Genomic DNA, 108347 nt, shown 5'->3' on the forward strand with positions numbered 1-108347 from the left:
CAGCCCAGTAGTTAGCAAAGACTCAAGGGACCCACATGCTGATTTCTGTAGTTTTTGTATGTCTGTTTTGTTTTGTATTTTTTAGTTCTCTCCCTTCTGGAACTTCTTGGACATGTTTATAAAGTTCAATAAATTAAATTCATAAATGACCATTATTTTTTTTAACAGTATCCTATAACAAACAGCTAATCTTATCACCATCTAAATGATGGCATGCATTACTGTATTATTCATATTGATAACTTGTATATGTATATGTAAGTCAGTAAAGTAAGTGAAGAAATGAGTATTATTTCTTTGGTACTTACCAGGTTATCTTATTTATTATCCAAGTAATAAAATACATTATCAGTTTCAGTCCTGCAGTATCACTTCATGCAGCTCAATGACAATTTCTAGGTGGTAACAGCAGCTGTCAGTTCAAGCATTCTCTAACTCCAAGTACTTGCTCTTCCCTAGAGCAAGCCTAGACCCAGGCCACTTCAAGTAGCAGCATGTGCCCCATCTCAGTTTGTGCTCCCTGAAATCAGAATGTGAGAAAAGAATTTCAGTGCAAGTAGTTTATTTGGAAAGTGATTCCAGAAAGGACATTGAGGGAGTGGGAAAACAAAACAAGAAAGGGAGTAAAACCAATAAATTGTGAGTTAAAATAGGTTACCATTGTGGGTGATTGGGACTCAATACTTCTGGGATATTCTAAGAAAACACACTCAGAATCCCATTTACAGTAGCTAGCAAAGAAATAAAATATCCAGAAATAAACTCAAACAAAGAGGTAAAAGATCTCTACAGTGAAAACTACAAAATACTGTTGAAAAAATTAAAGAGGACACAAAAAATTGGAAACATATTTCATGTTCATTGATTGGAAGAATTAATATTGTAAAAATGATCATACTACGGAAAGCATTCTACAGATTCAATGCAATTCTTATCAAAATACCAATGACATACTTCACAGAAATAGAAGACACATTACTAAAATTCATATGGAATCACAAAAGACACTGAATAGCCAAAGTAATACTGAGCAAAAAGAATAAAGCTGGAGACATTACACTCCCTGACTTCAAAATGTACTACAAAGCTATTATTTCTATTGTAATCAAAACAGCATGCTACTGGCATAAAAACAGACACACATACCAGTGGAACAGAATAGAGAACTCAGAAATAAACCCACACATCTACAGCCAACCAATCTTTGCAAAGGCACTAAGAATATACATTGGTGAAATGACAGACTTTTCAATAACCGGTGCTAGGAAAACTGGACGTCCATGAGTAGAAGAAAGAAATTAGACCTCTCTCTCTCACCATTTTCCAAAATCAAATCAAAATGGATCAGAGACTTAAAAGTAGGATCGAACTATAAGACTTCTAGAAGGAAAAACTGGGGGAATGCTTCAGTACATAGGACTGGGCAAAGATTTTACCTCCAAAGCGCAGGCAACAAAAGCAAAAATAAACAAATGGGATTATGTCAAACTAAAAAGCTTCTGCATAGCAAAAGACAGAATCAACAGAATGACAACCAGCAGAATGGAGAAAACATCTGCAAACTATCCATCTGACAAGGGATTAATATCCAGAATATACAAGGAACACAAACAACTCAATAGTAAAAAAACCACATAATTCAATTAAGAAATGGGCAAATGAGCCAAATAGACATATCTCAATAGAAGACAAACAAATGGTCAACAAGTATATAAAAAAATGCTCAACATCACTAATCATCAGGGAAATGCAAATCAAAGCTTCAATGAGATACCATCTCACCCTAGTTAGAATGGCTATTATCAAAAATACAAAAAATAACAAAGCTAATGAAGATGTGGAGAAAGAGGAACTCATACACTGTTGGTCAGAATATAAATTAGTACAGTTGTTATGGAAAACTGTATAAAGTTTCCTTGAAAAACTAAAAATATAACTACTATGTATGTGACCCAGAAATCCCACTACTCATTATTTATCCAAAGGAAAAGAAATTAGCATCCCCAAGAGATCCCTGCATCTCCATGTCTACTGCAGCACATTCACAATAGCCAAGATATGGAATCAACCTAGGCACCCATTGAAAGATTAATGGGTAAAGAAAATGTGGTATATATACAAAATGAAATACTAGTCAGCCATGAAAAAGAATGAAATCCTCTCATTTGCAGCAACACAGATGAGCTTGGATGACATTGTATTAAGTGAAAGAAGTCAGGTAAAGAAAAATAAATACTGCGTGTTCTCACTCATAGGTGGGAGCTAAAAATAAATAAATAAATAAATCGAACTTTTAGAAGTAGAAAGTAGAATTGTGGTTACTAGAGGCTGGGAAGGGGAGGGGGGAAGGTGAATAGTGAGAGGTTGGTTAATGGACATTAAATTACAGCTAGACAGGAAAAATAAGTTCTAGTCAAGTACAGTAGTACGAGGCATCTATAATTAACGATAATTTATTGTATGTTCTCAGATGGCTAGAAGAGAGGAGCTCAAATGTTTTCATCACAAAGAAATAATGCTAATTACCTTGATTTGATCATTCCACATTGTATGCGTGTACTGAAATATAACTCTGTACCCCATAAATGTCTACAATCAATATGTGCCAATTAAAAAAATAAACAAATTCCTTTAAAAGAAAAAAAGCACGAGTTGCCTGAGGGAACAGAAAGCTAAATTATTGGCTTGCTGGCTCCCATCCCGCAAGGGCTGAGGGCTGCTCCTGGAGCGTCATCTCCCTGGCTCTGCTGGCCTGCCGCACTCCTTGCAGCATCCAGAAGCATGGCCAAAGCTAGGCCTGCAGCGAGACAGTGCCCTCAGGCAGAGTCACAGGAAGCCATGAGAGCATGTGGGAACCACTGGCAGGTGACCTCCAGGAGAAGTGGAGGGGATGTGGGTGCAGTATCGACAGAGCCTCCTTTCCTTGGAAACAGGAACTCACTGAAATCTCCTCTTCTGATTACCCCAATCAAGCCCACCAACATCAATGTCACAAAAGGAGAAGGTTCACAGAAGTCAGGAGCTCACTAATGGAAGCCTGGCCCTGCACGATACTGGGGGGTGAGGAGAGAGACAGAACAGTTGCTAACAGTTGCTGAACGGGCAAAGGGTAAAGAAACAGTCTGTAGCAAACCAGACTTTTGGCCTCTTCAGCAAATTCCTTCCCTGGACTGTCTGTCCGTGTGGCGTGAGGTCTGTGATGCAGCCGGGTCTCCCTGGCAGTCAGCCTCGCGGCTATAGTGTTTCAGTTAGAACTGGGTATGTGTGGTGCGTGTGATTATTTTTAAGAAATACAGCCCTTAAGTCTGTTCCCAGAGAATAGTTGTAGCCACTGTGCTCTCAGTTCTACAGGTTTTTCCCCAAAGGAAGTGAAGAAAGGAAAAAAAAAAAAAGGCTTCCCATAACATACAGGTGGCACGGGGACTCTAACCAAGTCAGCAGAGAGTTACACGACCTCAGTGCTCACCTCATTTTAATACCTGAAAGAACCCTACCCAAACCAAAGCAATTGCATCACCCTTTTATCATTAATTTTAATTTTGAAGTGAATCCTTAGATAAACAGTTGTCAGGATCAATCAATATGAAGGCAGGGTCAGGGGCCCCATGAAGAGTAATTCTATGAATACAGTCACTCCCACCATAGCCAAGTCATGAAGTTCCTTGATAGGAGAGATGCCTTTATTTCTGCAATGAGAGGTAAATCTTAATTACAAGTAGTCCTGTGGTAGGTAGTAATCTGATTTAACTTAGTTCATTTATTTATTCAACAGTGTCAGGCACTGTTTGAGATGCTGAAGGTATTATAGTGAATAAAATAACCACCGTTCTGGCCATCATGTGGCTTATATTTAACAGGGAGGGACCAACAATAAACAATTAAACATATGATAATCCAGCAGTCATAATTGCTAGGGCTCACAGTAAATCTACATACAGGGGATCAGGAATGCAGAAATGATGGGTCGTTATTTATATTAGGTGGCTTCTCTAATCAGGTAACTTTTGAGCACAGTCCTAAAGTAAGAGAAGATGCCAGTCACACGTATATCTGGGGAAGAGTGTCCCAGACTGAGAGATAGGATGTGCAAAGACCCTGAGGTCGGGACATGACTGATAAGCTCAAGAACAGCAAGAAAACCAAGAGCAAATAAACTAAGAGAAGTTGTAGGGGACGGAGGTCAGAGGGATAGTTGGGTAAGGTTATGGAACCTGCAAAGCACAGAGTCTACAAACCATTGAAGGAATTTAGTTATTGACTGAGTGACATATGAAGCTACTTGAGGATTTTTTTTTATTGAGTCATAATTGATTATACATATTTTTGGGATTCAATGTTGACATATGTGGATTAAATCAATATTACTAGAATGTATATGTATACAAATTATACTATTCTTTATGCCCCTTGTCCAATCTCTCCCTATCGGCCCTTTCTCTCCCCCATCCCACCACTGATAACCCTGGATTTCTTCTCTCTCTCTGAAAGAGTAATGGTTACTCTGTTGATTTGTTGCCTAGATGATCTGTCCAATGCTGAGAGGTGCGTTCAGGTCCCCCAATATTATCACAGAGCAGATGCTTCTTCTGTCACTCTGGAATGGGCTTTGTGGAGAGAGACATCCTTTTCTTTTCTTTGCTCTCTGCTGCTGACTCGCCTTGTGTCAATGAAATCCAGTGGGTGGTGGACCATTTGCGTGGTGGTTGTGATGTCTAGCCACTTTCGCAGCAGCCGTGGTTACTGAGGTGCCTGTGATGGGCCACCCACATGGAAGTGATGCTTTTGGCATGCTTCTTGGTGCTGGTGGTGTGCCTGGTTGTGTGTGTGTGGGGGGGGTCTGGTCCCCAGCTCTGAGCCCTGGGCCCCTGGGCAGGGCCCCGAGGTGCTGGCAGTGCACCGAGTCCCAGGTCCCCAGACCACTGGAGGATTTTGATTCGTAATTTCAAAAGATCACTCTAGGTGCTATAGTAGGACAGGGTGGAGATGGTGAGAAGGCATTGAATTGTGGATATATGTTGATAGTAGAGCTACAGAATTTGTTCATAGGAACATGGGATAAAGAGAGAAGTCAAGGATGACTCGAAGACTCTTCACCTAAACAACTGGAAGCATGGAGTTGCCATTTACTGACGTGTGGAAGACTGTGGGAAAAGAAGGTTTGGTAGGTGAAATCACACTTTTGGTTTTGGTCATACTAAGCTTGAAATGTCTCTTAGATATTGCTGTGGTCTGAATGTTTGTGTCCCCCAAATTCATGTATTGAAACTTAATTGTCAATGTGACAGTATTAAAACGTGGGGCCTTTGGAAGGTGATTAGGTCATTGAGGATTTCATCCTTATGAATGGGATTAGTGCCCTTATAAAACAGGCCTGAGGGAGCTTTTTTGCTCCTTCCCAATGTGAGGACACAGAAGGTGCCATCTATGGGCACAGTCCCTCACCAGACACCAAATCTGCTGGTGCCTTGATCTTGAACTCCACAGCCTCCAGAACTGTGAAAAATACATATCTGTTGTTATAAATTACCCAGTCTAAGGTATTTTGTTATAGCAGCCTGAACACACTAAGCCAGACATCCAAGTGTCAATGTCAAGTAGGCAACTGAATATATGAGTCTGGAGCTCTAGACAAAGTCCTGACTGCAAATATAAATTAAGAAATCATATTTATTTTATTTTTTTTTTTTTGGTTTCACTCCTTTTTTAAAAATTAATATTATTATTTTTTTACATTCTGTGATGATGTTGCAGAGCAGTTGGGAGGTAGGGGGCTGGGGGAAGGGGAAGTAAATGGGATGGAAGAAGGAGGAAGGAGGAGGGGCGGGATTGAGGCCTCTGGCACCCCCCTCATTCCCACAGGGGAGACCAGGGGGCTTACAGTGGTGGCTTGGTCATTGCCAGGTGGGGTGCGTGTCAGAGGGGTGTGGCAAAAGCCCTCACCTCCCACCACTCCAGCCTGGGAACCCAGGGACCTCCTTGCTGTGGCTCAGTGGTCGTCACTGGGCTGTTTGCATGTGTTTGGGAGGTGTGGTGAGGCCCTTGACCCCCCACTGCCCCAGCTTGGGAGAGCCCAGGGTGCTTCCTGTGGAAGCTCAGTGGTTGTTGCTGGGGTGGTTGCACATGTCAGGGGGTGTGGCTGAGGCCCTAGGTACCCACCCTCAGGACTGGTTGCGGGTGTTGGGGGGCATTGCAGAGGCCCCCACCCTTCCCCCCTTTCTGACTTGGTAACCCAGGGGACTTAGAGTCATTCTAGGTGTTATAGGTGTTCTTTGGTGAAAGGAGACCTTTAATAGTTAATATCAAACTGGTTGTGGGTACTTTGTTTTTCCTTTCAGTTCTGTATTGGATTATTTGCTGTAGCCAACTCTGCACTGGAACTAATTTGTTGTCCTTTGCTTACTTCTAAAATGGGGGGACTTCCTGTGGGGACCAGCACTTGAGCCCTGTGGTTGAGCTAAATTGCTGCTTTCTGCTGATTCCCTGGGGAAGGCTTTTTGTGCAGATCAGGTTTTAATGGTTGACTTTATAGGTGCTTCTGGCTCTTTGGAACTCTGGTCTGGGCCTGAGTCTTCTTAGCAAACTGCACCCCTGCAGTTCTATATTCCTGACTAGTCTCCTCTTAGTGGTCATATGCTGATTGGGGGGCAGATCAGTTGTCCTTGCTGTGCTCCAGTGTTCTCCCAGTGGCCTGTCTCCCCCATGATCCATGCTCCAACCATTTCCCATGGGATGGGCTGTGCACTGGTCCCTTGCGATGACTCACCAGCCCCTGAGTGGCTCCTTTTCCTTCAGTTGTTCTGGCTCCTCACTCCCGGTAGTGGTCTGGCTGGCCTGGGGTCTGGCCACCAAAGCCCTCTTCTCCCCTGCTGCCTCCAAGCAACTTAATCTGACAGGCACAGCAGTGGCTTTTGCCAGCTCCTGCTCCATGCACTCAGCAGCTCCAGCCTTGAAGTGGCCGGGGCTGGAAACTGTCAGAGCGGTTCTTTTATTGTCTTGTCATGGCTTCTCCTGCCTTTATGTACTCTGTACGTCTCTCCTGCTCTTCCCCTGAGCTCTAGCAGGACCAGCTTGGCTGTTGTTGCTTTTTTATAGCTGTAAATTGGTTGATTTGTGGGAGAGAGTGATGCTGGGAACTGTCTATTCCACCATATTTACTGGAAGAATCCAAGAAGTCATATTTAAAGCTTTGCAACTAGAAGGAGTCACCAAGAGAGTGAATGAAGTTATGAAAGAGAAGAGGCCTAATGACCGAGCCCTGGGCACTGCCGTTTTTAGAGCCAGGGAAAAGGGAAGGAACCAGTAAAAGAGACAGTGAAGTAGCAGCCTCTGAGGCAGAAGGAAATTCAACAGAGAGTAGTGCCCAAGATGCCAAGGGAAGAAAATATTTCTGGGGAGAAAGGGAGAGAGGGATCAATTATTTCAAATGCTGCTGATGGAACAAGTAAGGGGAAGATAGAAGATTCAACAGTGGCATCAATATCACTTGGATATTAGTGACCTTGACAAGTAAAGGGTAAATGACTGACATAGGATCTTCTCCTGAAAGTTGGCTTCTGTATGAATAAAGGGAATTGAGAACCCAACATGTAGTCAAGAGAAAGAAGATGAAGAATTTATGATGAGAGATGTCTGAAGACAAATAAACCAAAGTTCCATGACCGTTTGTGAGATCTCACACTTTCCTGGCCTCAGTACTGAGTACTGCCAGGTGAGAGGTTGGTCTTGATCCTGTTTTCTCTTCTGAATAACGGGAATAGTAGTTGCAGGGTTAAGATTGGAATTCAATGAGTTAAAATATGAAATTTTAAAATACTTCATGGACATAGTAAGTTTTTAATAAATGTTTGCTATGATAATTGTACGATCATCATCATGTTCAATATTCTTCTCTTTAGTTTGGAAATTTCATGACTCCATATCATCGCCATCTTGCTAAGAACCAACCATCCCTGATGGCTAGTTCTACCGTGGTACTGCAGCAGTAGGGCAGATTTGCTTCCTGCCTAAATGTTAGTCATGGCTTCCTTGTAGTCTTCTCAATAAGAGGCAATTTTAGATCAAAGTAAAGTAGGTTAAAAAAGGGAGTTGGTAATGCTTTTCCCTTAGGTGAGTGGTCCTGTATTGATAACTGTGGATTGGTAGATACAGCAGGCTATAGTACTAGGGCTCTAATTGTAGGTCTACTTGGCTTGAAATAAAACTCTCTTGGAAAACTGGTCTCTGAGTTTGCTGTGACTTTGGAATTAGCTGCTCTTTGCTTGGTTGTATTTGAAGTGTTTACACTTCCCTCTCCAGCTAAAATTGCTGGGCTGACTTGGTTTCACTGGACTTTATATTACACCAGAGTGATTAATCCACTTGGTCTTTACCAAAGCCAGCCAGCATCTAAGTATCACTTGTAATTTCCACATCCAGTGAAGAAATTCATCCTACCCTGGAGATTGTACTTGATAAATGTTCAATCCTTACTTACCGTGCGCCTGGGACCTTAGGAATAACATCAAAATAGTGAGAGATTTTTGAAGTTAATTTTTTGCTGCCCGTATCCATTTTTCATATTTGAGGGACGGGATTTATGAATATTGGACTGGGATTGATAAAACTCAGAGGGAAAGAAAGGGCCAAGAGAAATTGACAACTAGTTGGTTTCTCACTGGATTTATCTGTCTTCCCTCCCCTGAGGCAATGATGGCAGAATGGAACCAGGACAGAGCTGCCTCTGCACCAGGGTGCATAGTCTTGAGGTGTACACTGCTGCAGAGGAGTGAGGGGAGAAGCTTTTGACCAGCGTCCATTGTCCTGCATCCACTTTCCAGTCTCTTTGAGGGGTGTGTGTGTGTGTGTGTGTGTGTGTGTGTGTGTGTGTGTGTGTGTGTGTGTGTGTGTGTGTGTGTGTTGAGTCAGATATCTTTATTTGTACTTTCCAGATGTGGAAATTGATGTGCAGAGAGAATTAGTACCTTTGTAAAGGTGTACAATGGGTAAATAATAAAGCCAGAAATTTAATTCAGGTCAGCCTAATCCCAGTCTGTATTCTTAAACCCTACTCAACACGGCCTCCAAATTCAATCTTACTTTTTCAATTATACAATTCAATGGATTTTAGTATATTCAAGAGTTGTGCATACATCACCACAATCAATTTTAGAACACTTTTATCACCAAATAGAAACCTTATACCCTATAGATATTACCTCCTAAAACTAATATCCACTCCGTAGGGAGCCACTAAATTATTTTCTTTCTGTAGATCTGCTTATTCTGTATATTTCATACAAATGGAGTCATACAATATTGGCCTTCTGTTACTGGCTTCTTTCAATTCGCATGTTTTCAAGGTTCATCTATGTTGTGGCATATTGCAGCATGTGTCAGTAATTCCATTTTATTGCCAATAATATCCCCTTGTATGGGCATACCACATTTTATTTATCCATCAGTTAACGGACATTTGCACTGTTTCCATCTTCTGACTGCTATGAATAATGCTGCTGTGAGCTTTTGTAAAAAAGTTTTTGTGTGGATGTAAGTTTTGATTTCTCTTGGGTATAAACTGAGAAGTAGAATTTCTGTATCATATATGGTAACTCTATCTTTAATATTTTGAAGTACTGCCAAACTATTTTATAAAGTGGCTGCACCATTTATGTTCCCACCAGCAATGTACGAGGGTTTTCAGTTTCTCCACAGCTTCACCAACTCTTTTTATTATCTGTCTTTTTAATTCTAGCCATAATAGTGGATATGAAGTGGTATCTCATTCTGATTTTGACTTGTATTTCCCTGTTGGCTAATGATATTGAGCATCTTTTCATTGCTTATTGGCCATTGTTTATCTTCTTTGGAGAAATGTCTATTCAGACCTTTTGCCCAATTTTTTAAAAAAATTTTGTCAATATACATTGTGGCTGATTATTGTTGCCCCTTACCAAAACCTCCCTCCCTCCCCCCCACCCCCCCAACAATGTCCGCTCTGTTTGCTTGTCATATCAACTTCAAGTAATTGTGGTTGTTATATCTTCTTCCCCCCCCCCGTTTTTTGTCTGTGTGTGTGTGTGAATTATATATTAATTTTTAGCTCCCACCAATAAGTGAGAACATGTGGTATTTCTCTTTCTGTGCCTGACTTGTTTCACTTAATATAATTCTCTCAAGGTCCATCCATGTTGTTGCAAATGGCAGTATTTCATTCGTTTTTATAGCTGAGTAGTATTCCATTGTGTAGATGTACCACATTTTCCGTATCCACTCATCTGATGATGGGCATTTGGGCTGGTTCCAACTCTTGGCTATTGTAAAGAGTGCTGCGATAAACATTGGGAAACAAGTATACCTTCGACTTGATGATTTCCATTCCTCTGGGTATATTCCCAACAGTGGGATAGCTGGGTCATATGGTAGATCTATCTGCAATTGTTTGAGGAACCTCCATACCATTTTCCATAGAGGCTACACCATTTTGCAGTCCCACCAACAATGGATGAGAGTTCCTTTTTCTCTGCAACCTCGCCAGCATTTCTCGTTCAGAGTCTTTTGGGTATTAGCCATCCTAACTGGGGTTAGATGGTATCTCAGTGTGGTTTTGATTTGCATTTCCCAAATGCTGAGTGATGTTGAGCATTTTTTCATATGTCTGTTGGCCATTTGTATATCTTCCTTAGAGAAATGCCTACTTAGCACTTTTGCCCATTTTTTAATTGGGTTGCTTGCTTTTTTCTTGTAAAGTTGTTTGAGTTCCTTATATATTCTGGATATTAATCCTTTGTCAGATGTATATTTTGCAAATATTTTCTCCCACTCTGTTGGTTGTCTGTTCACTCTGTTAATTGTTTCTTTTGCTGTGCAGAAGCTTTTTAGTTTGATATAATCCCAATTGTTTATTTTTCCTTTGGTTGCCTGTGCTTTTGGGGTCGTATTCATGAAGTCTGTGTCCAGTCCTAATTCCTGAAGTGTTTCTCCTATGTTTTCTTTAAGAAGTTTTACTGTTTCAGGGTGTATATTTAAATCCTTAATCCATTTTGAGTTGATTTTAGTATACGGTGAGAGGTATGGATCTAGTTTCATTCTCCTGCATATGGATATCCAGTTATCCCAGCACCATTTGCTAAAGAGGCAGTCTCTTCCCCAGTGAATAGGCTTGGTGCCTTTGTCAAAGATCAGATGGCAGTAAGTGTGTGGGTTGATTTCTGGATTCTCTATTCTATTCCATTTATCAGTGTGTCTGTTTTTATGCCAGTACCATACTGTTTTGGTTATTATAGCTTTGTAGTATAGTTTAAAGTCAGGTAGTGTTATGCCTCCACCTTAATTTTTTTTGCTCGGCGTTGCTTTGGCTATGCGTGGTCTTTTGTTATTCCATATAAATGTCTGGATAGTTCTTTCCATTTCTGAGAAAAATGACATTGGAATTTTGATGGGGATTGCATTGAATTTGTATATCACTTTGGGTAGTATGGACATTTTCACTATGTTGATTCTTCCAATCCAAGAGCATGGGATATCTTTCCATCTTCTTGTATCCTCTCTAATTTCTCTCAGCAGTGGTTTGTAGTTCTCATTATAGAGATTTTTCACCTCCTTGGTTAACTCAATTCCTAAGTATTTTATTTTGGGGGTGGCTATTGTAAATGGGCAGGCTTTCTTGATTTCTCATTCTGCATGTTCACTATTGGAGAAAAGAAATGCTACTGATTTTTGTGTGTTGATTTTGTATCCTGCTACTGTGCTGAAATCATTTATCACCTCCAAGAGTTTTTTTGTAGAGGCTTTAGGCTGTTCGATATATAGGATCATGTCATCTGCAAACAGGGACAGTTTGACTTCATCTTTTCCAATCTGGATGCCCTTTATTTCCTTCTCTTCTCTGATTGCTCTGGCTAGTACTTCCAACACTATGTTGAATAGGAGTGGTGAGAGTGGGCATGCTTGTCTAGTTCCTGTTCTTAAAGGAAAAGCTTTCAGCTTTTCCCCATTCAGGATGATATTGGCAGTGGGTTTGGCATATATGGCTTTAATTATGTTGAGATACTTTCCATCTATACCTAACTTATAGAGGGTCTTTGTCATGAATGAGTGCTGAACTTTATCAAATGCTTTTTCAGCATCTATAGAGATGATCATATGGTCCTTGTGTTTGAGTTTATTAATATGGTGTATCACATTTATTGATTTGCGTATGTTGAACCAACCTTGCATCCCTGGGATGAATCCCACTTGATCGTGATGAATAATTTTTCGTATGTGTTGCTGTATTCTGTTTGCTAGTATTTTAGTGAGGATTTTTGCATCTATATTCATCAAGGATATCGGCCTGTAGTTTTCTTTTTTGGTTATTATCTTTACCTGGTTTTGGTATCAGGATGATGTTTGCTTCATAGAATGAGTTTGGGAGATTTCCGTCCGTTTCAATCTTTTGGAATAGTTTGTAAAGAATCGGTGTCAATTCCTCTTTGAATGTTTGGTAAAATTCTGCTGTGAATCCATCTGGTGCTGGGCTTTTCTTTTTTGGGAGCCTTCTGATAACAGCTTCAATCTCCTTTATTGTTATTGGTCTGTTCAGATTTTCTACGTCTTCATGGCTCTTTTTTGGGAGCTTGTGTGTGTCCAGAAATTTATCCATTTCCTCCAGATTTTCAAATTTGTTGGCATATAGTTGTTTATAGTAGTCTCGAATGATTCCTTGTATTTCAGATGAGTCAGTTGTAATATCGCCTGTTTCATTTCTAATTTTTGTTATTTGAGTCTTCTCTCTTCTTTTTTTAGTTAGCCGTGCTAATGGTTTGTCAATTTTATTTATCTTTTCAAAAAACCAACTTTTTGATTCATTGATCTTTTGTATTGTTTTTTGGTTTTCAATTTCATTCAGTTCTGCTCTGATCTTAATGATTTCTTTCCATCTGCTAACTTTAGGTTTGGATTGTTCTTGTTTTTCTAGTTCTTTAAGGTGAAGTGTTAGGATGTTCACTTGCCATCTTTCCATTCTTCTGAGGTGAGCATTTAATGCAATAAATTTCCCCCTCAATACTGCTTTTGCAATATCTCACAGGTTTTGGTATGATGTATCATTCTTTTCATTAGTTTCAAGAAATTTTTTGATTTCCTGCTTGATTTCTTCTTGGACCCATATGTCATTAAGTAGAATGCTGTTTAATTTCCATGTGTTTGTATAGTTTCCAGAGTTTCATTTGTTATTAATTTCTAGTTTTAATCCATTGTGGTCTGTGAAAATACATGGTCCTTTGCCCAATTTTTAATTGGATTTTTTGTCTTTTTATTGAGTTGAAAGAGTTCTTCGTAAATCCTAGATACAAGTTCCTTGTTGTATGTATGATTTGTATATATTTTGTCCTATTCTGCACATTGTCTTTTCAATTCCTTATGGTGTCTATCTTAGTCTGTTTGGGATGCTATAACAAAATACCATAAATTCAGCAGCTTATGAACAACAGAAATTTAGTACTCACAGTTCTGAAGGCTGGTGGTCCAGGATTTGGTGTCTGATGAGGCTTCCTCACAGATGGATATCTTTTCACTGCAACCTCACATGGTGGAAGGGGAGAAGGAGCTCTCTCAGGCCTTCTTTAATAAAGTCACTAGTCCCATTCGTGAGGGCTCTGCTTTCATGCCCAGTCACCTCCCAAAGACGCCACCTCCTAATATCACCTGGGGGGTTAGAATTTCAACATAAATTTTGGAGCGACACAAACATTTGCACATAGCAGTGTCCCTTGGAGCATAAAAGTTTTTCATTTTGATGAAGCTCAATTTAGTTTTTCTTTGGTTATTTTTGCTTTTGGGGTCATATCTAAGAAACCATTGCCAAAATCAAGGAAGGACTTGCATCTGAGTTGTTAAAAGCCCACAACTCTGTATAATCTCAGGTTTCTGACTTAGGAACAAATACACTGTGTGTTAAAAATGTTATTTTTAGAATACAGAGGTTCTTGCCTAACCCCCAATTTTCAATGCTGGGCACATGCCGTAACTTGAACACAGTTACTGAGATAATATATTTAAATCAATAATTGGACTAGATTTTGCTATGATAGAAGCTAAGTCAAAAATAACCACCAATTTCCTCAAGACAAAAGGTTAGGAACAGTCTCTTTTTAATATTTGTTAAAAAACAACATGATTAGGACACAATTTAAAGTGATATTCTAAGTGTCTTAATGGAGAAAGAAAACAGATTCTGATACAAGATGCTGGGCAGGACATACATGTCTATTTTCCTTGAAATCTTTTAAAATGACAGAAAAGTGGTAAGTCAAGAATAAGTTCATATATACTGAAAATAGGAGGTGAGTACATGAAGGGGTGAAAGATTTTTAGTAACATCTGGAATGGAAGATAGGTGAGTTTTACTAGAGAAAAGTCAGGGAGAGAAAGAGAGACACAGCTCAGAACATGCACAGAAGAAGATTGCAAAAAGTTGAGAACATTTCACAAGGCGAGAGCCTGGAATCAGTAGACATAAGAGACAGAGCCAGAGGTGGGGGCTTGACTGGAGACCTGATTACAGGATGGCTGGGTAGACTGGCCGCGCCTTCTCTCACCTAGCTTCCAGAATACCGAGGGAGTGTTACCCTCAGGCTGGAACCAGAAACTACCCTTTAGAGGGTCCAGGGCTTGCAGAGTGGGGACTGGCTCCTCAGAGCAGACCCTCTTTTTCTAGTCCTGGGGCCCAGCTGCCCTGAAGTAAAGCTTGAGGGCCAGGGCCCTGACCTTACACCCAGGTCATAAGGCCAGCATTCTCATCCATGAACAGGCCCTAAAAGGCAGAGGCAGCCCACATCAGCTACCCGTGGCAGTCAGTCCAATCCTTCATTCACACATGGGGGGAAAGCTATTGGCACAAAAGATAAGATGGACAACAGAGCAAGGGACACAAAGGAAACGGATGATTCAAGGAAGAGAAGGGAATTTTAAATGAATAAGATACTGTATCCATAAAACAAGAAAAGGCTGCTGTTCAAGAACAAGAAAGAATTTACGGAAATTGAAAACATCATGGTCAAAATAAAAAATTCAATAGAAAGACTGGATCAAACAGTTCATTAAATCGCCCAGAACATAGAACAAAAAATCAGAAAGATAAAGTGTGAGGAAAAGTGAAGGAATGTGGAAAAACAATATAAGAGGGCCCAAATCTACCCAATCTACTATGATTTCCAAAAGGTTAGTAATTTGTCATTATCCAAGAAAAAAAGAAAGGAGGAGATTTTTCCACAGCTGAAGAATGATAAGAATTTTATAAAAACAGGCTCCTATAAGGTACCCAGAGAAATTAATTTTTTAAAAAGACTCACATTTAAATATACTCTTGTGAAATTTCTTTTGTCAAGGCTAAAGAAAAGAATACTTAATGTTTGTGGGGTGGTGGGTGGGCAGGAAAAATTAGCCCCAGTGATGCAAAAATCAGGTTGGCATCAGATTTTTTCACTGGAACATGAGAGAATACCTTCAGAGTTCTAATGGAAATTGATTTTTAACAATTCTATTCCCAGCAAAAACTATCAACCAAATGGAAGACTAAAAGGGTTTTTAAAAAGCCCTTATTTGAATACAATGTATTTCCCAATAATTTATTTCAGTAAGATAAAAGAAAGAGAAAGACCTGGAATTCAAGAAACAACCAAACCCAGATGCTCAATACAAAGTAAAACTAGAAAAAACAAAAACTAAAAAATCCCCATGGTAAACACATCCAAAAAAACCTTCAGCAAGATGATATTAAAAAACTGGTTTTAAAAGCTAACAACTCAAGTTATATTAGCAAGTCAGGAGGCTCTGGAAAGAATACCTTCAACAGGAAAATAAATCTCCTGTAAAATGCTGATGATTCTGCATTAACTTAGCGAGAAAGTCAAGGCACATTATAATAATACATGATAAAAATTCAGTGCCCTGCTTTCTCTACTTCCTCCTCCTCCTCCCAGTTTGGGTGTGTACATTTCTTTCCTATTGGCACAGGTTAAAAAACGTGGAGTAGCAACACTTTCTATGAGTCTAAACATATGTTAAAACCTAAGCTCTATGACGGCAGGGATGCTTTGGCTGCTGTGTTCATTGATGTATCCCTAGCTCTTAGAACAGTGCCTGACACAGAGTATGTAATCAATAAATAGCTTTTATTTGAAATGAATGGAATTGATTATATAATGAATAATATACTTTTAACTAAAATATTATACATTCTGGCTATGTTTATACTTAACAAACAGCCGACACACAGAAAAATCATGTATATTCATATAAGAAAGTATCAATTCTATAAAATTTGACAATGTAAAATTAACTATATGAACTGAAGCTGTGACATTGGGAGTGGCCGTGGGGGGAGGAGAGGGGGATGGGAAGTCAGGACTGTTAATTTCCTCATTGTCTTAAAGGGAAGTCAAGAGATACTGTCTAAAACAGGATGAATCGAGAAATGCAAGGTTGAATGTATCGTGCAAAGCTATAGAAGTATCCATCAAAGTGGTAACAAAATAAAATACAGCTGGCAGTCCTTGTTCAGGGGGAAGTGTAAATGAGCCAAGAGTCTCATCTTTCCTTAGGGAGAGCAACAGATACACTTAAAGGTGATACATAAGAAATAAAGGGCTAGTAAATTATTTTTGTGGAGAATGGCCTCAGAAGGATTCAAAATAGAAAGAAATTTAAGCTATTACCTTTAGGGAATGCCATGGAGAAAAACCTTTCCTTTTTAAAAAAAAAAATTGCTCTCCTGTGCCAACTGAATTTTTATTGCCATGTGTCCATACGTTAAAAGTGATATTTTTAATTTAAAATTAGTTTCTAAGGAAAGAGGAGAGTTTTTAGGACAGGAAAACAATGACGCAACAGTTTGCAATTACGTGCTGCCCACCAGCCAGGGCCGGCAAACAGTCTGCAAACATTATCTGCGGCGAGTGTCAGAATCGACATTTGCCAGACGGAGAAGTTCAGACGAAGATGGAAGTGACTTGCCCATTTTCAGTGCGTCTGTGACCAACCCAGTGATAAAACCCAGGCTTCCTGGATTCAGAGTCCAAAGACAGATTTGGATAGATTTTGCGTTAGAAAAACCACAACATATTGATATGATGACAGTTAGGGAAGAAATCCAAACTAATAGATGGCACATGCTGTGTTTAGGGCTTGGAAAATGCCTGTATATTTCCATCCAATAATCTGGTGCCAAAATACACATTACCTGTCAAGAAAAAGGCCAGTGCTTCTCTGAAGCACCTGATGAGAATATATATTATTTTGAGGAGTTATGCATGCAAAGATAAAAAATGACCATCACTGTAACAATCTCAATTAATTTTAAGTTTAATACACATTGTTTCAATATATATATAAAGATATCTGCCATTTTATGGCCATTTAGGAAACAGTCTATGGCTAATTAGCTTGATAAGTAACTCTGTTTATTCTGCCATATGACTTTTTTAGTAATTCAGAATACTAGTACAGGTGGAAAGGGAAAAAAAAAATGACTGATCTGGCATCATTTTACTTATTGGTTTTACTCAATATGAATTTTTTAATATTAATTTTTTTTTTTTTTTTTTTTGCCTGGCTTCCTCATTTAGGTAGAAAACTGGAGGGGAGAGGATTCATTAAATGATTATAATAGATTCCTCTTGCTTTGTCACTATAGTTCCCTTCCCCTTCCAACTTACTTCCAAAACCACACACAAACGCTTCTGAAAGCAGGTCTATACCAGATGATAGTGTCCCAGATGACCCAATGAGTCATGCACTCTGCGGAAAGTGAGCACTGGACCGAGGCTTCTGCAGAGCCCTTCATCATCCCGCAGCCTGGCCAGCTCCTTCCTGTCCTTCTGATCTCATCCCAAGGGTCATTTCCTCCGGAAAGTCTTCCCTGAACCCCCAGGCTCAAGATTCTCTGATAGTCTACTTTTTCTTTAACACACACCACACAGTTTATAATTCTTTTTTTTTTTTTTGAGTTTCAATATTTTATTAAAATAACATATTTAGCCATGGTTAACCAAGAATATGTTATCTTTATCCCCCCGACCCCAAATATGCAGCACAACACAGTAGTGATTTCAAATATACTTGATCATGATAACCAACAGAGATATTTCAAAGTCAAGTTCGTAACTAAAAACTAGAACCTTGGAAAAATTCTGAGTTAGAAAAAAGAAACATAAACCTCTCAAACAGAATTCTTTTATCTGCCCGAAAATAAATGCCGGGGCACCACCTGCTTGACAATACTGCTAGGTTCTTTTTTCTTTATGCATAGTATAATGTCTCATAAGTACCTACTTTCATAAATAAAATCAGTATTTTTCATCTCATTTAATGTTCCTCTTCAGCTTCACAAAGAAACCAGTAAATAAAACTGTCAATGACAGTCACGACCTAAGTTCTCACAGCAAGGTGAAAAACTTGAAAATATGCTGAGATGCATCTACGCTATTTTACGTAAAAAGATTCAAAAAGTGCAAGGCAAAATCTGCAGTTTTTTGAGGGGAGTTTTAGGCACATCCATTTCATTAAAGCAAGCCTCAGAATGAAATTCCAGTTTGTTCTTCATGACAACAGTTTTAAGTCTTTTTTAAGAAACAAAAACAAAAAATCCATCCCGTCGAGTGTAAAACAGGGAGCCCGTGCCCTGCGCGTGAGGGTTCCGTCGTGGCGGGCCCGTCCTTTTTTTATCCTGGCAGGCTTTGGTTGGGGGTGTACTGGTCATTTGCCTGGTACTCGGGTTCTTTACGGAAGTAGCGAATGGCTTGGTTCAGACCTTCCTCCGGGGACCACAGGCTCCCGTCCTAGCATCAGCTTCGCTTTTTTATGTCTGGTTTTCTTTTCTGTGGGTCGTCCTGGGCTTCAGAGAGAAACTGGATTTCACTTCTGCTACCAACAAGGTTCTTAATTAACTGAGCAAATCCTAGGACTGTGTGTGCTTCTGGGTTCCCCCGGCTGACGGGGCTGCTGACGTTGCCGTTCGTGAGCGCCACCAGGCCGTTCACCAGGTCGCTGACGTACTGGAACGCCCCGGTCTGAGACCCGATCCGGACACCGTGAGCGGCTGCCCTGGAGCGCCTGCAGGATGAAGTTGCCGACCGACCACCCGCCCGTCGTTCATGTGCACGCGCGGCCCAGAGGTGTTGAAGATTCTGGCCACTCGCACTTCCACGCCTTCCTGCTTCGTGTCGGCACAGCACATGGTCTCTGCCACTCGCTTGCCTTCGTCATAGCAGGCCCGGGGGCCTGTGGGATTCACGTGGCCCCAGTAGTCCTCGCTCTGAGGGTGGACTTCGGATCTCCAGACACCTCCGACGTGGAGGCCAGGAGCACACGGGCACCGACTCGCTTGGCCAGCCCCACAGTTCGGCGTCCCGATTGTACTGGTCTTTAACGTCTTGATAGGATTGTACGTGTCGTTTGGAGGACAGGCTGGAGATGCCAGATGGTAAATCTGGTCGACTTCCGTGTACAGGGGCTCCAGCACATCGTGACTGATCAGCTCAAAGTTCTCATGGCCGAGCCAGTGCTCCACGTTCCTCCTCCTGCCTGTGAAGAAGTTGTCCACCACAGTCACCTCGTGGCCATGCATCATGAGCTTGTCAGTGAGACGGGAGCCCACGAACCCCGCGCCTCCAGTTCAAAATTCTCCTACGATCCTTTTCTGATAAAAACTTTACCGGCGGGTATTTCTGGGTGAAGCTTTTTTCCAAATCTCTGATGCTCTCTCTTAGTGGCTCAACAATCTCTTCAATCTTGCTTTCGATTTTTAGTTCACTGTCTTCCTGGATAGACCTCATATTAACGAAGTTTCCCCAAACAGAGGCGACGTAGGCGAGCAGGGCGATGCCCAGCAGCAGCTTCATCCTCCCGCGGTTGACGGCAGACACACCATCCCCCGGACCCGCGCCGGTCCAGGGCCCTGCCCCGTGCCGCACAGGGCGCCGCCTGCTGCACAATGAGCCCGGGCGGCGGCGGCAGCCCGGCAGAGCCCCGCCCCCGCCGCCTGCGCGACCCCACCCCCACAGTTTATAATTCTATGTCTGTGTAATTAATTGTTTAAGGCCTGCTTTTCCCAACATACTATAAACTCAGTGAAGACCTGAAACTCTTCAGCAGATGATTTGGCTAAGTCTGGCCTCAGGTTCAGACAAGTCCTTTGTAGTCAAATAGGATACAACCAAAAAGAAAAAGGCTTTTGCATAATGAGTTGTCTTCCAGGAAAGACTCAGCTCCAATGATATTTTTGTTGCTTTCTAAAGCCACAGACTTCTATGAACTGCTCCTCCCATGACCATCACCAACCCATGAGCAGTAGAAGACAGGGGGGTTGCACTGAAGAACAGTACCTCCTGTAATTCCTGCACTGTTCTGATTTATGCAGCCAAGTGTTGCATTAGACAAGAGCAATTAGGAACAGCAATAGACATAGAAAGAGCAACAGAAAAAGTGTTGATTAACTCTAGACAGCATAATTAGTCTTCTACTTCTGTGAATAAATTACCACAAACTCTGTGGCTCGGGAGTCTGAGCACAGTGTAGCTGGATCCTCTGCTCAGGGTCTCACAAGGCTCCAATCAAGGCACTGGTTGTGTGCAGTTCTCATCTGACACTCAAGGTCCTCTTCCATGTTCCTTCAGGTTGTCGGCAGAATTCAGTTCCTGGTGGTTGTAGGCATGCGTTCCCCTTTTCTTGCCAGCTGGGGCTCACACTCAGCTCCTGGAGGCCACAGGAGTTCCTGACCACATGGTCCCCACAGGCCGTTTGCAGCATGGCTGTTTGCTTTCCCCAGGCTGGCAGGAGCACACCTCTCTGACTTTCTCTACCAGAGAAAGCTCTCTGTTTTTGAAGGGCTCACCTGATTAGGTCGGGTCCACCCCGGGTCAGCTCCCTTTTGCTATGTGATGTCATATCACCACAAAAGTCATAGCTCATCGGATTCACAGGTTCCATTCACACTCAAAGGGACTACGCAGGACATGAGCACCAGGAGTGGGAATATTGCGGGTCGTTTTAGAATCCTGCCTCCCACAGAACAGCTACTAACACTAACAAAGCGTTGAGTGCTTAGTCATTGCCAGCACCGTGTTAAGTGCTTTTCAGCATTGAATCTTTAAAACAGCCCATGAGGTAAATTCTAACACTGTCCTTGTTTTATAGGTGAAGAAACCGAGGCTTATGGGCCAGGTGACATTGCCTCATTTCGTGTAACCAGCATCACCTAGGTTTTGAACTCTGGTCTTTCTGACTCCAGAACCCATTCTTGTTCACTTTGCCTCCCAAAGCCCGTTCTCCTGTAACCAGTGGCATGATGATATCGCTGTTTTATGAATGTAAACACCGGTTTGGGAAGATTGAATAACATACTCAGGACCACCCAGTTGGTGAGTGACACGTCAGCCTTCCGTCTAATCTTCTCCCTCTCGGTCCCACACCGTTGGCATCCCAGGTAATCAAAGGACATTCTCAAGTTGCTTGTCAGCTAGAAGAAACCTTAGTCATGAAACCAGCATGTTTCTGTCTCCAAGCTTTGGTCGAATTACATAATACACGTTATCAGTTCTATTTCTTTTAACCTGTAGTGAGTGAAAAGCAGTGTTTTATTCCCATGCTGAGAAAAATTATCTAAGGGCACCTGACAATCACTCCGTCAGAAGTTTCATTAATACTTAGCACCAGGAGAACATACTCCCCCCAGGGTGGTGAACGGCTGGTGATACTAACTTCCCCTCCTCTGTGCATGTATACTTTTAAATGCAGATCAAAGCAAATAATTATTCAGGGGAGAGGATATGTTTCCTTGAGACTAATATTGTTTTTCATTACTTCTTGCAAGGAGACAAAATAGCTTTGGCCAAGACCTGTTAACAGATACAATTATCCATTGCAAATGCCAGCACAATACTTACCTGGCAGGGGAGATACCATGATCGCAAATGCCAGCACACTGCCCCCACCTGTGCTTTGGCATGCAGAGGCCAATCGTCCTTGACAGTGGTGTCCACCTTATTTCTCCTGTTTTTTCCAATGCCTACAAATGTCAGTAGTAAAACTGATGCACAGACAGCCACTAAAAAGGCATAGTTGTCTCCAGTACCTGATGTCTAACCTTCTTTGTCCTGCAACTGTCCTTCAGGAAAGAAAGAGAATGAAGTTTTCTGAAAAGTTTCATTTGAGTGCCCTGCCAGGTCATGGTTTGGGTATGACTGCGTTCCTCTGTTAACCTCCTGTTGGCAGCAGCGCTCCCAGGGCTGCAGCTAGCCCCAGGCAGCAAGAGGAGCCTCCTTCCTCCTGCCCCTTAAGGACTAGGTTTGGTAATATTTCCCTCGGCACTGCCACACCTAAGTAAATAGTTCTTTTTTAATATAAAAATATACTTAACCAGGAACCCTGACTGATAATCACTCTAAACTCTTACTAAAATTATTGATTTAAGCAACAAGTAAAAACTGGTGTTAAAGGCATTAGCATACTGTCGAGGGGGAATTGGACATTTATATATTGCCCAAATAACACCAAACAGATTAATTTTGGGTCACAAGGGGGGAAAACATAACACTACCACGGAAGGGTAAGACTGTTGATTGGTCAATGCTTTGATCCCTAATCGTGGGTCAACCAGAAAATATGTATCTCATGACAAAATACAATATGAAGTACACATCTCCTGTGACATAACCTAGTTAACAAGGTTGGCATTGAATCCATCATGCCTTTGCATTTTAAGTTTATAAGAAATGAGAGGGTTAGAGATTAAGCTAAATGAAGGCACAAGGAAGCAACTAGTCAAATCTAGGAGGCGGGTTGTTCTATGGGCTAACTGGCCAAATCCATTTAGGCCAAATTCATGTACCAAGCACACTGTCATGTCTATGCTGGGCACAAGGGGCTTAAGATATATCCATGTAATGTATAGGCCTGGATTGGTTTCTAACTGGACAAATCAGCTACAAAGGACATTTTGGGGATGATTTAGGTAATTAAACATAGACTGGGTTCTAGATAAAGCATACTGACACATATTGACATGGAAAGTTTCAGATCGTTAACTGAAAAAAAAAAAAAACAATTTACAAAACAGTACTGTTCTCATTTTGTAAAAAGATAGGTGTCTGTGTGTATATGTATATATGCATGATGGAGTCTGGATGTGTTGTCCCCTCCAAAACTCATGTCGAAATCTGATCCACAATGTAGCAGTGTTGGAAACTGATTGAGTCATGGGGGCGGATCCCTCATGAATGGATTAATGCTGTCCCTGGGGGAGGGGGGATTAATGAGTGAGTTCTCGCTGGATTAGTTCCCTCCAGAGCTCGTTCCTTAAAAAGACCCTGGCACCTTCTCTCTCTCTCTTGCTCCCTCTCACCGTGTGATCTCCTTGTACCTGCCAGCTGCCTGCCACTTTTCCACCATGAGTAGAAGCAGCCTGAGGCTCATGCCAGATGCAGCTGTCCCAGAATCATAAGCCAAATAAACCTCTTTCCTTATAAATTACCCAGTCTCAGGTAATTCTGTTATAGCCACACAAAACAGACTAAAACACGGCATAAATATTTGGGAAAGATACAATAAGATATTAACAATGGTCTCCTCTGGATGGTGGGAATCGTGTATTTCACTTTTCTTATTATTTTTGTGTATCTGTACATATGCTGCTTTGTGATTATAAGAGGTTTTTAATTTAAAAAGAAAGAAAGAGAACTTATCCGTGTAGGAGTTGTAATCAAAGCCAGGGGAGTAAATGAAATTGCCCGGGGAGGGGCTGGGGAAACAGCTTTTAGAACCATCGAGATTTCAGGGAGAAGACTGCAGAAGGAGAGCCGGCCAGAGACGGCAGAGGAGCCAGGAGAGAACAGCAGCAGCAGGAAAGCCGGGAGGAGAGTGTTCGCAGAAGGGGACAGCCACGTGTCTCAGCTGCTCCGGACAAGCAGCGTGAAGATTAAAGGGGCCCCTGGACGTTCTGGCAAGAAGTCCACGGAGACTTTCCCATGGAGCGGCGAGGAACAAGAGGCTGCTCCTGCAAGAAGCTGACAGTGGAGGGAAGGAGAGACGCAGGCAGTGACTGGAGGGGGGCGCGGGGACCCATCTTTGCACAAGGAGGGGACTTGTCGCTCAGCTTGCGTTCTACATAATGGAAAACTTCTGGAACGCTGCTCCTTTACCCAGAATACAGCGTGCGTGGCGCCTCCGGGAGGGCATAAAGAGAAGGACCTAGGAAGCAGGCAGCGGGACGAGTGGGTTGGAAATGGGGGAATTAAGCAATTTGTAGACTCGTTGGAAAAGGCCAGTGGGGACGGAAAGATTGAAAATCTAAGCGGAGACGGAAGGATGACTCACGGCACAGGACCCAGGAGTTCACAGAGGAGCGGACGGGTGGAGAGCACAGGAGGCAGATGAGGCTCCTGTAGGGCTGAGTCATCAGGGCTGGGGCCAGGACCAGAGCACACAACGCCGGTGAGGATTAGCACTTGCAGGTATACAAGGCCACTGCAAAAAGTTCGCGGAAAAATAGGTAATACAGATCTTTCCGCGAACTTTTCCAAGTACCTTTGTACTTTGGAAGCAACTTTCCCAAGTGGCAGTGGGCTGCAGTTGGGACTGCTGCACGGCTCATTAGCAGGTGTCAGACGCATGGGCCCCGCACAGCACTGGGGCAGGGCCTGCCAACGTGATGGGATTTAAGGGGTGGCCAAAGACCCGTCACCCTGGAGTATCTCCCAAGGGCTTTTCGTAAGGCCAACCAGCCTGATAAAGTGAACAGCTAATGGACACTCTGAGTCGGCAGAAGAAGAGTTTGCAGTCTGTCTTACTGCCACGGATTGTTTTTGAACTTCACTTGAACTAGCCTCAAGGAACATTTACCAAATACCCACAGGGCAAAAAGGGCACTGTGCTCAGTGCGGCCCACACATTTCATTTGATCAAGAATCTATTTAGAGAAGGGCTGGCATATTCTGAGACTGTGCCTGCTATGAGAAAGACACATCAGTTCTCTGTGCTGGAACAGAGAACTTCCTCCCTGAAAAATAAGCCCGATGGAGGAATTAAAGTGCCATGTTGACTATGATCATTTCTTTTCTCTTTCTGTCCTCTCTTCACCCCAACACTGAGCCAAAGAGCCCCAGTGTCTTCTCCCATCCCACAGAGTCCTGCCTCGATGCCACTAACCACACAGCAACTATCCCTGGGGTCAGCAGGTCTCAGGTGTGCACAGGACACTCCAAACCAGAGCTTGGAGGAGACCACAGCCGTCTTCCAGGGGACTCAGCAGCTGCTCAGAGTTGAGCAGCTCAGAGAATGTTAATCAAAGCTTAGTATTCCCAAGTGCCCTGCCAGACTGCTCTGGGACAGGCTGTTGGCAGGAGGGTTTTCCCGCGGGTGCCCGACACTCATCTTCCCAATTTCTCCTTTGAGCACTACCTTGCAGAAAAGCAGTGCTATCCTCCATTTCCCCACAGCTTTAGGAACTCTGGCACTTTGTACAAATGTGTACAGACTGTAGAGACTCCAGCCCAGAGATGGGAGGGGTTGCTGCAAGGTGCTGGGCCATGAATTACAGCTCAGTGGGGATGGGGAAGGAAACAGTAACTCAGAGAGGAGCTCCAGAGCTAAAGCAAACAGGAAGGTTTTGGTGGGAGAGTCCCTGAGAGGAAATGACTCAGTGGTTTGGAAAGAGTGGGCCATCCACGGAGACGGAGGGGAGCCAGTCCAGAGGGCCCTCTGGGGAAGGGCAGGCCTTTCTCTTTGGTGCCCAAGACGTAGAATCCAGCTTCTTTCTTCACTCAGGGTGGGAGCAGCTGTAGCTACAGGATTGAGAAAAGCACCCTGATTTTCAGTCTGGGGGGAGGTTGAAACCACACGGTCAAGAATCTGTCTGGAGAAAGCTGGAAGATTTGGGGGCTGTTCCTGCAATGGGGGTGCCTTAAACCGAGACCTTTGTCCCCCCCAAAAAAAGCCAGATAAAAAAAGAACTATGTTTTTAAGAAGAGCTATTCAAAAGAATTATTTTTAAGAACTGATTTTTGAATTAGCAAATGCATTTCCTCTCTGATGTGCACCCCAGGTCTATAACATATCATAGTGAACATTACGCCTGATTCAAAAATCAGGGTATAGCATTTGACTAAAAAGTTTTTCTTCAGATTCCTGAATCTGTGTACATGAAATGCCTTAAAATGGTATGAAATCATACTCAGTCACAAACGTATCTAAGCGAATTTATTAAAAATTATAGCACTGCATGAAATTGGAAGCGTCCTGGAAAATCTGGGATGAATGAAATCTGCGTTTTGAACTGAAGCATATCTGAGAAGAGCTGAGGAAGGAAACTTTACAAATGCCGTTTATGAGTTTCTTCACAGGAGACCCTGAAGCCCGTCCCGCGCTCTTGAGTGAAGAGCCTGTGGAACCTGGAGCCAGCGAAGTGGCACTGCTGTGGGCTGCTGTCCACCGCGCACCCAGTCCGATGTCCGGCAAGGACGGTGTGTCAGTTTCTCTCCTCTCTCCACCCCCTCCCAGGTGGTGCATGGAAAGACGTCCCAGCGTTTGACAAGTGCCAGTCAGTGCCAGTCACTGAAAACACCTTGCCGTCTGGCAGACATTTGGGGATTGAGCAGACATGGCGCTTGGGTTCCTTTAGAAGGGCATGAGCCCTGCCCCTCTCACACAGGTAAGTGGGTGAGGACAGAACCCAGGGCCAGCCAAGCACCCTGCACGCCAGCAGTGGCGGGCCCTTCCCTGGCTGGAGAGGAAGCTGTGAACAGTCTGGGAGGGAGGAACTCGTACTGCTGAACGAGGGAGAGCCAGAGCCTGGTCATTTTGGAAGAGTGAAAATCGAGAGCAGTAAAGAGGGGGAAAATGTAAAACACAATGAACTGTGGAGCCCCCGGTCCATTCTGTTTGACATGAGGAGCAGCCTTGGCAGAAAGAGTGTGAGAACATCAGTTATGTTACAAGTGATCGTGAGGAGCTCCCAGCCTTCGCTGATGCGGCAGGCAGCTCCTTCAGGGACTTAAAAGGGCATTTTATAAGCCACTCACCAAGGACCTCCTGCAAGGAGGAGGGGGACGATGCTCGTCATTTCCACCTAAACCCAGCTTTCAATGCTGTCTGTCACTTCTGGGTACCCTGGCTTTTTCTAAAAAGGCCTCTGTCTTTTAAATTTCATCATTTACACTACTTGCTTCAGTGACTCTGAACTTGGCATGCCGCTGTGTGGTTTTGCTGCTGTCTGAGTCACACGCTTTTCCCAGCATTACCTAGCAGGGCTTGGAGTCCAGCCTCAGGAGGAGGGAGCCAAAACTTCCCATTCCAGTGACCAAAGCTGGCTGGTGGCTCCTGTCATCGGAAACGCACTCCTTTCTTAAGGTCTCTGTCCTAATTCTAAATTAGCCTTGAAAAAAGTTCACATCATGGGCCATGGGGAGACTTCAAATCAATTCAACATAATACATATTTGGGCACTTACTGTGTGCCAGGCATGATGAGGGATTCTGAGGTGAGTTGACCCTTAGTTTCTGCTCTCCTGGGCCTTGCTGCCTACAGGGGAGACCAGCTCCAGCAGCCTGTGAGTCGAGCTAGGCTGGTTTCATGGAAATGGTTCATTGTTCATGTGTTCATTCAAAAACATTTCTTGAGCACCTACCATGTGCCGTCACCTTTCAATACCCTGTAGATACAGCAAGGGGCAAGAATGTGGGATCTGAAGTTGACAGAAGCGGGTGAGAAACCCACCTCAGACATGATTGTGTCCTGAACTTACTGAACTCCAGATTTCTCATTTTTAAAATGAGAATCATAAGAACAATCATATTAATAACACTGTCTATTTGCACAGTTCTTGTGAAGTCAAGAGGTAGCTATAACAGGCACTCAGTAAATGTTGCTGATTGGTTGTTCTGTACATTGATGAACGAATATGTGTGATGGTTGGATATGCAATGGAGGAGGTAAAGAAGATTAATTTCATTTTCTGCTGTGTATAGCCAAATGCACAAGTATGGCAGAAGGAGAAATAAAGCTGTGTACAGAGAGGCGGCATTCTAGACTAGGGGATGCCCGAAGCAGTGTTCTTCAAAGGTCCACAACTTTCCTAAGAGAATGTTTTAATTTTTCATTTTAAAACTACAGTTTGATGATTATCTCATATACCTATATGCAAATATATACATACATATATAAAGTACATATAATAAATATCTATTCTTGAAAGCTCATTTATTCTAAGTTATCTGAATGTCCAGTTTATAAGCCAGCACCACATGACTTCAGCCTGCATGTTTGTATTTGTGAGCACATTAATGCTAAGTAAAGCAACTTTATTTCTCAGGGAGAAAGAAGAGAGGTGGGCTTAACATATAAATGTGTTTACATCTGCTGAAAGCTAAAAAAAACCCAGCAGGGTGCATTTTATACAAAGGAAGGTTTAGAAGTAGTTTGGACAGAGAAAAGCTAAGAGATGACAGAGGATGTTTGCACCAGGCATGTGGTACTGTGGTTGGGCTGATTTCCAAAAAGCGTGGCCTTGGACAGTCAGTTCCATATAGTGTGTGAACAAAGGTTTCATTTTAGCAAAACAATATTATGTCGTACTTCATCAGTGTTATTAACTATCATTTTACTGGTTTTAAGACTTTTTTGATAATTAAATCATAAATTTGTTAGTGTTACATAAGCAGTACAGTAGAATGAGTTAATACCTGGTTTCATATTACACTGATTTGAATAGCATATGAATAAAAATAATTTAAGTCTAACCTTGGGGTCCACTAGGCCTCTTAAAGGGAGGATGTATTCTAGGTTTAAAAGAAGGCCGCTGGACTCCCTCCCGGGTGTAGTGGAAATAAGGGCTGGCTGGAAGTGCCACTTTTTTGGAGGAGGACCTGTGTCTGCAAATTCCTGGCAACATTCCCGAAATGAGGCTATCACAGAAGAGCTTAGAAGGGTGCAAAAGAACATGTGTCATTGAGAACAGATCCTCTTTCCCCAACTTTCTCACAGCTGACCCTCCTGACTCTCAGAGACCTCACCTCCTATTGCTTCTTTCTGCTTTATCTGCTTACTTGTTCAGCAAGCTGGAGTTTTGCCCTGCGCCATCTATTGTGCTAAGCACTGGCATACAGCAGTGAATGCAATGGACATGCTTCCCACCCCCAAGAAGCTTACAATGGAATGGACCATCCTATTTAAACTTTAATTCTCAGCTCTCACTTCTCATCCCTTTCCACAGACGTGTCTTTAGAATCAGGCACCAAATTTCCCCGCCACTTCTGCAAACAAACAAAATTATTTTGATTTATTTCAACCACATACATAGAAGGGAGCATATCCCAGGTGTGTCTTGAACATTTTCTCCAGCCTTTTTCCTCAGTGCTTGTCTAAGTCTAGGCCAGGTGCCTACGGAAAGCAAGGGCTTTGGAATTAGGGAGCCATGAAAATTTAGGTCAGTTCTTAGAAACAAAACATGAGGCAGAGTTTTGAAGATACACGATTTGTTGGTTTATTCAGGAAGAACTCGGGAGGGAGGAAGGGAAGCAGGAAATGAAGGGGAAAGAGTGGAGCAAGAATGCGGTCTCAGAAAAAATCAGATTTGAACCACAGAGCACAAAGCGTTCTGGAGCATAAACGATATCACAGGCTTTCTGTGGTGTGTGTGTGTGTGTGTGTGTGTGTTAGGGTGAGGGGTGATTGGGGGACAACCACCCAGCAGAGGCAGCTCCCATCAGCTGTAAGGGTAATTTCCAGAGAAGGGAGAAGCTGTGAGCTGTTGGCTCATTACCTCTGTACTCCTTCCAAACCTTCCCAACCACAGCACACATGTAGCCATTTCTTCTAATCTTTGTCCTAGGTTGATGAGCACACCAGACAGGTAAAGGAATCTGAGTGGGACACCAAATGAATCCAGCACTCAGAGGTTCAGACGTAGGGTTCACCTTCACAAGGCAGCATGACTGTTATCAGAGAAGACTATAAAAAGCACCTAGTGCAGTAGCTGTCCCTCTCTCTCCCTTCAGGCACTACAGGCAGTTCTTGACACACCAGCCCAATCAGAAAATCCACCTGATGTATACTTCTGGTTAAGCAGGAAGGTGAAATATTTCACTGAAACCCAGTCATGCCTTACACGTATTCTGCACCCCAGTCCCCAACCACAAGGAGGAATCCAAACTCTACCTGGCTTTGTGCTCACCTGTGCTCTGGCTGTTGTCATTGCCCTAAAGAATTGGTTGTTTTCCTGTCTAGAATTCAGTCCTTTCGATGCTCCTGGGGCAGTGCTTCCCAAACTGAGAAGAGTATTCCATTAGACCCTAGTTTAATGGGGTCTGGGAATGAGGGTTGCTGTAGACAAAGTAATGCACCCCTCTTCAAAGGTTCACACCCTAATCGCTGAAACCTGTGACTGTGTTCACTTACATGATAAAAATAACTCTGCTGATGCAAGTGAGATTAAGGACCTTGAGGTGGGGAGAGTGTCCTGGATTATCCAGTTGGGCCCAGTCTAATCATGAGTCCTTAAAAGCTGAAAATATTTTCTGGTTGCAGTCCGAGGATATAAGACAGGAAGGAGGAGAGATTCAAAATGTGAGAGGAACTGGATCCACCATTGCTAGCTTTGATGATGGTGGAAGGGGCCACGAGCCCAGGAATGTGGGTAACTTCTATAAACCAGGAGCAGCCTGCAGCTGACAGCTGGCAAGGAAATGGAAACCTCAGTTCTCTAACTGTAAGGAACAGAATCCTACCAACAACCTAAATGAGAAAGGAAAATGGTCCTCCCTTGAGCCTCAAGGAAGGAATGCAGCCCTGCTGATATCTTTTTTTACTTGAAAAATAACTGATTATATATATTTGTGGAGATGAGTTGAATATCAACACCTATACAATGTGTGATGATCAAATCAGGATAATTAGCATTGTCATCATTACAAAACATAATCATTCATTGTGTCCATTAACCAATTGGTTACTAGCCACCCTCCTGCTTCCCTTTTCCCACCTATAGTGACCATAGTTCTTTTCTCTTCTTCTGAAAGTTCAATTCATTATTGTGATTCTTTCTTTCTTTCTTTCTTTCGCTTCCACTTTTGAGTGAGGAGATGTGATATTTCTCTTTCCGTGCCTGGCTTGTTTCACTTAACACAATTTTCTCTAAACCTGTGTTGCTGCAAATGGCAGAGTTTATTTTTTAAGGCTGAGTAGTAGTCCATTGTGTAAATATACCACATTTTCCTTTTCATCATCTGTCGTTGGACATTTAGGTTGGTTCCACATCTTGGCTACTGTATGTAGAGCTGTGATAAACATGGGAGTGCAGGTATCCCTTTGACATGATGATTTCCATTCCTCTGGGTATATGCCCAGCAGTGGGATTGCTGGATCATTTGCTAGTTGTTTGAGAAAACTCCATACTGTTTTCCATAATGGTCACACTAGTTTACAGGCACACAGTAGTGCAGAAGCGTTCCCCTTTCTCTGCATCCTCGCCAGCATTTGTTATTCTGTCTTTTTGATAATAGCCAGTCTAACTGTGAGATGATATCTCAGTGTGGTTCTGATTTGCATTTCCCTGATGATTAGTGATGTTGAGCATTTTTACACCTGCTGATATCTTGATTTTAGCCTGGTGAGACCTGTGGCAGACTTCTGACTACAGAACTGTAAGATAATACATTTGTGTTATTAAGCTGTTAAATTTCTGTTGATTTGTAGCAACAACAATAGAAAACTAATACAGGGATTTTGGTCAAATAAGTTTGGGAAATGATGCTATAGATTATAGAACATATTAATCACCTTGTTATGAAAAAGTTGTGGTAAAAACAAAACCAATAACAAAACATTAATTGAATCAAAAAGCAGAGGATTCGTTCACTACAAAGGGGAAAGCTGACACTGCCTTCCGATAGCATCACATGTGTGCAAATAGAGGGCTGCTGCAGACCCACAGCATCCAACTCCGTTGTCATAGTTACTCCCTGAAGGGAGAGATGCCCTGACAAAGACCAGATTGACTGTGGTAAGTGGTGAGAAGGTGCCCTGAGGGTGGCCAGATGCTTCTACGGTCATGTCAGAGATGTTTTCTGTAATTTGTATTCAGTCAGCTCTGCCTCAAATGGAAACGTGGTCATTTGCATTTCCAATACAGGAAGCCTCTATCAATGACCGATACCTTTTAAGGAGGAGGAGTTGCTGTCCCATCCTAAGACCTGGGGAAACAAACATTAACTGAAACAATGTTTTGAAATGGATTTTGCCCCAATTAAGCATTAACTACTAGCAACTTCTCCTACCTCATTTCCTGCCCTTCTCCAACTCAGTCCCACCGTCTAGCTGCACCGGGCATCTTGTTATTCCTTGAATGTGCCAAGCTTCTCCCTCTGCAGGGACTGGGCGTCTGCTCTTCCTTCAGCCTGGAGTGCCCCTCCTGCGGATGTCTGTGTGCTTGCCCCCACCCCCTTCATTCAGGTCTCTGCTCAAATGTCCCTACTTCAGAGAGGTCTTCCCTAAGCACTTTATCTAAAACTGAGAAACCCCTCCCAATACTGTCAGTCTCCTTACCAGACTTTTCTGTTTCCTCGTGGAGCTTCTGTATTTATTTGAGCAGTTGGGCATAATCTCCCCACTGGACTGTAACCTACACGAAGGCTGGGACTTTGTCTCTTGCTCACTGCCGTAGCCCCAGTTTCTGGCACATGCTAAGTGCCCAATAAACATTTGTTGACTATTTGAAGGAATTGCTTGGAGACTTTGTTCTCCACTACTTTGCCACCCCTCTGGCACTCAAACACTGGTGCCCTACCACCCAATTTCCTCCAAATCTAAGTTTCTCCTCTAGTCCAAGGTACCTGGTGTGGCAGATTGTATTTTTCAGATGGTCACCACAGTATATGTCCCATATCACATGCCCTTCTTACAAATTGATGTTGATAGTCCTGCCTTTGAGAAGTGTATCTCCTCTTGCATCTGTGCTGACCTTTGATTACAGTGGGACTTAGCTGTGGCTATATAGCATTTGCCTCACTCTCTTGGGTCTCTCCCTCTGGGAATACAGCCTCATGTTGTGGGGAAGACCAGGCCATATGGAGGTGTCCTGACAGATAGTCAGGCTGAGGTCCCAGCTAACAGCCAGCACCAACTTCATATACGTGAGGAAACCTTTGAGATGACTCCAACCCCATCCATTGCATGACGGCCACTGCAGGAGACACCCCAGTGAGAACTGCCCGGCTGAGACCAGTTGGCCCCTCTAATCCTTGGGAGATAATAATAAATGATTGCTCTTGTTTTAAACCACCAAGCTTAAGGGTGGCTTGTTATATAGAAATAATAATCAAAACAGATGGGATATGGAGTTGGCCATAAAAGATCTGATTTCTAGTCTCTATTGTGTGCCTCTCACATTCTTCAGCCCCTGGACAGCCCAAGGACTCTGTCCAAACCTCTCCAACCATAGCAAGCATGTAACTATTTCTTCTAACTTTTATCCTAGGTTGATTTAATGAAAATTGGTCATCCTCAGGAATTGCACTTATAAAAAAGTATGTAAATATATTGAGATTTTCCAATGATCACCATTCAGTATTTGCCTGGATTCAGCCACTCTTTGGTTAATAAGTCCCCAGGACAGCTGGGTTAATGAGCTTTATTCCATTGTCAGTCTTCTCAGCCCAGCCCCATGCTGGTTCCTGGGAGCAATTCCTTTTCCAGGTAGTCCTTGCCATCTATAAAGCCAGATTCCGTATTCTTCTAGTCACACTCACCTCTGTAGCTGTAGCAACTGCTCACAAGGCTGCTCAACTGCTCTCACCAACCAGTTCTTACTCAAGGGTGGGAGCAAACCCAGGAGCCCCACCACCTCACTGGGCTATTGCCAGGACCAATCTGACAGGGCTTTAATAAGGGAGTCAACATAGTTGTGATGGGGGCTAGATGGCAAACCTATGCTCAGAGCTCCTGGTGCGCCTGACTCTGCCACTTCCAAGCAGTGTGCTCTTGGGCAAGTCCTTTACCATCTGTAAGACTCAATTTCCTCATTTGTGAAGTGGAACTAATGATAGAACCTCCCTCATGGGGATACTTACTGTACGGAAGGAATGAACATATGTATGCAAAAGCAAGCACTGAAAACTGGCACAAGGTAGGCCCCCAGTAAGTGGGAGCTCTAATGTTTCACCAAGATGGGTCAAGAAGACCATACCGGGAGATGGTTAGAAGACTGCAGGAGTCTGTGCAGTGATTTTGGAGCTGTAGTGGGGACCTTTGAAATTAGCAAGGCCACCACTTTGCTTCAGGGATGCTGTCCAAGAGCCTTGGGCTTTTATATTCCTTTACCCCTCACCCCCGTAAGAACCACCTCCGCCTCCTCTACAGCTGCCACTCTTGTGAGAGGCGAACGTGATAACCACTACACTACGGAAACTGCGGTACAGCTGCCACTCTTGGATTGCTTTTGAGCTGCTACAAATGTGGGCCCCTGGGACTAAAACCCTGGGAAAACCCTGCCTCCATCCTCTCCCATATCTCACTTGAAGGTTGAGTGAAGGGCCAATTTGCAACACTTAACATAAAAGCCAGAAAATCCACTTAATGCCCTTGGTTTCCCACGCACTAGTGGTACAGCAGTCACATTTGCACAAAGAGGCATGTGCTATAATAGGCAGTTTGAAATATTCCTGGCAGATGGTGCTAAATATAGACACAGTGACAGATTGGCCCCACAGAACAACTCTTCTCCCAAGCCTTAAGAATGTACTAGAGCCAAGAAGCTCCTATTCTAGCTTCTTTTTTTCAAAAGATTGTGGCAACAGCCCCAGGATCTCACTGTGCTAGAGAACTGCTAAGATTTACAGAAGGGAGGTACCTCTGGGGGTGAACGCCAGCACGAAGCTGAGAGGTTCCCAAATCCCACAAAGGCTGGAAGGTAAAAAAAAAAAAGGTGCAAATATGGAGATCTGATGAGCTGGATTCCATTGAACATTTTGAAAGATTACTCTGCCAAGATGTCTTTTATATGAGCAAAAATCTACAGAATGGAAGAGGAGGCAGTATAGTGCAATGGTAAAGGGTGGAGGTTTGGGGGGTCAGAGTGCTGAGGTTTGAGCCTTTGTTTTCCCCTTTACTAGCTATATGAACTTGGCCAAGTTATTTAACCTACTGGTGCCTCAGTTTTTCATATGCAGAATAGGGATAATAATAGTACTTGCTGCATGTGAAGATTAAATAAGGTAACGTATGTAAAGGCCAGGCACAGTACCTGGTAGAAAATAACTTGCATGGATGGTAGCTGTTTTATTTAATGGACTAGGAGGAGAGAAAGATACCTAAAATATGACTAAAGGATTTTAAGGTAGGGAGGAATATTTTGGATAAAAACAAAGCTGAAATTAAAAATAAAGTCAAGTTGCAAATCCTTAAATAGTTTCTCTGTACATTGAGATTGTATTTGGAATAGGCAATACCATAAATACCCAGTGGAAAGCTGGAGTATAAGAGGCTGGCTTCCATGCAAGGGGGAGACATTCTGGGGGCTTGATCACCATCTTAAATGGGAAGGAAACCCTATCTTGTCACAACTAGTAAGAGCAAGGGACTTTGAACATTGAGAAATTTGCTGTCTGACTTCCATACAGTAAACCACTTAAAAGACTGGGAGGTTTTCTCTTTAACTGTAATGACAGAGCTTGCCTGCTAGTCTGTGGCAAGTGCAGTGAGGGGCCTATAAGGTGGCCCTGTGTCTGGCTCTTTCTCTGCCACATGGCATGCTCCTTTGTGACAGTGCCCCTGGTTTCCATCCCATTTTGTTCTCTCCAAATTTTGGAGTTAGAGTTTCTAAGGTTTATTTTATGCTGTATGCAGAGCTAGGACTATGACCCAAAGGCTAAGAGAAATGTTGGGTTTTTAGTTGTTCTTGGAGAACTAGACTGCTCCTGACAGCCTGCCCCCTGGAGTTAGAGGAGTCTTTTCTAGACAATTTTCTCAGTGGGGGATGTGGTAAAGGCAACATCTGTGGGACAATTATGGAACTATGTTCAGGGCTCTGGCCCCAGAAATAACAGGCCAGTACGTGGTCTCTTGGTACAGACTTGCCTATATCCTTACATCCTGAACAAGTTAAAGTAGACTAATTGCTGATACAAACAAACCTCAACATTTCAGAGGCTTAATTGAGTAAAAGTTTTTTTCTCTCTCAAGCAAAGTCCATTGGCCCTGGGATGGGGAAGAGAGGGCATAGGCTGTCTCTGCTCCATAGAGTAATTCGAGGATCCATGTTGACAGAGGCCCTGCCATTTTCACTGTGTGGCTTCCAAAGTTCCCTGGATTTCACCACCCAGTAGCAGATGGAGAAGGTTCATTGAGAGCCCCATGGGAAGATTGTATAGGTCAAGTCTAGAAGTGGAACACATCACTTCCACTCACATTCTGCTGGCTGGTACCTAGTCACATGACCACATATAATGCAAAGGAGGGAAGTGTAGTTTCTCTGTTTGCCCAGGACGGAGAAGAAAAACAGGAATTTTGTTGATCAGCTGGCACTCTTTCACACACTTCTTGAAGTGCCAGTTCAACAGACCAAGAGACATTTTGAAGAAATTCCAAAACTTTTTTCAAATTTCCTGTGCTGTTTTCACTCGATCTTTGAATCGAACTTGATAACTAGTTGCTTCTAATCTACATCTCTTCCTATTAAGTCTTGTAATCAAAGGATATCACAGCTTCCCTACAATGGGAGTGGGATTGCTTTGTCTCTCATAGCCTAAGTTTCCTTGTGAATGGCATGGTGAATGAGTGCCTCCTTCTAAGAAGAAAATACTAATTACTTTTTAAAAGAAAGCTTATTTCCCTCAGTGCAAGAGTTGGAGTTTTGCATTTTGCATCATTGCTGGGGTTTTAGGAAAACTACTACGGATACTTCTCCAATGCTGTTTGAACTTGTTTTATCAACAGGCTGCAAAAGAGCCTAATAGACAAAGAAAGAAAAAAGAAAAAAAAGTAAAAGAATGCTTCATTCATGAAAGGAACAGTACTGTAATGACATAGAATAGCTCCCCAGTGTTTTAAGTAGGAACCACCGGATGCCTTCCTCATTTCTACTGAAGTCTGTTATATACATAGATATATACTTGTATGTTTATAGCATTCTCTTACCTTTATGATCACTTTTCAACAATATTAATGGAAGTAAATTGTATTGATAGTAACCCTAACAAAAATTTCATTACAGTCAAAAATTGCAGTAATATCGTTGAGTTTACAGTCAACTGCTATAGTAAGACACAAATATAATAAAATTTAATATACACTATATTTCTATAAGCTTAGGACATCTTTTTCACTTTATTACATTAAGTTTTGTTTTCACCAAATGTTTTTACATTGACCAATAGTTCTAAAACTTTGTTGTGCATCAAAATTACATGAACAGCTTGTTAAAAATATAGATTCCTAGAATCTAGCCTGGACCTATTGAATGTAAGGGGTGGGATTGGGGCATATGTATTTTTAACAAGTTTGCCAGGTGGTTTTGATGTACACTAAAACTTGAGAACTATGCCTCATGTATCTGGCATATAGTAGGCACTAGATTTATGTTTGATGGATGAATGAGTGAATGAATGAACCAAATAAAATAGTACTCTTACAAATAAATTTGTTACTGAGACTAGAGCACTAAAATAAAAATTCATTGGCAATTTACTGCCACGAATATTAAACACAAAACAGGAAATGATTTAATCACCAGGAAAGCTGCAAAAATAATTCAGTTTTATTTGTAAAATGCTTGTTGCCAGGTTTCACTGACATCAACTATTCAAATTACTACTAGAATGCCAAAAAGTCATAGATAGATCATGCAGTTATTAGGGGAGGGTATGTCACACTTTCAGGGAGATGTATGGATTGAGGTAAAATAATTTTGATGAAAATGCAGTCTTATTAACATGAAAGTCTCCATGCTACCAGTGTTTTAGGTACCTCTGGCTGAGAATGATTTATCTAGTGTCAAGAACAATTTCAGGATCACTCAGTTAATGAGAGTTCATTACTAAACGGCAAGTGCTTTACCAAGAGTTGGAGTCCTCTAAAACAAAAACAATTTAAAGTTTCCAGCAAGGTGCTACATACCTTCCTGGATATAATATCCTCCAGGTTTTCCTCCTACCTCTCAGCATGCTCCTTCTCTGCTTTTCAGGCTCATTATCCTCTACTTAGCTATTAAACATTACCATTCCTCAAAGGTTTGTCCTACGTCCTTTCCTTTATCTTATGCTCAAGGGAGTGTGACCTATCTCCATGGCTTTAATGACTATATACTTATTCATGATGCCCAAATTGCTGTCTCCAGCCCGCACCTCTCCAGTTGGCCATATAGACCAGCTGTGATTGGAACATCCCACTCAAATCACTGGAGTACCATCCCCATTGTAACAACATTAAGAGAGTGGGAAATCCAACTATGGTATTTGAAAGGGTAGACCTTTGAGAAGTGATTGGATCACGAGGACTCTCATTATGAATGGACTAACCCATTCATGGGTTAACGGACTGATGGTTTAATGGGTTATCAGGGAAAAGACTGATGACTTTATAAGGAAAGCAAGTGAGCACGTGGAAATGCTCTTGTCATTCTTACCATGAGATTGCCTGCATAACCACAAGAATTTGTAGAGAGTTTCCACCAAGAACAAGGCCGTCACCAGATGTATCCCTGGATCTTGGACTTACCAGCCTCCAAAACTGTAAGAAATAAACTTTGTTTCTTTATACATTGCACAGTTTCAGGTGTTCTGTTATAAGCAACAGAAAACTCACTAATACGAAACCCTATGAGAAAAGTTTACAAAACTTAGGTCCAACTTTCATGAGTAAAAGAAAAATATCAGTCAATCTTTTCTTTTATTTTTAACTAATTAAGCATATAGATTATGTAAAGTATCTGACAATAACAGATACATGTAAAGGATTTTGATATCATATGCCAAGTTCTCAATATATATATAGTACATGCTGGGTTTTTTTCTCTGAAGTTGTTATATATTACAACCCTCTAAAGTAGAATATACATTAAATTTCAAAACTACATTAAGATGTGTATCTGAGTAGATAGTGTCAATCACACTGAGATGGAATGATATTTGTCTGGGATCCTGAACACCCGATCTTGGACCAGCCACCTGTGGCAACCTCTCTCAGGTTCAGAAGGGAAAAGTACATATGCAGGAAGCAACCTCTCTTGTTTACCACTCTGAAGTTTTAACCCCCTTTTAACCTCCCCACTGAGAATTAACCCCTGCTGAGCTGCACAGGGTCACCTGACACCGGCAGGACTCCTTCACCTGGAGGAGTCAGCCAAATAGCCTGGATCAGAATCAAGCACAGTGGCCTGTTTCCTTGAGACCTGCATCCAGTTCTGGTCCTCAAGAGCCTACCTCTTTGATAACTAGAAAGTGCAAGGAGAGATAAATCCAAAGGAAAAACACAAGGGGAATAGGAGAGTTGCCTCCCATGGACAAAAGCAATCGGTACCCCTCACATCTCCCACCCTTTGCCTGGAATCTCTCTCAGTATCCCACTGGTATTGACCCACTGAAGACATCCTCCTTACAGTGGGGATGAGGAGCCTTGTACTCTCCTGGGAGACTACAGGGTGCTACTTGTTTGGTGATGTATTTATTTATCCAACTAATATTTCTGGGTAACTAATATGTCTCAGGCACTGTTCTAGGTTCTAGGCATACATCAGTGATGAAAAATCCCTACCATCATGGGACATTTATATTCTAGTATATAAATAAAATATACACTGAGTTATATGATGATAAGTCCTGTGAAGAAAAATAAAGTAGGGACAGTGGATAGGGAATGTCACGCTATTACAATAACCTGAGCAAGAGAGGACAGTGCTCAAAAGTGACAGCTGGAGATGTGAATACTCCACTTTCAATAACTGATAGAACAACTAGACAGAAAGTCAGCAAGACACAGGAGACTTAAACAACACTTGACCTCACTGATGCTTATAAAACAGTCCACCCAAGGACAGCAGAATAGACATTCTTTTCAAGCACACATGGAACATTCTCCAGAATAGACCATAGGGTGGGCCATAAAACAAGTTTTAATAAATTTAAAAGGTTTGAAATCATGAAAAGTATGTTCTTCAGAAACAATACAATTAAATTGGAAATCAACAACAGAAGGAAGTTTGAGGAATCAATGAATACTTGTAAATTAAATAAAATACTTCTAAATAACCCATTTGTCAAATAAAACATCAGAAAGAATTTTTTTTTAAATATTTAGAGCTGAACAAAAATAAAAACAACATATCAAAAATTATGGGATGCATCCAGAGCAGAGATTAGATGGAAAGATATAGCAATAAATGCTTACATTAGAACAGAAAAAAAGATATCAAATGAATACCTTGAATGCCTACCATAAGAAACTTAGAAATGAAGGAAATAATAGAGGTTAGAGTAGAAGACAATGAAATAGAAAGAAAAACAAGAGAAAATCAATGACATCAAAAATTATTTTTTTGAAAAGATCAACAAAATTGAACCAATCTTTAGCCAGCCTGACCAGAAAATAAAACAAGAAGACATAAATTACCAAAATCAGGGGGAAAAAGTGGGATAATCACTACCAATCTTAAAATTAAAGGATTATAAGCGAATATTACGAAAAACTTTGTACCAACATATTAGACAATTTACATATAATGGACAAATTTTGATTCAAGAAGATTTGAATAGACCCTTGACAAGTAAAGACATTGAATTAGTAATTTAAAATCTTCCCACAAAGAAAAATTCAGTCCCAAATGACTTCAATGGTGAATTCTAACAAATATTTTAAAGAGAAGTAATTCCAATTCTTCACAAACACTTTCAGAAAAGAGTAGAAGGAAAGACTTCCAAACACATTCTATGAGCCCAGTATTAACTTCACTGATCCAAAAGTCAGACAAAGATCCTTCTTTCTTTTTTTTGTTGGCTTTCCAAATGAAAGTTTATTCAGATAATCTAGCAGATCCAGTACTACTACTTGGGAAATATTTCATCAGTTTTGGATGGATTTTGCAATCTGCTCCTACACATATGTAAGACATTTTCCCCACTCTTTTTAATAAAATATAATCAGATTCCTGAATTTTTGTGTATGGAGCAAAAATTGTTCCACTGACAATTGGAACTATTGACTATCACACATGATATCCAAAGCGTAGGGACATTGTTAGTCCATAACACAACATTAGACGAAGACATCTTAAGAAAAATACAAAATCCTTAAAATTTTAACAAGCTGAATCCAGAAACATGTAAAAAGAATTACATGCCATCACTAAGTGAAACTTGTCCAAGGAATATAAGGCTGGTTTAGCATTCAAAAACCAATTAATATAATATACCTTATTAATAGAATAAAGAACAAAACCCACATAATCATCTCAGTAGATGCAGAAGAAATATTTAACAAAATCTGACACCATTTATGATAAAAACTATCAACAAACTAGGAATACAAGTGAACTTTTTTAACCTGATAAAGGGAATCTACAACTTATAGTTAACATATTTGATTCTGATAGACTGTTTTCCTGCTAAGATTAAGAATTAGGCAAGGATATCCACTCTTACTCCTTTTATTCCACATTGCTCCAAAGTTATAGCCAGTTTAATAGTGCAAGAAAAAAAAAAGAAAGAAAGAAAGGCATACTAACTGGAACAAAAGAAGTAAAACTGCCTTTATTCTCAGATAACATGATCTTGTATGTAGAAAATCCTAAGAAATACACACGTAAAAAAATCAATTAGCACTAATAAACAAATTTAGCAATTGCAGGAATTGCAGGATATGGGATCAATGTACAAAAATCAATTGTATTTCTACACACTAGCAAGGAACAATCCAAAACTAAAATTAAGAATTTCATTCACAATAGTATCAAAAAGAATAAAATGCTTAAGAATCAATTTAAAAAAAGAAGTACAAGGCAGGACTTTTACAATAAAAACAATAAAACATTGTAAATAAATGGAGATACATTCCATGTTCATGAATTGGAGACTCAATCTTATTAAGATAGCAATTCTCCCTAAAATGATCTATAGATTCAACGTGATCCCTATGAAATTCCTAGCAGGGAAATATTTTTGAAAAAATTGGCCATCTTCTTCTAAAATGCATATAAAAATAGAAGAACTTAGAATAGCTGAAACAATCTTGAAAAAGAACGAAGTGAGACTTAACACTACTCAATTTTAAACTTACCACAAAGCTATAGTAATCAAGACAATGTGGTGCTGATGTAGGACAGGCACATAGACCAATGGAACAGAACTGAGAATCCAAAAAGAAACCCTTACATTTACAGTCAATTGATTTTTGACAAATGTGCTAAGGTAATTCAATGAGGGAAAGCATAGTCTTTCCAATAAACAGTGCTGAGACAATTGGATATTCACATGCAAAAATAAATAAATAAATAAAAATAAAAAGAATACAGACACTAACCTCACAGTTTACACAAAAATTAGCTCGAAATGGATCATAGCCAATGTCTAACTGAGATTATAAAATTTTTAGAAGAAAACATACAGAAAAAATAACATTGGATTAGGCAAAGAGTTCTTAGCTATGACACCAAAAGCATAATCCAGAAAAGAGAAAACTTTATCAAAATTAAAAATTTTGCTCTTCTAAAAGACACCATTTGGGAAATGAAAGGCAAGAAATAAACTGGAAGGAAAGTTTTGTAAATCATACATCAGATAAAGGACTTGTATTCAGAATATACAAATAACTCGTATAACTCAATAACAAGACAAACAACACAATTTAAAAATGGGTAAAAGATTTGAATGGACATTTCACCAAAGAAAAATAGGAATAGCTAACAGACACATACTACTACACCCCCCACTAGAATGGCTATAATTAAAAAGACAGACAGCAACCTGTGCTTGTGAGGATGTGGAGAAGTTAGAACCTTCATGCATGTGAGAATGAAAAATGGTAGAACCACTTTGGAAAAGAGGATGGCAGCTTCCTATAAAATTAAACACATACCCTCCATACATCCCAGCAATTTCTCATCTATATGTCCACACAAAGACTTACACATTAATGTTCATAGCAGAATTATTCATTATAGCCCCAAACTGGAAACAACCCAAATGTCCATCAACTGATGAAGGATAAACACAATGTGGTATATCCATGCAACGGAACACTATTCAAGATTGAAAAGGAGCAAACGACTGATGCATGGTATGACATAGATAAACCTTAAAAACATTATTCTAAGTGAAAGAAGCCACTCACAAAACATTACATATTGTGTGATTCCATTTATATGATATGCCCAGAGATGACAAATCTATAGATACAGAAAACAGATCAATGGCTGCCTGGGGTTGAAAGTGGGAGCAGGATTGACTGCAAATAGGCACAAAAAAACATTTTGTGGTGATGGAGATTTTCAAAAACTGGATTGTGATGATTATACAATTATATACACTTACTAAAAATCACTGACTTGTACACTTACAATAGGTGGATTTTCTACTATAGAAATTATATTGGAAGCTTCTTATAAACAAGTAAAGCTTCTTATATACCTCAATAAAGCTTTTTTTTTTTTTTTAAGAGGTGACATGGCTTGGACCATAAATCTCAGAGGAGAGGGGGTAAGAAGTGACAGATGGTAGAAGCCATCACACTAATGGGCAGGTCAAATAGGGAGCTGAGAGTCTTGATCTAGGGTCACTACCTGGGTCAATATACCCATAAAAACAATACTTGGGCTTCAATTTCCCACCATGGACCATTACTGCAGATCTTTGTTTCTTAGGAAATCCTACAAAGATATAAGAAAATATTTGCATTTATATATCATGAAGACCCTTGGCACAGAGGCTCCCCCATTTCTATTGCTGAGGTCCCCAGGCCTGTACCTGAGTAAGCTATCACTTGAAGTGCAGTCAGTTCTCCTTGGACTGTAATGCCTTTCACCTGGAAGTCCAGAAGATGGCTCTAGGTGGGGGATGTGAGGCAGTGTTGAAGATGGAAGACTTCAGAGTCCTCTCAGAAGGCGAGTGAGGAAAGATATATTATTTTCTATAAGTCACTGCCAGGTAACTCAGTCTGTCCAAGGGCATCTCACTCATACCAAAGTCCTTACAGGGGCGCTACATGATTCATCCCCCATTACCTCTCTGACCTCGTCTCAATACTATGCCCTCTCTCACTCTGCTCCAGCCACTTCCTTCTCCTTGGTGTTCCCCAAACTCACCAGGCATGTCCTGTCTCAGGGCATTTGCACTGGCTGTTTCCTCTTCTTGGAATGCTTTTCTCCAAATACCCATATACTAACTCTCTCACTTCCTTCAAGCTTTTCCTCAAAAATCACTATTTCAGTGAGACCTTCTCTGGTCATCCTATTTAAAATCGTACCCTCAACTCTCCCAGCCCCCCTTCCCTGCTTTATTTCTTCCATATTATTTATCGCCATCTGACACACTACATATTTTTCTTTTATATCTTTTTTATTGCTTATCTTGTGACAATGCTTGTCATTTAGTAGGCTGTGAATACATACTGAATGAATGAACAGCTGACAAGCAGGGGACAGAAAAGCACCTGTGGGTGGAGCTCCAGCTAGGCATCTGTTCCAGGGTACTCAGGTGTAGCCCGAGAGGTGGTTTAACCCAAATCACTTCCTAGGCTCAGGAAGTTCTGCTTCCTCACCACTGCACGCATCCCATTTTTTCATCCCTTTGGCAAAGCTTCACCACATCTCATGCCAATGTGTTTCAATGGGAGGCCAGGAAACATTTTCAGCCCATCCTTCCCCATCTTAACTTCTTATTAAAGCTCGCTCTTAAAACAAGTTGGTCGGGGATGCCTCCTGGGACTGACACCATTCACTTGGCTCCTGCTATTTTTTTTTTTTTTTGTCTTTTTTGTGACCAGTAAGGGGATCGCAACCCATGGCTTGGTGTCGCCGACACGGCGCTCAGCCAGTGAGCGCACCGGCCACTCCCATATAGGATCTGAACCCGCGGCGGGAGCGCCGCTGTGCTCCCAAGCGCTGCACTCTCCCGAGTGCGCCATGGGGCCAGCCGGGCTCCTGCTATTCTGATTGCCATATTTTTCACTTTGTCTTTTGAACGGTGTTCCATTCGCTTGCATTTCTGACTGATAGATTGGAATGTCTCTGACTTGCCACCTATTTCTAACACCTCAGCAACCAAAAGCATGACAAAAACATTTTAAAGCACTTGAGCATTAGTAGGAGAATGGTTTTCTCCTGTCTCCCATTGCCTTTGTAGCCCATCCAGTTGCTCCATCCAGCCCCCCGTGTTTGCAGCTGCACTTGGCCTGATAGTCCACCACGGCCTGCTGGGGACCATCTATAATGCTGAGATCTTTGTCTCACCCACAGTCTCTCACCCTGTACAAAAATCTTTGGAGACTGGTTTCCCATTAAATTTTTAAGAGGCAAAGAAAGAAAGAAAAAGAACAACACTAATATAAAATTCCCACATTTCTGTTCCATCAGCAGTATCTAGCTTTTTAAATTTTTGTTTATTGCATATGCTCTCCCAAAAATTACACACACATACATTTGTTTTCACTTTCCTTGCTTTCTTGTATATATTTAATTTCCAATCCTAAATTTGGAGCTGAATTTGGTATCCCATTTATTAGTGTCATCACAGAAGACATCATGTCTTCCTGAGCTCATTCATTACTCCTCCTCCTCTCTCAGCATCGTTTTAAATATGCAAAGTCTCATCACCAGTTTCGCCATCCCAGCAACAGGCAGAGCTGCCCTTCTCTGCAAAAGGAAATAAAGGAAATGTTGCAGCAATATGATGTTAAGACACAGTCTGCCTTGGAATCATGCATTCATTCATTTCTCATGTATCTAGAAAATTTTTACTAAATAATAGGCAAAGATCACTGCGGAGGTGCTTCAAGGAATGCTAAGATATAAAATACACTCTTTACCTTTAAGGAATTTGTTGGCAAGCAGTGGAGATAAGAGTTATGAAAGAAAAGAGCAGCCGATGATAAAGCTGAAGCCCTCAGTGGAGGCTTCAAGGAGAGCAAGCTCACTTTCAGCTGGTCTCGTCAGAGGAGGTGTCATGGAGGCAATGGCTTGGTGGTGGCATTTGAAGTGGGTGTCAGAGGATGAGTAAGACTTTGGAAAATAGAGGAGAAAGGGAGGCAGAGGAGTTCTAGGGGGAGTGGCAGCATGAACAAAACCATGGAAACAGAAGAGCTTAACCCAATTGAAAAATGAGCACAGGAACTAAATAGGCATTTCTCAAAGGAAGATATGCTGATGGACAATGGACATATGAAAAAATGCTCAACATCACTCAGCATCAGGGAAATGCAAATCAAAGCCACACTGAGACATCATCTCGCCCCAGTTAGACTGGTGTTGTAAAAAAGACAGAGAATAACAAATGCTGGTGAGGATGGAGGGAAAGGGAAACCCTTCTCCAGTGTTGGTGGGAATGTAACTCGGTGCAGCCATTATGGAAAATGGTATGGAGGTTCTTCAGACAACTACAGATAGATCTACCATGTGATCCAGAAATCCTGCTGTATACCCCAAAGGATTGGAAATCATCATGTTGAAGGGATACCCACACTCCCATGTTTATCACAGCCCTACTTACAATAGCTAAGAGTTGGAACCAACCTAAACGTTCATTGTCAGATGACCGGATAAGGAAAATGTGGTATATTTACACAAAGGAATGATACCCTGCCATAAAAAAGAATGAAATCCTGCCATTTGCAGCAACGTGGATGAACTTAGAGAAAATCATGTTAAGGGAAATAAGTCAGACACAGAAAGAGAAATACCACATGTCGTGTCTCATAAGTGGGAGCTGCGAAAATAAACAAATAAATAAAAAAAGAAAGAAAAATACAGCAATCACAATAATACACTGAACTTTGAAAAGGAGGGAGCAGAACTGAGGTTACCAGAGGTGGAAAAGAGGGGGTGGGGGGAAGGGAGGAATCGATAGAGGGCCACGAGAAATGCTAACATGGTATAACATCGAACACACTGATTACCCTGATCTGAGCATCACACACTGCACACAGGTACTGATATGCAACTCTGCAGCCCACAGACACGTACAATCAATTATGTTTCAATTTTTTACAAAATTGTGTTTTGAAGACAAGAAGACAAGACCACCATCAGGATCAGGATTGTCTTCATTAGAGCACCAGAAAGCAGAGCAGCAACCCAGAGGCCCCAGTCCTACCCAGAGATTCTGCTGGAATGCTCTTCCCACTTCGCTTTGTAGGGCCAGCTCCTTCTCATACCTTCAACTCTGAGGTTACATGTCACCTTCTCAAAATGGTCCTTCTCTGACCACCACATCGACAGCAGGACCCCTTTCCGCCAGTGCTCTCTCTCAGCCTCCCTCTTTTAAATCATAACATGTATCATAATTTATAATCATTATGTTGATATGTTTGTTTACTTGTCTGACTCCAGCAATAGCATCTAAAGTCTCTGATAACAGAGACCACGTCTATTTGCTAGCACCTGAAAAATGGTAGGAGCGCCATGAATGTTTGTTGACTGAATAAACTAATAGCTGCAGTATGAATGGACATTATGAATGAAAGTCACTTTTTTTGAGAGAGGGCTTGATGCTTTTATTTTATTATTTATTTAGTTTAAATTTAGTAAGTGCATGCTTTATTACTTGTCTTTAAATCTTTTACCAAAGTTCACTTACTAAATTTATATTCTATGAGGGAACCTCAAAATGTTCATGGAAACATTTATATTATCTTTTAATTCTATTTTTCCATGAACTTTCTGAAATACTGTCATGTATGATAGGGGAAAGTCACATTATGGGCCCTAGGCACTTTTGCTTTCATGGGCTTTTTCATCCAAAGAAAAATATTAAAAATTATGTTTTATAACTGTGTTGGCATAAATATAAATATCATCTAATTTGGCTTATATTCATTTTTTTTTCTTTTGGTTTTAAAAGAAATTAAAACATCATGGTCCTCTCGGCATTGTGGAACCTAGGTACTGTGCTTCCTGTGCCTAATGAATAAGTCAGCCCTGTGAATAGCAAAAAGTTGTTTTGAAGAATTATTAGAAAGCAAGGCTAGACAGATAATACAGAATGAGATTTTGGAAGGTCTTATACATCAGATTTTGAGTTTAGGACATTTGAACTTTATTTAGTAGGCAACAAAAATCATGGAGAGAGTTTGAGCTAAAGAACGACATGGTTTCAATATGCCAGAGCCATTGCAGGAAGAAGAGGCCGAAGGCGAAGCAGGAAGGTTCCAGAATGTGGTCCAGACACCGTGAGATGAAAGGGGATCTGAACTGCAGTGGTGACAGTGAGCGGGTATCAGAAGAGCAAAGGCAGATCTGAGAGAACTTGTGAATGTCTTTCACAGCTGACTATTTAGAGAGGGCACTTTTGAAGATGGCTGTGGTTCTGAGCTTAGATTTGGAGAATGGCGTGCTCATAACAGGAATAGTGTCATCAGGAGAAGACAGGCTTGGTGGGGAACATGGGTTAGGTCTGCAATATGTTTGGGGGAAGGTGTATGTCTGTTTTGTGTCGCTACAACAGGATATCTAAACTGGGTAATTTATAAAGAACAGAGGTTTATTTGGCTTACGATTCTGGGACAGCTGTATCTGGTGCAGGCCTCAGGCTGCTTCTACTCATGGCCACTGGGTACAAGCAGATCACATGGCGAGAGGAAGCAAGAGAGAGAGGGAAGGTGCCAGGGTCTTTTAAACAACTAGCTCGTGAGAGAACTAATAGAGCAAGAACTCACTCATTACTCCCACCCCCAGGGAGAGCATTAATCCATTCCTAAGGGATCCTCCCCCATGACTCAGTTTCCAACACTGCCACATCGGGGATCAGATTTCCACAAGTTCTGGGAGGACAATACATCCAAACTCCATCAGAAGGGGTGCTAGCAGAACAACAAAATGGTATATTTTAGCACTCGGGCACTTAGAAATTAAGTCTGGAATTCTGGAGCTCCAAAATTTTAAACAATGTTCAGCCCACTTCAAGATTCTTTAAATTATGGTATATGAATAATGAAATTAGTAAAGAACATTTTCAAGCAACTGTTCCAGGATTACCTCTTCTTCAGGTTGGCTGATTTGTTCCAGTAACAATCCCCAGTTAAGGGGTCGCCCAGGTCTGTGCCTCTTCATTTTTCTCAGCCGAGGAAAAGAGAGTTTCAAATGAATTCTTCATCCTTGTTCTCAATGGGCTCTAATTAAATGAGCTAACTGGTTACAGATGGTTACCAGGATATTTTTAATGAGTACAGACTTAAGACCTCTTTCTTCTGTAAACGTGATAAGCAAGGATGAGGCCTGCAGCATTTCAACAGGTCTCAGCCAAAGAGAAAGATGGTTGAGGGAAAAAGGGCCACTTCAGTATTAGAGGCCAGGGAATTTTTGGAGCTTCCTGGCTCCCAGTCTCAATGTGTGTAGCCTGTGGAACAGTTTCTACAGTGGACAGTTTCCTCCAAGCTCCATCCCTACCCTAAGTTACCAGGCTGCTGTGAATTTTTAATATTAGAATCAGACTATATTACCAGAGTGATGGGAGTAATAGCTCTCCTATGGCTGGAATTTGGGCAATCTATCCCTTTCCTACAAAGTTTCCCTGACATATTTAAACTTTTATATTCCACTATGAAACCAGGACATCACAAGTGCCAGCACTGTCACTGGTCACCTTCTCCTCTTTCTTCTTTCTTCTTCTTTGGCAGCTGGCCAGCATAGCGACAGAGCCCCGGACCTCGGCCTTAATCAGCACCATGTTCTAACCAGCCGAGCTAACGGCCAGCCCCCAGTGTCTTCTTAATCAATATGTGCCTTTGTCACCCTATTTTTAAAGTGGGGGAAATATTACTTTATGTCTGATAGGGAGATTAAATGAGATAATTTAAGATAGTGAAGATTAAATGAGTTAATTTATGTACAGCACCTACGAGAGTTCATAGTAAGTGCTCAATAAATGTTAGCTCTTATCATGGTAGCGCCCAACCAGAGTGCTTCCCTTATCAACTTACATTTTCCCTCCCTGGAAATAGGAACTGTACATTATCTGCATCAAAATCACTCTGTCGCTCTCTCTCTCTTGCTGTCTCTGCTTCCACCATCTTGCAATGTGAGACCCCTGGGTCACTGTCACCACCACCAGACAGACTTTGGATGTCCCAGCCTAAGAAACTACTAAGAAATAAAAGACCAGCACCCCAAAAGTCTCCCTTGTGCTTCCTTCTAATCATTCCCCACAACCAAAGTGCAGCTATGAAGGTTCTTATAAATGTCTTTTGGTACACATATATCTCACTTCTGGGGATATACCTGAGAGTGAAACTGCTGAATTAAGAGTATGAATATGTTCAGAGTTCTGGTCAAGACAGTGGAATAAATGGTGCCCAGCCTCACTCTCTCCCACAAATCAACCAATTTACAACTACAAAAATGTAACATCAGCCAAGATGGGGCCACTAAAGCTCAGGGGAAGAGGAGGAGAGACCTATGGAGTTCATGAAGGCGGGAGAAACCACAATGAGAGAAAGAAAAAACTGCTCTGAATGTTTCAGGCTGTGGTCGCTTTAAGGCTGGAGCTGATGAGCACATGGAGCAGGAGCCGGCAGAAACCACAGCTGTGCCCTTCAGATGGAGTTACTTGGAGGTGGCAGGAGAGAATAGGGCCTTGGCGGCCCGCAGGACAGCAAGACCATTAATAGGGTTCCCATGGATGCATGCAGGAGCAAGGAGCCAGAACAACTGAAAAAAAGGAGCCATTCAGAGGCCAGTGAGTCATCACAAGGGACTGGCACATGGTCCATCCCATGGGAACTGTTTGGAGCACGGGCAGTGGGGGAGATGGGCCCACTGGGAGAACACTGGGACACAGCAAGGACAGCCGATCTGCCCCCAAATCAGCACAGGACCACTCAGAGAAGACTGGTCAGGAATATAGAATTGCATGGGGTGCAGTTTGATGAAGAAACTCAGGCGCAGATCAGAGATTCTACACAACACAGATCCACTGGGTCTCTGGAAAGCTGGAAGTACATATAAAGTCAACCATTAAACCCTGGGCTGCACAAAAAGTCTTCCTTAGGAAAACAGTAGGAAAGCAGCAATTTAACTCAACCACACAACTCTAGTACTTGTTTCCACAGGAAGTTCCCCTGTTTTAGAAGCAAGCAAAGGACAAAAAATTAGTTCTGGCCCAGGCACACCACCAACACCTGGGGCCTGCCTGGGGACCAGAGGCTTGGAGTAGGGACCAGATCCCACTCCCACAATCAGGCACACCACACCAGCACCTCAGGGCACACTGCACCAGCACCTCAGGGCCCACCTGGGGACCTGAGGTATGGAGCCAGGGACCAAACACTCCCCACAACCAGGCACACCGACAGCACCAAGGAGCATACGAAAAACATCAGCTCCATGTGGGTGGCCCACCACAGCTACCACAATAACCATGGCTGCCATGAAAGTGGCTAGATGCCACAACCACCACGCAGATGATCTGCCAACCACTGGATTGCATTGACACAAGGAAAGTCACCAGCAGAGAGCAAAGAAAAGAAGAGGTCTCTCTCCACAAAGCCTGTTTCAGAGTGACAGAGAAGCATCTGCTCTATGATAATATTGGGGGACCTGATCACACTTGTCAGCCTTGGACAGATCATCTAGGCACCAAATCAATAGAATAACCATTACTCTTTCAGAGGGAGAGAAGACATCTAGGGTAATTAGAGCGGGGAGAGGGTAGGGAGAGGGGATGGGAGAGATTGGACAAGGTGCATAAAGAATAGTTACGATTTGTAACAATATGTATGCTAGTAATATTGATTTGATCAACATGTCTCAATGTTGAACCCCCCAAAATATGTATAATCAATTCTGATTCAATAAATAAAATAAATTAAAGTAAAAAATAATAACTAAAAAAAACCCCAAATCACTCTGTTGAATATAGATGCTTAGGTCCCGCCCTAGACCAATGGAATAGTCACCTCTCAGAATAGAGCCCAGAAATCTGCCTTTGAACAATTTTTCTAAGAGAGTTTAGTGTCCCCGGAGTTGGAGACACCAGTCTACCGGGTTTACCTGAAGTGCAGATGCAACTTCTGCCGTGGCCTCCAAATCCTGCTTGCTGGACCAGCTGTGAAATATGTTCCAACATCTAGAGCCCCAAGACCTGAAATGTGCTGATTGCTCAAGGTTCGTGGTGCCTGGGTCAGGCTCAGGTCCACAAGGTCACTCTGAAGAACACTCCTGCTTCACCCCTCAGTCTTATTCTAGGAACCAACCTAATGATCTATTATGGTCAATTCCCAGCCTGCAGTCACTGGACAGAGGCCTCCACAGCTAGCAGTTTTTCTAGAAGGAAGTCTGTTTAGAGAGCCTGGTGATGCTTTTAGTATATGTCAGCAGATCGATCGAGTCATATACACAACATACATGATTCCTGCTGCCTCCTGACTGTGAATTTTCCAATTCCGTGGCACATCACCATCTCAGATGATTCATTTTGAAACATAGTTCCACTGGAGGGGACAGTTTGAATTTAACCGCTCCGAGTAACCTCATCCCAGGCCAGTTATTGCATGTCTCATATTGTAAGTCTGAGAAGAATCTTGCCCATCATGACAGTAATCACAGTACAAAACTATAAGTTCTGCATTTCTATAGGACTTTATAGTTGGCTGTCAAAGAACTTTCACACCTATTATCTGGCATGTGCTCACATGCTAGATAGAGTTAGAAAAAACAGACATCTCTTCTGCTTAACAGAAAGCTGAACCTCAAGAAGTTTATTTGACTTACCTAAATTTATCTAAAATATTCCAGGTTAACATGGCAGGTGAATCTCGGTGCTCTGACCCCTGGGCGTGGGCTCATCCTGCTGCCCCAGGCTGCCTCCAGCCATCGTATCACCAGGGTGGAGAAGAGATGAGCAGCACAGGGTTTGGGACCACACATTGAATCTCGAGTCCATCGCTCACCAGCTCTGTGACCTTGAGAGAACCCACTTCCCGAGGGTGAAGTAAAGATGTCACATAAGCACTGTGCCTGGCACACGGTGAACACTCTGTGGTGGTCCCAGGTTAGTAGCATTGCCGTGATTATCAACCATAGTCGGTGATGGTGGTTCTGACCAAAATTGCTGAGATTGTAGCAGGAGCCTGACTCCTCTCCTACATACCATTTTTGGGTAAGAGGACAAAATAGTTATTATGTTCCATGTTTGTCTTTTTTCACTCTTATAAAATAGAGAAACTTTTTAGAACTGACTCTCCAGTTGTCAAGAACATTAGACTAACTTATTACTGTATGATATTATGTTTGACTTGGGAAACAGAATTTTCTTTTCCAAAGAACTGAATTTAAACTACCCTTGTCCCAAATCAAACAAGTTCAGTCACTCTGTTTTGTTCCATTAACTTTTTGACCAATACTAACCATAAATGTGTAAGATTTACACTGGCTCAGAGGAGTGAGTGAGCTACGATCAGTCCAGGAAGAGGCTGGATGAGTTTCCCTGACACCTGCTGGCTTGGGGAGCTGATTCCTCACTAATTTCTCAACAACATCTAGAGATTCAGAATGAATACACTCAATAAAGGAATAAATAAAAATGTGGGCACCCAGGGAACTATTTGCCTTAGATGATGTAATTATGACTTTCAGTTAACTACAGTCATGGAGATTTTATAAACAACAATTTGCTTCTCTGCCGTGTCCCACGTACAGCACTTACTAGGAACTTAATAGACCCTAGGGGGAGACTGTAAAGTGAGGGACGAGAGAAAGCTACCGTCAGGCTCAGGGCCATGGAGGTTCTGAGTGCAGAACACACCCCAGCAAAGGCAGCATCCTCGAGGGTGAAGCGTAGTAACACAATAACCTGTGTTCTCTGTGCTTCTACACGGGATGATGCCCTTCCTGCCTCCCCATCCAAGTCCTCTGAGCAGCTGCTACCATGGGAATTTCTCCATGCAGGCAGGACCAGCAAAGCACGACCAACATACGTGAGCATCCATGTGGCTGTGACGTGCAGAGAAGTGACCCATGAGGGGAATGTAACTTCAGAAAAGAACTCATAAGAAAAAACTATTCCAAATAGTACTCTCAGCAGCTCTGTTTAATAATAAACAAATGAAAAAAGCATAAAGAATTAAAAACCACACAAGTGTGTAGAAGGGCCAGAAATACCATGATGGAAATCATGGGGGAATACTACACAGCTATTAAAAATAACAAGGTTATGGAATACAGACTGCTAGAAATGTCCATATAAAACAATATGAAATAGAAAATCACAACAATGTTAAAATTAACTTATATTTCTGCATTAAAATGTTGAACAAAATACTATAAAAAATCTTAACACCCAAGAGATTAGAATCTTCATGAATTTGTCCTCTCAACTTAAATGGACCACACAACCATATTACTACTTTGCTTTAGGAAGGTCATTTTCTCAGTCCAGCAACTTATCTTTTGCACTCTCTCTACTAGCCTCAAACTTCCCAGCCTTGTCATCATAGAAACTAGGAGTTGTCTGTGACTCTCACTCAGCCAGCTCGCATTTGGCAACATAATCCCTCTTCTTTCCCATGTTCCAGCCACACTGGCCTTTTGGATCTTTGAATTTGCCAAGTGCTCTTCTATCTTGAAGTCTTCCCCTATGCACGTCTGCTGCCTGAAAGGCACTTGCCCAAAGTCCATCAACTCAACTTACGTTTCATATTCATCTGCCTCACTCCTGGCAGCCTGCACTTTTTCCTTCACGGCACTTAGCATGCTTTGTAATTACTAAAGTATTTGCATGACAATTGTTTTACTGTGTCTTCTTCTCCCAAATAGATGGTAAGCTGCATGAGGAAAGTGATGGCTAGTTTTATGTTTCAACTTGATTAGGCCACAGGGTGCCCAGATATTTGATCAAACATTATTCTGGGTGTTTCAGTGAGGGTGTTTTCGGATGATCTTAACATTTAAGTTGATAGACTGAGTAAAGCAGATTGTCCTTCCTAATGTGGCAGGCTGCATCCAATCAGTTGAAGGTCTGAATAGAACAAATAGACTGATCTCCCCAGGTAAGAGAGAATTCTTTCTGCCAGACTGCCTCTGAAGTGGGACACTGGCTTTTTTCCTGCCTTTGGACTCAAACTGCAATATTGGCTCTTCCTGAGTCTTGAACCTTCTGATCTTTGGACAGGTACTACACCATCAGCTCTCCTGGGTCTCAGACCTTCAAACTCAGACTGGAACTAAACCATTGACTATTGGCTCTCCTGGGTTTCCAACTTGCTGACTCATCCAGCAGGTCTTGGGACTTGCCCACCTTCATGATCACATGAGCCAATTCCTTCTAATGAATCTCTTTCTACAGATATATACATCCTTTTGGTTCTGTTTCTCTGGAGAACACTGACTAATAAAAGTAATAATATCTGAGCTGTTCACAATCATATATATACCTAGCTCCAACACAGTGCTTGACCCAGACTGGTTGTCTAATAAAACTTTGTTGAAAGAATGGATGTATATATATGGATGGATGGATGAATGAATAAAGTGATGTGAATATAATTTATTTTTTATTAGATTTTATTTTTCCACAAAAGTACCATGTGGTGTATGTAGACTATTGAATAATAGCTGTGCTTGAGTAGTGCTTTCTATTTTTCAAAGCATTTTTATATACAATAATGTGATTTTTTAAAATTCTTAGACCCCAGTGAGATAGACATATTCCAGCCTCACATCTGAGGAAATGGAGGTTCAGAGAAAGGAACTAATTTTTCCAAGCTCATAGTGAAGAAATTAAGTGGTAGAGCAAGATCTGGAATGTAGACCTGCTAGAGTTGGGGCAAAGACTTGGACCCTCTGCCTCTGCAGCTTCATGTATGCCACTGTGTCCACTGTCAGGGCCCTTGGTGAGCACGGGAGGGCTGACAAGTGAATGGGGCATTATCCTGATGGGACTCTCTGCTGTTCAGAATGATGGGAGGTGAGGGTGCTGCAGTCTGGGAAGAGGGTCCTAGCCCTGGCCAGGTGGGGATGGAAGAGTGAGGTAATGACAGTGGGCAGTGAGGCTCAGACATGGCTCTCAGGTCACTCTTTCACATGCAACCCACAGTTGTGCAAGGCCTCATTTTCATTGTCACTCTGGCAATCATGCGATAGTCATATCAAACTATTGATTAATGATAATTACACGGGTGGCTCCATCATCACCAAACTCAGATACAACACAACAGAATGCTACAGCATGGGCTTGCGGTCCAAGCCCCTGGGTTAAACGCCAAAAGTGTGATCAGAAAAATCAAGTGACATGGAGAAGTTAAGGACAGCCAGTATGTATATTCCAACAGTGACTGTCACTCTGGCAAAGCCATGACCCTGTTTATTATATTCTTTGTCCTATCCAAATATTTACAAAAACACCAGCTCAAAGGGCAGAGGTGTGTTGGGGGAGGGGGTACAATACAAAATGCCAAGTAACGAAATGCAGGTCTGATTCTCAATCTGGATGTAGAAAAGCCTTTCCTGTGCCATGTGCTTTTAGTGCACCCTTTTTATCACTTCAACTTTCACATCCTGTTAAAGCCTTCATCTTCTTCTCAGCCCCTGTCTACAGCAGCTTTCCGTAAAGAGCTTGATGACAGCTGTGTCTATTGGGAAGTCCACAGCCTCATTTTTTTCTCCTCAGAAGCATCTTAGGACTGTGATACTTGCCACCACTTAATAAGGTGGGGCTTGCAAGGCCAGCAGTGTAGGGGGCTGGTTATCTCTTCCCCAACAGCAGTTCCAGTAGCTGCCTCCAGGCAGATGGCAGGTGGTGCTTGATGTTGACAGCAGAGGCCCCGGGCTGAGACTTAACTCACGCATCGGTGACTAAAATAATCAGGAGTTGAATGCTCATTGCCTCTCTCATGCTTTTTGTATTACCAAGTTACTAAATATTTATATTATGCTTTTGTATTACTAAAGTAATAACATAGTTAACTACTTGAGGAGTACACTGTAACAGGATTAAAACAAATCCAGTAATGGAAATACCTGACATTTTGAACACCTTGTCTATGTTACATTTTGAATTTCTCACAATAACCCATTTTACTAAGAAGAAAATGAGATTCAAGATGTTAAGAGAGACTTACGCAGTAGGGGATGAAGTTGGAAGTAGAGGTTAAGAGTCTCTTTCTGACTATGCTATTAATTAGCTTTGTGACCTTGTGTCAGCCTCTTTATCTCTCTGGCTTCAGTTTCCTTTCTGGAGACAGGAAATGAGTGAGACAGACTTGCAGATGGAGCAGGTCCCTTCCTGCTCTAAGTGTCTTCGTACTGAATCTTATTGCTCTCCTTCATCAATGATTATTCTCGTTCTTGTTTGGGGGTTTTGTTTGTTTTGTTTTCTTGATCCCTATAACTTTCTCATCATCCAACTCTCAGGCTGTCACCTCTGAGAGAGGATTTCCCTGGTCAATCCTGCTAAAATAGCTTGTCCACTCTTCTGCACTCACTGTCGCATCATCATCTTGTTTTATTTTCTTCATGGAACTTTTTTCTTTCTTTTTCTGTTACTGCCCCCAAGAGAATGTAAGGTCTACAAGGACAAGGATGTTGTCTCACTGTTCACAGTTAAACACCAGGGTTGGATCTCCTTTACCAAGTAACTTACAACCTCCAAACTCCTTGGCAAGGCACCCACTATTACCACCAACTGGCTCCCATCTTCCCCTGCAGAACAAAGTGAACAATCATAAATATGTGTTGATTGAATTAATAAATAAATCCAATTTATTACTAGTTCTTTTGATTCTGCCACGAAAAACTCTTTAGAACTGTGATGTTCAGAGTTTAATTAAAATTGAAAGTAACAGTTCAGTTTTAAAATTGTAAAAGTAACTGGCTAGTGCCTCGCTAGCCACAGTTCAAGTAGTCAAAAGCCATGTGTGGCTAGTGACTTGCTTAATGAACAATGCAGAACAGAACATTTCCATTGCTGCCGAAAGTCTTTTTTTTTTTTTATTTTTTTTTATTTTTAACTGCTTCAGAAAGTCTTATTGGAGACTGTTGGTCTAAATTCTGGCCCTTCCTCTCCAACCCCACCTGATCACTCACCTGGATTCTTGTAGCAGCCTCTTAATTAGTCTGACAGTAGTTTCCTTCCACACTAGTCTGTTCTCCACATGTCTCATTCATTTAGTTCATTTACTCCTGCAGCATATATTTAAGGAGGACCTTCTATATGCCAGGCACTGTGCCAGGCAATGTAGCCCACGGGTCGCACTTGTGCCTTCTGGCTGTCGAGTTGGGTCTCGCGGATGCATGGAGGGTGGATGGCCTGGGGTTCAGCTTCAGCTCTTCCCCATCACCCATCCCACAGGTTCTGTACCTGGCATTCCATGCCCCCGCCACCTTATCACTGTCCCCTGTGCTCTACATAGCCACTCATGCCTCAGTGCTGCTTCATAGGCCCGTCCCTCAGTGGGGTTTTCTTTCTCAGTCTCCGAACCTGATGAACACTCACTCATCCTTCACAACCCACTTCAAATATCACTTTCTGTGGATCTTCTCCAGCAGCCCGGACAAGTCAGGTGCTCTCTGCCCTCCGTGTGTCCGCAGATATCTGTTAAGTCTAGTAGGACATCTACCGTGTTTACCCTACCCCCTGTTTATGTAAGCCTCCTTCCAACAGACTGGAGTCCTTGCCGATGAAAAACTATTCATCATCATAGCCCCAATGCATGACATAGAACAGGTCCCTAATAAGCGATTTTGGACAAATGACGAATGATGACTGCATGAATAAATGAGTGAATAAGTGTATGGGTATTATGAAAATGTCCAACCTATCTGCAGTTCCCTAGGGAGGCTGCTTCAAAATGGAATAAAAATACCATAACTGTCTACTTACTCTTTTCAAAGAGAAGAGGTTACTTTTCTTCTTAACATTCTTATTTCCTGTTCTAAATGTCCCTCCTGCCCTATATTTCATAAGGAAAACATCTTTTCTTTTATGCTCTCAAAAGCTTTCCTTTGTGACTAGCCAAAACTCTAGGATCAAATACTTCACCTCCAAGTGCCATGTGTCCCAAGCTGCTCTTTCTTCTGATTGGGGAAATGGCTCCCTGCTACCTAAATGCTTACCAGCTCCTCCCAACTTTGATATCAGAACTTCAATCAACACTATTTAGTACACATTATAAAATTTTTTCATTAAACATTGTCATATCACTATGTAAGTGCAATCTGAAGCAGGCCTAACATTACTTAATTCTACCCAGACCTTTAAAAACACAATCAAATCAAAAAGAAAGTTCATGAAATAGTTACACTGAGGTTTCCTCCCAGGTGTCGTGGGTGTGACCCTCAAGTCGTCCAACCGGTTTGTATTTCTACAGTTATTCAGAGGAAAGGAAGAGGGGGCCCTGACACCCTTTAACAAGTCAGTTAAACAAGCCAAATATTAATTAATCCATTCAACTAGCTTGTAAATTTCTGGCATTCAAATAGATTGTCTTGATATTTCAGGATATTTTAAGTGAGCACATTAATCTGCTCCCTAAAATCTGCTCCTCCAGAGGACTCTGCAGACACATCATCAGAAAAGGGACCTGGGTGTCTTTATTAAAAGTACACAACCCCAGGGCTTCTTGCTCCCCCCAGTGGTTTGACCTCCATGCCTTTCATTATCGGTTGGGGAAGGAAATGTGGGTTAGAATATATCTATAATCACCATTTCCTAAGTTACTTTAGTGAAATTTGCTATTATTGATAGTAGAAGAGCAATATTTTATCATTACAAATTCCTAGTTGCTAAAATCTTTTACTAGTCATTCAATCAGCAGTACTGAGGGGCTACCCCACATTTAACCCTTGTTAAATCTAAAACTGTGAATATATAAAATGACAGTCCTTGGATAGAGTGTGCCTCGAATGTGTGTGTGTTAGATCATCAGAGTTTCAGCAGATATTAAACCACCACCAAGCGAGGGAGTCTTTGTAAAAAATAAAGTCTTGTCAGAGGCTTAGGACTACCCACTTACGACTTTTTCTACAAAAGAGGTAATCCTCCCCAGATTGTGAAGCTTCTGCTGACTTCTTACTACTAAAATGAACTGATCTTAATGTGAGAGAAGTATTATGATTTCTCAGGAAAAGGTGTTGGGTTAATATGGTGATTCTGTCTCATTATCTTGGCTTAGCCTCAAAAATTGGAAGCTAAGGTGACATATTACCCTCCCTCAAGTATATGTAGGCTTAACGAGGACACTGAACATTGCTCTCCATCTTAGGGAAGATAAAAATGTTTTGGAAAAGGACTAAAGTTTCAACCCAAGGCAGCAAATCAGACCTAAGACAGAAAATCTTGATTATAAAGCTGGTTGATGCAGTTTTCCTAAAGAGAGCAGGGAATTTGGCAAGAATTTACTGAATGATTGTTGTACAGAAGGTGTGTAGGGGATAGAAAAAAAAGTAAGATACATACAGTCTGTGCTCTCTAGGAGGTCACAGTCTAGATGGGGAGATGAGACATTCACTCACAGAACGATGATTGATGTAGGGTAATGACTCGAGACATGGCACGAGACAGTGTACGCAGGGTCCCATGAGTGGGAAAGTCGAGTCCTCTGGATGCTCTGAGTCCAGAGTCAGGAGAGCTCTGCACATGCTGGAGAAACTGGAAACACTGAGGGTGAGGCTGTAAGGAAGGGAAAGGTTTTGAGAAGAGGAGAGAAGGCGGAGAAGGAAGAAGGGCACTTGAAGGGTTACCAAGCATCTTAAAATTAAGCTCCAAAGACAAATAGTATATGACTCCACTTACATGAGGTACCTAGTGGTCCAACTCATAGGCAGAGCGTGGAGTGGTGGTTGTCGGGGCTTGGGGAGGGGGGACAGGGAGCTATTCTGTAAAGGGTGCAGAGTTTCAGTTCAGGAGATGAAACAGTTCTGGAGATGAGCGATGGTGGTGACTGCATAACAATGTGAATGTACTTAAAGCCACTGAATTGTACACTTAAAAATGGTTAAAAGGGTAAATTTTGATGCTATCTGAATTTTACCACAATTTTTTTTTTAAAAAAAAGCTTGTTCCTAGAGGAGGGGATGGGTTCAACCGAAGTCTTCAGTCTCCTTTTCTTCTTGGACTCCGTGTTAACTGTATGGCCCACAGACAGCAAATGGGAAATGATTAAACATAATCCGTTCCCAGGCTGCTGTGCTTTAGGAGGGTATTGAATGGTTGTAACAACATTTTTCCAACAGCTTCTCACCCCCTTCTTTACACATCAAGCCCACTTCCACTACGGAAGCCAGTCACTCACTGTCCCGACTTCACTGAAGGTAGAGCAAGGGACCCTACTCTGGCCTGTGCTGTCTAAGAGGAAATCTGCTAGGGGATATATCCTCCTATTTAACAAAACAGAGAGAGGACTCCAACGGGATGGATTCTCTCCCCACCTTCCTTAGGATGCTGTGTGGGGCAGCCAACTGGATCCACAGGGGACAAACCAAAGGGTGACAGATATGTTGTTCTGGAATCCTAACAACCTTATCACTGTATTAACCACCCTCAGAAAATAGATCCCTCATTGTGTAAGCCACTTTTAGTTTGGTATTCTGCTTACTAGCAGCCAAGATTATTCCAAGAGACTGTGGCATTACAAAAACAGCCTCGTGGAGAACCATCTATATTTAGCTAGAGTTTACTCTTCCTTCTAAAAATCAAAGATGTTTATTGCCCTTTTCTTTATTGCATGACAGGCGAAAGAAAGAATACAAACAGCAGGGCACCCAGACAAAAAGAACATCTAGCAAAGGGGTTGGAAAGACCCAGCACCATCAGGAAGTAAGCTGGTGGTAAACAAAATAAAAAGCCACTATTTTGCCACGTATTGAAAAGAATCAAATCCTCCTTTGTAACTAAGAAAGGGAACATTGGGTAAGAGCCTAGATAAAGACTAAGGACACTGAAGAAGATAAGGGTCCAGAAGCAAGCAAGCAATAACCCAGTGCTGATTGCAGGGGATGCTAAGAGCTAAGAATAGGATCAGGAGAACCCAGAAAAGAGAAACCCAAAGTCTACACCAGACCTCTGCCTTTTCTCAACTCAGCTCTGCCGGTTGCAGTAATTCTCAACTAAGCTCCTTGCTTTCCTTGTAAAGACCCAAGTTAAAGTGCCCCTCAGCATACTGGTATAGATAGATACCAGGTCCATGTGGATCTGCTTTGACTGTTGAAATAAAGGTTCTGCTGCTTTTCAATCAGATTTTTCTATCAAGGTGAACATCTTTCTGGGGATATTACCACTTAGATAAGTGCTTTTATTAGCTAGTGGTATGATAGCTACCTCTGAAGCCATTTAAACAGGCAGGGCTAAGGAAGGGAAGACAGCTCCATCTGTCCATAAAAGATGCTGGCAGCCCTGAGAGAGCTGTCCTGGCATGGGGCAATTGGTCACACCCCAGCTGTGCCCTGTGGTGCTTTTAACAGGAACCAAGGTGCTGCGCTAGGCAGCTGTCCCCTAAGAACAGGACTCCTTGACCCAAGGTGACTAAAATTAAACCACTTACTACTCCGGAAAAGCAGAGCTGGATTCCTTGCTACAGCCAACCTCCTTCCCCATGCTCACACACGAGCTGTCTTTCAAAAAGGGAACTTCAGATTCCCTGACAGGAAGCTGATCCTAATACTTCACAAACGACCACGTAAAAAGAAATTCAGAGCCGTGAATGAATGCTACAAATGTCCTCATAAAGCTGAAGCGCGTGGGAAATGTGGCTGATCCTGCCCCTAGGAATTAGCAAGCCTGTCCTCAAGGCTCAGTTTACTTGAGGGTTAAAGATGGAATTAGAAACCCCCACCCATATCATCTGATTTTCATCAAGGACAGAGTCTCCTGACTATTCTCTCGGCATTTAAAGAATGTGATATTACTCCCCTGATAACACACAACCTCTCCATGAGTTGCAGGGTCCCAGTGGACATGTAGGGGGTTTGCCTCTGGTGAGAATGAATTTCCATGGAAAATGTGACACAAACATTACCTTGTGTTTCTCAAATGAATCAGGTTTTGTGCCAGAAAGACTTTTCTTATTAAAACTGTACTTTGGGGAAGTGGCTCTCACAGGGCTTATGGGGGTCCTGATGGTCCTCTAGGGCCTTGCTGGGGCCCCGTGACCTGTTCTGTTTGATTCAAGTTTTTACAAGGCAGCAATGTGGAGCAGGAGGGGGGAGAATGGGGTCACAGCTGGGTTTAAATTGGTAGCTTGCTGCTTCCTCGCTGTGTGATATTAAACAAATTGAATTCTCTGGGCACCTACTTTGTAGGGATGATGTGAAACATATTAAGTAAAGGACCTACAATAACAAAGGATCAGATTGTCAAGGTGGTCTCACAAGAACAGAGATCTTACCCAGTATCATGCTTTACATATAATTTCAATGAAACCAGCAATCACAAGACTCAGGAGAAGCAAGGAATGGCCCAGCACGAGTACAGCTCTCCAGGTCCTTTCATGAAACATATTCTCTCGCCCAGATTAACACAGAAGATCTTCAAGCTATGTATGTGGTCACATCACCTACTCAGAAAAGAGCCATCATGAAATATCTTCATATTATACTCAGATAGTTACATAGCTTACTTGACCTTTTCTCAAAACCCATGCCCAACGCATCCATAGATGCCAGATTTGGTACAAATGAGCAACACAGGCAGACCAGGTACCTCCTTCTAAAAAGAATTCCATAGATAAGGACCCTGTACTAGGAGATATCATTAGTGTGTTTACCTTGAGTCTGTCGTTAGTGTGTTTACATGAAGATTGGGCCACCTGTCTTCCTTTCTTCTATTCCATTGGTTTCCCCTTGGTGAAGAGAGAAAATAGATTGCAGGCCTGTTGTTAAACGTTTCCTGTCCAGCACCTACCCCAGACCAGGACTTAACATACAGTACCTGTTATCACATTATTAAATATAATAGCAATTATAGAACTATGCTTCCATTTTCATTTCTGCCTGACTTTCCAGATCTTGTATAATTCAGGCTTTCTCCTGCCACCAGCCATAGGCCTAACCTCCCCAGTTGTGTGTGATTCTTATCTCTGCCTTTTCTCCTCTTGTTCTATTCCACTGTTCTATGCATTTTTGAAGGACAGTCCAAGTGCCCCTTCCTCCTGGAAAATTTCCAAGCCTACTCATTCCTTCAATTTCACCCCTTTCTACCCTGTACGATCACAATATAACACCAAACCTAGAGCATCCTACATTGTTCTGTTTCTTACTTCTGCATGCATAATGGTTGTCTTTCTCCAAATAGATTATAAGCCCAATTAAAGCTGAGAACTCTAACTTCATTAGAGTCACTTACACCAGAAAGTGTCCCTTGATCCACCTCCCCAACAGATGTGGTCCCCATGGAATTGGCCCCATTGGCACCTCACTTACCATATTGTGATGGTATAATTTCTTGTAAAGCCGGATTTAATTGCTGTCTTTCCTTATGGGCAGCACACTCTGGGAGGACAGGGTCATTCATGTCTTTCCTGCTCACATTTATATCCCTAGTGCCTGACACAGCACCTGGCAAGGAGGAGGTGATTAATAAATATTTGTTGAAGAAATAGGTTTTCTAGCGGTAAAACAAGGTGGAGTAGGAAGCTCATTAATTTCTATAATGAACATATGGAGCATCTCCTCTGGGTACTCAGGATGCAAAGATAAGTAAGACACGATGTCAGTCATCTAGACTGAAAAAGTTCAAGTCAATTTCTCTACCACCACTGTTTGGGTTTCCAGATACGTACTAAAGAGTTATACAGTGAAAATCAAATCTCACTGACACTGAGTGAGCATTAATGCGGGGGAGGGGGGGAAGGAGAATAATCAGGGGAATGCAGCTCTGGAGGTGCAGGTGCCTCAGGAAGACTTCCTGCCTTCATTGCCCATTCTTCCTCCACAAATGGTCACCATATGAGCTTCACTACTGTCCCCAATTCATGTGAAAAGCAATCCTACAGTTGAGCTTTAATTCAGTATTCAGTATCTCTTTCTCTTGCCCCTTACCTCCCTGCTCCTCATGAGCAGTACTACATTTGCGTAGGTACATGCTAGGACACATCGCTGGAAACCTTTTTTCAGAATGATGCAATTGGAATAGCAATCCAACTTGCTTATAACAGGTTTTGGCCACCAACAGAACAAATTCAAAGCTGTGTGCTGATTAACGATAATGTTCAGGCCAGATAATAATATATATTTAATTTATCCATTTTAATATCACCCTATGTAGCAAAAGATGTCATACTGTCATTGCTTTTCCTAAGTCAATGTATTTCTCGGGGGGTTGGTACAAGGTGTGTCGGTCCATTCCTCAGTCTTCTGAGAAACAAAGGAAGCAATGGATTTTAAGATCTAACAAGTTAGATCTTATGGAAGCTAAAGGGAAACTCTGATAGGCCAGTCTCTCAGCTCCTGAAATCGAGGCAGATGGATTCGCCGATGAAATTTTCTCCAGCATACAAGCTGACTCTCTTCCTTCCTTCCCTCTCTCCCTTATTTCCTCCCCCGCTCCTTTCCTATCTTCCTTCCTTCCTTTTTGTGTCAAATAATGATGTCAAGCGTCTCAACTATAGCAGCATCACCGGCTGCCTTCAGCCATACATCAGAAAGACTGATTCTCTCAAAACAACCTTCTGGCTGCTCCTTTTTTCCCAATTAAATTTCTTTTCCCACTAATGCATTATCCTCTCTTTTTCTTCCCTCCTACAAGGTCACCTCCATGTCCCCTGGTAGTCTCTTCAAAGCCTTTCTCCATGCCTTGTCTTCCCCTGTGGCCATATGTTAGTGACTCCTACTAAACTGGAGCTCTTTGAAGGCAGGATCTGGGCCTCATTTGCCTTAGCATCCCCAGTGCCTGTAGGAGAGCCTGGCACATGGTGGGTGGTGAGCAAATGTTTCAATTTGATGAATACGTTGAAACAATGTTAAGCCAGCGAACAAACTCGGCATCTGGGAGGCACACAGAGAAGTGGGTTTAATGATTCGGATGGGAGCACTTTGTCCATCTGTGATGGAGAAACAACGCGAGGGATTCTCCACGCTACGCACACTACCCTTTGAAGTCAGGGTCAGTGGACAGGCAGTAACAGGAAAGGACAATAGAAATTTCCACTGTGCCTTATGTAGTCTCTGGGGACAGTTGGACACCACTAATTTAAAGAAAAACTTGGTGGGGGGACGGGGGGAACAGATAAAAGAATTCTTTCAACTGTTTTCAATTAAACCAATGTAACCCCTTACCATTTTTCAGAAGTCAGCACATTTTTTCCTCTTTTCTACACCATTTAGAGCTCTGACCAGTGATCAGAGATGGTTTTGTTTTCCCACATAGATTTTACTACCATTTCTAATGCATTCATTTGGACTGAAAATGAAGGTGGAAAGATTTGCAATTGCTTGAGAGACCTCTTCTCCTGAGCTCCCCCTCTGCCTGTAGGAGGTCTGTCACCTAGACATCCACTCAGAGAGCTTGCCTGGGGGTGTCCCAGGGAATGTAAACATTATAAAACCAGAACCTCAGAGTTTTGGTGAGAGAACAGAGTCTTGAGAGGCCCCTGTCCTAGATGTGCCTGTGAGTCAGAGTTAGCTGGATGTCTCCAAGTGATGGAACAACCATTAGTCAAGGCCGACTTAGACTTGAACTGAAACCTGTCTTGTACTTGTAAGCTCAACCCTGCAATTCCTAAAACCAACCAGCCTGGCCTGCTTCCAGATTACGCAGCCTAAAGTATAGAGAGGGTGGAACAAATTCAATTACCTTATTTTTGTAGTGCCTCATGTGCACTGTCCTAGTGTCAGGCACCGGGCCATCTAAGATGTTCCGTTAACTCATCCTCAGGATGTAAACACATTAAGTTCCTCAGAAGGAAGATGCAGGCATGTTATTAGACACAAACCATTATGACTTATATACAGAAATAGGATTGGAAAATTTCAGTGAATGTGGTTTGCTTTCTTTCTGATGCTCTCAATTTCCCATCAGAAGCTTAAAGTGGATTTGCAGACTGTTTGGTATTAGAGTTTCCAGAATTCTCTCTCTCTCCTAGAAAGGTGGGTGTTTTATTAGAAGCAATAATAATAGTAACAGCTACACTTAGCGAATCTCTACCTTGTGCCAGGCGTTGAACCAAAGCCCTTTCCATGAGTTACCATCGTAGTCATCTGCTCAGGCTGCCATAACAAACTACCACAGATGGGGTGGCTTAAACAACTGAAATTTATTTTCTCACAGTTCTGGACACTAGAAGACCCAAATCATGGTTCAGGAAAATTCAGTTTCTGGTGAGGCGTCTCTTCCTGGCTGGAAGACAGCTGCCTTTACACTGTGTCCTCATATGGCCTTTCTTCTGTGCCTGTCAGGAGTGGGTAGGTAGGTTAGATAGATATATGGATCTGTCAAGCTCTGGTGTCAAGTCTTTTCCTCTTCTTATAAAGACATTAGTCCTATTGGATTATGACCTCATGTTAACTTGATTACCTCTATATAGGTCCTAACTCCAAATACAGTCACACTTGGGGGACACAATTCAGTCCATAGCGACCTCACTGAGTCCTCACTACAAGCTTGGGAAACCAGGGGCTTTCTCTATATCCTATCAATGAATAAACTGAGAGCTGAGTAATTTGTCCAGTCTCACCACCAATAAGTGAGTTGCTGGTGGTGTTGCTTTTTCTTTTTATGGAAGAGAAGTGAAGACATGCAGAGTTCATGTGTATAGATGTAGGGTTGCTAATAGGAAAGTCAGATGGGAACTGGCAGGCGAAAACTAGAGCAGAGCGCTGAATCCATGGCCGTTCCATCTGGTTAAACAAGTCCCGGGTCACTGGGCTGAGTCCTGGGGAATGAAGGACAGGAAGATATGGTCACCATCCTCCAGGAGTTTGCAATCTCAGCAGCAGTGAAGGAAGTTTTCCTTTCCAGGTTCTGTTCTGGATAAAACTGAGAAACAGGAAAATGTCCGCTCAGTCCCCTTCCTTCTCTGAGAGAACCTTTTGGATCCCTGTTGGGTACCACTCTCCTCAAAGGCCACGTCCTTCAGTGGCCACCTCCAGCCTGGAAGCCAGCACCCAGCTCACCCACAGTCTTCACCGGTAGTGACCCACCTCTTCACTATCCCCATGTCCAGAACTTTCTTGATCTGTCTTCCATTAAAACATCTTTGTTCCAATCCCAATCCCTCGAGGCAAGTCTCTCGGCTAGGAAAGGAAAGGTCACAGTTCATTTGCTATTGTTCCTGGGTAATGTACTGACATTTTATTGGTGGCCTCTGGAGACTGGTGACTTACAGCACAAATTTCAGGCACCATGGTGAGAACGTTTTGATGGTAGGCGGTTTTGCAAGTGGACATCAAACCCACGGTGAGTGAGAAAGCCCCTGTCCTGGGCTATTCACAAATAAGGCTGTTCCTGCTATGCCACACAAACATGCTAATGCCTCACTCACATGCCCTTGACCTTACATTTCAGACTGTGGAGGGCCATCTTGCTCTGTCTCCTGTCAGTGACTCTCAAGAGATGGGGTATAAATGCCTCAGCCCCCTCGTCCCCTGGGTGGGATCGTTCTGAGGCATGCTCCATCCATGAGCGCAGTTTCCCATGCAGTCTCGGTCACTCACTGTGGAAGCCGGAGGAACAACACACCCATAACCGGCTGCCTCCTTTCCCTGCATCGCTCCTCCGCTGCCAGCTGGTGCTCTCTGTACTTCACAAACCAACGTCTTCCACTCAAATCCTTTTCTCAGGGTCTACTTCTGGAGGCATCCAAACTGAGACAGGATGGCCATCAGAGCAATGGGCAGAGAAGTGCAGCTGGATGGCGCGTGGGCCTGGCTCCGTCACCATGCATGTGGTGGCAGCCCCCGGGGGAGCCTGACCAGCACCCCCTTTCGCTCCTTGACTGCAGAGAGGTCTGGAGAGGACAGTCCAGCTGACTATGTCTCCTTAAATGTAGACTCTAACCTCTCCGGGTGGGATCATAATTGGGGATCTCAGTTGGCTCTGCCAGTGTAGGAACAGGACACTGGGAATTAATGTGTTTCAACAGAATGCATGAGATTTGGTGTCAGAAGTGCCTTGTTTGGATTCTGGCTGTACCACATCTAAGCTATGTGGCTATCTAACTTCTCTGGGCCTTATTTTCCTAATCTGTAAAATGGGATAATAATTGCTGCCCCAAAAGATTGTTCCAAGGATGATAGTAATAGCTCACAAGATTCTAGGAGGTTTATGTGAAGTTCATGTAGATCAAAAACCCTGCAAGGGTAAACCACAGGTTTCTTACCCAAATCTCTTGGAATCGGCTGAATTTTGGAACTCAGAATTCAGAGTTAATAAAGGTGATAGAGTGCATGTAACATATATTACAGAATCCCCATCAGGGTCTGGGGCAGTTCCCTAGGCTCGAACATACTATTTCTGCACTAAAAGTATGAAGATTTATGCTAAGTGGATCAAGCCTACAAAAAGTTGCAATTTGGAGTTGCAGATAAAGGATCATGGCCCAGAGAAGTTAAGCAATCTGTTCAGGGTCATACACCAGGATTTGAACCCTGGAGACTAGCCAGAGTCCCTGCTTTAACCACTACAATGCACTACCTCCAGCAATAAAACCTTCTCACAAGAATGAACGAAGGCATTAATGGACTTATATCCAATTCATAAGGGAGGTGAGAGCTGCTTTCCGTTAACATCATCAATATATGTATACAGATTATTTCTCCCAGAAATAAAATTAAAGATATGATCACATTTGAAATATTAATGCCAGAAAGTATCCACCTACAAAAAAATAATAGCTACTATTTCTTGAAAAGGTACCAAATAATTTACATATATTTATTTCATTTAATCCCCACAATAACCGTAAGAGATAGGTTTTATCAGTGTTACCCCCTTTCATAGATGAAAATAGGTAACTTACCCAGGGTCTCCCATAAATAAGTGTCAGGGCAGGACATCCAGTCTGGAGCTGCTGAAGCCTGTGCTCTTTCCACTACACCGCCTGCCTCCCAAGGGCTGTACGAGCTGCTGACCGTCATTTTGTGGTTCACCTGAGGTCACAGGCAGAGCCAGTGTCCAGAGCATTGAGACCTGGGCCTCGTGACCTTAAAAGGCCTTGCAGTGATTGATTTCCACTTTGGCAAGCTCTGCAACTCGATATCATTTCTTTTTGCTGCCCAGTCTTGCCACTCTAAGAACAGTACCCAGTGTTCATGAGAAGATGCAACAGAATTGACTGGAAAGAAAATTTTATCTTCTTCCAGTCCTGTCCATAGTGGTGCACCATTCCATATTTAGATAAATGCTCTGCACAGCCTAAGAGGCAATAAAAGCAAGCTAAAAGGCGCCAGACTCATGCCAGGAAACAATAAGAATCTGCAAGTTCTCATTCCTTTCCCAAAGAATGACTGTTTAAAAAACAAGAGACAATAAAAACAAGCAATCTCAGCAAACATAATAGTGCTTTCAGGTCTGGGGCATTTCATAATCTCGGGGCAGCAGAAGAAGGATATGGAAAGCAGGGTCCTCTTCTGTCTTTGCAGGTATGAGGTACAAAGCAGGGAACCTATACAGGTCTTAGCCTGAACTACTGGTAAAGTCAGGGAAGAGCACTGACAGGAAGTCATGGGCTGGCCTGAGGGGTCATGTCGATGCCCGAGGTATCAGCTACTGTCCTGCAGACCAGATTTGAACGCTGGTGTTTCAGAAAGACGAAAATGAGTTCGAGAGACCACTGAGTTTCATTCATTTGTGGATTTGAGAGCTTACTGAGCAACCAAGGTCCAAGGTCCCCAATCCTATGGCGAACCCCTATTCTGGGCTCCCCCAGAATGTTGTAATTCCTGCATTATTTATAGCCATGTATGTTTCAGTCACTAACCATCTTCCACTACTGTTATTTTTACATATGTATTATCTTTTCTACTAAAACAGTCCATAGTTATTTCATATCCTCTATAAAGGCTACTATGTTATCTACTAAACTGAGATTTTTAAGTGGGCCTATGTAACTCAAAGGCCTTTTTAGTCATCTCTTCTACAAGTTGAGGTCCATGAGTAGTTTACTTTTCCAATCCTGTGAAGCATCATATTTGGGGACCCTATTGAGTCCCTTTCATTTCTGCACTCATACAAACCAATTTTTAAGAAATTTTTTATTTACTTTTTATTTTTTATTTTATTATACATACATGTGGGGTACAATGTTGATTTTCAATAATTGTGTAGAATGTGTGGTGGTTAGATCAGTACAGTTAGTTTATTCATCATTACAACACGCAATCATTCTTTGTGTCCTTGACCAATTCCTCATTAGCCCCGCTCCTTCCCCCTCCCCTTTTCCAACTTCTAGTTTTCTAAAAGTTCAATGTATTACTGTGATTGTTGTTTCTTTCTTTCTTTCTCTCTGTCTTTCTTTATTGTTCATTTGTTTATTTATGGATTCAGCTCACAGTTATGAGTGAGAACATGCAGTATTTCTCTTTCTGTTCCTGGGTTGTTCACTTAGGATAATTTTCTCCAGGCTCATCCATGTTGTTGCAAATGGTAGAATTTCATTCTTTTTTATGGCTGAGTAGTATTCCATTGTGCATATACACCACAATTTCCTTATCCAGTCATCCATCGATGGACAGTTACGTTGGTTCCATTTCCTGGCTGTTGTAAATAGAGCTGCAGTAAACCTGGGAGTGCAGGTATCCCTTCGACCTCATGTTTTCGAGTCCTCTGGATATATCCCCAGGAGTGGGATTGCTGGGTCATATGGAAGTTCTATCTGTCGTTTACAAACCAATTCTTGCTTGAGCACATCTCTGCCTTGTAATAGCTCGCTAAAAAAATAAGTAATAACCATCCTCTTCCCTGGAGATGAAGGCTTGCCAGGCACTTGGCCTGCCTTTTAAATGATCACCAGCAACACATTACCACATGCCTTTCCATCTCATCTACAGGTCTTCATCTCCCCAGCCTTCAATATCAGTGTCTGTGCCGCCCACCATCCAACTGCTAAGCCAATGTAACATATTTTAGGTTTTTCTTACATTAACCTCACTTCAAAGTGCCAATTTCTAAATTTACCAGGGAAATTAACACAAGCTGCTATAATAAATAAACTCCAGAATTTCAGGGACCTAACCCAAAATAGTTTTGTTTCTTCCTTAAGAAATAGTCAATGTGGGTGTTCCTGGGTGGCAACTGTCTTCCACGTGGTGATTCAAGGACTCCAGCCTCCATACATCTTGTGGTCCCACCATCTCCTGAGGCCTCTTTGTCTTCTGCTTCCAGCCAACAGAAAGAGAAAGAAAGAAACGGGGGAGAAGGCCATCCTCTTCTAAATCCTCAGCTCAGGAGTGACGCACAGCAACTGCATCCACGGCCTTATGTTCCGTGTCCACACCTAGATGCGAGGAAAGGCTGCTCGCTGTCCTGCCACTTGAGCCTAATAATAATCACAGCTACAGCATGTGATGCATCTGCACTTCACAAACTGTGTAGGTTAACTATCTCATGTAATATATACAACAATCCTGAAAAGTAGGAATTAGAAATGAAAAAAATACATAAATATGTATATCAGTCTCTGAGCCTCAGTGACTATAAGCACTATAATATACTATATATAAATACATATTCTGGGGCTCAGAAAGGATAAAAAAGTTGCTCAAAGTCACATACCCAGGAAGCAGCAGATGTGAGTCAGACATGCCTCATACTTAAGCCCCTTCCCTTCTTTTGTCCCATGGAGCAAGAGTTATTTTGATGCATTTTGAGGTTGGTCGATGGGAAGGATTAAGGATAATGACTCAAGCTGGATTTTGAAAAGTAAGCATCTGCCTGTCCAAAGAGCTATTGAGATTGGAGAATGACATTTCTGGTTGAAGAAATATGTGCAAAGGCACTGAGGCCTGAATGAGTATGGGATGTCTATGGAAGACTTACCTTAGAAAGAATTATATTTAGACGATAGTAACCCAAGAGTCTTACGAATACATATATCATGTCCTAAACTTTCAGCCACCCCTTTCTAACATGTTCCTGAGAGAACTATATACCTATAGAACTATGGTAAAGGAAAGAAAGTCATGTGCCCCATTCTCAGATGAAGCACCAAAGAAGCCTTATTCATCCACATATTAAGTCCCAAAGAAAAGTTTCAAAGATAACAGAACGCCTCCTTGGGAATCAAGCCAATGCCTTCCTAGTAAAAAGTCAAGGCAGCTAAAATCCCAGGGGCTTTACTGAACAATCAAGTGCCTGTGTGGCTATTCACCACAGTGGGAAGTCATTCTGCTAAAATAAACCACAAACTTTTTTTCTTTTCTTTTCTTTTTTTTTTTTTTTGAGGGTAAGAGGAAAAAAGAGCTGTGTCAATTAAAACAAGCTGCAAGAATTGGGGGTTTCACCAGCAACAGATTTCCAATAGAGGTAGAGTGAGGACACACACTCTTGATATGCAGCAAAACCAAATGACAGAAGACATTTTACCAGTTATTAGACTTCAGGCCTCAAATAAAATAATGGTCATTAAATGTATCTGTAGAGGCAGTCTCTTCCCTAGCGAAACAATGCTCAACATCACTCAGCATTTGGGAAATGCAAATCAAAACCACACTGAGATACCATCTCACTCCAGTTAAGATGGCTAATATCCAAAAGACTGAGGATGATAAATGCTGGCGAGGTTGCAGAGAAAAAGGAACTCTCATATGTTGTTGGTGGGACTGCAAAATGGTGCAGCCTCTATGGAAAATGGTATGGAGGTTCCTCAAACAATTGCAGATAGATCTACCATACGACCCAGCTATCCCACTGTTGGGAATATACCCGGAGGAATGGAAATCAGCAAGTCGAAGGTATACCTGTTCTCCAATGTTCATCGCAGCACTCTTTACACTAGCTAAGAGTTGCAACCAGCCCAAATGTCCATCATCATCAGATGAGTGGATACAGAAAATGTGGTATATCTACATAATGGAATACTACTCTGCTATAAAAAAGAATGAAATACGGCCATTTGCAATGACACGGATGGACCTAGAGAGAATTATATTAGGTGAAATGAGTCAGGCACAGAAAGAGAAATATCACATGCTCTCACTTATTTATGGGAGCTAAAAATGAATAAATACACAAATAAACTGGGGGGGGAGAAGAAGACACAACAGTTACAATTCCTTGAAGTTGATACGACAAGCAAATAGATATAAAGTTGTATGGAGGGAGGGGGTAGAGGGAGGAGGGGGGAGGTTTCGGTAATGGGCCACAATAATCAACCACATTGTATATTGACAAAATAAAATAAAATAACTAAACTAAAATAAAATAAATGCATCTGTAATAAAAACTACACTTTTGGAGAGTGGAAATATTTTTTAATTACAGAGAAATAATAATGGAATGTCCTTTAAGGAAATTAAGGATTAAATCTCATAACTAAAAATGTGTTTAGAAATGTTCTAAAGAAGGAACTCAGCTCTAGTAACCATTTACTCCATTGTTTGTATACCAAGACTTGATAAACTATGGTTGCCTGGTTTTTTTTATGGTCCATGAGTCAAGAATGGTCTTTACATCTTCAAATGTACATTTTTAATGGTTATATAAGTACCTACCTAATAGCCCCAATTTTTCCATTCAGTCCACAAAACCTGAAATATTTACTATCTGGTTTGATGACTCCTATTCTATACCATGAAAAAGGGTAAGAATAAGAATTATAAGTATGAACCCAGGGCAATGTACTCTTTAAAAAGACACTAGGGAAAAAGAAGGGGTGAAAGGGCACGGAAACACGGATGAAAAATAATTTAACTAAAAGGTAAGGAAGCTATTCATAGCACTGGCAGATCACCTCTTCAGACTTGTGATTTGTACTTTGTCCTCACGACACACATTATAGTTAAAGTGTAAAGTGTGGAAAATGGTGATAAACCTTGGAAGCAGATGAATTTTGTAGACATTCTAATTTTTTGGAAACTCTTGGAAAGTTGCTTGCTCGTATGTGCTTTAAGGTATCATTTAGCAAGTTTCTGCTGCAGGAACTTAGTAGCTGAAAAGAGTTCATTCAACAAATACTTATTTAGTACTATGTACCAGGTACCAGGTTACGTACTGGGGAAATAGCAATGAACAATCAAAGAATACCAAATACACAATATTTTGAGTAGCAATGTGGCAAGTGTTATAAAGGAGGACCACTCTTAGTTGGTCCAGGAGGCTTAAGAGTGGTAACAGAGTGGTAACGCTTGCCGTGGAAGTGGTGAGAAATGGACAGATTCCATAGGATTTGTTGATAAATAAATTGTGGCATATAAGAAATGGGAAGAATATAAACTAAGAAATTATAGCAAGGTTACAGGATTCAAGGGTAATATACAAAAGTCCATTGTATTCCTACATACCAGCACTGCTGAATTCTGCCAAACGTTTAAAGAAGAATTAATACAATTCTTCTCAAACTATTCCAGAAAATCAAAGCAGAAGGCATTTTCCTAAACTCATTCTATGAGGCCAGCATTGCCTTAATACCAAAAGCAGACAAGGACACAACAAAAAAAGAAAATACAGGCCAACATCCCTAATGAACACAGGTGCAGAAATTCTCAACAAAATACCAGCAAACCAAATTCAACAACACATCAAAAAGATTACATACCATGATCAAGTGGGATATACATCCTAGGGATATAAGGATAGTTCAACATATGCAAATCAATAAATATGATAAACACATCAACAAAATGAAGAAAAAAAACCATATGATCATCTCAATAGATGTAGAAAAAGCATGTGACAAAATTCAACATCCCTCTGTGATAAAAACTTTCAACAAATTAGGTAAAGAAGGAAAGTATGTCAACACAATAAAGGCCATATATGATAAACTCACAACTAACATCATACTGAATGGGGAAAAATTGAAAGCTTTTCCTCTAGGAATTAGAACAAGACAAGGATGCCCACTCTCATTGCTATGATTTAACATACTATTGGAAATTCAAGTCAAAGCAATTAGGCAAGAGAAAGAAATAAGGGGCATCCAAACTGGAAAAGAGGAAGTAAAATTGTCCCTGTGTGCAGATAAAATAATTTAACATACAGAAAAATCTAAAGAATCTGTCAAAAAAAACCTCTTAGATCTGATAAATGAATTCAGTAAAGTCGCAGGATATAATATTTACAAAAATCATTGGTGTTTCTATATATACTAACAATGAACTAGCTGAAAGTGAAATCAAGAAAGCAATCCCATTTACAATAACTACCAAAAAAACTCCAAAAAAACAAATAAATTTAACTGAGGAGGTGAAAGATCGCTACAATGAAAACTACACAACACTGATGAAAGAAATTAAAGAGGACACAAAAAAATTGAAAAATATTACATGTTTATGGACTAGAAGAATTAATATTATCAAAATGAACATACCACCCAAAGCATCCTACAGATTCAATGTAACCTCTATCAAAATACCAATGACATTCTTCACAGAAACAGAAAAAACAATCCTAACGTACAAATGGAAACACAAAAGACCCCAAATAGCTAAAGCAATTTTGAGCAAAAAGAATAAAGTGGGAGGCATTATACTACCTGACTTCAAATTATACTACAAAGCTATAGTAATCCAAACAGCATGGTACTGGCATAAATACAGACACATGGATCAATGGAACAGAATAGAGAACCCATAAATAAATCCACATAACTATGGCCAAATTATCTTTGATAAAGATGCCAAGAACTTACATTGTTAAAAAGACAGCCTCTTCAATAAACAGTGCTGGGAAAACTGGATATCCATATTCAGATGAAAGACACTATAAACCAATCTCTCACCAGATTCCAAAATTAGCTCAAAATGGATTAAAGACTTAAATGGAAGACCTGGTATCACAAAACTACTAGAAGAAAACACAGGGGAATCACTCTAAGACATCAGTCTGGGCAAAAATTTCATGGAGAAAGCTTCTAAAGCAGAGGCAACAAAAGCAAAAATAAACAAATGGGATTATATCAAAGTAAAAAGATTCTGCACAGCAAAAGAAACAGCAACAGAACAAAGAGGCAACTGGCAGAATGGGAGAAAATATTTGCAAACTATTCACCTTATAGGTATTAATATCCAGAATATACAAGGAACTTAAACAACTCAACAGCAAAAAACAATCTGATTACAAAATGGGCAAATGACTTGAATAGACATTTTTCAATAGAAGACATACAAATGGACAACAGGTATATAAAAAAATGCTCAACATCACCAATCATCAGGGAAATACAAATCTAAACCACAATGAGATATCATCTCACCCCAGTTAGGCTATTTTCAAAAAGTCAAAAAATAACAAATGTTGGTGAGGGTGGGGAAAAAAGGGAACTGTTGTGGGAATGTAAATTAGTACAGCCATTATGGAAAACTGTATGGAGATTCTCAAAAAACTATAAATAGAACTACCATATGATCCAGCAATCCCACTGCTGGATATTTATCCAAAGGAAAGGAAATCAGCATACCAAAGAGAGATGTGCACTCCTACGTTTATTGAAGCACTATCCACAATGGCCAAGATATGAAATAAACCGAGGTGTCCATCGATAGTTGAAAGGATGAAGAAAAATGTGGTATATATACACAATAGAATACTACTCAGCCATGAAAAAGAATAAAATCCTGTAATTTATAGCAACATGGATGAACCTAGAAGACATTATAATAAGGTGAAATAAATCGGATACAGAAAGATAAATATCACATGTTCGCACTCACATGTGGGAGCAAAAAGAAAATTTTAATGCATTTTTAGAAGCGGAGAGCAGAACTGTGGTTACTAGAGGCTGGGGAGGGGAGATAGGGAAAGGTTGGTTAAAGGATGCTAAATTACAGCTAGATCAGAAAAATAAGTTCTAGTGGTAGTGCTAGGCACCTATAATTAACAATAATTTATTGTATGCTCTCAAATGGCTAGAAGAAAGGAACTCAAATGTTCTCATCACAAAGAATGGATAAATTTATGTAACGATGAATATGAAAACTACCCTGTTTTCACCATCACACACACATTGTACACATGTATTGAAATAAAATCTGTACCTCATATATATGTATAATCAGTACATTTCAATTAAAAATAAATTCCTTTTAAAAAATTAGCAACAACAACAAAAATAACTTTACTTCAATAAAGAAAACAAAAACAAAAATCAGAAAATCATTAACCATTTTCCCCCTCATAATTTAGATCCTTCTGAAAGTCACTTAAAGTATTTTCCCATTTACAACTACCTGTAATACTAATACTATTACAGAAACCTGTAATAGTTGTGGCAGAATATAGTCTGGTGTAATATACTTCTTTTCTTTTAAGGCAGTCAGCAAACATCAATGGCAAGGTGGTCCAAACAGAAGGTAATCAAGCTATCCAAACACAAATTTGACTTCATTTGCAACCTCAGCACTGTAAAAGACAGGTCCCTAGCTTTTAGTAAGGATTCCTGTGGTCATCTCATCTTTAAATCCATCAGATCTCTTTGACCTTTGTAAATCTATGAATATAATTTTATACTATTGTTGTGTCTGGGGAAACTGTACTCATACTTCTAGTCATTTACCAAAGTTGCTACATGGATTCCTTAAATTCACCTTAGCAAGAAACGTCTAGAGTATTCTCCATATGGATACACCATTCATACACATAAATTAATATGGTATTTTATAATGCAAACTAAAAATTATTTTACATTAGTTTTAGGAAGTATTTTTAGATGGGAGAAAAAGGAGAGGTGTCCTTCCCTTCAAGAAACACTAGCAATTAATCACCGTACACTCCATCAGCATAATTTCCCCACCAGATCAGAAATGGGAACTTTACCAATTTTATTCTCCCACTGGAGATCAGCAATTAGCATTAAATCAACATTTTCAAAAGGACTAGTATACACAAGACTTTCTAATACCTGAAAATATGACAAAGTGTTTTAACTATGTTCATATACTACGTATAACTGCTTTACAGAAAACACTAGTCACAAACTGTACTTGTGCTCAAAGTAATGCATTCACTTAAAGGCCATTTAAATGCACATTTACCCTGTAATGAGAACTGTTTCCACTCTTGCCAGAAACTATATAAACAAAATCACCAGGCCCAAAGCCTGGGAAAATAAGTGGGAAATGGATAGAAAAACCGTTTAGGCATTCTCAGAAATGCACACAGATATAACATTAAATGTTGCCTAGAATTGTTATCTTTTATGGGGTCAGCAAACACATATATAATATAAAATAAATAATGGAAAGAATAAATCATGTAAATGTATATGCCACTCTGCCACTCAACAGTCAAGTGGCAAGACAGCTATTAAAATGGTTGTAACTAATATAGTGGGATTGTTTGTCATCACTAAGGAAATGTCTTATAACTAAGTTGTAGTTAATAATATAAATGACAGAGTTTGGTCCAGTTTACGAACAACAGATTCCAAAACTTGAAAACTTCAACTATCTCAACAGGAGATAGTTATCAGTCCTGGTATGCTATATGCTCTTTGTATTATTTACAAATTAATATTTCTTAAGCCAGGCACAAAAGTATTTATTATAAAAGAAAAGATGGATTTATATGATTATATTCAAAGTTATATTCAAATTAATAACTATTAAAAAAAACAAATTAACAACTGTTATTCATTAAAGGATACCGTAAAGATAGTGAAAGATGGATTTTAAAATTGCAAAACTTAACCATCTAAGGATTATTATCAAGATATATAAAGAAATCATACAAGTCGATGAGAAACTACAGGCAACCCAATAGGTAAAGGATATGAACAGGCATTTCTTAAGAGAGGAAATAATAAATAGGCAAAGAAATGTCCAATATTTTTAGTGATCAGAGAAATGCAAATTAAGACCACAATGAGATAACTCATTCAACGGACAAAAATTTGAAAGTCTGACACGACCAAATGTTGGAGACGATACAGTTCCAATGGATCCTGTTTACACTGCTGGTGCAACCACTTTGGAAATAGTTTGAAATTATCTCCTACAGTTGAATATTTTTAGTAACACTCCATCATCAGGAGAGTGGGTGTGAAAACTGAGATACAATGACACTATGGAATATACAGCAGCCTAAATAATGCACAATAGCGAATTAATTTTAGCAATATAATTTCCAGTACATAAGGTGAGCCTCAAAAAGACTGCATATCTTTTAAAAAGATAAAAACCTCTAAAATAAAACAATTCCCAGTGAATATGGGATTCAGGATGACAGTTACCATAGGTCAGTGGAAGCAGGGAAAGGAGGGGTCCTATAAGATTAGATCCCAGTAATTGTTAAGTATCTAGTTTGTTTTGGGTGGTGGGTTCAGAGATACTTGCCACATTATTAAAAATAACTAAATAAATAAATAAATAAAAGCCAGGCATGGACTAAGAATGAGAGTAAGTCATGAAACAAAGATATGTTTAATCCAATTTTGTGCACCTAAGATTTATAAAAAAGCCACCTCACCCCACCAAAAAAAAGAAATGCATTAGTTAAAAATCTTAAAAGTTTTTTTCCCTCTAAGATGGCTGCCTAGAGAGGTATGGCGCTAGCCCCCTCCCCATAAAAAGAGATCAAAACAACAGACAAGTATATTTTGACTGGAACCGGAGGAAACACAGTGCAGAGCACCAGGAGAGTAAGGAGATTCTTGTGAAACACAGAAGAAGGGAATGGCGCATAGAGGGCAGAGAAGAGCAGGGCATCCAGCCTTAGCCCTGCTACGGGGACCCACCCAGAACCAGGCGGAGAGAAAGGAGTGTGGAAAAGACCCTGGCTATTCCTACCACCGCCACAAATGCCAGTGATCCCTGCCTTGGGGGGATCCCCAGTCTTTTTGGGACCCACACCTGAATTCACTCAGTACCCACTCCCCCCCAAGCTGGCAAGCAGACCTACTGAGCGGGAAATCAACTAAAAAGTAGCGAGTCCCCACATTCATCACCTGCCTTGCATCATGGCCTGTGGAAGCTAAACCTACAACAAACTACTTGGTCCACAACTAACTCGGCGGCAGCCCTGACTCCCACTGGGACCCTCCACAGGCACCCACAGGCACACACAGGCACCGATAGGGCCACAATCCCAAGGACTTGAAGACTAGACCCGTGTGCTGAACCCAGCCAGCCTGGGTCCCTTTGTCTAGAGGCACTGCCTGCATTTTGTGGTGCTCACTTGGGCACTGGCAGGGTCAGAGCACAGGCTGCCTGGAGCCTCTGACAGAGTGACTTAGACCCCAGTGTCTGGATTAACACAACACCCTCCTCTTCCTCCCCAAGGTAGGATGCTTCTGGGCTCAGCAGCACCCTTGCAGGCTCACATGGGGCTCAACAGCGATTGGGTAGCAGCTTTCTCTTCCTACAGCACACCTTCAGAGAGCCACTGGGTCCCGCATCATTCTCACAGGCTTGCTCCAGGCTCAACAGCTGAGCCAGTGGCCCTGTACAGACCTCCCAGGAACTGCTGTAACAGTATACATCTACCCACTGGCTGACAGCGGACCACCCACCCTGACAACAAACCCACCCCAACAAGAAACTGCCAAAGGCCCTTCCACCTAGGCCATGGCACTTACAGACAACTCTAAGATTGAAAACAGTAGAAGTTGCAGTGAAGGCTGCACTACCACACCGACCCAGATCCAAACTTAAAGTGCCCAACTAACTGTCAATATAGAATACTTCTATAAGAAACAGTCTCCCCCTTCAAAAGCCACTCCCAGAATTGAAAGAAGTGACTACACAACCAAATGCCCAGATGAGAAACATGAAAAAACAAGGAAGCTTGACTCTCACAAAAGAAGACTAAAATTCTCCAATACCAGACTCCAAACAATAGGAAATTGACAAATTGCCTGAGGAGGAATCCCAAAGGACAATACTAAGGAAACTCAAAATGATGGATGAAAAAATAAATAGAAATCACAATGAAGTCAAAAAGAAATTTGAGGACATTTATGGAAAATTCAACAAAGAGATACAAGCAATAAAAAAATAATCAGCGGAAATCCTGGAACTGAAGAATTTATTCAAAGAAATAAAAAATAATCTGAGAGCCTAAACAGCAGGCTAGAACAAGAAGAAGAAAGAATCTTCAAACTAGAAGACAGGCTTTTTGAACTAACACAGTTGGACCAAAAAAATAAAAAATAAAAAAAGAATTATAAAAAATGAAGAAAAACTGCAAAATCTTTCTGATAACCTGAAGTATAAAACATCTGTATTATAGGTATGCAGGAAGGGGAAGAGAAAGGAAGAGATATTAAAAACCTATTTAATGAAATAACAGCTGAAAACTTCCCAAATATTGGGAGAAAGATGGTCTTTCAGATTCAAGAAGCTCAAAGATCCTCAAACAGATTCAATCCAAAAAGGACCTCCCCAAGACACACTGTAGTCAAATTATCAAAAGTCAAAGACAAAGAAAGGATTCTAAAACAGCAAGAGAAAAGAGTCAAATTACCTATGAGGGAATCCCCATCAGGCTAATGGCAGACTTCTCAACAAAACACTTACTCTCTCTCCAGGAGAGAGTGGGATGACATATTCAAAGCACTGAAGGAAAAGAAACTGGCAACCAAGAATACCATATCCAGCAAAGCTTTCCTTCAGAAATAAAGGAGAAATAGCATCTTTCCCAGATACACAAAAACTGTGGGAATTCATCATGACAAGACTGGCCCTTCAACAATCCTCAAAGGGGCCCTACATCTGGAATCAAAAGAGAGATATATGTCACCATAAACACACGAGAAAGAATAAAAACCACTAGCAGAACAGATACACAAATGAGAAAGAGGAAGAAAATGTATTTTATCACTACAAAAAAACACCCAACAGCAAAGATAAACAATGAAAGGGAAAGAAAGGAACATAAGAAATATAAAATTATACAGAAATTAATAAAATGGCAGGAATAAAGTAATACCTTTCAGTAACAACTCTGAATATAGATGGACTAAAATCCTCACTTAAAACATATAGACTGGCTGAATGGATTAAAAAACTAAAATATATAGAATGGCTGAATGGATAAAAAACTAGACCTGACTATATGCTGCCTACAAAAACACACTTCACCAATGAAGACACACAGACTAATAGTGAAGGAATGGAAAAAGACATTCCATGCAAGCAGAAACCAAAAACAAAAAGGGGTTGTCATACCTGTAACAGACAAAATAGAGTTCAAACCAAGAACTATAAAAAGAGAAGAAGAAGGACATTACATAATGATAAAAGGATCAATGAAGCAAGAAGATATATCAATCATAAATATATATGCACCCAACATCAGAGCACCTAGATATATTACTGGATCTAAGGGGAAAGGTAGACCCCAACATAGTATCAGTTGGAGATTCGAGCATGCCACTCTCAGCACTGGACAGATCATTTAGACAAAGAATCAGCAGAGAAATATTGGATTTAAACAGCACCTTAGATCAAATGGACTTGACAGACATATAGACAACATTTCATCCAATAACGACAGAACATGCAATCTTCTCATCAGCAAATGGATTATTCTCCAGGACAGACCACATGTTAGGTCACAAATTAAGTCTCAACAAATTTTAAAATATTGGGCCGAGCCCGTGGCGCACTTGGTAGAGTGCTGCGCTGGGAGCGTGGCGACGCTCCCGCCGCGGGTTCGGATCCCATATAGGACTGACCGTTGCACTCACTGGCTGAGTGCCGGTCACGAAAAAACGACAAAAACAAATTTTAAAATATTGAAATCATATCAAGTATATTTTCAGACTACAATGGAATAAAATTAGAAATTAACAACAAATGAAACTGTAGAAATGATACAAATTCACCGAAATCAAACAACATGCTCTTGAACAACCAGTGGGTTAAAGAAAAAATAAAGCAGGAAATCAAAAAATTCCTTGAAGTGAATGAAAATACAAGCACAACTTTCCAAAACCTATGAGATACTGCAAAAGCAGTACTGTATTAGTCTGTTTTGTGTTGCTATAACAGAAATACCTGAGACTGGGTAATTTATAAAGAACAGAGGTTTATTTCGCTTACAATTCTGGGACAGCTGCATCTGGCACGTGCCTCAGGCTGCTTCTACTCATGGTGGAAAGCGGCAGGCAGCTGGCAGGTACAAGCAGATCACATGGCAAGAGGAAGAAAGTGGGAGGTCCCAGAGTCTTTTAAACAACCAGCTCCGGTGGGAACTAATGGAGTGAGAACTCACTCATTAATCCCCCCTCCCCCAGGGAGAGCACTAATCCATGCATGAGGGATCTGCCCTCATGACTCAATCAGTTTCCAACATTGCCACATTGGGAATCAAATTTCCACATGAGTTTTGGTGTGGACAACACATCCAAACTCCATCAAGTACCAAGAGGGAAGTTGATCGCAATAAGTGCTTACATCAAAAGAACAGAAAGACTTCAAATAAACATCCTAATGTTAAATCTCAAAGAACTTCAAATAAACAACCCAACATTAAATCTCAAGCTAACCTAATGTTAAATCTCAAACTGACCTAATTTTAAATTTCAAAGAAAAACAAGAGCAATCTAATCCCAAAACTAGCAGACAGAAAGAAATAATTAAGATCAGAGCAAACTAAATGAATAGAAACCAAAAGAATGATACAAAAAAATCAATGAAACGAAAAGTTGTTTTTTTGAGAGGACAAAGAAAATAGACAAGCCGTTGACCAAACCAACTTAAAAAAGAGAGAAGACCCAAATAACAAAAATCAGAAATGAAAAAGAAGACATCACAACCAATACCCAGAAATACAAAGAATCATAGAGACTATTATGAACAACCCTATGCCAATAAATTTGAAAACGTGGAGGAAATGGATAAATTCCTGGCACATACAGACTACCAAGACTGAACCAAGAAGTAATAGAAAACCTGAACAGACCAACAACAAGCAATAAGATTGATGCAGTAATCAGCAGTCTCCCAACAAAGAAAAGCCCAGGATCAGATGGCTTCACTGCTGTATTCTACCAAACGTTTAAAGAAGAATTAACACCTATCCTTTTCAAAGTATTCAAAAAAAATCGAAACACAGGCCATTCTTCCAAATTCATTCTATGAGGCCAACATCACCCTGATACCAAAATCAGACAAAGACAAAACAAAAAAAGAAAGCTACAGGCCAATATCCTTGATGAACATACACACAACAGTCCTCAATAAGATATTAGCAAACAGAATACAACAGCACATCAAAAAGATTATACACCATGATCAAGTGGGATTCATCCCAGAGTTGCAAGCATGGTGCAACATATGCAAATCAATAAATGTGATACACCACATTAAAAAAACAAGGACAAAAACCATATGATTATCTCAATTGATGTTTGACAAAATTCAGCATCCCTTGATGATAAAGACCCTCAACAAATTAGGTATGGAAGGAAAGTATCTTAACACAATAAAAGCAATATATGACAAACCCACTGCCAAAATCATCCTGAATGGGGAAAAACTGAAAGCTTTTCCTTTGAAAACAGGAATAAGACAAGGATGCCCACTCTCACCACTCTTGTTCAACACAGTGTTGGAAGTATTAGCCAGAACAATCAGGCAGGAGAAAGAAATAATGGGCATCCAAATTGGAACACACGAAGTTAAATTGTCACTGTTTGCAGAAGACACAATTCCACATATGGAAAAACCCATAACCTCTACAAAAAACTTCTAGAGCTCATAAATAAATTCAGTAAAATTGCAGATACAAAAAAAAAATCAGTAGTGTTCTCATACACCAAAAACAAACAAGCAGAAAAAGAAATTAAAAAAGCAAGCCCATTTACAATTGCTACCAAAAGAATAAAATACCTAGGAATAAATTTAACCAAAGAGGAGAAAGATCTCCACAATGAGAACTACACAACCCTGTTGAAAGAAATTAAACAGGACACCAAAAGATGGAAAGACATTCCAAGAGCATGGATTGGAAGAAATAATGTTGTGAAAATATCCATACTACCCAAAGCAATCTACAGATTCAATGCAATCTCCTTCAAAATACCAATGACATTCTTCACAGAAATAGAAAAACAATCCTAAAATTAATATGGAAAAACAAAAGAGCCTCAATAGCCAAAGCAATCCTGAGCAAAAAAGAATTAAACCAGAGGCATTACACTACCTGACTTCAAACTATACTACAAAGCTATAGTAACCAAAACAGCATGGTACTGGCATAAAAACAGACACTCCAACCAACGGAATAGAATAGAGAACCCAGAAATCAACCAAGGTACTTACAGCCAACTGATCTTAGAGAAGGCACCAAGAACATACATTGGGGAAAGGACAGCCTCTTCAGTAAATGGTTCTGGGAAAAGTGGATATCCATGTGCAGTAGAATGAAACTAGACCCATGCCTCTTACCATCTATCAAAATCAACTCAAAATGGATTAAAGACTTAAGTATATGACCTGAAACTATAAAACTCCTAGAAGAAAACATTTCAGGATGTAGGACTGGGCAAAGACTTTATGAATATGACCCCCAAAGCACAAGCAACGAAAGAAAAAACAAACATATGGGATTATATCAAACTAAAAAGCTTCTTCACAGCAAAGGACGCAATCAACAGAGTAAAAACATAACCTACAGAATGGGAGAAAATATCTGCAAACTATACATCCAATAGGGAATTAATATACAGAATATACAAGGAACTCCAACAACTTCACAGTCAAAAAACCCCCAAATAATCCAATTAAAAAATAGGCAAAGCAGTTGAATAGATATTTTTCAAAGGCAGAATAGAAATTTTTCAAAGGAAGATACATGAAAAAATGCTCAACATCACTAAGCATTAGGGAAATGCAAATTAAAAACACACTGAGATAATAACTGCATTTAGATAACCACATTGAGTCACCCCAGGTAGACTGACTATTATCAAAAAGACTGACAATAATGAATACTGGCAAAGATGTGGAGAAAAGGGAACTGTTCTACATTGTTGGTGAGACTGTAAATTAGAACAGTCATTATGGAAAACAGTACAGAGGGTTCTCAAACAACAACAGATAGATCTACCACACAATCCATCAATCCCACTTCTGAATATATACACAAAGGAATGGAAATCATCACATTGAAGGGATATCTGCACTCCCATGTTCATCCCAGCTCTATATACAACAGCCAAGATATGGAATCAGCCTAAATGTGCATCGATGGACAATTGGATAAGGAAAATGTAGTATACATACACAATGGAATACTACTCAGCCATAAAAAAGAATGAAAATCTGCTATTCTCAGCAACACAGGTGAGCCTGGAGAAAATTGTTAAGTGAAATAAGCCAGGCAAAGAAAGAGAAATACCACATGTCCTCACTCATAAGTAGGTAGGTAGGTAGGTAGGTGGGTGGGTAGGTGGGTGGGTGGGAGGGAAGGAGGGAGGGAGGGAGGGAGGGAGGAAGAAGGAAGAAGGACAGAAAAAAACAATAAAATGTCAAATTTTTAGTAGAGAACAGACCTATAGTTACTAGAGGTGAAAAAGGGGGAGAGGGATGGGTGTTAGCAAGTAATTGGGTAAGGGACACAAAGAATTATTACTATTTGTAATGATGAACATACTAATAATATTGATTTGATCATCATATACTGTCTACAAATACTGATAAGTCAACTTTGTACCCCATAAATATGTATAATCAGTTATGTTTCAATTCAAAAAATAATTCATTTAAATCTTAAAAATATATTAAAGAACAAAAAATTTTTAAAAGTCCCACAGCTGCATGAAGCTTTCTTTGACTTCAATTTGCATGTTAATCATGCTCTTCACCAATTCCTATAGCAGGTATGATTGGTATCACATTGTATACCTTACAATATATGTTGTTTCAAATGTAATGGCTTGCCTCCTTACCAAGAATATAAATATTTTCTGTTTCCTTAAGGATAGAATTTCTACCATTTATTCTTTCTCTAAGTGTTAAATAAATACTTGTTGAACTCTCATACTTAATTCCTCAAATGACCAAGAGTAAAGCTATGATCCCTGTACCCCAAATTCCTTGAAAAATGTTATATTACTACCTTTAATTTAATGATTCCTAGTGCTTTACTCAGAAAAGGAACTAATCTGTTAAACAAAGACCAAAATCACCAGTTCACCTGTTATGGCTGAGGGAAGCAGTGATGGGTACAGGCACCACAGTCTGGAACCCTTCCCCTTCTAGCTCTGTACCAACAAGGCAGATGAGCTGGAGTTCTGGTAATCCCACACAGCTTACTTCATGCCAACTTTTACCTGAAAGAGCATCATTGAATGGACAATAATGTTCAGCAAAAGCAAAAGATAAAAATACCAAACTTCTACCTAATACTCAGTTGAGCAAACACCACTTATAATGCCACCGCCTCTCTTTACTTTTCTAGTATTTTCTGTTACAAAGTAATTCCCAATATAAATGAAGAAATTACAAAATTGACAAAATTAATAGCAAATGCATAAATGATTGCTTAATATAATGCCAACGATGCTATACCCCAACTCAATCCCCCAAACCCATACCACAGCCCCAATAACAAAACAATATAAACAAACGACTTACTCTCCATGAGGTCCAGGTAAACCAAGAATGCTATATAGACTTGGGTGGCATCTCCTATATCTAATTCCATCATTTCTAAGTACTGAAAATCAAAATGCAATTGTCAAATAGAGAAGGAAGAATCTTTTAATCATTTCTTTCAATCAACAAGTATACATTAAATATCTCTTCTAGGTAATAGCAGTAGTTAAAAAGCAATACAAGATCTGACCTCTACCTCTAAAGAATTTGCAATTGTTAGGATAAACACATGCATACTTACAATTATTAGGCAAATAACAATAGATGACATTAAGTGATTAAAAACCATGTGAGTGGAATAAAAACACAGAACCCAACAGGTCAGAGGAGCTTTACTCAGGGAGATTGGTTGCTGAATGCTTCATGGCAGAAGTGGGATGCAAATTGAGCCCTGAAGGACATGATTTGAGTAAATGGAGAAGTAGAATAGTGTGGGTAATCACACAAAGGTGGGAATAAACCACACATATTTAAGGGCCTATAAAGAAACCTATCTGCCAGGAGTAGAGACATTTTTTAATAGGATTTTCATTGGGACATGTTGGTGGGGAGCTTCTATTTCCCTGGTCTCTTATTTGCATGGAAGAGAAAGTCTGCTAGAATACCATTCCTAGCCTCTCTCCTCACACCTTTTCACTCAAGAGTAGGGAGTTATTTAATTGCTGGATTTTAAAGAAGGAACTAAGCAAGGTGCTCCTTCTTTCAGACTTGCTGGTCAGCATAAGGGAACATTTTTCAGCAGCTTACTCCTGCAGGGAAAGCCTGAGACTGTCTAACTACATCAGTGACTAGGTGGATAAGCAAGGCTAATGCAGAGATGAGGTTTTGGCAGACTTGTGTGGGGGCAGATCTGAAGTCACATTCCCCCATGCGTTTCACCGTAAGTGTACAGGTGCAGGAGAATAGGGGTGTTATTAGTTGTCTACCTGAAGCCTCAAATGTGTTTGAAAATGACACAAAACGTAATTTCAGGCCAGGTTATAAGGTCTTGGTGGCCAAACTAAAAGTCTGAGTTTTGTCCATAAGGAAACACTGAGGATTTCTAAGCAGTAGAATAATATAAGTGCTGTGTGAGAATGACAAATCTGATACCATTTTACTGGATGAAACTAAGTAATTTCCAAATTGAGTAACAAAAAAATTGGACTGGAAAAACACTCACTATTATTTCTTTTCTGGTTTTTAAAAATCAATTCAGGAAGAATAATCAAAAGGGAAGATTTGGTGGTCATGATCTACACAGCCATTAACTTCAAAGAGAAAAAAAATCTACAAGCATGAAAACTGAATAGCAACACCAAATCTCGATGAGGCTTTAAAAATGTGTTATTGGTGTTTCATTTATTAAATACTTACATAGTGCTTTCTATATGTCAAAAATATTAACTGATTTAATCCTGTAATAACCCTACAAGGCAAATACTATTATTATCCCTGTTATTCAGGTGAGGAAACTAGGTGTAATGAGATGGAGCCACTTGGCCCAAATCACAAAGCTGCTAAGTGACAGAACCAGGATTCAAACTCAGTGAGTCTGACTTTGAGTTCATGCTCCTAACCACTATGCTACCCTGCCATGTTGTTTTCTTTTTATGGTACTAAATAATACTTCCATGCTATTGTTTCTTTTTCTCACTTGTTGGGGGAAGATGAAGGGGACAGAGCAGGAGGATAAAATCAAGTGAGAAGACGAAGAAGGCTTAATTTTTTTTAGACTTATATCTATAAAATTTTACCTTTCTTGACTGTTTTCAGATCATTATGAATTGTTGTTCTCAAATAGAAGAGTGCAATTCTACTAAAGTACCAGACCAGTCCCAGAGATTCTTACAAAATCCACATCTCTGCTCACTGTCCATTCACTGTTTGGGACATTACTGGTACAAGGCAGCAATTTCTCAAGCAGAAGCAAGCAAGGGACTAATCATCTTTACCTCCCTTGATGTGAATACAGAAAAATATACTCACAATGTGAGTAGCTCTGCTTTAGGCAAGAACCTATTCAAACTTTCCAAGAAATCCGATAAATTAGGAATCTGCACCTGTGCAAAATCATGATGAACACTCTGGGTCCAAGGCTAAGGTAAACGTGACTGTACCTAAACCTCTACCATGACGGACGCCTAGTTCATTATGGCCCACAAACTGTCTTGTATGGTTAATGTGAGAATTAAAGAAATTCACCCCCCCAAACGACCTCTATCTAAACAACAAAACTCAGGTATTGGTGGAGTGCTCATTGGCGGTCTCCAGCTTGAGGAGACTTTAATGTTTTGCCTTCAGTCTAAGGATGGCTTTAGTGAGGGGCTGGGGAAGGTGTCAGAGCGATCGTTCAACACGTCTAAACAAACAGAAAGGATACTGCCTGAGGCTGGCAGTAGTGCACAGCAGCCCCCGCCACCCACCCCACCCTCGGCTGTCCGGCCGGTCGGAAGGGGAGCGCGACCCGGGAGCTCCGCCTGCGGCCGGGGGCTGGACCGGCGCCCGGCTCCTCTTGCGCCTCCTCACCTTAGGGTGGGTGCCCATCCAGGCGTCCTCAGGGGCCCACGAGGGAGCGCCGCCACCGCTGCGAACGCCGCCCAGGCCCAGACTGCTGCAGCCGGCGGTCGGTTCGGCATCGCCGCGCTCCTCCATGCCGGCCCGCAGGGCGCACGCGTGGTGCACCACGACTTGCGCCCGGCCGGAAGCAGGGGCGCTCATGTCTGTATTCCGCTTCCCTGCCCTCTGCAGCGTCTGCGCTGGAGGGCTCAGGTACTGGGAGGAAAGTGAAATCAGCCCCTCCCTCTGACAGTGGTAGCTAGAACCTGTGCAAAAGCAGGTTCTAGTTTTACTCTGCGTTTATTATTAAAAGCTGGGCGGATTCGAGCGCGAGGAAGGTTCAAGCGAGCCCCGAGCCCAAAGCCCTTAACCCTCCTTAAGTCAGTGCTGCCTGCAGCTTTCTTGAAAAGTAGGGGTTAAGTCCTCTTTGCCTTCAGCATTGGGTCCCGGTCTCCTATTCCTGGGAATTTAAACCCTTATCCAATGCCCTGTTGTAGAAGTTTAACATCGAACCATATTTTTAGGGTGGACCTACCTTTCCGGATTAGAGGAAACATGAGTCGTTGAATGAGTGGTCAGAAAGGGAGGATAGAAACCAGCTTAAGTGTGTGACCTGGAAGCCAAGGAAAGGCAGAGTAGGACATAGCATTTCTGGTTTTACTCTATGTAAAACAGGGAAACATTAGAGGCTCCTGTTATGTTTTCATAGGGTCACTCTGACTGACTGAGGTGTTGAGAGTAGGTTGTAGGGGACAGGGACTGATTAGGAGCCTAGTGTATTAACCAGGGCAAGAAATGACTCTCAAAATTCAAAGTCCCAGATACGTAGGGCAGAACTTCCACTTTCAGACATGATAGACTAAAACTCTAGTGGCTGATCCTCCAGCGGAAAACAACTATAGAACTTGGACATGACACAAAAAGCGACTGCCTGAATATACTGGAATGCAACACAATCAGAAATTACAGAGGAAAAAGTGAACTTGATGGTAGAAATCATCCAAAGTGAACAGCAAAGAGAAAAATAATTTTAAAAAATGAGCAGAGCCTCAGAGACTTGCTATATGATTAAAAAAAAAAAAATCCCACATACATGTAAATGGGATAACAGGGAGAGAAAAGAAAAAGAATGGAGCAGGAAAAAATTTAGAGAAACAGTGGCCAAGATTTCTCCAAATTTGATGAAAGGTAGATATTTGCTGATACAAAATGATAAACTAACACCAACTAAAATAAATACAAAAATGTCCGCACTATAGTCAAACTTGAAAGTCAAAGATAAAGAGAAAAGTCTGAATGCATCAAAGGAAACACAATACATTACACTCAGAGAGAAGTGTAGTTATTCTTGAATATGATATACAGCCACATACAAAGATTCATAAATTGCCCTAGAATACATTTCATTTGAAAGAAGTCATTAACCTTTACTTCCCCAAAGCATCTGCTAAGCCCCAAAGAAGCAAACAGCACTGAAATCAGTAGGCTCACTGAAGCACTGAACACTGACACTAATTCAAGTAATTGGAAGTTAATAAATCTTTCTCTCTGGCCCCTAGTGATACTAATCGGTTCACATCTGGTATTTATGGAAGCATTTTGTTGCTAATATGAGTAGAGGGGAAATTTTATAAATTGGTAAGAAGATCCAGTGGGATTAAATACCGTGTGAACAAGGCTCGAATATCTCCAGGCAAAGATTTTCAGTTTCTGCTTAAGATTTTAAAAGAGGGGGGGGATGGGGAGGGAAACCTAGAATGATGAAGAAAGAACTGTAAACTGAAAAAGCAACAGACAAATGCTATTCTTTGGCAAATAGATTAAGTACTGTTGCTCAGAGAAAGCATAATACATTTAAGCATGAATATTGAATGCTTCCGACTTTTAACGTCCATGTCTATTTAAGCCAGTTGAAGAATGAAAATAAAACGTCTCTTGGATTCCACATTAAGCAATGAAAACTTTTAAATAGGACTTGGTGATTGGGAATGCCTAAGAATGAACACAGAAGGATTTGGGAACACTTAGACAAGTATAGAATCAAAATGGCTTTTTGGCAATCTAGGGAACAGGGTAGAGTTTCAGCTTCTGATAGACTGGAAGATTTCTCCTTTTGTCAGTGCTTCAGTAGTTCCCCTCTCACCGGTTCCCCAATTAGGCACAGAGCCAGGGGCAGCCCCAATGAGGAGAGCTGGACTCCAACACGGCGTTTTCCACTCCAGTGCAAAGCCAGGCGTGCAGGCCCCGAAGGGAGCTGAGGCCCGCAGCTGGAGGTGTGCCCCTGGTATTCAGACATTCCCGGCAGACGAAGTCATCTGAGATACACAGGATCTGGCAGTCTGCTTGTAACGATGCAACTGTGATCATTCATATGACACAATAACAGTCAATAAGAACGTCAGCCTAACAATGAGTCAAACAACCTAATGACCCCTCAGCGTTTCCTAACTTAAAAGAACACCCAGAGAGAAACACAAAATTATAGACAGAAACCAATGACACTAATATACCATTTACTCCTTCACTGCTCATAATTATTCATTTTAAAATGATAAAACTCATTATTTATTGCAAAAAACGTAAATCTTACAAATGAACATAAACTAAAAAAGCAAAATATCTACTCCTCCTTCATTCTAATCCCATCCCGTGACCTTTTCTCAACAGATTGGAGTATGTTCTTCTAGACCTTTCTGTGTATGTGTGTACATATTTAAACACACCTGCCATGTACATACGAGTCAGCATGGGTTTGTCACTGAACTGTGTGTTACAGACACCTCTCTATGCACAAAACAGGGAAGGAGGCTTGCAGGAGGAAAACCTGACTTCTCACCCTAGCTGTGCCACCTGTGAACTGCGGGAACCGGGACAGGTCCGCTAACGCCACTGACCCCTATCTGGAGAAGAGATATAAAAACACCTGCCTTCATCCACCTGCTGATTAGCTGTGATTTCAAATGACACAAAGACAATAAGGACATTTTGAGGCACCTGGAGAGAGAGACAATTGTTAAGTCTGCAACTACCTGCCAAAAGTCACAAAAGGAAGAGACTGAAAGAGGTAAAATGGTTTGGTGAAAATCAATCAGCACTCATGGAAATCAACTCAAACAATTTGCTACCTATCATAGGAAAAATGACATAGAAACAAAGTGTGCTGCAAGGCATACGGCTCCAGTCCTGCTGGCAGATGATAATCGCAGTGAACAATTGCTGAGTGGATATCTATGGCACCCACGCACGCACATATGCACACATGTGGGCACACACATGCATACGCATGCACAGATCATGCACACATGTGGGCACATATGCACACACACCCTGAGGCATCCTCCCTGGGACAGATCAATGCAAAGACATCAAATTATACTATTAACTCTAAGAGGCTCTTCCAGTGTCCGGCCACAGGCCGGCCTTAGTGACTGGGGCCCAAGGGACGCGCTCTCGGGGCCACGCACCGCCCATCCCCCGGCCCCACGAGCCGGAACCCAGCCTGGGTTCTAGAACCCCAGCTGGTGCAGGCTCCTTGGAAACGGTCGCCAGTGCCTCGTCAGTGCCGTGGTGGCCGCGGCTTCTGCAGCACCTGATTCGGGCACAGAGAGCGGGACGCGGCTGGGCCGGGGATCAGCCTCACCGTGAGGGGCGCCGGGGGTCCACCGTGCCCGGACTGCGGCCCGGACCCTCGGGAGCGGCCCCCTTGCCCTCGCCCCATCTGTGTGTTGGCGACCCTTCATCACCTCTCATTGACTCACCTATCACTTTTCCTTCCCTCCTAGACATCCCCGACTGTCCGGACCTGCTGGCTCTATTTCCATCGTGGAATTTGACTTTGGGCTGGAAACTGAGGTAAGTTAGGTTGACTGACCAACCACTGGAGAAACCTCTCCCAACCCTTCACGACTCCTGTTCCTTTAGTGCTCACCAAATCCAGCCCAAGAATTCAGGGAGCCGTCAGTCCTTCCCAGGAGCTGACTGCACACATTCCTATAAGACGCCTGATGGGTTCTGTACCTGTCAGTGCTGCTGGCTCTGTGCTCCTTCTATGCTTTTCCTGAAAAGCGACTGGGTGGCGTGTGTGTTTGACTTGCTCTCCCCCCACTGGGAAGTTGGAAAAATAGGTACCTGAAGCACACTTGTTCTCAACAACTAAAAAGTACAGCTTTGCAAACAAAATACTGCTGGGTTTGCTCTTTATGTGAGGGGCAGTCTGAAAGGACGAGTCGACACCAGTTGCCGATCCACTGGAGAGAGCCCGTTTATGAGGCAGCACACACACATATATAGGGCTTTAAGGGGAAAGCTGATTGGCTTAAAATACAATCCCTACTTAGCATACCGCATGGGGTTTGGGGGGAGCTGATTGGTGTGTAATTCGCGACGGCGGGAAGGAGAATACGGAAGAGAAGGGCAACCAGCGCCATGATGGGGTGTGGCCGAGAAGGGCTTATGTGATGGGGTGTGATCCCTTGGGGCATTTGGGTCCCTACATTCCTCCCTTTTTCTTGTTTTAGGAAAGGGGATGTTGAAGTCATCGAGCTACTTCCTGCTGAACTGGGGCGTTGTGGGGGGGCAAAGGGAGGAAGGTACATAAATACCGATTATGAAACCCCAAAGGAGGGTGGAGAAACAAGTCATTTCAAAAGGGGAAAAGTCCATAAACGTTCCTTGAAGCCACAAGTCGCACATGCACCGGTTCCATTGTTCGTAGTTGGAGACTGGAGGGAGGAGCCAGGCGTTGGTGGCGAGGGCGTGTAGGACGCGTTCCCTCTGGAAGGTGGTGTCTCTTCAGCATCGGCTGAGGCGCTCACGAGATGAGGCGGGGGCTTCATCGGTATCTAGAAGCTGGTAGTTTCTAAGCAAAAGCTGGTTAAAGGCCTGATTAGAGATTTTTCCCACTTGGGCTTGAAGAAACCTAATGATACAGGGCAAGAAAAGGCAGGTTATGAGGATAATGATTAGAGGTCCCAAAATGGGCCAAATCCAAGTTAGGACAGGGCTTAAGATAAAGGAGGAAAAGGGGTTAGAACTGGATGTGGTTCGTAGGCTGGAAGCCGAGTCGGTGAGTCTGATGATGTTTGTTTCCACCAGACCGGATTCATTGATATAATAACAGCATTCTTCCCCAAGGAAGATGCAAGTACCTCCTTTTTCTGCAGTGAGGAGGTCTAGTGCTCTGCGGTTTTGGAGGGTGACCTGAGCTAAAGAGGTGATCTGTCTCTGTAGAGAGGAAAGAGATTCGGCAGTGGAGGTCAGAGCCCCTTCAAGTTTAGCATTGATGTCTTCGACCGCCCATAAACTGTGCCCTAAGGCTCCTCCCGACAGGCCGGCTCCGACCGCTGATGTTGTTAAGGAAACACCGACCATGATTGGGGGGAAGGTGGCCCTTTTTTGTCTTGACGGTGGGTGAAGAAGATGGAACAGTTCTGAATTGGAGTACAGAGTGAGTTGAGGGACGATGGTGACAAGAAGGCATGGGACAGTAAGATTAGGCAGGATGGAGGTAGAGAGGGTTCCATTGCACCAGAAGAAAGAGCCTGGTGGGGCGACGGTGTGGGTATGAATGGTTGTGTTAAGATCACAATAAGACGGGGGAGAAGTTAGGAAGAGCTTCCGATGAGACAGTGACGGGGCAACAGAGTATTGTTGTCTTTGTCGTCGGGCTCCCAGAGAGGGACGCCCGGAAGGTTAAGGTGTTCTGGTGGTGGGGAGGAGGTAGCATTGAGAGGAAGGGATGCATTTAAGGGGACGGCCGCCAGGAGCGGTTGCATGAGAGAGGCGCAAAGAAAACAATTTTCGGGAGAGAGAGCCGGCGAGGTGTGGGTGAGAAAGATGAGTGTTTCAGAAATGATTCGTTGCCAGGTGTAAATGGATTACCTGGCAGGGCAAGTTTAGCAGCGGTCGGAGTGCAAAGGATGACAGAATGTGGGCCTTCCCACTTAGGGGTTAGGGGGGTTTTGGGTTCCGGGGAAGTGTAGAATACTAATTGGCCTGGGCTGAGTGAAAGGTTATTTGTGGAAAGTGATGGATCTGGAAGTAGCCAGTCCTGGTGCTTCCATAATTCGGTGCGAAGGTGGGAGAGCGAGGGTAAGGCCATGGCGGGTGGTATGGGTCCTTCAGTTGCTGTGATCCCCGGGGGTAGGAGGGGCCTACCATACATGACTTCAAAAGGGGAAAGTTTGGAGGGCCTCTTTGGAAGAGCTCTGGCCTTGAGTAGAGCGAGAGGTAGAAGACGGACCCAATCAAGGTGTAATTCCAGAGATAATTTAGGTAGTATGTCTTTTAAGGTTCTATTGGTTCTTTCTACCTTTCCAGATGCCTGAGGTCGGTAAGGGCAATGTAGGTGCCAGGGGAGAGAGAGTGACTGGGAGAGTTTTTGTACTATCTGGGCGGTAAATTCAGGTCCATTGTCACATTGAATGGAAGTGGGCATCCCAAATCGTGGGATGATTTGGGAAAGGAGAGTCTGGGCTACGGTGGAGGCCTTTTTATTGGATGTTGGGAATGCCTCTACCCATCCTGAAAAGGTATCAACAAACACCAAGAGGTATTTGAGGCGCCGGACGGAAGGCATGTGTGTAAAATTGACTTGCCAGTCGGCTGCGGGTGTGAGACCTCTGGCCTGGTGGGAGGGGTATGGCCCAGGTTTGAGAGGGGTGTTAGGATTGGTACACTGGCAGATTGTGCATGAGGAGGAGATTTTTTGCAAGAGCACTTTGTCAGATGGGGTGATTGAGAAGAAGGCTTGTAAAAACTGGGATAAACCTTGGGGGCTAGAGTGAAACAGGTCATGGAGCAAGCGAGAGAGGACTTATCATCATTAGGCGGTTGGGGCTGAGAGGGTGTCTGTGAACCCTGGGGGCCGTAAGGAAGAATGGGAAGTTGGTTTTGTGTCTGTGGGTGCCGTGCCGCAGTGCGTGCTGCGAAGTCAGCCTTACAATTCCCGCGAGTGATTGGGGAATCGTCCCTCTGGTGGGATCTGCAATGAATGACTCCTAATTTACAAGGTAAGTGGGATGCCTTGATTAATGTGGAGATTAAAGCTGAGTTGGTGATTGTGTTACCCTTGGTGTTAAGCAGACCGCGTTCTTTCCATATGGCGGCATGAGAGAGAAGTATATGAAAGACATATTTGGAGTCCGTGTATAAGTTAAGAGTTTTTCCTTCAGCTAGAACGCAGGCTCGCGTGGCAGTGATAAGTTCAGCCTGCTAGTTGGTAGTACCCCTGGGTAAAGGTTGGGCTTCTATAACCGAATCAAGGGAGACTATGGCATAACCTGCATAATGAGTGTTTCCTTCCTTCAATGAGGATCCATCTGTGAACCATGTGAGATCAGCGTGAGACAGGGGCCCCTCAGTGATGGAAGAGTGGTAAGGTATGAAATTCTGAAGGCTTTCTACGCAGCTGTGCAAAGGCGTGTTGGGGGAATCTGGTATAGGCAGTAGAGTAGCCGGGTTTCGGGGTGGGCAGGTATTGAAGGATAGGGCAGGATTTTCCAGAAAGGAGGATAGGAGGGTTAGAATTCTGGAAGGTGGGAGGGAGTGGAGAGACTTATAGGTAAGAAGGTCTTTAAGGTGATGTGGTGAGAGAATGGTAAGAGGTGCCCCAAATGTTAATTTGGATGCCTCTTTATGCAGCAACTGCCCCGCTGCTAGGGCTCTCAGACAGGGTGCCCTGCCTTGTACAGTGGGGTCTAACTGTTTTGATAGGTATGCTACAGGGGCAAAGGAGGGGCCATAATTCTGTCCTAGGATGCCTAGAGCTTGTCCCACATTTTCATGAACATAGAGGAAAAAGGGTTTAGTTAGATCAGGGAGATGAAGTGCAGGGGCTGTTAGAAGGGCCTGTAGTGACGGGAGTGGGGGTCAGTCCATGTGAAGGCAAAAATGTCTTGAGTATCGGTTTCCAGGGGTATGGAAAAGAAGGTATCCTTTAAGTCCAGAACCGAGAAATGAGTACAGCGAGTATGGGAGTATTGAAAGGGGAGCGAGTGGGACGGAGATACCCCTTTTTTAATAGGTCCTGAATGATGGGGCTTAACCCGAGGAGGGCTGCTGTGGTTAATGGATACTGAGCCTGGCAAATATATTTGGAGGGGTCTTTTAGTTTTATGTGTACGGGGGAACACTGGGCCAGAGCGGGGTTCGCAGTGTCCCAAACTGTGGGGTTAACAGGATGCGTCAGGATGGGTAAGGACTTTTTTGGAGGGGTGGAATTAGTAGGATCTTGGGCTTGAACTAGCGCTAGGAGAAAGGAAATGGGGGAAGAGGAAGAGGACAGGGGCAAGGTAATGGAGACTTGAAGCCATGATAGAATGTCCCGACCCAACAAGGGGTCGGGGCATTGTGGCATGACTAGGAAGGAATGGGAGAAAACGGATTGAGTGCCTTGAAGGCAGCAGGTTAAAAGAGGGGTTTTGGGGGGAAAGATTTGTTTACCTCCTACCCTGACTATAGGAGAGCTGCTGGAGGTGGTGGGGCCTTTATATTCCCTTAAGACCGAAAAGGTGGCTCCAGTGTCCAGGAGGAAAGATATTGGGTGGCCGTCCACAACCATGGATACCCTGGGTTCCTGCTTTGTTATAGAGATGGTCGGGAAGGGCCCAAGGCTCCATCAGTCCTCCTCAGCGAGGCCCACCATAGGTGGTGTCCACGGTTCGGGGGACTGTGGGGCAGTTGGTCCCTCACCCCTTCAGGAAAGGGGGCAATCAGATCCCCAATGTCCCTTCTTTTTGCATTTTGGACAAGGAGTGGTGGGTGGCCTGGGGGTGGGGCAAGCTTTGGCCCAATGCCCTTCCTTTCCACATTTAAAGCAGGCTCCAGGTGGAGGCTTAGAGGTGGAGGCTGTGGGAGGGCGCCCAGGGGGTTTGATAAGCCGGGCCAACATCTGGAAGTTGGCGTGGTCGGCCTTTTGTTTTCGACGTTCTGTTTCCTCCTTCCGATTATGAAAAACCTTGAAGGCCTCTGACAGGATTTCGGTCTTAGGGGTTGCAGGACCCTGCTCTAATTTTTTAAGTTTAGTTTTAATGTCGGGGTAGGAGTGGGCCAGAAAATAGGTCATAAGGACATGCCAGCCGTCTTCGGAGTTAGGGTCTAAATTAGTGTATTGTTGAAAGGCCTGAGTTAATCTATTGAGGAACTCGGAGGGAGTTTCCTCCTTTTTTTGAACAATTTCTTGAATTTTTTGGAAATTGACACCACCCTTGTGAGCCGATTTTTTGAGGCCAGTTATTAAGCAAGAGGCAAAATGGTCTCAAGCCTGGATTCCCTGGGCTATGTTATAATCCCAATTAGGTTCCTGTTCTGGGACTGCTTGGGGGCCTGGTGGTTGATCCAGATTGGTACGATGGGTGTCAGTGGCATGGGTTTGGGCTTTATCCCAGACCTTGCGGCGTTCCTCAGGGAGGAGGGTATTGGCCAGGAGCATGAAGATGTCATGATGTGTGAGGCTGTAGGCCTGCAGGATCCATTGGAATTCTTTAATGTAGGTGGTAGGGTCGGTAGAGAAAGAGCCTAGTCTTTTTTCTAATTCTGTAAGGTCAGCTAGGGAAAAGGGAACATGGACCCTAACTACTCCTTCAGCCCCAGCTACCTCACATAGTGGGGCGATTGTTAGAGGGGCAGGGGGAGGACCTCGGGAACGGGTGAAAGGGGGGCTTAGTGAGTCAGGGGTAGGTGAGGGTAAAGACGGCGGAGTGGATGGCGCTGGAGGTGCAGAAGGTGACGTGGATAATGGTGGAGGAGGAGCGGACGCCGGAGGCACTGGGGGAGGAGGAGATCGGTAAGGTGGGGGTTCATCAGCAGGGTCAAAGGTGCAAGGATCGAGGGGTGACTGTGAAGAGTGTTTACAGGCTAAAAGGACTTGAGAGGGAGCACAGGAGGAGCAGAGGGCGGGGTTCTGAGCCAAGAGGCAAAAAGCCTCGATGTAGGGGATCTCCTTCCATTTTTTTAGGCGCTGGCAGTAGTTAAAGAGGTCTCGTAGAATGTTAGGATCTAGTGTGCCCTCAGGGGGCCATGTGTTTTGATTATCTAAAGGATAATAAGGCCAATCTTGTGTACAGAATTTGGTGAGGAGTTTGGGCTCAATATCCGGCCTGAGGGAAAGGTTCGTGAGGTTGTTCAGAAGGCACTGAAGTGGAGAGTCCCCTAGGGAGGAGGAGGAAGCGCCCATTCTGGTCTCTTAATGGGAATTTAGACAGAAATCGGACAGAGATTAGTGATAAGACAGATCCTTCGGCCGGTTCTGAAAGACAGGATCCTAGAGGTCGTCCCCAGTAGGTCTCGTCAGTCCCGGCAGGTTCAGATACGAACCAGGAGGAAAGAAGGGAGGTGTGGGTCGTCACTCAGACCTCCACTTCTCTAGGGCAAAAGCCCGGTGCCTGAAGGAACCTAGTGCCAGGATTTTCTGGTCAGGTCCTGGACCTGGGAAGTGGAGAGAGACGGAAATCGGACAGAGATTAGAAGAGAGTGGTGGACAAGAGGGTGAAAGAGGGAAGGAGAGAACAGAATGGGGCTTTTAACCTCCAAAAATGAAAGTAAAAGTTTACCGGGGCTTTGGAACCTGTTATAGTGGTCGTGAAGACCATGGTGGGGTGGGTATGGGTGTTAGGAGCTACCGGACAATCTAGACTCCCTGTGGTAGCCTGAAAATGGCCGGTGCTCTTTAGAAAAGGGGGCTTACCTAATGATGAGCCAGTGGTGAGTGGAAGAAGCCAGAGCCAAAAACAATGGACGAGGGTGGACCGTCAATGGTGAGCGGTGAAAGGGAGGCCAGTCCTGGCAGGATGGAGTGTTACAGCTCGAGGGAGACCTGAGGGACGACTCGGAAGGTGCTGTCGTTGCGATCTGAAAAGTGTTGCCGCTCGAGAGAAACTCCATCCCAGGTTTCCGCACCAAATGAAAGGACGAGTCAACACCAGTTGACGATCCACCGGAGAGAGCCCGTTTATTAGGCAGCACACACACACACATATATAGGGCTTTAAGTGGAAAGCTGATTGGCTTAAAATACAATCCCTACTTAGCATACCGCATGGGGTTTGGGGGGAGTTGATTGGTGTGTAATTCGTGCTGGCGGGAAGGAGAATACGGAAGAGAAGGGCAACCAGCGCCATGATCGGGTGTGGCCGAGAAGGGCTTATGTGATCGGGGTGTGATCCCTTGGGGCATTTGGGTCCCTACACAGTCCTCTGGTCTTGACCCCTTCACAGGGTTATTGTCCCTGTGAGTATCTTCATGGTGTGTGTTCCTGCACTTAATATTTGCCGGTGTATGCTTTCCCAACTTATTTGCATACAAAGTGTAACAGATCTGAGAATAAAGAGGCTGTGAACCTTTCATGTATTAGCTGCAGATACTTATGTAATTGCAGATTTACGGGAACCTGTATTCTGCTCTTAATGATTCTAGTCTGGGTCTTTCATTTGCAGATGATGCGTGAGGTGATGCCAACCATCAGTGAAGCCGAAGGCTCCCCAGGAGGAAGTGGGAGCCATGCATCCAGCTCCCCTTCACAGGCAGACGCAGATTCACATATAGAACAGTTGATCGTCTCCATGCTAGAAGAAAGGGACCAACTTCTTGACACTCTTAGAGAGACTCAAGAAACGCTGGCATTAACCCAGGGGAAATTACATGAAGTTGGTCATGAAAGAGATTCCTTGCAGAGACAGCTCAAAACTGCACTTCCGCAGGAGTTTGCTGCACTTATGAAGGAACTGAATGTATGCAGGGAGGAGCTCCTTGAAAGGGAAGGAGAAATTGCTGAACTGAAAGCAGAAAGGAACAACACCAGGCTGCTTTTAGAACATCTGGAATGCCTTGTCTCTAGGCACGAGAGGTCTCTCAGGATGACCGTGGTGAAGAGACAGGCACAGTCCCCAGCAGGTGTGTCCAGCGAAGTCGAAGTGCTCAAAGCACTGAAGTCGTTGTTTGAGCACCACAAAACTCTGGATGAAAAGCTGAGAGAGAGATTACGAGTAGCACTTGAAAGGTGTGGTTTGTTAGAAGAAGAATTAGGTGCCACACACGAAGAGCTAAAGATTCTTAAAGAACAGAATAAGCAGAAAAAAACACTAACAGATGGAGCACTTGACATGAACCATGAACAAGAAAATACCCTGAGCATGAATGGAAAGAGATCTTCTGATGGTTCGTTAAGCCACGAGGAGGACCTTGCTAAAGTAATAGAGCTCCAGGAAGTCATAGACAAGCAATTGAGGGAGCAGAGCCAAATGAAAGAGCAACTGGCCGCCCTCTCCAGTCACGTGGCAAAGCTAGAGGAAGATCTCTACACGGCCAGGGAAGACTTGATCAAATCTGAGGAGATGAACATGAAATTGCAAAGGGACATTCGTGAAGCCATGGCCCAAAACGAAGACATGGAAGAGAGAATCAGTCACGTGGCCGAGCTGGAGGAAGATCTCTACACAGCCAGGGAAGACTTGATCAAATCTGAGGAGATGAACACGAAATTGCAATGGGACATGCGTGAAGCCATGGCCCTAATGGAAGACATGGAAGAGAGAATCAGTCACGTGGCAGAGCTGGAGGAAGATCTTTACACGGCCAGGGAAGACTTGATCAAATCTGAGGAGATGAACATGAAATTGCAATGGGACATTCGAGAAGCCATGGTCCAAAAGGAAGACATGGAAGAGAGAATCACTACTCTTGAAAAATGCTCCCTCGCTGCACAGCGTGAAGCCATGTCTGTGCATGACCTCAATGATAAACTTGAAAATGAAATTGCAAACAAAGACTCTATGCATCGCCAGACTGAGGATAAAAACCGCCAGTTACAGGAACGGCTGGAATTAGTGGAGCAAAAGCTGCAGCAGACCATGAGGAAAGCCGAGACACTCCCGGAGGTGGAGGCGGAGCTGGCCCAGAGGGTGGCAGCGCTCTCGAAGGCTGAAGAGAGACAGGGCAACACTGAAGAAAGGTTAAGACAGATGGAGGCACAGCTGGAGGAAAAGAACCAAGAACTGCAGCGGGCAAGGCAGAGAGAAAAAATGAATGAAGAGCATAATAAAAGTTTATCAGACACTGTTGACAAGCTTCTTTCAGAATCTAATGAGAGGCTCCAGCTTCATCTGAAAGAGAGAATGGCTGCTCTAGAAGATAAGAATTCTCTGTTAGGAGAAGTTGAAAATGCAAAAAAGCAATTGGAAGATACACAACATGATAAAGATCAGCTGGTCTTAATCATTGAAGCATTGAGGGCTGAACTAGACCAAATGAGACTAAGAGGTGCTTCACTTCATCATGGCCGACCCCACTTGGGCAGTGTCCCAGATTTCAGGTGCCCTGTGGCAGACAGTCACACAGATTCCTACAGCACCAGTGCAGTGTTGCGGCGCCCCCAGAAAGGCCGCCTAGCTGCTCTACGGGATGAGCCTTCCAAGGTACAAACTCTTAATGAAGAGGATTGGGAACGTGCCCAACAGGCTAGTGTCTTAGCAAATGCAGCACAAGCTTTTGAGAGCGATGTCAATGTGTCTGATGGTGAAGATGAGGACGTCAGGGACGTGAGAAACTCGACAGGCTCCCAGGATGGTCCCGTGAGCAATCCCAGCAGTAGTAACAGCAGCCAAGACTCGCGCCACAAAGCCCCAAAGAAGAAGGGCATCAAGTCTTCTATCGGCCGCTTGTTTGGCAAGAAAGAAAAGGGCCGACCTGGACAAGCTGGCAAAGAATCATTACGACACCCTGCTGTTTCAAAGACAGATAATGCATCTCAAGATGCCTTGTCACTGAGCAAATTGGGAGGACAGGCTGAAAAAAATCGTAAACTTCCAAAAAAGCATGAATTGCTCAATGAAGCCCGAAGACAAGGTTTGCCTTTTGCCCAGTGGGATGGGCCAACCGTAGCTGTGTGGTTGGAGCTCTGGGTGGGGATGCCCGCCTGGTATGTGGCTGCCTGCCGAGCCAACGTGAAGAGCGGGGCCATCATGTCAACCCTGTCGGACACCGAGATGAAGCGTGAGATCGGCATCAGCAACCCCCTGCATAGGCTGAAGCTGAGGCTGGCCATCCAAGAGATCATGTCTCTTACCAGCCCGTCCGCCCCTCCCACGTCACGAACGACACTCGCATATGGGGACATGAACCACGAGTGGATTGGGAACGAGTGGCTGCCCAGCCTGGGCCTCCCTCAGTACTGCAGCTACTTCATGCAGTGCCTGGTGGACGCCAGGATGCTGGACCACCTGACCAAGAAGGACCTCCGCGGGCAGCTGAAAATGGTCGACGGTTTCCACAGAAACAGTTTCCAGTGTGGAATGATGTGCCTGAGAAGATTAAACTATGACCGAAAAGAACTGGAAAGAAAAAGAGAAGAAAGTCAGCATGAAGTAAAAGATGTGCTTGTTTGGAGCAATGATCGAGTGATTCGCTGGATCCTGTCAATTGGCCTTAAAGCATATGCAAAGAATCTTTTAGGGAGTGGCGTTCACGGTGCCCTTCTGGCCTTAGATGAAACCTTTGACTTCAACGCACTGGCGCTATTGTTACAGATCCCAACGCGGAATATACAGGCTCGTGCTGTCTTACAAAGAGAATTTAACAACCTTTTGGTCATGGGGACTGACAGAAGATTTGATGAAGACGATGATAAAAGCTTTAGGAGAGCACCTTCATGGAGAAAAAAATTTAGACCAAAGGACATTCGTGGCTTAGCTGCTGCATCAGCAGGGACTCTCTCTGCAAACTTGCAGGTTACTTCTTCTATGTCTTCACTCTCCACGCAGCCAAAGAAGATGCAGATGGACGGCAGTGTGTCAGGAACACAGAGGTTGGATTCTCCCACAGTCAGGATTTACTCCTGCTAAAGCCTCCTGCTGTTTACCCACACTACTTCTACAGATGATTACGCAGCATTTTGAATCCAACAAAGACTACATTTTAGAATGCAATGGAATCTTTAATCTCTTAATACTTGTTATATGGACCTTAAGATATTTTATTACAGAGTTTTTAATTAGTGAAAATTCAGGAATACCATAGAGAAAATATTTTAGAATTTAATGCTTCTTATATTTATGTAAACTTATGACTCTTTATTTATATAGTTACTTACTTTTTTATGTATATCCAGGCTATAAATATCCTTTCAAATCAATTCATGTTCTTATAACTAATTTTAGTTTTTCAAATGAATGTACTGTAATGCTTATATGTATAAACCCTATGGACAAATATAGGGCTTTTGTAAATTATACATTTATAGTAATTATTATTGTTTAATTTTTTAATGATAAACCATTACAGAGAAGAAAAAATGAATAAAAAATATAAAAATAATAAAAGTATTAACTCCAAGAGATGATTCTTGAATGTGAAGACTAAAAAAGTAATTTCAGAAACCAAATGGAAAGATTAAGATTGTGACATAATCTAAACTCAGGAAGGAGAAAAGCCAGGACATGACCTCCTCTTACAGTCATCTTTGGTGGGTTACAGAGCAAAACTTCTGTCTCAAGGGGAGGTGTAAATCTTGTAAGCACAGGGAGTAGGTGGCCAGGGGCAGAAGCCCAAACCAGACAGCCGAGGGGACAACTAGAACTGTGTTGTGCACCTCAGGCACCCTTGGCAACATGCAGAACCACAGTGCATGAGCCTTTTCCAACCCACTGCAGTGGCCCGTAGAGGAAGGAAGACATGCTCAGATGGCAACGTGTGCAACCTACTAACGCAGTTTCTAAGGTTTTTCCTTCTAAGAAAACAGACTCCTGGGCAGAATTAATTCACTAATTAAACTGATACTTATTGAGTACTCTTTATTTATATTTACAAAAAACTAATTATTTATGTGATGACTATCATAATAGGGAAGTTGAGCCCCATGGAAGCATTTAACTTCAGAGGGAGCTAACCTGGCCAAGGCTTCAGGGAGAGCTTCCCAGAGGAAATAAAGCTAAAGCTGGGATCATAAGGGTTAGGAGGAGTCAGCAGGGGGAAGACTCTGGGGCGACAGCGGAGGCAAAGGTCCTGAGGTGGCAGAGAGCCAAACATGAATTTTAAAGAGACTTGAAGAACTGTGTAGCTGAAGAATAGAAAGAGAGGGAAGGAACGGAGCACTATGGGATCTGCTGTACACGTTGATTTCCCAGCCAACGAGAATCACACTTCATAACAATGGAAGAAGATACCAGACAGATGCCTTGGCTGAGAGTATAAGGAAATCATGCAAAACTTCCAGCCACCCTCGGGGACCTTCAGGCACGTAGTGTAGAGCAAGAGTGTTTAGGCAGTAGCTATGCTCAAACCACAGATTTTTAATGAGTGCAGAGATTTTAGCTAAATGTATTAAATCATATTAAAATCCCCAAGATGGTAAAATACTCTAGAATTGGTAAAATGTTTAATAAAAATTTTCTAGGTATGAAGTCATCTCTACCACGATGTGTAACCTCCAAGCCAAGAAATAAAATTACCATGACAAAACAAAACAAAACAAAATCTAATGTACTGGGTCCTTCAGGAAATGAAGGCTAAGTCAACCTTGACACTGACTCTGAGTCAGACCCTCCACCTTGTTCTCTCAGTCACAGAACAGTTTCCGTCTGTTTCAGGGAGGGTTGTCAGATCGAAGCTGCCTCTGAGACCACCGGCTGGATAGTATGGAAACATTATTATCTGAACTTGTCAAGGTCATCTTGTTGTCAGCACCACGCTCACCCAGTGAGCTAACCGGCCATCCCTATATAGGATCCGAACCTGTGGCCCTGGTGTTATCAGCACCGCACTCTCCCGAGTGAGCCACAGGCCGGCCCTTGCCAAGGTCATCTTGCATGGCTTTCTTGCATCATCATACTTTGATACTAGTACTAAGTAGGGATGATAGCACTGGGAAGGGAAGTGAAGGAGGGAATGAGAGAGAGAGCCAAAGAAATAAATGCAAATGAAGCTAGAGTCAGGTCTAAGCAACAGAGGGCAAGAGTGGGGCAGGGGTCACAGGGCACTTACAGAAGAGAAAAAGCTCCAAGGCAAG

General features: G+C 42.2%; 2 protein-coding genes and 1 pseudogene across 9 annotated transcripts; 1 reads left to right on the forward strand and 2 right to left on the reverse strand.

Annotated features, from left to right (window-relative positions):
* Nucleotides 1-18230: 18230 nt before the first annotated feature.
* Nucleotides 18231-19874, reverse strand: LOC134384685 (UDP-glucuronic acid decarboxylase 1-like; annotated as a pseudogene).
* Nucleotides 19875-45638: 25764 nt separating this feature from the next.
* On the reverse strand, nucleotides 45639-91447 carry LOC134384581 (tRNA-splicing endonuclease subunit Sen15-like). 8 transcript variants are annotated; one of them, XR_010024247.1, is made up of 9 exons: nucleotides 91322-91447; nucleotides 88793-88874; nucleotides 88353-88488; nucleotides 70078-70472; nucleotides 67266-67509; nucleotides 64544-64678; nucleotides 63889-63963; nucleotides 63511-63678; nucleotides 60717-60797 (listed from the first exon to the last, which is right to left on the reverse strand). XR_010024247.1 is itself a non-coding variant. In XM_063106181.1 (5 exons), exons 1-5 carry the CDS (start codon nucleotides 91445-91447, stop codon nucleotides 57803-57805), a joined length of 528 nt encoding a protein of 175 aa, XP_062962251.1. In that variant the 3' UTR covers nucleotides 54477-57802. The 8 variants fall into 8 exon arrangements, 4 of the variants coding, with proteins under 4 accessions (XP_062962252.1, XP_062962251.1, XP_062962250.1 ...); XR_010024248.1 differs by lacking the exon at nucleotides 67266-67509; XR_010024249.1 differs by lacking the exons at nucleotides 60717-60797; nucleotides 63511-63678; nucleotides 63889-63963; nucleotides 64544-64678 and adding an exon at nucleotides 66979-67015.
* An 11336-nt stretch (nucleotides 91448-102783) lies between these two features.
* On the forward strand, nucleotides 102784-106185 carry LOC134384035 (liprin-alpha-1-like). Its single transcript, XM_063105656.1, has 2 exons — nucleotides 102784-103704; nucleotides 103975-106185. The coding sequence occupies exons 1-2, from the start codon at nucleotides 102784-102786 to the stop codon at nucleotides 106183-106185; spliced, it is 3132 nt and encodes a 1043-aa protein (XP_062961726.1).
* The last annotated feature ends 2162 nt before the right edge of the window (nucleotides 106186-108347 follow it).

Source organism: Cynocephalus volans, chromosome 8, assembly GCF_027409185.1.
Source record: "Cynocephalus volans isolate mCynVol1 chromosome 8, mCynVol1.pri, whole genome shotgun sequence".
Classification (NCBI taxonomy): Eukaryota; Metazoa; Chordata; class Mammalia; order Dermoptera; family Cynocephalidae; genus Cynocephalus; species Cynocephalus volans.

Excerpts from the sequence above, each read along its gene's own strand:
- LOC134384581 (XM_063106180.1), bottom strand. The coding sequence starts at position 91,447 with ATGGAGGAGCGCGGCGATGCCGAACCGACCGCCGGCTGCAGCAGTCTG. Across the intron at positions 88,489-88,792 it reads TTACCTGGACCTCATGGAGA|GTAAAAGTTGGCATGAAGTA; the intron begins GTAAGTCGTTTG and ends ATGCTCTTTCAG. Across the intron at positions 60,798-88,352 it reads GCTTCCCTCAGCCATAACAG|CCTCACCCTCAGTGTTTCCA; the intron begins GTGAACTGGTGA and ends CCTTCCTTACAG.
- LOC134384035 (XM_063105656.1), top strand. The coding sequence starts at position 102,784 with ATGATGCGTGAGGTGATGCCAACCATCAGTGAAGCCGAAGGCTCCCCA. Across the intron at positions 103,705-103,974 it reads ACATGAAATTGCAAAGGGAC|ATTCGAGAAGCCATGGTCCA; the intron begins ATTCGTGAAGCC and ends TTGCAATGGGAC.